We start from the raw sequence: 144,179 nt of genomic DNA, 5'->3' as shown, positions 1-144,179 counted from the left end.
ATGGAAACAATATGGCACAACCATATAGGTGCCAAGACAAGAATGTGTACCTAAACTGACAGGCAAATAATTTTTTTAATAAAGGAAACAGACAAAAAGCTCATGGTATCTCTGGAAAAGCTGCAGAGATCCATAGCTCATGTAGGAGAATGGGTTATTTGTTGCGCACAAATCTCACCTTTAAAAGAGTGGCAAAAAGATTTTCACTTCTGACTTAAAACTGACATAAATACTTTGCCACAAGCCATGTAAGACATTACAGAAAATATGTGAAAGAAGGTACTCTTGTCAGATGAGATCAAATTTGACCCTTAAATACTAATGCATGTTCCAATTGTCAGACTTAAAAAATACATATAAGTAAATAAAACATTGTGATTGCACTATTTTTCTTCTAATTCACAATCAGCACTAATTTCTATTCCAGCACTAATCTTATATCCCTGAACATTGTATTGTAGTTTGTGGTAGCAAGGTAAAAAACTGTTCAAGGGTTGTGAATACTTTTCAAAGCCACTGTAAATTGTTTTCATTCGTACCTTTTGCCCCATTTGTGCTGCGATTTATGAGCTGTGGTGAAATAAAACACACATAAGAAACTACAATCCCTCCCTCACACTCCTTCCTCAATTAGTCACACCATTCCTGTTCACATCGTCTTTACTGTCACACACTGTTATGTTAATTACTGACGTTGTCACCCGTCATAAATTTGGATAATTCTGGACACTGTGTGCCTAATCAGTGCCTCTACGCTTGACCGGTTGGAGCCGTATGTGTGTCAGCCATAGCTGCACTCTAACAAAGTACCATCTATCACTGTGCTCAGCCAGGCTTCAATAATAATTGTGTTAAAAGAAATGGGCCATGATTTTTGAACACAGAGAAAGAGGGGCGGGGGGGGGGGGCAGAACAAAAGAAAAGAGCGACTGGCAGAGACAGTTCGATAATACAGCCGCGCCTGGAGAGGCAAGAAGCAGAGCAGGGCAGCGCAGTGAGACAGAGGCTGCGAGCACAAAGCGGATTGATGTTCTGCCTCTGGACAGGGAAAGTTCTGAATAAAGATGTCTGTTACTAAGGCAGGGAGGAAGCTCTGGCCCTGAGGAGATGAAACAGAATGACACAGCAGAACTCTGTAGATTTTTTTATCAGTTTATGAGCAGTGGCAATCAGAAATATAAACCATGTTTTAACCTATATATCGACAGTTTTTACTTTGTTACTTAAATTTTATTCTGGAAAACACCTCAGTTGAGGCTAAATTTAAAGACTTAGGAAATGTGTCATAATGTTTTGTGGAACCACGTTTTGCTGGATTATCTCCACTGCCATGTTTCACCAATTTTAATTTATTTAGGCTGAGTGGTGTTAGTTTACTTCCAGACAAAGCATTGTTTCAATATGACAAAAAGTTTCATTTTGGTCTCGTCTGACCAGAATGCCTTCTTTCGTATACAGGTCCTTCTCAAAATATTAGCATATTGTGATAAAGTTAATTATTTTCCATAATGTAATGATGAAAATTTAACATTCATATATTTTAGATTCATTGCACACTAACTGAAATATTTCAGGTCTTTTATTGTCTTAATACGGATGATTTTGGCATACAGCTCATGAAAACCCAAAATTCCTATCTCACAAAATTAGCATATCATTAAAAGGGTCTCTAAACGAGCTATGAACCTAATCATCTGAATCAACGAGTTAACTCTAAACACCTGCAAAAGATTCCTGAGGCCTTTAAAACTCCCAGCCTGGTTCATCACTCAAAACCCCAATCATGGGTAAGACTGCCGACCTGACTGCTGTCCAGAAGGCCACTATTGACACCCTCAAGCAAGAGGGTAAGACACACAAAGACATTTCTGAACAAATAGGCTGTTCCCAGAGTGCTGTATCAAGGCACCTCAGTGGGAAGTCTGTGGGAAGGAAAAAGTGTGGCAGAAAACGCTGCACAACGAGAAGAGGTGACCGGACCCTGAGGAAGATTGTGGAGAAGGGCCGATTCCAGACCTTGGGGGACCTGCGGAAGCAGTGGACTGAGTCTGGAGTAGAAACATCCAGAGCCACCGTGCCCAGGCGTGTGCAGGAAATGGGCTACAGGTGCCACATTCCCCAGACCTGGGCTACAGAGAAGCAGCACTGGACTGTTGCTCAGTGGTCCAAAGTACTTTTTTCGGATGAAAGCAAATTCTGCATGTCATTTGGAAATCAAGGTGCCAGAGTCTGGAGGAAGACTGGGGAGAAGGAAATGCCAAAATGCCAGAAGTCCAGTGTCAAGTACCCACAGTCAGTGATGGTCTGGGATGCCGTGTCAGCTGCTGGTGTTGGTCCACTGTGTTTTATCAAGGGCAGGGTCAATGCAGCTAGCTATCAGGAGATTTTGGAGCACTTCATGCTTCCATCTGCTGAAAAGCTTTATGGAGATGAAGATTTCATTTTTCAGCACGACCTGGCACCTGCTCACAGTGCCAAAACCACTGGTAAATGGTTTACTGACCATGGTATCACTGTGCTCAATTGGCCTGCCAACTCTCCTGACCTGAACCCCATAGAGAATCTGTGGGATATTGTGAAGAGAACGTTGAGAGACTCAAGACCCAACACTCTGGATGAGCTAAAGGCCGCTATCGAAGCATCCTGGGCCTCCATAAGACCTCAGCAGTGCCACAGGCTGATTGCCTCCATGCCACGCCGCATTGAAGCAGTCATTTCTGCAAAAGGATTCCCGACCAAGTATTGAGTGCATAACTGTACATGATTATTTGAAGGTTGACGTTTTTTGTATTAAAAACACTTTTCTTTTATTGGTCGGATGAAATATGCTAATTTTGTGAGATAGGAATTTTGGGTTTTCACGAGCTGTATGCCAAAATCATCCGTATTAAGACAATAAAAGACCTGAAATATTTCAATTAGTGTGCAATGAATCTAAAATATATGAATGTTAAATTTTCATCATGACATTATGGAAAGTAATGAACTTTATCACAATATGCTAATATTTTGAGAAGGACCTGTATCTGTTGTGTCGCCTTCATGGCTTGTGGCCAGCTCTTAATGCTGCTTCTTGTGCTTTTCTTTTAACAATTGTTTTATTCTTGCCACTGTTCTGTGAAGGATAGATTAGTGAACTGCTCAACAAGTAATTGTCCAGTCAACAGATTCTTCCACCTGAGCTAAAGATCTCTGTAGCTCCACGGGCCTCTTGGCTGGTTATCTAATTAATACTCTCCTCATGTGGACAACCATGCCTTGGTCAGTTTGCAGTTCTGTTATGCCTTTTTCCCATTTTGATCAGATTTAAAATGCTGGAATATCATTTCATTCAAATTGCCTAAACCTCCCCACCTTTTTATCTCTGACCTGTTTGAAATGTTTGTTGGTCCTCATGTCACTAAGAACAGTTATATTTATACTGAGATTCAGTTACACACGTGGATTCTATTTACTCATTTGGTAACTTCTAAAGGTAAGTGGTTTTGCTGGATTTTATTTAGGGTAATCAGAATAAAAGGAGATTAATATAAATAAAAATGTACACCAAACCTTTCAGATTTCTTTTTAGCCATTCAAACCAAGTTTCATTTTCTCTGCACTTCAGAAATATGCACTACTATGTGTCAGCGTATTGTATAAAATTGTAATAATGTACATTAAACTTTAGAGAAACTGTAAAGCGTAGGAACATAAGACAAAAAGTTTAACATTTAAAGAAAAAAACAATTTGACAGGGAAAGTCAAAATGATTCCAGTCTTCCAGGCCATCTCTGGTGCCTTCTAAAACAGCAAACCCATCCATGTACAAACATACAACACTGCACTTACCCTCAGACACAGAAAATATATAACAGTTCATGCACATGCAGGATATAAAAAGAGAGACAGAGATATGCACTGTGCCACTGCAGATTTTCTGCAAGACAAAACCACCTTCCTCCAGCGGGTTTGCATTGTGAAAGAGATTAACACTCTTCGTCTTTCAGAATCTTTCATGATGTGAAACAGCGTATGGCTCAGATACAGAGCAGCAATGTGTTGCATTGCCTAAAGTGGGGGTTTTGAAGTCACAGATAATCTCCTTTTGGAACAATGAGAGACTGTTGCTTTTCATTTGGCTCAGCTAAACCAGACGTCAAATAAGGAGAGGGAGAAATATTGCGGATCAAACATTTTTCTATTGAATACCAACATTTTACAGCTCTTTAAAGTCTCAGTAGCTGCAAATTTACTGTCTATTGTGCTAGCTTCTTTTTTGGAGATGATGGATTTGGACATATTGGACAAGGATAATCCTCACAGGCTCTAATCTGGAAAAAGTATTCAGTTTTAAACAGTAATAGTGTGTTCTTCACAACATGGCAATAAGGTTTAACCATCACATTGGTTGCACCTGGCAAGAAAAATCCAGAGACAATTAAAGGAAAAAATAACAAAAGGCACTTTTACAGCCACTGACTGAAGGAGAGCCAAATCCATTTGCACTGTTCATTGCTGAAAACTCTGTCTTTGTCTCATCTAAAAATGCACATGGCTTCAGTTAGTTTGTTGGTTGTGATGGTAGGAGAGAAAAGGTTTTGCCTAGTATCACTCCTAAATAACCAGTTGGTACATAGATAGCATTTAATGGTTGTTATGGAGAATTGTTGACCCTGAGATGCCATTCTTTACTGCAGTCCTTTTGATGGTTTTTCTCCTTTTCCACCCTTCTAATTGTTCTGGGTGTCAGGGTCTGGAGGCATCCTCTACCTGCTACTAACCCTCTACACCACTAGGTGCCGCCAGTTGGAGAAGGCTGTTGTGATTATGAATCTGAAAATATTATTTAATATTTAATATTAATTTAACCCCTAATTTAATATTTTATCAAATAATATTTGTCTGTTAAGGGTTGTCCTGTGAATACCAGCCCAATAAGGCAGTGGTATTAGGACAAAATCAAAAGGGTGAGCCAAGCTCACCATCATTATTGAACAGCAAAACTCTGCACACACATTAAATGAATTCACACAATTTCGTAAAATACAAGAATTTATTAACAAAAATAAGTCAACTCAAAGTCAAACATATTTCAATCAACAAACTCTTGACTATGCTAAAACAATCCAACTAAACTACTAAGCAGAATTAAAGAATAAGGAAGACTAATGGGCTATGTACAATATAAACAAGTTGATTAAAGATGATTGAAAATCATGACCAAAAGAGTGATGCAACATTACCATGCAATGTTTATGTTTGAGAACCAAGGATTATCTTGAAGAATCTGGAAGGGAAGTTAAGTTAGTCTTGGAACCAACTTATTGGTATACCTTTAGACAACACTTCACAATGCAAGATCAGATAAAATATTATTTCAATAAAATAATGTTTTAAAGAATGATCTGCTGAATAAAACCAACCTTCTGGATGACTAATTCTCAACAGTGTTTAATTAGCTGCCTTTATTTATTAAAATAATATTTAAATAAATATTATGAAGGAAATGGTAAAATATTTAAGGGAATATTTTGGAAAAGAGCCAAATCTTTCTGGAGAAATGGGGCTTAATGGTGTTTACTTAGTTATCAAATTTAGTAAAATAATGTTAGGGAAATATTATTTACTGGATTGAAAACTAACAACCTTTCTGGGTAAATATTTGGCAACAAGCATGTGTCCTTAGCGGTTAGCAGTTAAAGCTGACAAAAGAAGCTGATAGCTTAGCACCAGAATCAAACACACCTTTAAAACTACCGTCAATAAAAGGGTTCAAATGCATAAGCGCGGATGGCGCATTATGATCAATCTTCTGTGTTAAAATCACCCCTTTAAATAAAGTTTGTCTTAACTTTAAAAACACACAAACATAGAACACAAAACTGAGCACGTGTGCTGCAGATAGCCTGCTAGCACCAAGATAGCAGAGTTCAAGACAAACAAAACCAAACTTCATAAAATGAAAAACGTTCAGATCATAAATCTTTCTCTATTACTCTGCCCAAACACCTAACCTCGTATGAACCATCTGGAGGAGTTGTCCGGGCGACAATGAAGTTTGAAGAAAGCTCTGTGAACAAAGGGTTAGCTTCCAGCTAACCTCTGGAGCAGTGGCTGGGCGGCCTGTTCTGTCCGCTGACCACACTGCACGTTACCACGGTGATGTGGCTACTGTTGTCCTTCTTTCAGACTGGGAAAACCGGAGCGGTTTTCTTCGCAGAGACCGCGTCTCTGCAAGGGACTTCTCTGGAACACCGTTTGCTTCTGCAGGCCTCAGAGAGAAAGTCAAGCCAGGGTTGTACCTTAATTCCGGTTCACGAATGAATCTACCGGATACACACACAGTGATTCATTTGTACTTATCTTAGTGCATATGATCGATGATCGTATGACACTCTCGGATCCAGTTGAAGAGTTATGTCTTTTTGCCAGCAAAGAGACATAAGCGCGCTGGGTCTCTCTGTCCAGGTCCCTGTGTGACCCGCGTAGAAGTGGTAGGATGTAGCGAGAGCAGGGCTTTTATTTGGACAGTGACATCACAGGAAGTCCGCAGTAACCCCTTTTCCTGGCTGTGCCGGAAGTAGGTTAATGTAATTTATTTTGAAAGTCCCAGGAAAGTTTGTACTGGCCTTTTACGTTGTAACCATGACTGTGGGTCCCAACAAGGCCGAGGGTTGACAGATGTGGCTCATTGGTTCATCAGCTGGGGAGCATAAAGAGGATGGATTGCCAGCACTTCGTTGCCTGAGTGCTTTGCCCTCCGTGGTGCTGATTTCTGGCCGATCAAAACTTAAACCTGAATCACTGTTTCGTTGTGTGGACTCCTCCCTGGACCTGGAATGAACCGGGCTGGCAATCTGGGATTCTCTGGTGTCCCTCTCCGGCTAGAGCAAACCCTGTCCACTCTTTCAGCACTATCCATCTGCGGCTGCTGTGGGACGTGGCAGGCTGTCTCACCCTCATGTCTCACCCTCATGTCTCACCCTCCTGTCTCACCCTCCTCCTGACTCTGTGCCCCTCTCCCTGGCGGATCTCTCGGCCCTACCAGTAAGTGACTTAGACCATCTAGGCCACGCTCTGAGGTTCAGTTTCTAACCCGCTTTCCTTTGTCTCATGCAGTGACGGGGTTCGCTGATCACCATCTAGTATCTGTCTGAGTTATAATAAACATCAACCAAACTGTTCTCTGTTTCTGAGTGTCTCTGAGTTCTGAGTGGGTTAAGTCGGCAATAAGAACCATGACACCGGGTGGTAAGAATAATGTGAATCCTTATATTCCTCAGGGAAGCTGGAAGTCACTGATTATTAATTAGAAGTTCCTAGAAACTTTGATCAACTTAACTTCAGCGTATGTTTATTCAAAGAAAATTATTGAGTTGCATTTAGGTTAATTCATTGTTAGAGATACTAATTGTGTCACCAGTGATTTGAATGAAAATAATTATTTCTTAATGTGTGATGTTTTCCCCACTGAATACATGTACTCAACTTAAAGTTTTGAGTTCTCTCAGTAGTTTTCAGCATGAGATTATGGTACTGGAGTAAAAGCTGAATTTATTTAAGGCTTTTTATACATTTTAACTAGGGATTCAATACTTGCGGCAGAAACGTTAAACTAAGTTAAAATATTGAATGTGTCTGCATAAGTTCATTTCTTCCAGTCCAAGGGCAAGACTGATGCCTTGAACAAGGGCAGATGAACAGTTCCATCATTGCCAATTGAAGAAAATTATTCATGTGGTCATTTACCCCAATCAGTACCGGCGTACGATTTATTACTTTTATTATTTTTATCATTGGCTGTGTGATACGTTGATCTCTCAAGGTGATTTAGATTCCTGTGGAACATCAGCTGTAATCCCTTTTCTCAGCCTTTATTTGTATGATAATGTTTGAGAAGAAAGTGTGGAACTGAATGACATTTCTGCATTACACCAACAAACATAAACTTTGCTGAGCAGAATACCAACGACTGTATTAGGATGTAAAGGCAGACAGTAGCACTTCGGGCTGCTGTAACATGTTATAGAATGAAGAGGAAAACAATGTTATTTCAATTAGATAAATTACCTCAACGAATAAACAGCATGTAAAACAGCTGGATGGTGGTAAGATATTGTACTAACATTACTCGGTGCTGGTCCTGTTGTGCTATAGAGACAGTGGAGGCTTAAAGGGAAGAGAAATGAAAAAACAGAATGAACAAGAGACAAAGACAGAGAATGCTTATGGGAAGGGGCTGCGTCTCAACCCTACCACTTTGCTAAAGAGCTCCACACCATCAGCCACGCTTTAATCTTCAGCAGGTGCACAAACACACGCTTAACAGGGAAATACACAAGGCAGGGGGGACAGAAGTTAATTGTTAATAACGCTTTAAAAAATGGAAACCATAGCAACTGCTGCAGATATAAAGTGACTTTCACTCAGTTGAGTGATTTAATTTTATTCTATGATGCTTCTGGCTCTGTGTTCTATTTACTCAAGACAAAGGTATTAATATCATCCAAACAGTTATTATTTCTTAACTGAATGTTCCACCCTGACATTTTATTGTTATAACATAATTGTCATGTCCAGCCAGTGCTAGTGTTTTTGAGTTTGTTGTCCCTATTGGTCTGCCAGGTGTTTTTTCTGTTTATCTTAGTTTAGTTATTCTCTTCTTTGTACTTGGTTACTCCCTAGATTCTTATGTTTTATGCGTTTGTCTATATTTTCCTATTAATCTATTTTTCCCTTGGTTTTGTTATTTAGTCCATCCATCCATTGTCTTCCGCCTCTTCCCGGTGGGACGTGCCCGGAACACCTTACCAGGGAGGCATCCAGGAAGCATCCTAACCAGATGCCCGAGCCACCTCAACTGGCTCCTCTCGACGTGGAGAAGCAGCGGCTCTACTCTGAGTCCCTCCCAGAAGACACCCTGCGGAGGAAACTCATTTCGGCCGCTTGTATCTGTGATCTCATTCTTTCAGTCATGACCCAACGCTCATGACCATAGATGAGGGTAGGAACGTAGATCGACCGGTAAATCGGGAGCTTCGCTTTTTGACTCAGCTCTCTCTTCACCACTACAGACCGTTGTAGCGCTCACATCACTGCTGATGCAGCACCAATCCGTCTATCGATCTCCCGATCTGTCTGTTTTTATTTACATTTTGTTTGAAAACTATTTATATTCTTCTCAAAAATCAATGAAAAAACTTTCTTGACATCTAATCCTAGAACTGCTGACCAGCGTTTTGCATGTGTCCACTGTTATCTTGGCAATTTATCTTTGGTGTTGAGCTTCAAGTCTTTAAGGGCAGAAGGCCTTGTCTTATCTTCCTTATCTTTAACTTCCTCCGCAGATTCTCTATCAGATTCAAATCAGCGCTCTGGCTGGGCCAGTTAGAAGAAACATGTTGGTAAGATTAAAAGAAAAAAAACTTAAACCGAAATCCCAAACATTACCAGATTTTTCAAATATGCAGCTTTTTGGGTTATACTACTTTTGCAAGAAAATACATTTCTAACATTACTTTAACATACCTTTTCCAAAGATTAGCAGTAGAAAGTGCTCCTGGCTCAGTGCTTCTGTGTTTTGTTCAGTTTTTCTGCCTCCTTCCTGCACACACACTGAGCCTGGTTCTGTGCTTCTTGGAATTAAGGGTGAGTGGTTCTTCTCTACTGTCAACACTAGCTTCCTCCATTGCTTCAACATAAATGACTCAAAGCTTAGATACCTTTTTATAATTTGGAATTAAATTATCGACATACTTTGATTGTATTATATTATAATTTGGACTGAACTGAATTGTATGTAATTAGATCTAAATCTGGGTATGTGATTGGACTGTAATGGAATGAATTGGATCTGATTTGGACCAAATTGTATTCTATATGTTAGAATATTGATTCAACTAACTAATGACATTAATTGTGATCGGATGCTATTTAAATAAACAAAACTGAGTACAAATGATTTGCAATTTTTATCTTTAATTCTACTCCTTGGAATTTAAATTTAATTTAAGAGTTCATATCAAGGTCTACTGAATGTAATCTGAGTTTCTATGAGTCTTGAATGCTGAATACCATATTTTGTGTTGGGAAGTGTAGTATGTTTGCCATCTTGAAAGCCTGAGGTGATCCACAGCAGGAGGGCAAGAGATGAAGGAAGCTCACCAGACACAGCAGTGATCTGGCACTCATGACCAACAGTCATGCAGAGGAAAAGATGCACATCACTTTGGGATGGGACCCAATTAACAAATGAAAGACAAAAGTTTTTTGCTCTGCTATAATTAAGAGAACAGCATATGATCGACAATATGTTTTGCTGTGAATGTTTATGCGTTTCACGGGTTTACAGAGTGAGGACGATCCTGGATTCCTTATCTTGATACACCTAATGGGGTGTGAGAACACCTTCAGACAGTCCTCATTTTCCTCCCATAACTGGCAGCCTGGCACCACATCGTCCTATCACAAGCAACAACACATTGAGCTGGTACAGCTCAGAGCCTGTTAGGCAATAATGAAGCAAGTTGCTTGCTTTTACACTGTGCGCTATGCAGTAGGTGTCAAAAGCCTTATAATTAAGTAGGAATATCCTATACTTCTGTGGTTTAACAGCTGTTCATTCAGTCATGTGAAAACATAGGACAACATACAACAGCCTGTGTTTTTATAACATATTTGGAGATATGGATATTTCATATCAATTTTCACAACACTGAGGACTTCAGGTAAGGTAGAAATGTCTTAATTCTTTCTGTAAAATAAAATAAAACACATTTTTTGGCATTTGCTGAAGTGGCAGTGAACAATGGTAAGACTAAAATAACTTTCTGATGGCTATACAAAGATTTTAGCATCTTTTGAGTATGGTTAAAACTCTAAAGAGGTCACAAAGGAATATGAAATCTGCAACATTTTTGTACCAGTGGAGAATATTCAAAGCAACTGCCAGCATACCCAGGTCTTGTCTTCCAGGCAAGTTCACCCTGGAAGCAGCCCGCCAAATGCTAAACAAAGTCTTCAAAAATCCTAAAATGTCATCACGTGTTCTAAAGCAGGGTGTTACTACTGTTGTTGTGAAAGTGCATGACTAAACACTTGGAACGAGATTGCACAGGTTTACGTTTTATGAGAAGTGTACAAGGAGGAAACTTTGATCCCTAAGAAAACAATGGTCAGACTGAAGTTTGGTTTACAAAAACGAGAACATCTGTAATGTTATTTTGACAGATGAGACTCGAATAGAATTATTTGGATAATACAACAGAGGACATGTTTTGCATGAATTAAATGCAGCATAAAAGAAGCTCATAACAACTGTGAAGCAAGGAGGTGGACATGTTGTGGTTTGACGATGCCTTGTTGCACCAGAAGCTACATCACAATGTGGTTGAGGAGCTTATGAGACCCCATATGAGAAAATAAAGCTGAAGCAGCACTAGACCCTGCAAGCTGACAGACCTAAAACATACTATTAAACCCACCAAAGACTGGCTGAAAGCTAATAAATGAAAAGTGCTGCAAAGATCTTGGAATCATAGGATGTCCTACTAACCCTTTGCCCTATTAGAATGTACACTTTTGCAGATTTATTTATGAGTAAAACAAGGTCAATATTTGGTGTGATTTTTTTTTTTACATGACAACTCAGGAGCGACCCAAGTAACAGATTTAGAAGCACTCCAGGAAAGGTTCTTGTTATTTGAAAATGTGAGTATGTCATCAAAGTTTTGTACAGGTAATTTATCCTGTTTAACAGTGAGTATTTTCTCTAAGTTAAGCTGTGTAATGTAGAAATAGCTTTTTTTTTTAAAACTAAAGTTAACACTGTTATTACTTCAATAGTCTTTGGCCTTTCAATCAGACACACAAAATCACATTATTTTTTCTCAGATATAAAACAAAAGCAAAATGAACAGAGTGGAAAAGAAAATTGAGTTTATAAGTGTGGACCCAAGTGATTGGTTCCCTGACTGCAGACACTCATTCCAACCCCAAGCCATCTGTCTGGAGATAGACCTGGGGACATCCTGCGTCATCAGTTGTCTGTCCGCATCAGCAAACTTCATCAGTTTTTTTGTCTCAAACTTCCTTTCAATTGTGCCCTGCCCACTTAAACAACCAAAGTGGGACACAAGCATTGGGACAGAGGACAGGGGGAAAGGGAAAGGCTGGTTGCCTGATTGGAGATGCCTGTCCTCAGGGAACACCCTTAGCCTTTTGACGGAGGAAATGACTGACAGTTCGTGTTTGCTTTGCTGGCAGACATAGGCACCCAGAGGTGGCTGAGTGGGAAGAGCCAGAATGACGTGCCAGAATAAGGACAACAAACAAGGTCATGCAAACTGTGTCACTATCATCCAAACTATGAAGGGCAAAAGGATGTTTAAGGTGATACTTGCACGTATGAGCACTCTAACTCATCTTTTATGGGATGTTTTAGTTGGTTAAGCAATTATGAAATCAGATTTAGTATGCCTTCCTTGAACTCATTTCAATTGGTTTGTTTCTGGCACAGTTCCAGCTTTTAAGCATTGTCTAAACATTTTCAAGAGGGTTGAGGTTAGGGCCATTACAGATGCTTCATCCATTCCCAAACCAGTTTTGATGTGTGTCTGGGATCATTGTCACGTTGAAATTCCCGTCCAGGTTTCAACAATCAAGCTGTTGATTTCAGGTGAAGTAGAGGTATTATTATTTGTTATTCCACCCATGTCGCACCCAATAACATAATACGGGCAAATGGTCTAATACCTGCCAAAAACTTAACAATTTTTTCTTTTCTAAATGTAATAAAGACAATTGGACAGCAAATTTCTGATTGTGAGTCAATAATATATAATTTTGTCAAAGATGTAATTATGGTGATGTAAGTTATTACATTGAAACCCATACAAGATGTGATAAAAGCAATTAATAGCATAATAATACATAAAGGGGGGACTGCATTTCTGAGTAAATAAAAGTTTTTTGTGTTTTGTGTTTGCTCATCAAAAGAAGCCATAGTGGGTGTCATAGTCTTTAGATGAGTTTATCATGGATGCATACTCTGTAGCACTCAGTGCAGTTCAATTATTCAGAGAAATATTGTGACCTGCATTTAATAGTTTGATCACTTTCTGAAATATGCTAGAATTCAGATGCAGAACAGGGATCATGTGACCCACATGCGTTTCTATCTATCTAAACGTTGTCTATATCCTGCTTGTCCTTGCAAGATTGCAGGGGGCTGGTATCTATCTCCAGGGTACACCCTGGATAGGTTAACAATCCATCACAGGGCAGCACAGAGACACACGGGACTGAAAACCATGCAGGCACACACTCATACCAAAGGGCAATTTAGAGAGACCAATTTACCTAACACTCATGTTTTTGGACTGTGGGAGGAAGCCGGAGTACCTGGAGAGAACTTATTCATGCACGGAGAGAGCCTGCAAACTCCATGCTTCTTGCTGTAAGGCAACAGTGCTACCAACTGTGCCCCTACATGTGTATGCTCAGTGTTTACCTGCCAAAAGTATAATACCCTTTTACATATTTGACAAAATGTTGTTTATGGCCCAAAAACGTTATTACATGATTGGCTAGTTATCACGTAACTGGGTTTATTACATTTGAAAAGACTATTCAAATTGGTAGTATAATATTGTATTCCTATATTTACAATATAGGTTGAGACACACCTATTTTGTTTAATGCACCAGTACTACTGGTAGTTTACCACACCATCAGCATTATACTGTCACAACCTTGCTTGATAATTGGTATTTTGTCTTTGGGGTTGGAAACCTTACCATTACTGCACCAAATACTCTTCATTTCATTGTGGCCAGATATCTCAGCCTTGGTCTCCTCTGAAAATAAAGGGGGTTTCTGGCATCTTAAACCTTATAGGTTTGAGCCTTTGCAGTTTCTGATTATTCTAATCAATTTTATTTTCTCTGAGAGACACAGTTTAAGGGAGAGATGGTTGCAACTTGGACACAGCTAGGTGTTCTCTAAGGAAATAATCACTGGATTGGTCCCAACTTCAAGCATATTGCAACTTATGCTTATAAACCAGATTTGTAATGGTTCCCGAATATGTATATATTTGAGCCGGTATGGGTTAGGATGACTTGCAAATATTTTAAAACTTGGGGACACAACTCTGGTTTTTAAAAACCAAAGTTGTTTGTGTTATAATGTTTTCACGCTGAAAAAAGTAATGGTTTGAATGTTCAATTTAGGAGTTCAAAATTAATATATTTGTCAGGATGAGTGAATGCAAACTTTTTACCTACACTGTAATAAAATGGCAAATGCTCTACAAGACGGAATAATAAATTCTACAGAAATGCCAAAAGAACATGGGTAAAACATGGTCTTTTGTAAATTAATCCATATCTTAGCCTCAAAAGTGTAAAAACATAATTTGTCAGACATTTTCATGTTGGCATTCACTGATTAATTATACAGCTAAAAGAATGCCCCACATGCATTTTTGGGGTTTAGGGTTTGTTCTCTGTATCCAGTATAGTAGTAATCACTGAATGATTTAACAGAGGCTCTAAAACTGTTTTTATAAATGTGGCAGAATCCAGCAGTATAGAGGAGGACAGCATGAAAGCATTTTGGGTGCATCTTACTAATGTATGATGTTGCACGCTGTGTCTGCAAAGTGAGATCATATCTGAAAATAAGAAAGCTGTAGCAAAGTCATGTTCAGCAAGCTGTAAGCAACATAAACATGAGAGTGGCCTCATCCACTGTTCCTCTGGTTTCTTTTGTTCTCAATTTCTTTCCAGTCTTCCACTGTCTCAAAGGTACCTTGTCCTTTCCACTTACTCATCTTACAGTAGGTCTTGGGCTTGTTTTTATTTATGGTAGCCATGATAAAGTTCAGAGGTGGTGTAATGCAGGTTTGAAATCATAAAGGATTTAGTAGAAATGTCACACTGTTTCACACAGTCATGTGTGGGCCAGTGAGAGCCAGCTAAATGGTGAGGAAAAAAGTCCAAGCCATCACTACATACATCTTGCCAGGTATAATAACCTGGCCAAAGGAGGAGGTCAAAGTAACTTATATCACAGAGGGTTTCTCCCTAAGTCCAGCACACTGAGGCTGTATACAAAGTGGAAGGGGGCTTAGAACTAGTGAGTGTCACTATTTAGTATCAAATAGCAAAGATCCTGGAGTATATAAGGAAGAGAGCTCCCAGTAATGAACTACTTATTGAATGTCTTGAGCAGCAGAAACTCAGAGTGCAATAAATGACCAGGAGGAACCATCATGGTAACACAAGCATCTCTATGGTGCATACCACCAACATATTGAGGAAGTGACAAGTATCAAACATCCCACCACTGGCTTCAGAGGGCTGGACAGATGGAAAGGACAGAAGCAGTCATTGGGGAAGGACAAGAAAAAGCTCTCAGTACAAGAGCAAAGGAAATGCAGACTGTGCAAAGATGTCCCTGAAAGAGTACAGCACATAAAGCTGGCTTTGAGATACTGGCAGGCAAAACGTACATGAAACGTAATCAACCAAGCAGTGGGAATGGTTCAACGGAACACCTCTGCTGAGAACGGGCTGGAGGTCCCACAGTCAAAGTGGGAGGCTCAGTTTTAACTCATCCTCATGCACAGCTCCCAGGAAGAAGGGGTTTCATAGCTGGAATCCCTGTGATGTCATAAACCAACAAAATGCTGGTGCAGAGCAGAGCTCTTTCTCTTTACCTGCAGCTGTTCAATGGTTGCACAGGGGAGACCATGTGCAAGAACATCTGGTCCTCGCTGGCTGAGTAAAAGACTACATCTTTCAAGAAATCTTGGATTCAAAAAAAGAATCTGTGTCGCTAATTACGTCAAGGAAGCAGTTATTGCCCACTGCTTGAGAGAATACGGCATAGGAACCACAGCCTAACATGCCTTCCCGTGTGCACCTGTCTGAGCATATGCTCCTCCTCTCAGCCGCTACTGAGAGCAGCCGCCACGCACCTCACTGGCCCTTGGACATCCTGTCCTGCTCATCAGAACAGTTCACATGAGAGATTGTCTCTGGGCAAAAAGAATAAAATAAAATTAGTATAAAGCATTTTAAACATTTTTCACTTTATTGTGTTGGTTTAACTGTTTCACTGCTAAAAAGGCCACTGAGCCTTGATGCTGTAAAATGTGTTTTGTAAAACTGGTCACTATACTCCTAAAACATGAGATGAATCCATTTTATTGGTGTTCTTCCTTAATGTCCTTCTTACAAACCTGCATAAAATATATCCACATAGTCCTGAAAAACATGCTATATTGTGTTTCACTTAACTAGTTAGCTAAAAGGTAAAAGCTTTGCTAGTGTTATGATGATAGCCACCATGACTTCTGCTGCGTTAAACAAAAAAGCTTGATTGTTTGTGCCCTCATGCACACACTTATATTAATATTAATCATTATTTAAAATTACATGTGGGACTTAAAGAGACTTCTAAAGAAGGGTCGCTATTCTTCTTTGCTGTTCGCTGAAGCATTAACCCAGAGGTGGCATCACCGCGCTGCCTGTCTGTCTGTTCATTCACCATCTTGTGAGTCCATTGAAAAATAATTCGCTGTGAGGCTTAATTAAAACCTAGGAAGAAACAAAAGTCCATAATAGATTTCTAATTCAGCAAAGTATGCTTAATTATTATTTTAGTAAAATAATGTTTTATTAAACCTTCTGATTTGCATTGTGAAGTGGTTCTTTAAATACATAGAAACCTTTGTTCTTTATTTGTTTAAAGCCAATTTGAACTAATTCCTCAAAACAAACCTTGGTTCCTAAACAAACATATTGAAAAGTGATATTGTGATATTACATTGTTTATTGGTAATTGGTTTCAGTTTTATCCTTTTGATTCCTTTTTTGTCATTTATTAGTTTCTTCATTCTTTTCATTTTTACTTAGTTGTTTAGTTGAGCATTACTAGCCAAAAGTTACTGGTTAAATAATTTGTTAATATAAGTATTTTAACTTAAAGTTAAATAATTCTGTTACAAATTTCTTATATTCTGAAGTTAAGTGGTTTGTGTTTATTCAGTATATATGTGCAGGGCTTGCTGTTTGAGTAGGCCAGGGCGTGAATTCAGCCACTCATCGATATACCACACCTACCGAGGCAGGTATTCATAAAGTAATTCATAAGACAATAATTGACTGTTTGGCTATTTATTGCTCATAATCATTTGGTGCCCCAACTTGGTAATTTTAATCAAAATTACTAACTATGTTAATAATTTGGAACTTATTAATAATTGTTTATATCCAAACCAACCTATTGTTGCACAACACAGATCCAGACTGATAAGGAAGAGATGGCTTACTAACTGGACATTGTAGTGGTGCATAAAGGACAGTGATCCCAAGTAACAGCCAAATCAATGAGAATGAATGTGAGAAACATGACAAATACCAAGGTTTCAAACAGGAAACAGCTGCTGCAGCAGATTCTAGGAACAACTTCTGAGACTTGTACACAGAAAAGCTAGGATAAATGCGTAGAACCTCAAACTCCTAGGCCTTTGGTAGAAGACCTGACCAGATAGTGCATGTGGCAAGTTTTGTACAGTATGTTTACATTTAAGCCCTAAATTAAAAGCCCTGGCAGATTTAGATTTAAAATGATTTTCATTCAATCAAGAAGTTTGTTTCTGATAGAAAATGAGACAAGCATCTCTCATAAGAATAAATCAATGTAAAAGGAGTATCATTTTTGAAAAAAAAAAGGTCTGGTTTTATTAAATAATAATACTTCTTAAAAATAAATGGAAAACCCTTTATTGGAATTATAGTAATCAACCCTTTTTCATAGTCCCTCCTTGCTATCACCCCAAACTTTAGCTCCCTCCAGGGATTCTCTATCAGTTTCAAGTTGTAACTCTGGCTGGGGCAGTCCAAAACATTAATAGTATTACCAGTCAAATGAACAAGTTAAAAAAATTTAAAGATTAGTTTAAATCTAAATTTACCAGGAGTGTGAATAGTTTAGGTCTCTAGACTGACAAAAAAGCCACGAAAGCTCTTGTAACACAGAATGAGTAAGGATAGCAGCACAGTTTGGCCAGATGTTTGAGGTCTCCCTAGAGGGAACCCTTGACGCCTGTGCTTCAGGAGTAATCATTTTGAATAAAAGAAAACATAATTGAAATGTTCCCACGTGTCCAAGCAATCAAAGAGATAAAGAACGAGGGAGAGGATGGATAGACGGCTTTGATGGATAACCAATTCCATTCCCCCCTCCACCCTCCTCCCATTCACATCACACACACAAATAACACCAACACACTTTTAGCTCAGATTATACAATGTACAGAGAGTAAGCAATGAGAATGCAATTGAAGACCACCGTCTCTCAGATCCAGACAGTCTCAATTTTTTTCCCGGTTGGCATTAAAGCGGCCATGAGGTGGGACACAGCTGATGTCTGGATTGCCTCAGGAATCACCCATGCAGCAGGAATTAATTGAAGTGGAAAATTATTTGTCTGCTGAACATGTGTTTAGAAACAGTTGGTATGTTTGCAGTTTTTACAGACGAACATAAGGCATTAGTTTCCCAATGGTCTAAGTTACAAGGTGCTGAAATCGCTGCAATCCCTGTTATGACATTGAAACTACAAACCGAATGTTCTTCAATATTCATGAGGAGAATTAGTTGGTTGGTGTGTGAACATGTGAAATCAAAGGTTAGAAGAGTCTGGGTGTTGTTCAACTCAGCAAATAGACATGCATGCAGACATAATTATGGAAGGAACCTAGAGATAATCATTCTTTTGATATGTTATTATGTAAATAAAACTGAACTAAATTACAATGAACCGACTAGCCTTTGCATAGAGGACAGTCCCTCTGTGCAGTGTGTGTTGCTGCAGGCGGAGGACTAATGGGGACAGCTGCTTGGTCAGGTCATGTGAACCCAAATCTCTGTTTGGAGAGAGACCAGCTTGTCTCCAGTTATGCCTCCTAAGGCCATCAGAGAGTTCCCAGTCCAGCCTGAGCCAGATAAGCTCCAACATGACAGGCTCTACACAAAGTTCCTATCACCTACCAGTAAATTTAAAATTTGCAGTGTGTGCAATGAGGAAATGCTCTTAACACCAGTCTGTAAAAAACTTAGACCAATGTTATTATCTGGTACAAAGATCAGACAATTTTAGGCCTCCTTTAAGTTACAATAACAAAGTACTAATTGATATTACAATTGTATTGATTATTTGTTTGCTAAATTCACAGACGTTGAGCACACCATCCCCATGTTAAAACATGGTGGTGGCAGCATTGTGTTGTGGTGATACCTTTTATTACTAGGGATGTGTAAGCTGTTTAGAGTAGTTGGAAGATTAAGCTAAATACAGAGCAACCCTGAAAGAAAAGCTTTTGGAGATTGCAAAAGAGTTTAGATTTGAAAAAAAAAAAACATGAAAACAAGATCAGGCAGCTGGATATTCCAGACCCCCTTCTGGTGACAATAACAAATCAAAGTAAGTATTGCAAATATCTTGAGACATATTTTTTTCCATTATTAAATATAAACTGGTCTGTCATCTGTGTTTTTTTTAGGAATAAAAGAATAATCTCTCTAAGGGTATTGAACCCTTCTTGGTGTGTACCTTATGGTTGTCAGCCTGTGGACCCCTGGATCCAGTCAATGTGACAAGCAACTTATTAGTGAGAACATCAGAGTCATTTATCCATAATACTTACTTTGACAATTAAATCAATGCTGAAAGGTGCACTATAGTGCTGAAAGTATTTGGTGACTTATCTTTATAGGGACATTGACTTAAGTGACTCGAGCCAAACTGTTGAAAAATAACCCAACACTACATTCCCCCAAACTGTGCACCAAACTTAAGACTTGATTGAATGACTTCAAGGGAGTATCATCCTCCTGACAGGTGCTAAACCTAAACTTGTCCAATAGATTGTCAAACATGCATGGCTTGTTTCTATAGATAAAAAAAAACATATGCAGTGCTCTTGAGCTGTGGCATCATGCTTATCACGCTATGCATTGCACTTGGTGTTGCTTGGAGACAGCTGATTGGTTATGAAAACCTATTCCATGACACTCTCTACACACTGTGCTTGAGCTTATGTGAAGACTGCATTAAATTTGGAAGACTTTAGCTATTAACCCTGCAGAAAGTTGGTGACTTCCACCCACAATCCACCTCAGCATCCGAATTGTTCTGAGTTGTTGTTCCCCATTGCTCCTGCTTTCTACTCACAGTTGACCGTGGAATATTTAGTAGCAAAGAAATTTCACTACTGAACTTATTGCACAGATGGTGTCCAATCATGGCACCACAGTGGAATTCAATGAGCCAAAATACAATTTATGATGAGCCTGGAATAGAAAACTATGTAAAAATCTGAGAAGGTGAAGGGACTAAAAACCTGGTTGTGTACAATGTTCACAGGGTACATTGTCAACCCTTTACTTTTCACCAGTTGGAATTAAATAACTGGTTGTGACTGTATTTTATCATAATTTGGACTGAATTTGGTTGTATTTAATTGGATCTGCATTGGACCTGTCTGTGCTATAACATTTGGTGACAGTTGTTGTGAATTAATACTGTACAAAATCAAAACTTAAAACTGATATTTTTAAAACTAAATATAATCAGTTATTGTTTATTTCCCAAATTAGTACATAATGCTTCACCATAATTGGACCATTGTTTAATAACTGTCAAACAATAATTCTAATAAGCTACCTGTAATTACCATCTGTGTCATTCATTACTTCCATTTCCCTACAGGTCTGGAGTTACAACCCAAAATATCGTTTGAACCAGGCTCCTCTGCAGCAGCATTAAGCTTTTACTTATTAAAAACTTGTAACACCAAAAAAGTGCTAATAGTAAAATGAATGTATTTCTAGGAATATTTGCTTCATACATCGTGTAGCTGTTGTATAGATATAATTCTGAGGAATCTATTGGGAAAGTACTCTGACATCTGCAGTTTGAAGCAAAAATTATTTTCTCAAAATTACCAGTAAATTACTGAAAATACATGCTTTAATTGAAAGACATAAAATGGAACTAAAAAAGACAAATTAACTGATGAATTAACTAGATTTCTATCAACAAGCTGCACAACATATATTTGAGTTATTTTACCTACAATTTTAACTCCTTTAGTATTAATCTTTCCAGAACCAGAAAATAGATGGAATATGCAAAGAAATATGTTTTTATTACATAAAACAAGAACCCATGGAAGAGTAAACTACACAGTTCTAACCTATACAGCACAACCACAACAGTTTTATGGAGCTGAGGTTAGGGCCTCCGATACCAATCATTTAAAAATGCTGGGATCAGGACCCTGTGCCTAAACCCATTATTTACGGTTTAACTTGTGTATTTTTAAGTTAATATTCCTATAACTATTTATTGTTGAAAATGAAAAAAATGTAATTGCACAGAACATGGTTGCAAGACTTGTATATATAAATCTTATTTTGCAACCTAATTAGATCAGCTAAAGTCATTAGAAGCAGACCATCACAATGTAGACTCTGTTAGTATTGATTCAAGATTACCATTAACCCATTTTTTGTTCCGCACAATCAGTAGCCTCAGGGTTCAGAACAGTAACTCCTCCTCCAATGTTCATAGCCTAAAGGTGTCTTCAATTCATCCCTCAATGCTAACTATTTTCTTTCAAGATTTAATTTTTTGTCATTTCAGTTTAATTCAATTATTTCTGGTTCAACACCTTCTAAATGCAACGTGTTAAACATGTTATGAAATCCTGTCAGCATGGCATTTGATTATAAATACAAGCATGGATGTGAAAGCCAGACAATAATCCACACAGGCAACACTTACTGATTGATTTTTACTGATCAGGTGAAATTTCATACACACATTTAAGGCTGCTCACAGCTAAGACACTTTCTGGCACACAGAGTGGGATCTCTGGTGTGTGGGAGGAGGTGTTAGGTGGGTGTGTGGCTCTGGATGGCTTGAAGGGAAGGTCAAAGATAGGATTTCTCAGTCTAATTAACGCCTCAGCAACAACAGCAGCATACGTTTCTGCACAGATTTTCCCAGCAGTTCTTTTTTTCCATTTGAAAAAGACAACAAGGAAACAGCACAGCATGTAAGCTTGAAGTGATATAAGAAAGAGGGGAAGCATTGATTGATTGTTTGGAGTAAATGCTGCATTCCGCCACACTTGTGTAAGCATACGAAGTTAAATCTCAACATGAAAATTGTGGTTTCTTTGCCACTACCATTTGCATCATATTGCCAAATTCAGTGACAGATGATCGGATATTTCAGTATGACGTTTGCTGCTCTCTTGGTAGATGATCATGTGACAGGACACTCAAAGGTCTGTATCATCCTTCATCTGCTCCAAGTGTTTACAGTTTTAGATGATTCCTATTCATATGAAAATAGAAGGCATCTCAAAAGGTCCCACAGAAACAGTGAGTAAAAGATCTTCAAATCTGATTAGGTACAGATTTATTCAATCCAGTTATTTGTATGCATTTGAGTCCTTATTCAATCCATTGTAGCTAGATAAAAATAAAATCCAGTCTGCTTCTTGCTTTGAATGTCTCTACATTTCTACCTTATACTCCATGAAACAGATCAGGATATGTAAAATAATAAAAGCAAAAGGTTTAAAAGCACCTCAGACAATAAGAATATGATATGCAGTTTATTATAATGAGATAAATGTAGGACCCAGGACAGGGTGAAAACAAAAAGTTCCAGTTTCCACATGTGATGGATTTACCCCAGATTAAAGCAGGAAGAGATTTCAGTTTTATTATCTTCACATTTCATCTCCAGTTTTTGTAGATGATGTGGTCATGCTTGCTTTATTTGTGATGTGCTGCTGCCTTAAGTTGAACACTTCAGTTAACTTTAGGTCTTATTTACAAAGCAGTGACAGAAAGGAGCAGATATCCCATAGCTGATGTACTGTAGGTTGGGTATCTGGTAAAGATTGTGGGTGCCCTACAGAGGAGCCATTGAGCAAGGAGAGGTTGAGCAAGCCAAATATATGACAATGCCTCCCAAAGTATTTTAATATCTAACACTTTTTTATAATTTGTCACATTACAACCACAGGGCAGCACGGTGGCGCAGCTTGTAGCACTGATGCCTTGCAGCAAGAAGGTCCTGGGTTCAACTCCTGGCCGAGGGTCTTTCTGCATGGAGTTTGCATGTTCTCCCCGTGCATGTGTGGGTTTTCTCCAGGTACTCCAGGTTTCTCCCATAGTCCAAAAGCATGACTGTTAAGTTAATTGATCTTAATTCAGATTCTATCAGCTAGGCCACCACACAGTCATCCATAATTGTGCAGTGTAATTAATTTATGGTTTTAAAAACATATCATTTAAATACTGTGGCATGCATTTTACCTGTCGACATTTTCTCTGGTACGCCAAAATAAAATCCAGTTCATCCTGTAGCCTTCAAAAGACAGCTAATTATTAAATAAAAGGTTAGTTACAGAACATTACTGAACAAACAGCACCTTGAAGACCAAGCAACACACCAGACAGTTAGCAGAAAGTTGTAGAAAAACTTAAAGCTGTCATAATGTGCTGAGTTTTTGTAGGTCCAAAGTGCAGACAAACGCTCGGGAACCGCATGGTGAGTTGAAGAGTCTTTCCTTTAATAATAATAAACAAGAGCAACATACATGGGTAAACCAGACAGTGAAAAGGACATGGAACCAGGAAGCAAGCAGGGTAGCATACAGGGTTGATAACAGTGATGTAAACAGGAGGAACCAGCGAGGAACAATGAAAACCAGGAAGCTAACGTACTGAGGGAAGTGGAGTATAAACCAATGAACAAGGAGGCAGTCTGATCAGACGTAATCTGGAACAGGTGTGGATCAGGGCCCCAGGGAGACCGAGGGAGTGTGAACAATTAGTATAACGAGCAGGGGGGAAACAGAGACATGAGGATGAACAGAAGGTAAACGAAGGACTAGACTAAATAACAAAACCAAGGGAAAAATAGATCCAAAGGGAAATGTAACTAAACACCAGAATATCAGAAAGTAACAAAACTAAACAAGAGATCCACTGGACCTGAATGAACAGAAAGCACCTGGCTGAGAAAAGAAAACAAAAACACAACAACACTGACACTGGCTGAGAAGAAAGAAATAAAAAAAACACAAACTCAAAAACAATATTGGCAGATCATGACAAATCAGGGTTAGATTATTAAATGATATCCCAAGCTCTGAACCTATGATGTTGCACTGTTCAACTGGAAAATGGAAGGGGTTTGGGACACGTGCAAACCTACCAAGACATGGCTGTCCACCTAAACTTACAGGCTGGGAAAATAGAGCATTAATCAGAGAAGCAGCCAAAAAGTCCATGGTGACCATGAAGGAGCAGCAGAGATTCACTGCTCAGATGCGAAAGTACTCGGCCCCCTTGAAATTTTCAACTTTTTGCCACATTTCAGGCTTCAAACATAAAGATATAAAATTCTAATTTTTTGTGAAGAATCATCAACAAGTGGGACACAATCGTGAAGTGGAATGAAATTTATTGGATGTATCAAACTTGTTTAACAAATAAAAAACTGAAAAGTGGGGCATGCAATATTATTCAGCCCCCTTGCGTTAATACTTTGTAGCACAACCCTTTGCTGCAATTACAGCTGCAAGTTGCTTCGTGTATGTCTCTTCCCCATTCTTCCTTGCAAAACAGCTCGAGCTCAGTGAGATTAGATGGAGAGCGTTTGTGAACAGCAGTCTTCAGCTCTGTCCACAGATTCTTGATTGGATTTAGGTCTGGACTTTGACTTGGCCATTCCAACACCTGGATACGTTTATTTGTGAACCATTCCATTGTAGATTTGGCTTTATGTTTTGGATCATTGTCTTGTTGGAAGATAAATCTCCGTCCCAGTCTCAGGTCTCTTGCAGACTCCAACAGGTTTTCTTCCAGAATGGTCCTGTATTTGGGCCCATCCATCTTCCCATCAATTTTGACCATCTTCCTGTCCCTCCTGACGAAAAGCAGGCCTAAACCATGATGCTGCCACCGCCATGTTTGACAGTGGAGATGGTGTGTTCAGGGTGATGAGCTGTGTTTGCTTTTACGCCAAACATATCGTTTTGCATTGTGGCCAAACAGTTAGATTTTGGTTTCATCTGACCAGAGCACCTTCTTCCACATGTTTGGTGTGTCTCCCAGGTGGCTTGTGGCAAACTTTAAATGAGACATTTTATGGATATCTTTGAGAAATGGCTTTCTTCTTGCCACTCTTCCATAAAGGCCAGATTTGTGCAGTGTACGACTGATTGTTGTCCTATGGACAGACTCTCCCACCTCAGCTGTAGATCTCTGCAGTTCATCCAGAGTGAGCATGGGCTTCTTGGCTGCCTCTCTGATCAGTCTTCTCCTTGTTCGAGATGAAAGTTTAGAGGGATGGCTGGGTCTTGGTAGATTTGCAGTGGTCTTATACTCCTTCCATTTCAATATGATTGCTTGCACAGTGCTCCTTGGGATGTTTAAAGCTTGGGAAATCTTTTTGTATCCAAATCCGACTTTAAACTTCTCCACAACAGTATCTCGGACCTGCCTGGTGTGTTCCTTGGTCTTCATGATGCTCTCTACACTTTGAACAGAACCATGAGACTATCACAGAGCAGGTGCATTTATACGGAGACTTGATTACACACAGGTGGATTCTATTTATCATCATCAGTCATTTGGGACAACATTCAATCATTCAGAGATCCTCACTGAACTTCTGGAGTGAGTTTGCTGCACTGAAAGTAAAGGGGCCAAATAATATTGCACGCTCCACTTTTCAGTTTTTTATTTGTTAAAAACGTTTGACACATCCAATAAATTTCATTCCACTTCACGATTGTGTCCCACTTGTTTTTGATTCTTCACAAAAAATTTCAATTTTATATCTTTATGTTTGAAGCCTGAGATGTGGCAAAAGGTTGAAAAGTTCAAGGGGGCCGAATACTTTCGCAAGGCACTGTAATTTGCCAATAGCACAAGTCCTATTCTCAAAAATTCTGGCCTTTCTGGAAGAGTGGCAAGAAGAAAGCCTTGTGGGGGACACGGTAAACATGTGAACGAAAATGGTTTGCTTTGGTAAGAAAAATTTTTCTGGCCTACATGAAAAAACAGTTTGTGTGAAGGAAATCTGACAATTCAAATTATTTTGAACACACCAACCCCATAATAAAACATGGTGGTGGCAGCATCATGCTGTGGGGATGCTTTCTTTTAGCAGGGACAAGGAAGCTTGCTGCGATTAATGGGGAGAAAAATAAAGCCCAAAAAGGGAAATCCTGGAAGAAAAATTGGCAGAGGCTCCAAAACACTTGAGGTCTGGGAAAAGGTTTAGCTTTCAATAACACAGCGACCCTAAACATTCAGCCAGAAGGTACAACAGAATGGTTCAGATCAAATCATAGTCATGTGTTGGGTCATATGAATGGGCCAGTCACCTTCCATTCAACCAGACTGAGCTTAAGCTATTTTGCAAAGGAGGACATCAGGACTTGAAGATGCAATAGTGGCAAAACATATCTCTTTTTATCGCTATATGCTTTGCCCCTGCAGTCTTGTGCCAAATAGGCTGGTACATTGATGGATATATGTTTTACATTTAATATTTATTTGGCATTTTGTATAGGTCTATAACATGTATTCTAATAAAATACATTGATATCTGTGGTTGACAAAGACATGCATTCAAGGAAATCATCAGGAAATAGTTACAAACATGAGTTTTAAACCAATGATCAGTACCAGGCTCTTGATTGTATTTATTTATTCTCCTAGACATTGCAAATATTTAATCAAAAGCATATTACTCTTGAAACAAATATCTAGAAAGGATTTCAAGTAAATTGTAATTTGCAGTCACTTAACAGACTTACTTGCAGCAATACACAGCAATAAGCTAAAGTTGGTCTTAGACAAATAATGCCCAAAAAAACTATGACAAAGAAGGTAAGTGAAGGGCTCTATGCTTCTGTTCTGCCCTACGCTCTAAAATGACTACATTTACCCCTGGCAGGGTTAGCAAAATGTCATTTTCCCAGATAAATGGCAGAAAAAGGGTTGAAGGTATCACAATAAGTGTGTTCAACCCACGTTGTGTAATCTTAGGCTTCCATGGCATTTAAATATGAATTCACCTTTCAAAATAAAGATCGTATATGTTCTTTGTTTTTTGCCCTCCATTTGTTTGTACTGCAAAAGCATTGTTTTTAAAGCAGCAGCCTTCCCACTCATCTGGCTCCTAATCAAGCAAGTTAGTCTTTTATTTTGCACCCACAATATTCCCATATGACTCTTATCTTTTGTTCCTGTGTGCCTCTGTATTGCACATTGGTGATTCATAAGCACCTATGTGTGTGACAGCATTTCAGTGCAGGTAGTTGAAAATAAATATTTCTAAAATAAATCTCATTGTCTGTCTGACCCATCTTGCACTCTGCTGCACTACACCTCGTATTTCAGTACATGTTTAATTGCCTGGTGTACAGCTCTGTGTCCAATTAAGACTTGCCAGCCACTGATTTTTATTGGCTGTGTAATGGTGCAGAACTTAAACATTTATCAGGGTCGATAGGCCGCACGTAGCAGCTACACGCTGTTAGGGGACTCAGAGGAGGTAAGTGGATGTAGAAAGTTTTAGCAAACTGTAAACGCCTAAGCAAATTGTCATCTGTAGGAAATTTAAATGCCACAAGAAAAGAAAATATCCAGGGGTTTGTTTTTGCTGCAGTGCTGCAGAGAGGGTGCAGCACAACAAATAATTTTAATATTCTAGACTGGCTCTGGATCTTTACAGCAGCTGCAGCATTTAAGGTAAATTATTTCAAATGTACATTGAAGCCAGATGTTTACATACATTGTAGAAGAATACAGTGCATTTCCATTTTTAGGCCAGTTTAGGTCAGACACATTTGCCATAGGGATTTCTGGTTGCAAATGTCATAATAATGAGAGATTTTTTTAGGGAATCGTTTATTAATTTATTAAAATTGAGAAGTTTACATTAGCTAAGACTACTACAACTTCACAAATTGTAAAAAAAAAAACAGATGATGATAACACAGATTTTATATTTTTACATTTGACACATTTTAACAGTTTGTATTTTAGCTCCAATTAATATTGGTGTTAAATTGTAGCGCTACCTCAAACACACTGCTTCCTTGTGTGACATCAGGGGAGAAACATAATTAATCAGCCAAGATATTAGGAAGAGAACTGTTGGCCTCCACAAGTTTAGTTCCTCCGTGGGTACAATTTCCGGATACCTGAAATTGTCACGTTCACTTGTGCAAACAATTATATACACCTAAAATCAGAATTGGAATGTACAGCCGTTCAGGAAGGAGAGTTCTGTACCAACATGGAGTGAAAAGCCTTGAAGAGAATAAAGGCATTACTGTGAAACGAACACAAAAGCCAGATTATAGTTTCCAAAAGCATTCATGGACAAAATCATTTAGTAAGAAAAAAAGAAAAGGTAGTGTTTTTTTACACAGTGTATGTAAATATCTGGTTTCAACTGCATGAAGGAGGAATAGTATCTGCTCCTGTTTCTGAAGGTCTAATAGATTCACTCAGACTGACACTGTCTCTAATCTCCCCTACCTGGCAAATAAAAATAGGAATTGAAATTCATCACTTTTTAGGTTTGGGTGCAATGTGTCCTCAACCAGGTGCTGAATGTCCCACTGCAAACCTCTGTTTGACAAATCCACTAATAATAATATAATCCACTAATGTTCTTAATCCAGGGGGACACATTAAAAAATGGATGAGAAATTAATCTGCTGTCAGGTCTGTCAGGTATATTCTGTCTGTGTTGGTGCTTATTTTCAACCAATTCCTTCTGTGTGAGCCAATATGACCTAAACACCAACCAAAATCAGCCAGCCAAATCCCTCAGAGCAGCTTTTGTCAAACCATCTCTGTCCTTTTGTCCTTGTATTGTGATGAGTTCATTAGAGCTGATGCATTTTAAAGACAAAGCAGCGGAAGCACAGATGACAGTAACAAAAAGTTAGCTTTTCTGTGTCTCTGAGCAGCTTTGAAGCACTGTGGTGAGGAGGAAGATGAATAATTGTGGCTTCAGATAAAGGGACTATTTTGCAGAGGGAACAGGGAGGAAGCTACCCTGGCAGACAGAGGCTGAAACTTGCTCCCACTGTGTAAAAATCCATTTCTGTGTTCTCCCCCACAAGGACTCAAACATCAAGTGTGTTTTGTTTCAGTTTTTGCCATATCTTTCTATGCCATGCCATTCTGTGCATCTGTTCTGCCATAAGCAGACTAATTTCCTTCCTTCTGGCTGGGTGGATCAAAAAGACCCACAGTTTGCTGTTTTCCTTCTCTTTGCTTTCCCCCTTTCAAGTAATCTGCGCAAAAGCTTGAATTAAAGTGGTGCTCCCCCTGAAGGAAGCCCTCTCTGTTAAGATTAAAGAGCAAGTGAAAGAGGAAAAACAGGAATGATATGCTTGCTGTGTAGCAAAGGGATTGCCGGATAAACCATCAGGTAAAGGTTTTGAATTGTCAAATTTACAAGGCTTCAAGGAGAGGATATTTGCATAAATGATTCAAGTATGTCCTAGGTTGGCTCTGTGTAAAAAAAGGTTATTTTAAAGTCATAATAATTAAAAGCATAAGCGAATAGACTAAAAAACTTAAATCCTGATGAATAAGATTGTGGTACCAAAGATTAATTATCTTGCATATTAGTTGTCAGTTGAAAAACCTTGATAGTCTTCCGGATGTTACTTCCACAGCTGTCAGCTTTTTGCCAACTTAACACAACTCCATGTGACAAAAACATCTCGACAAGATTGCTATCCTTGCATCCACTTCCTGTATGTACTTAATTCTGTTCCATAAAGTCCAGAGTTGTGGAGTGCATGCCTAATAGTCGTCCTGACAACTGTATGCCCCACATGAGCAGTGGATCTCTGAGTCTCCTCCAAAGTTATCATGGGCCTTTTGATTGATCCTCTGGTGAATGTTCTTCTTGTCTGTGAGTTTGAGTAGATATCTTGGTAGGTTTGTAGTTGTGTTATACTCTCATTTTTAGCATGATGATTTGAACAGTGTTTATCACTATGTTTAGAACTTGAGATATTATTTTATAACCTAACCTTGCAGTGAAATTCACAACTTTATGCCTGACCTTGTCGGGGCTGGAGTTTCTGTTGTATGTTTTTGTCTGTGTTTTTTGACTCCTAGTAGGCGCTAGTGCTCAGCAGTGGTGGAGAGAGGTGTTTTCCATCTTGGTGATTGAGTCCTGGAGTACTTCAACAGGAAGCAGCCAGCATCTCGTCGCTCGAGTATTAGCCTCTGTGGTAGCTACTCAGCCTGCCTCGAATTAATTAAGTTTTTGTCTACTTTGCCTTCAACAACGTTTAACTTGCTCTTTCTTCTTCTTAGTGAACTGAACCGACGACTAACTGGAGGTTACCCAGGCTGGCCCCGGTGGCTTCGTTCAAACACTAGTTAAGATTTCAAGGACCTTCCAAGGATTATACCGGCGACTACCTGGAGGTGACCCAGGCTGGCCCCCGTAGCTTCGTTTCCCACTAGCCTCGCTCCTAGGATGTCCCCAGGAAGGATCTTCCACACACACCTACCTGACGCCGAACTCTGGAACTTCCCCGGCTGGCTGCTTCCAGACCCGGATTCTCCAGACACCATTCAACCTAACCTGCCCATCCTCCACCTCTCCGCTGACGCTTCGCCTGCACTCCAAGCTCTAACCCAAGTAACTAAGAAATCATCGGACTTACCATTGTCTCCATATTCACTTCTTCTCCAGTCCAATTCCCTCTCCTCCTGGCGGATTGCCTACTCCCTCCTAGTAAAAGACATTTCACATTTAAGTTCCGGTTTCATTTGCTGTGCCACTTACCTGTCGTTTTTCCTTAAAGTTGTTCCTGCACACCATGCCGATCCATTCTCCTTAAATAAACCTTTTTTCAAACTTGTACCCATTTCCCTTGAGCGTTATTCTGCATGTGGGTCAGAGCCATACGTAACATTATGACAGACCTGTCTGCTGGTTTCCTTGTTCTTCATCATGTTGCTTGTTCCATATGAGGCTTCCCTGAAATTTTTTACAACAAAAAATTGGTTGTACAAAATTTGATTAAGGGGAATCAAAATTAATGCAGCTGAATAGAAATGCATAACACAGTTTTTTTTAGATTTTTATTTGGATTAACTTTTAAAGACTATCCTTTCCAACCAACCAATCCTTCTACTATACAATTATAGACTCCTTTGAGTGGTCAATCACATACATTCTCCAAAAACTACATTGAAGTTTGTGGTTGTAATGTGTCTAAATGTGAAAACTTCAAGCTACAATCTGAACAGGTTGTCAGTCTTGCATGGAGACACATAACTGTGAATTCATACCTGAGGCAATTGAATCACCAGTTAATTCATTTGGGACAGAAAAAGGAAACACAAGTTAATCCCAGTGTGTCATGACCTGAGTTTTCAAAGCTGTCCTGGAGGGATAAAAAGGACTGATATTGTAAGTAGTTAGCTTTAATCTTCCATCTTGTTTGTTCCTCGTGCATTAGAAATGACAACCATACAAATAGATACAAGAGAGAATGCATATTTCTTTAGGTTTCATGTGTGATATACTGTATAAAAGAATAGGCTGACTGGTGTTTTGCATTTCTTGGAAGTGCTTCAGTACACCTCCTTTCTTGCATTTTCTGCATAAACAGTTTTTTAAATGTATTTCACAGTTTTTCTGTTGATCTGAACTTTTTTTGAAGTTGTTCTGTGACAGATTTACTTTCATTTGTCTGGTCCGTGGTCCTGCTGCATTACTTCACTTCCATAAGACTGCCAGCCGGACGATATTCTGACGAAAAACTTTGGAATTTATTTCCTTCATGTCGAAGGCCGGTTGTAAAGACCCAGAGGTGGCTCTAAATCATTATGCATCTCCCACCATTCTTCACTACTGAACTGATATTTTAGACTTACAGTGTAATCAGTTCACAAAACATTTTCCTAGACGCATAGCGTGGTCTCAAGGTGCTTTTGGCTTGATTCTGGAAAACAAAGATGCTTAGGGTGAAAACCTCTGAAGGCTTCCAGTATCATGCTTTTTACCATTTAGTAATTGTTGCTCTTTATACCATATGAAAATACTTATTTTGACCTGGTCATACTTATCAGTCAATAGACCGATGAGCATTTTCAGGTATTTTCAACAGATGACCTGGACTCACATTAGAGCTAAAACGAAAGCTACTGTACTGCCACAAACCTATAAATATTTAATCGCAAATGGGAAAAAAGGGTTTGTAAATAAAATTCAAATGCAAATGCAATCTGTTTATATTTGTGTTGCCTTACTGTGCCTCATCTACAACACTTGTAAAATGCTGCTCATTTTGCTGCTTCAGACTCTTAAACCCAACACCTGTCAACCAATCAACCTGATCTGAAGATCGAAAATAGGAGGGCTTACAGTAATCAGCCCTCAGAATCTCATGACAAGGAACAGTGTGGCAGCGTTGCGGGATATTTCTGAGATTTAAAAGCTAATAACCCTGCTCTTGGTTTTGATCTCTCAGCATCTGAGACCAGAAAATAACCTAACACCTTCCTGAAAAAGAGACATGAAACCTTTCTTTTTAGTGTTCGCTTATCTGAAGCATCTTAGGTGGCATTTTTAGGTTTGTCCTTATTTATGCTTATTTTGGTGGGACTGTTTATGCATTTAGGCTCAAATGCACATAAAACAAAATAAACAAAATGCATATGAGTTTTGAATATTTCAATATGAGATTTTACTTTTATGTTTAAATTAATTGACACCCTTCCCGATTTTGCAAATTAAAGTTGCGTGACTTATATGCATGTGCAGCACATTTATACTTCCTCATGTGAACTAATTTTGGTCTTGCTACAAAGACATGACCAAGACTGTTCAGAAATAAGATGTTTTACTGTGAACAACTGAATGAGGTGCTTTTCTTTCATACATCACATTATCAAGTGGAAGACCTCTCTTTAAAATATGACTTGACTTGAGGCAAAACTGGGAGGTAGTCCTGCAGGCTTTCTTTTTCCTCCTTATCATAAATCGTTGTACTAGGCAGCAGTGATCAAGGCTTCCAAGGTATGCAGAAAAAATGTTATTTTTTTAAATTGCTTGTTTGTACACTGTGTGATCACATTTTTTGTTCAATCCCTTAAATCCTAATAGATGCATATTTGTCACAGCATAACTGGATTCAGTTACTGTTCAATAATTTTGCAATTGATGTGAAGTTTGGAATCCATTTGGATGTTGCAGGATTATAGAACAAGAAGGCAATGCACAAAATAAGAACTATGCTCAGGTTACACTCGGGGTAATGAGGATCATTTTGTATTAATAAGGGGTATTTTTAAAAATGTTATTTGTATATTTTAAATTGTATTGCCCCTTATGAGCAATTGAGTTAATAGATAATGAGGATGACAGGGTACTGGTTCAAAACGACATTGATTAATTGGACTTCTTTTGCCTTCTTTTCTCTTTTGAGTTCATGAAAAAATCTCTAGTCCCTGCTGAGATGAAGATGGATGTGCAGGTACGGCTGCTCTTCTATTTCTCCCAGCTTTGCAGAGTCATCCTTGCGAGGCAGGTGTGGGAGGGGTGGTTGGTAGAGGGGTTGGGGTGAGGCATAATGAAGATGCCATCCTTCCCCCAGAACAACTATCAACAGCTTCAGATTTTTTAATTTAATCTCTAAATGTATTCATTTCTTTTTCACGGTTATACAGTTAAACGCTTATAGTGTCCTATTATTTCTCCCCATCTTTTGTTTCTGACCTTCACAAGTAGCACAGAAACCTTCCCTCCTTTCATTTGGGCTTCCTCCTTTCTCAAATAAAAGAAGATGGGATGAACGCACTGCATGTATTCAGAGGCATGATTTGCTTTTGTTATCCCTGGTGAGTGCAGCACATTAATGCCACACCAAGGCCCTGTGAATATACAGTTAAGGGCTTGCTCTAGTTTAATGCATGCCATGTTATCAAGGAGCAGACGAATTGATGTGCCTCATGGAAGCAGCACCAGAATTGCAACACAATGCAGAGTAGTGAGATTCTGCACCAGGTGTGTCCTGCAGTAGTGGGTGTGGCTAACATCTTCACTGCAGTAAGACACAACTTCCCCTGGATATATGTGTGATAAAAGAAGCCACAGTAGGGAACACAAAGTACCGCATCTCATACGTTTCTGGTGTACATGAATCCCACTTTTATTTTCCACAGAAAAAAAGATGTGTTTATTTTTTCTTTCTGGTTCTGAAGGTTACATTTAAGACCATTCTATGAAAAACAGTAGCACCAGAGCAGATTTCAATTGCCCATTCTTTGATAAGAAAAAAATCAATTTGTGCTTTTCTTTTCAGTTTTGATCAGCTGTGATTAGAGGGAGTCTTGTCAGTATTAAAAAAAATGTACACTTCATTTTTTTCCCAGTCATTTCCAAAAATAAAACAGAAAAAATCTGAATATCTTATTTTCTTCAATCAAACCACAACATATACATTTGGAGCAAAAAGAAAATGGCCAATATTCAGCATAATCCAAGCAAGGAATCAGCTTTCATGATTATTATTCCCATCATATATTTATATATATATATATATTAATATGTATACATATATTTATAATTTATATAATGTCTATGTACAAGTATGGCACTTGATTACACAAATAGCAAGAAAATAAACACTCACAAATAAAAGCAGTGGGCGCTTTGGTGTGTCTTAAATTAAGGAAGTCACAGACGTTAGCGTTTTGCAGCAAATTCACCAGATACTATTTTGCAAGTTATAGCTATAAAGCAATGGAATGGTTACATATGTTAAGGTCAGTGGTGCAACACAGGCAACAAAAACAAACAAGACAAAATAATTAACCAAGCTGATGTATTTTAGCTAACCACTAAGGATTTATACATACATATATATATATATATATATATATATATATGTGTGTGTGTGTGTGTGTGTGTGTGTATGTGTGTGTGTATTATGGGTATATATAAACCTGGTAGGAATATGCTATATGTTCCCTTTTAGTGGTGCCATGTAACAGAAATATGGGTAGAAAGAAAATTTCAGCACATTTGGATACGATCAAGCTCTCATGTGTTCACCTCTTTAGTGCAAGTTTTCTTCTTCTTCTTTTGCATTTGCTCTTTTCAAGTGCAGCCCAAGAAAGATCTGCGAACACTTCAACATGGTCTCGCCAGAGTAGAAACGTTACTTAAAAAGTTGCATCAGTGCAATAATGAATAAGTAAAAGTAAGCAAACGCGTGATCCACGCTTGCCTTCAAGTCCATAGAATACCATCAAATCAAATGGAAAATAAATTGTAAATAAATAAATATGCCCACTCTTTTATGTCATGACACAAGTTTTAGGCGTGCGGAGCTGTCCACAATGTCCGTTATGGAGTTGATTTTTTTACACATATGCAGAGTCACTGGACTGCGTGCGGCCAAAGTTGGGCACGCTCATCCTCGGCAGGTCCTTGTTTCTGATCTCATAAATGGACTTCCGCCGGGCTTGCACGCCCCGCACGGCCGTCTTGATTTTCCTCCAGCCCAGGTGATTGAGTTCGGCCAGGTTCAGCACCACGCAGAACCCGCTGACCGCGAACATGAAGACCAAAAACACGGTCTTCTCTGTGGGTCTGGACACGTAGCACTCTACGTCTTTGATGCAGGGGTAGCGGTCACATTCGTACACGGAAGGGACGTTGAACCCGTACAAGAAGTACTGGCCAACCAGGAAGCCTATCTCCAGGGCGTTTCTGAAAACCACCTGGATGATGTAAAACCTGGAGATGCCCTCCTGTCGCCTCATTTTGGATTTTGTAGTTCTCATTGCCGAATTGGGGATCTCCTTCACCTCCAAGCAGTCCGGCTCGGCTTCTTTGGTGGAGTTCTCAGTGTTCTGGAGTACACCATTCACAATGGTGTTTTTTATCTTTTTGCTTTCATCTCGCTTCAGAGAATCTTGATCCTTATCCAGCGTCAGGTAAACCGTGGAGAACCGCCGCTCCTTTTGCTTGGCCGACTGATGCACTGAGTATGTGATAAAACAAAGACTCGGTGTGCACACCATGATGATTTGAAAAACCCAATATCGAATGTGTGAAATGGGAAATGCCTTGTCGTAGCATGCCTGGTTGCAGCCCGGCTGTAAGGTGTTACAAACAAACATGGTCTGCTCGTCATCATAGACAGTCTCTCCAACTATTGCTACGATTAGAATCCGGAAGATGACCACCACTGTTAGTAGGATCCTAAAAAGCAAGAAAACAAACACAGCAATGTGAAAATATATGCAATACATGCCTTAGTGTGGATGCGTTCGGATACAACCCAGGGAGCTGCCCGGTGCTGAAACAGGATGTTCGTCTTTAAGAATGGTTGTCTTTGCAATATAAAACGCAAAACAAATACAACATTGTGAAAATATGTGCAAGTCTATATGTTCAGTTTATGATCGATTGGATTTGATTTAAGGAACTGTCCAGTTTTGTGATCCTAAAAAGCGAACAAACTCAACTCTGAAACTGTCTGCATTAAACATGCTCAGTGTATGGGCGCTTGGGTTCAACTTAAGGGGCTGTCCATCGCTGAAACGGGGCGCTCTGAAAATGAAATGACTGTCTTTACAATAGATGCAATTTAAAACGCAAAGGAAACACGACAATATAAAATATGTGCAAGTAGGTGTTTAGTTTGTAAGAGCTTGGATTTCATTTAGAGAGCTGTCCACTGCTGAAGCAGGACGCCCTCCGAGAAAAGATATGAATTTCTTACAATGCAAGTTTGGGTCTTGTGATCCTAAAAAGTAAGCAAACAAACAGAACAATGTGAAAATATGTGCCAGTAGTTGGTATTCGACGCAGGAGCGCACAAATATAAGATCGGAAGCTGTCAAATGCTAAAAAAAAAGTATATATTCGGCGAAAAAAGTGCTTCTTTTGGTTCATCTTCGTGTCTTGTGATCCTAAAAGGCAGTAAAAGAAAAATATCTATGTGGAATTATTTTTACGTCTATGTGTTCAGAGCAGATGGAGCGAGCAGGTTTAATTTCAGTAGCTATCCAGTGCTAAAACCGCTTTGCGAAACAAAATCTGTTTCTTATAATGCAAGTGTGTATCTTGTGATCCTAAAAAGCAAGAAGACACACACAGCAACGTGAAAATGAGCCCAACTATATGTGTTCAGCGTAGGAGCGCCCGTGTACAATTTAAGGAGCTTTCCAGTGCTGAAACCGGACGATCTCCGAAAAATCATATGTGTTTCTTACGATGGATGTCCGTGGCTTTGATTTAATGATCATGACACGTCAGTAATCGACGTTGCTTTGATTGTATCTGTGTGAGCATGCTAATGAAAGGAGGCGATGTCTCTTCCTTGCCACCCTCCCCTGAGTGCTCTGTCACTGCTCAAACTCAACAACTAACCACCAAATGAATAAACGGATTAATGATCATATGAAACGGGCAACATCAATTTTAAGTTTAGGCTGTTTGACTTTGCAGCACCATCCCAGGTTCCGAAAAGACAGCTGGCATCTGAGTTGAGCTCCCTCGTTTAGGAAGAAGACAAAAAGGAAAAAAAAAAAAAGAAGATCTGGGGAACAAGACAAGAAAAATCCACAACACAGACACGAAGCACCACTGGACATCACGGTACAGACGATCCTGGAGCCACAACACAGAAACGGGGGACTGGGGTGCCATGCTAAAGACGATCCTGGAGGCTGCTGCGTTTCTTCGGTTGTTCTTGGTTTTTGTAGATCATCTTACCTTCCTATCATAGTAGAGTGCTGCTGGACAGCAGCCTCCAGGAGCCTCTCTAGTATAGTCCATTCCCCCATTTCTGATCATCCGGAGGAGACGAAGATACAAGGGCACTCTGGTCAAATCCCTCCAAAAACCGGCTTAATTTCCCTGCACGGTCTCTCTCGTTCTTGCGATGTTCTTACACTCCAGAACGTCCGAAATCAGCTAAAAAACGCGTCCGTCACGGGATGCTCCTACCGTCCCCGTCCCCCCTTCTGTCTCTCTTAGTGCTCTCTGGTTGGTTATTAGCTGAGAGCGCAGCGCCAGTGAGCGTCCTGCTGTGTGTGCCGAGCGCTCCCGCAACGCTGCCACACTGTTCCTTGTCATGAGACTCTGAGGGCTGATTACTGTAAGCCCTCCTATTTTCGATCTTCAGATCAGGTTGATTGGCTGCGCGCTGTGTCTGGATGGAGGCAGGTTGGATTTAATGTCTTGCACCGTTAATCCGCCTTTAAGTAGTATATAACCCCCCCCCCCCCACCCCTTACATACACAACCCCCTCCTATGCGTCATGTACACACAGATAGGTTGGTGTGGCTCCCCCAGGAGTGCCAGGGGTTCCGATTTCTTTTTTATAAGGTTTTGGATAAAACATGCGCTGTTCTGTACATCCTGTTCTGGCCTGGTTTGTCCAGAGTTGCACCGAATCTTGCACCACGTGGCTATTGAACTTGCGACCACACTGTATTGCTCAACATGCTGCTCAAATATTTTGTACCACGGTATATATTAATATTTTATATACAATATGTCCATAGGGAACAGGGTGTTTTTCCCTTGTGTTTGTTTAAGTACGCCCAATCTGCCATTAATGGATTGTAAGTTGTACATTACAACCACAAATTTCAATGTATTTGATTGGGGTCATATTTGAAAAATCAACACAAAGCAGTGCATAAGTCGTGAAATGGAAGGGAAAAGGTTTTAAACGGGTTTTTTACAACAAAAATCTGAAAAGAGCGTTGTGTATGTATTCAGCTCCCCTAAGTCAGTACTTTGTAAACTAGTCTTTTGGGGGTATATCTCTAAAAGCTTTGCCTGTCTAAAGACTGAACTTTTTGCAAAATATCAGCTTCGATCATCTAAGAACCTACATTTCAAGGTGTTGCTATACAATGTCATTCTCGTCTTAATTTATGAATATAATTTGATCTAAACCAACTGCTGTAAGCTAAACCTTTGACCCTGTCTAAAGTTTTTGCCTCTTCTGACAGGTTTTCTTCCAGAATTAACTTATATTTAGCTCCATCGATCTTTCGTTAACTCTAAACCAGCTTATCTGTCCCTGCTGAAGAAAAAAATGTCCACCGCATGATGGTAGGGCAAAAAGTTCCTTTTTACCTCATCTCCCCAGAGCGAATTCTTCTCCAACAAACTTTGATCAGGACTTATTTTGCCTTTTTCAAAATGACTTTGTTCCTGCTATTTGTTGTCTAATGTTCACTGACACACTGGTGGACTCTAGATGGTTTTTAGGTGACTTCTGAAGGCAATTGGTTGCACTGGCTTTTATCTTGGGGACATCAAAATAGAAAGATATGACACAAGTTTCATGTACAATGCACTGCACCTCCAACTGGCACAAGGCCTTTAATGTGGCCTTAAGTGTAAATAAATCAATAAATGGCATTTAGGTATTAGTTAAGAAGGATGGGTCAAGGTTAAATGGGTTGGTCTTCAAAAGAAAATCACATTAAATTTGAAAAATTGTTTGTCAAGATTTTAAGTTGCATGTGCAGAAAAATGTAACCCAAGCAGCAAAATGTACTGTTGCAAAACAATAATTAATGTCAATGTAACTACCAAAATATAGAAGTTTTTCTTCTTGTGTTCACAACTAGTACATTTCTCAAGTTGCTTAAATCTTAAAGCATGTAAAATTTACATTTAAAACAACAAGGAAACTTTTAAATCAGCTCTTATCAAAGTTATCTTGGGAGCCCCCTGCTGTTTGCTTGCATTAGGCACTTGCTTAGTTTGATTATGCAATGGACCAGCTTTTAATATGTGAATTCTTACCAAATAAAAAACAACTATTGTTCTATTTTTACTCTACATTTGGAACCTACATAGTCGGCTTTGGGCTAAATGGAGCTTATCCTCTCTTTCTGGGAGAGGACAGTCTCCTCTTTTGCCCAGAGGTATCCCTCCCTATGTCACAGGCTGTTGGCCCGGATGGCAGAGCTGTTGCTTCCGCCTCAAGCAAAGATGACGCTGTGGATACAGTGACAGAGTGAAAGTACCATCCGAGTTGTTAATCGCTTTATGAAGGAGCCTGCTTGCCTGTCTGCCTCTTTCACTGAAGTCTGAAAATAGAAGCAAAGTATGTTACTTTGCTCCATATAACACCCAGAGATTGCAACTTATTACGCTGCATTGGGCTTACTCTGATGAAGTGTGCATAAATGTGCTTGTATTTTCATTGCTGGTTTAGTTCAACCCTCTATCAGCTCTGGTATTTTTAAAGCTCATTAGGATTCTTTGACCTACCTTTGTAGTAACTGCATTGTCATATCCTCATTTGTAAGTCGCTTTGGATAAAAGGGTCTGCCAAATGCATAAATAAGCATAACCCGAACTATAGAAAAGCTTGATTTTATGACATGAGTCTCCCTGAATTAATTTGAGAGTCCTCTGACTTAATAAAGTGCCATACCGTTGCAAGTCACCATTTACCATTTGATGAGTCTCCCCTAAATTAATTCAAAAGGCCAACTTCCCATGTGCCTTTACTAGTTTATTTCACTTAGTAACATGGAATCTCCTTTTGAAACAATATTAAAGATCTTATTTTATAGAACATCCATAAGCTTTATTTTGAAATGTCAGCACAGTTTCCTTTAATATCAGGTTTAGTTCTATTGTTAATATGGAATCTTTCTTTACCAAAACCGAATCTATTAAAAGTGAAGCTTTTCTGTGAAGATTAGCTGTAAGCTTTAATTTGAAAGTCCAAATTAGTTCTTTGTTGAATGCTTTGAAACCTGCTCGGGCCATAATTAAAAGTAAGTAAAGGAGCATTTCATTTTTTAGCTTTATTTTGAAAGCCCCAGAACATCTGGTTTAAACCCATTACGAATTTGGATGATTTTTTAGTTGTAATATCCCCTTTAAAGATGAGGACTCCTATTTGAAAGGGTATCTATGAGCATTACAATGAAAGTCAATTTTTAACCATTCATTGCACCAATAATAATAATTATTAGTAGGAGGAGGAGGAGGAGGAGGAGGAGGAGGAGTAGTAGGAATAAAACTATTATTGTTACCATTTTTCTGCTTGTTCTTATTTTCTTTGTTAAATTTAGCCTTAGGGGTCACATGACCCAGTGTTGTCACTCAATGAAAGTTACTCATGAGGTGGCTGATCCTCTTCTCTCGCTCTAATCTTTTCTAATTCAAATCTTCAATAACCTTTACTCAGCCATCATGTGAGAAAAGGACAAAGCTCAGAGTGCCACTGCTTTCCAGTGTCAAGAAAGAAAGAAACAAACAAATGCTTAAAAATTGTTTATCTTTAAATATGTACATATACAAATATAAATTCCACTTGAGTAAACAAATACTTTGACAAGATGGAGATAACAAACGACAGTTAGAGGAAAGAAAAAGCTTCTCAAAAGCACTTCCTGTGGACAATAGATGGTCCAGTCTCATCATACTCCTCCTTACTGATCCCCATTTGCTGGAAGGTGGACAGAGAGGCAAGGATGGAGCCACCAATCCACAAAGAGTACTTCCTCTCAGGAGAAGCAATAATCTAAACCAAAAACACATCTGTGACAGTATGAACCTGCCTATAATAATATAAAAATTCATATTTTACAAAGAGTCAAAGTACCTTGATTTTCATGGTGCTGGGGGCCAGAGCAGTGGTCTCTTTCTGCATACAATCAGCAATACCAGGATTCATGGTGGTCCCACCTGAGAGGACATTGTTGGCATACAGGTCCTTGCGGATGTCAGTGTTGCACTTCATGATGCTATTGTAGGTAGTTTCATGAATGCCAGCAGATTCCATGCCTGTGGAACAAAATGTCTGAGTACATTTTGGAATCCACTGTAACAAGGAGCACACCGCCTTCAGCTGTCAGAACAGGTGCTGAATTGGACAGCTCCACCAACAGCTAAACCCACCCTAAAGCAAACCTGCACCAGATTACTGTTTGTATTGTCATGAGGCTTCATATATGAGGTTGGCAAACCTGTGATCTTTAACAGAAGACGACACTGCTCAGATATCTATGATTTAAAGTGCTGAAACTAAGCTCCAGCATTATCACTTCAAATCTTATTTATGCCATGGCAAAGACGACCCATGTCTCCAGGTGTCTAATAAACATCACTGCTTTCATAATTAGGTATGCCTACAAACCTCACACCAGCTCAAATGTTATATGAACCTAAATAGACTTTCTGTTTCTGAGCTGCCTTTGTCCTTTATGAGAAAGATATGGCTGCCCAGGGTGCCATGGCTTGGGGAGCGCCACAATGCAAATGAGTTAGTTACGTATCCAGTCAGTGGGAATAAGTTTTCTCCTGTGGTGTGCATAATGAAAGCACTGTAAGACAAGGTTGTTCATATTAAAGGGCTACTTCAGTTTTTAAAAAGGAGCCTGGAAATTCTCTAGTTCAAAATCTTACATATTTAGACTAATCAGTCCTTAAATGAATAAGCAGACACTAAACAGAGATCATATTTAATCCAGTTGAAGAATGATGACATTTTCCTAATTGTGAAAAATGTTTTGGCATTAAGACCACCTCAGATTAAGACAAGTGTGAAAAGCACATTCATCCATCCATCTAGATTATTTTCAGATCAGTATTTTTAATTCATAATGTTTCTTAATTGACATTGTAAAATGGCTTTTGTTGTTTGGAGAATTGACTTTGTCAGGACAGGGAGGGAGAGCTTCCCATCCCTTTCATACAAGAACCAACTCTGTTTCTGAATATAGGATCCAGTATCTGGTTTCAGGTTATACAATTACTTAACTGTTATTGCTGAATTCATTCACTCTTCACTTGCACACTGAATGTGTGGGTGATATAAATACTGGTGTTTGGATGTTTTCACACACCAATAAAGGAGGGCTGGAAGAGGGTCTCCGGACAGCAGAAACGTTCATTCCCGATGGTGATAACCTGGCCATCAGGCAACTCGTAGCTCTTCTCCAGAGAGGAGGCTGCAGTGGCCATCTCATTTTCAAAGTTAAGAGCCAAGTAGCACAGCTTTTCCTTGATGTTACGCACAATCTCTTGCTCAGCTGCAAAAAAGCAAACATCGATGATTTTAAAAGTTGTCGGAAGATTATGAATCATTGTAAATATTGAAAATGTTTCCACTCCACTGTCAGAGGCAAAACTTTAAAGAGCCTCTGACATTGTATTATGGCAGTTCATTGAATTATTTAGCTCTTTATTTTGAATAACATTGCCATCTTTGTTCATGTTGATAGAACACAAAGGATGGACAGTTGAAAGAATAAACGAGAGTTGTTATCCACTAAATCTGGCGCATCTCACCGGTTGTGACAAAAGAATATCCTCGCTCTGTTAGAATCTTCATGAGGTAATCTGTGAGGTCACGACCAGTCAAGTCCAGACGCATGATGGCGTGAGGAACAGCATAACCTTCATAGACAGGTACGTTGTGGGTTACACCATCACCGGAGTCCAAAACAATACCTGCAACCAATGACCAAAGTTGGTAGTCATACTTCATTTCACAAATTACAAACTATAATCAGCATAGAATAGTTCAACCCACGTTTTATCATCTATATGTATTGTGTAGATTTATCCAGTTCAGGTTTAATCAGTCTCCATAATGTTGAACCAGCAATAGTAGATTCCTTATGGAACATTAAAATTGTGCTTCTGTTTAGCACGGAAATGAAGGTTTCTGAAACAGATACCAACATAAGGATCAGTAACCAGCCATAGTGTACAACCATAATTTTTTACAGTGCTTATACTGTGCACAGCAAAAGATGGCACCCATTTCAAACTGACAAGAGATGGAAATTGAAATAAAAAGTCAAATAGATGGGGAGTGTCTCAGGGCTGATGGTGCCCCCCAGGTTATGCTGTCCTGGAAGGTGAGCCAAATTTCCCATATTGAAAACGTCACCATCAATGTGAATAAAAGCATGCCGGAATTCTCTGTCATACCTGTGGTGCGCCCAGACAGGTACAGTGAAAGCACTGCCTGAATGGCCACATACATTGCAGGGACTTTGAAAGTCTCAAACATGATCTGAGTCATCTTTTTTCTGTTGGCCTTTGGGTTGAGGGGGCTTCTGTCAGCAGGGTGGGATGCTCCTCAGGGGCAACTCGCAGCTCATTATAAAAAGCAGGGTGCCAGATCTTCTCCACGTCGTCCCAGTTTGTGATGATGCCATGCTCGATGGGATTCTTCAAGGTTAGGATACCTCTTTTGCTCTGGGCCTCATCTCCAACATAGGAGTCCTTCTGGCCCATACCAACCATGACACCCTAAAAATGGCAAACATGAGAAATGTATAAAGTGGTGTGCTTCAGTCCTTATGATGTAAGATAAAACCACATGACTTTGTGTGGGAACAGAAATGAGGAAGATGCATGGATCACAAACCTGTTTTGCACAACTGTACTAGTTTTTGCCATGTGATGTACACAGTTTACTGTCTTTATATGTACTGTGTACTGTGTTCTGAATAGTTTTCTTTACCTGGTGACGTGGGTGACCAACGATAGAGGGAAACACAGCTCGTGGTGCATCATCTCCTGCACACCCAGCCTTCACCAGACCTGATCCATTATCGCACACCAGAGCGGTGCTCTCTTCATCATCTTAAACATAAAGGGAGCCACAATGTAACCCACTGGTAAAAAAACACTGTATGTCAGAGTTATGTCTCTTCTTCTTTAGATAAAGCCTGGACCACAAAGGATGCACATAGTTCTTTTGTAAAGTGAAAACATTGGAAATAATGGCTGGACTTGACTTATTTGGTTTAGAATCCTGATTTAAAAATGTTTTACAGGTGAATCTCGCGAAGTTAGAATGGAATTAAAAAGAGCCAAAACATAAATTTATTTCAATAAGCTAATTCACAAAGTGAAACTTGGTTGTTATTTATATTTATTATACAGAGAGTGATGGCGTTTATGTGTTTATTTCCATAAATTTTAATAAATGTGGCTTACAGCTAACTTAGTTTTGGAAAAAATGAGAATATTATGTTACATATTCCTTTTGCGTGAATTACGGCATCACTGTGGCGTGGTAACTTGGATTTTGTACCGGTCCAGTTTTCTCTAGGACCTTGCAAATTGTCTTTTTTTAAAAGGAGGACTTTTCACTCCTGAGCACCAGTCCAGGCCTTTCACTCTGTAGATCAGGTAACAAACTTTAATCCAGGTCACTGAATATACCCCAAAGTCTGGAACAGACCTTGCTTCAAAATTCTCTCAAGGACACAGTTATCCTTGTTGCATGTGCACCCTAGTCTATTTCACTTTTCCTTCCACCCAATTTTCCATCAATATACTTATAAAGAGCATCCTGTGAATGGCCAGCTTCTTTAGTTTCTTGAGTCTCTGTGACCCTCCTTGGAGGGGATCTAATAACTGATCGCAGGACAATTCTCTTCCCTGTGATTGTGAATGCTATAATAAAATGTGTTTGGGGTTAGTGTTAACCTTGTTTCAACAGTCCTTTTTAATCTTATGTAATATTAAAATTTTCTAAGAAACAAAATTTTGGGATTTTATTAGCTGCAAGACATTGATCAAAATGAACAGAAATAAACATTTAAAAAAACATATTTATCTTAATAATCCTATTTTATACAATAGTTTCTCTTTTTAAATTACATCACTGTAAAAATCCACTATTTGATGGTAATATAATTTGTTGAGCTGCACATGCAGTGGGCTACTTGCAATATTTATTTTAAAATCACTAACAATAATGCTTGAAAGGTTAGGTTTTGCCAGCATTTCATTAGTTAAAAGCCTCTTGCCCTCAGGTCAGTAGAACAGGATGATCCATTTTGATGAGGGCAGCCAGTCACTGCTTTTTTGTAATAAAATTCATCATCCACTTTCTTGTTAAAACGTTCCAATTTAAAATCATTTAGTACTAGCCAGCTGGGTACATACAAGATCAGTACACAGGGGGGCTGGACCTTGAGTATGAAAACAAGGGGTGTTAAGATGTCACAGCCAGCCAATTTATACTGCGAAAAAGGCTGTGGAGGCCAAGTACTGTGACCCCCATCTCTATATTTGGAAGCCATTTGCCCCCATTGTCAACAACCTCTCCATGAATGGCATCACAGGGGAAGGGATCTCCCCAGTGGACATCTGTGCCTTCATCCCATATATAGAAGAGAGCAATGAGGTGGGTGAGATAATAACAAACTTCCCTTTGATCTTTTATCTACTGATGAGTCACCATATTATTACTGGAAAACCTCAGTGTGTCCATGATAGGTGAGATTGAGTCACACATTTCTAGCTTCTATATCACATCTGTGTAATAGTCCAGAACGTTTGTTAACTTAGACAGGGAGAATAAATTTACAACATTAGAATCATTACTTAACTGTTTCTAAGAGGTTTCTGATATAAAACCTGTGGTAAAGCAGTTGCTTTGTTGTTTTTTTTTTTTTTGTCTTTGGACTGACAAGACACATGCGAGCTGACAGTGCCAAACAGAGACCACTTGTTCCTCCAGCTGCTGTCAGCAGTTGTTTGACTTACCCCCCACCCCAACCAACCCCCACCCCACATTTTGGTTTTCTGCAAAGACGAGGAAGCTAACATGCAGACAAAACATACTCTCTCTACTGCAGTGTCATGTCAGCTTCAATCCAGAACAGTTTTGATTCTATTTTGAGATTAGTGTGCGTGCATGTATTCAATAAGCAAGTGCAAGCCATGTTTGGACATGTCATTGCACTTCTGCAAGGAGATTTACTCGCAGTGTTCATCATAAATTCACTCAGTATGTAATCTCGTAGCTTCTCTAATTCTAATAAGTTGTAGTACTGACCAGGTAACATGCTCAAAATACCCATCCATCCATCCATCCATCCATCCATCCATCCATCCATCCATCCATCCATCCATCCATCCATCCATCATCTCTACCCATTTATCTTTCCAGGGCCGTGGGATGCCTGGTTCCCATCTCGAGCAGTCATTGGGTAAAAGATGGGGTACACCGTTTACCAGTTCTTCACTGGGCAACACTTAGATGCACAACCACGCACATTTATGCAAAAAATAACTTACAGCAGTGCAATGAATTTATTCCTCATCATTCTCAATACAGACCAGTAAAGGGCTTGGTAAAACATTCATATCCCTTGATGTGTAACATTAAAACCACAAACTTCAATGTGTTTCACTGAAACTATATGTCATAGACCAACACAAAATAATATGTGCATAACTGTAAAATGTAGGGAAAAGAGAGCACTCCATCAAACAACGTTCAATCCACACCATGTGTGATGGAAAACTTAACATTGCACCGTGAAACATGGTGGTGAAAGCACTATGCTGTACAGAGCTTCCTGGTAGAAAACCTGTTAGATGCAACAAAAGGCTTGAGACCGTGGTGAAGTTCACCTTCTTCCAGGACAACAAATCTAAACATACAGGCAAAGCTACAAAGGTATGTTTAGATCAGCGGCCTCCAACTCCAGTCTTTGACAGCTAATGTCCTTAAACCTTTAGATGCATTCCTGTTCTAGCACACCGAAATTGAATGAATGCCTCTTTGCCATGCCTCTGCAGAATTTAATGACATGCTGAGGAGGTAATTCAGCAACTGATTTGGAACAGGGAAGAATCTAGACATTGCAGAACATTAGCTCCACGAGGACTGGAGTTGGAGATGCCTGATTTAGATCATTGCAAGCTAATTTATTAGAAGTCCAAACCTAGATCCTATTAAGAGTTTGTGGCAAGATTTAATAATTTCTCTAAAAAGACACTGTCCAAACAAGATTAAGCTTTTGTTGTTTAAAAAAATCACTCTCTACATGTCCAAAGCTCATAGAGACATACCCATAAACATTTGCAGCTGTGATTGGAGCAAAAGATGGTTCTAGAAAAAATTTGACTCAGGGGAGACAAACACAAATTTATTCACAGCAGTTTTAAGGATTTTATTTGTAAAAATACATTTATAATCATGTATTATTGTATAGAAAACAGAAAAATTTGTAAAACTGGCCTTTTCTGTATCCTGTGTAAAAACACTAGTCTGTTTTATAGCATTGTTAGCCAGTGTTATTAGGAGGCAATGTATAGGGCTTGAACCAGGGGTCGCAACTTGTGGCTACAGAGCCGCAAGTTGCGACCTTGTTGCGACCCTGTCCTGTTAATTCCCAATAAAATGAATTTATATTTGTGCAAAAATGTGAATTGTTTTGAAAAGTTTAAATATTTTTGCAAGTTACTTTAGTTCAAACACAAATTTATTGTCCAATGATAGCTGTTAAGTAGATGGGGTCAATTTAATGGATTTACTTTCATTATAAACCACTACAAGTGGAAAGCAACTATGGTACTGTTTATTGCAAGATACAAACAATGAGTAATAATGGAACATCTCATGCAGTGACAAACAGAATATTCTTTCTTTAATTTTGCCCAGATGGGAAAAAGGAAGACACTGAAAATGACATTGCCGGTTAACTTGCATCGGACAGAGAGCAAAACTCTGAAGGCTGTAAAATACAACTGGCTAAAAGCAGTAGATGGTCCCTCCACAAGGAGGACACAACAAAAGGGCACAGCGAGCCATGAATCATATGCTGCTGTCACCCGACCCCGAGCCATAACCCTCCACTGTGTGACTCTTTGTTTGGCTCTTATGTAATGAATTTTAGGCTGTGGTCTGCTTTAAGCGTCCTTTTGCTTCAGTATTCAAACATTCCTAACAGTTTTTCTATCGTAGATTATTTAAGGCTATGGATAGAGAAAAACACTATTTAGGCCCGAGCAGGAAGCCTGCAAGGGCCTATTGTAATCATAAGGTTTCTTATTATTATTCCGGTGCCTCTTTGCGGGGCAATTTGGGGACTATGCCATGCACCAAAACACGTATGATTTTACCCAAAATTGTCCCCGCGTGAAATTTCTGTTCTTTAATGTCGTCGTCAACATGAGATAGGCCGAACCGTAAGTCGTAGAGATCAGAAATTCGGCACTCTGGTAGAGCTCCTCAAACCAAGAAAAAAAGTCTGTTGGGGGGTATGCCCTAAAACGAACAGGAAGTCGGCCATTTTGGATCAAAGGCTAATTTTTGGCCGTTTTTCACTTTTACTCACCTCGAACTCACTCCTCAGAGGGATTTTGAGCTATCGGCTTCATATTAGGTCAATATGCAGTTAAGGCATGGGGGATTAAAAGTTATCAAAATCGTGAGTTTTCGGCATGTTTATGGGGCATGGCTGGTGCCCGAAATGGCATTCGCACCCAAAGTGAAAAAATGCAATAACTTTCCCAAAGAAACGCCAAATCACACCAAAGTTGGCATGAAGGAGGACCTTCGGGTTCCCGACGATCCTATGGGGTCGTCATATGCTGACATTATCTAAGCCTGGGAAAGGTCGATATCTGGCTGTCTATACTCAATCTGCTTTAAACTGTGTCAGGTGATTGATAACTATTGGGTCTAACTTCATTTGAAGCACAGTGAATTTTCATAAAAGGCCGTGGTGGCGCGGCAAAGTTGGACGTCAATGCCATGGCCATACGTTTGGCTCTAATTTCCACATACATCATCTGATCTGCACCAAATTCAAAATGATTGATCCTAGTCCAGTCCCCAAAAGAGATCTGATGAGATATTTGGTGGCTGTGGCCTAATTCTTCCACAGCGCCTCCTAGAAAATTTTAAAATATCAGCCCCTACAAGGAAAGTCACAGAGACATGAAACCTTCTAAGATTGATCTGCCTCTGGCCCTGAACAATATTCACTGATCAGATGCTGACATCATTGAAGCCCCGCCCCCTGAGAACACGAAGTGTTATGTTTTCCTTTTGATGGTGCCTATTTGGTGTCCTTCACCTAACTAATGTGAAACTGTCCCAACTGACTGATAACATGGTGGTCTAAGACAGCCACCAGTATTGACTGATTTGGCTGGAGGGACTGTGGTGGCGCGGTGAATTCTGATATCATGCAACGGCTATATGTTTGGCTCTAAATTACACATGCACTCCAAAATAAATATGGTTGATATTTGTCAGCCCCCAAACACCTCTATTGGATTACATTGGAATTTGGATCAACAGCACCCCCTAGGACATTTCAAGTGCTCTATCTCGCTCATACATCATCGGATCTACTTCAAATGTACTATACATCATCACTGATCAATGCTGTACATGTTGGCACAGTCAATTGAAGACATCAATTTAGCCTTGCCCACTAATAAACAAGTGAGTGCAGCTTCCATCTGGAAGATCCAATTTGCTCCAAACTTAATATGGTTGATCTTTGTCAGCCCCCAAATAGATCTATTGAATTACATTTATATTTGAATCAACAGCGCCCCCTAGGACATTTCAAGTGTTCTATCTCCCTCATACATCATCGGATCGACTTCAAATGTACTATAGATTATCATGGATCAATGCTGAACATGTTGCAACAGTCAGTTCATGACATAATTTCAGCCCCGCCCACTAATAAACAACTGAGTGGAGCTTCCATCTGGAAGGTCCTATTTACTCCAAGTTTTGAATGCTTCTCACCAGACCACAACTGCATGACTGAACATCATATGAAATGTTGATCACAGTGCCATTTAGTGGCGCCATGTGGAATCAAACTGCAGCCTTGTCGGTTGTGTGCAGGTGGCGATGCCAGGCTCCCGCGGTCGCTGCACAGGCCGAGCTGCACTGAGCTGCGAGGGCCTTCCATGCTGCTTTAATTTAAATTGTTATTGAGTTCTATGTGAATAATAAAAAATACATTTAATTTTGTTTCCAGTTTTGCAGATTTACTCATTCAAATTGCACAATTAAAACAATAACATACACAAAAAGGGGCATGTAGTTTCAAAATGTCTGTCTGTTCTCATCCGTGTGAAACTGTTTGGGTTAAACTTAGGGTTTCTTGAGGATTTCTCAGATTTTGTCATAGTGTGACTTACACTCTAGTGTTTGCTACTAAGATTAAATCACTGTGTCACAATCAGTCTCCAAAGCCCTCAGGAGATCAGCTTCATTACTCAGCAGAAGAGATGAGATAATAAGGAACAAACTGTCGAAAACAAAAAGCATATTGATTGTCTATGGGAATTCCACATCTTAATCAGAGGAATACAGTCTTTTCAAGAACCCTGAGGGGAATTAATTTCCAAGGCTTTGTGCCCTAGTCAATAACAGGCAGATATATTATAATGTGCATGTACCAGATTTTGGCGTTTAAGATGTTCATCAAAACCTCACTCAATACCAATGTTCCGAAAGGTTTTTCTTTTTTTTTTTATTGGAACTTGTCTGCTTCATTTGTGGTGATTGTTGGGGGCCATATAAAGGTCAGAGCAGATGGAAGGCATGGAACATGCTCTGTGGAAACTGTGTTCCCTTGATCTGGTTGGTACAATAAACAATGACTAATACTGCAAACACAAGTACAGTATGTTATCACTAACTGTTAAGGCAGCAAGATGCAAGTTCAAATAAATGCGTGGTTCCTACGTTTTGATGCCTTTCAAGATCTGTCACATATTTTTCTTGTTCACCATACAAGTAAAGGAAAGTTGGTTTTAGATGGGAGATCACATCACAACCCCAGAGTGCTGCAGTTATGGCAGCAATTACTTTTGGATATGTCACCAGCAACACTGCACATCTAGAGACTGAAGGTTTTGCCTATTTTCATTCCAATAGAACCTCTGTCCCACATTCAAGGCTGTATCCCATTTCATCCCTTGTCCTTCATTCTTAGCCTTCAACCCATCCAGTTGTTTTTAAAGAAGCAGAGGGAAGATGTGTTGATGTGCCTTGGTAGCAATTTTGATTGGACAGCCTCTTCTGAGAAGGTTCGCGCATTTGTTTTTTTTCAGTTGTGAATTATCAATTTTGTTTTGGTTTGGTGGCATCCAAACTCTTGAAAATGGCATTCCAGAGTGACAGATGTCAATAACTTAGTTTTTTGACAGTTTCTCAATATTTTTGGATGGTGTTTTGTTTTTTGAGATCTTTCAGCTGTCACAGAGGCTCTATTGAAATTATTTATTACATCTGCAGGTCTAGGAATAAATAATCAGGCCTGAGTTTGGAATTCTTTTTCCAAGAGGACCAGGTCGGTTGGGATAGCTTTTTTTCCCTTAATGAATGAAATCATGTTTTGATAACTGCTTTTTGTATTTACTCAGGTTACTGACCATTTGAAGAATTTAAGTGTGACAAAAAGCACAAACAACAGAAATCTTTTAGTAGGCAAACACTTTTTCACAGCAGTGTTTATAACTACCTTTTTTGGCCACGAATGTAGAGATTGCCTATCTACTGCCCCTCATTTGGACTGGTGGCTACTCTCCTCCCCTATCTCAGGATGACACATTCCTGGTGCTTGCTGGACACGTTTAAGCATTCTGAAGGTTCTATGACTGAACCTATAAATGTGCAGTCTTTGTGGATTTGGAAAACCTTTCTTTCAGGTGCAATATCCTTAGCTCTGTGTAAGTGAGGTAATTTTGATGCACACCGACGATGGCTGTACAAAAAGAAGATTGATTCTTTCACATTTGGCCCTGTTTTAAAGCAAGCCGTCTTTTAAATAAGTTAGACTGAATGGTTACACCAGTACCCTAGGCGACTGTGGCTCAGTAGGAAGAGTAGTCGTCTCGCACTCAGAAGTTTGTGGGTTCGATTTCGGTTTCCTCCTGCCATATGTCGATGTGCCCCTGGGCAAGGCACTTAACCTCATGTTGCCTAATGATCTGCGTGTCGGTGTATGAATATGTGAGCGTTAGTGAGTGCGATTGGGTGAATGTGGCTGTAGTGTAAAGTGCTTTGAGTGGTCTGTATGACTGGAAAAGCGCTATATAAGTTCAGTCCATTTACCCTATCACTGCCGTGCCTGTGCATTTCCTTAACTGAAGCTTCCTGACAATTGACAAGAAAACAAATACTCTAAAATGGGCCATTACTATAAACTCTGCAAAGTAATCTAAAACATTGTGAACATCTAGAAGCTGCAAAGTTTACTAAACATAACACTTGTGTTACTACAAAACCTTTGGCCATGGCTTGTGCATTTAATGTGGTGAGATTACCAAGCAGTATGAGGCTAATTGAACAGGGAGTTTAGCACTTGCCGCTCCTTCTCTCTGCCTCTGAGGTCTCTTCGCAGCAGGGAAAACATCAAGCTTTTTCCATTGCTAGTCTCAGACCTCAATGAAAAATTCACCAGCTTGGCTCTGTTTAATTCTCTTAGTTCAGTACTGTCATCTTGGCTTGAAGGCCTGTCTTTTTTGCCCTCTGCAAAGGCTTCTGGGAGAAAAAACAGACAAAGTAGTTTTAAAACTGGGCTATTTTTTTGGCAAGCAGTCTTTCACTTCAGGATATTTGGGAGCAAATCTGGGCAGATAAAAAATGCAATCTAACTAGGTCTCAGATGGCACTCATGTAAATATTGCAACACACACTGGGGCCCTCACCTCTTTTTTAAACAAATTTGTCTCAGCTTGCATTTTAAAGTAAGAGTGAGGTTCTGACGCTGTGTATTAGTCAACAATAAGGAGTCTCAAATGAGGATGAAAAGCAATTTGAAATAAAAATGAAATATTCATGGGGGTAAATTTGAATAAGCTACAACACCGGCAGATTTGTAGGAAGGCAGCTCAGCAAGATTATTTGAGTGAGTGTTTATGGAGGTTTCTGAGCTATTTTGGTGCTGGCTCAGGGTGTGTGATGCCAGGCAAAATATCAAAAGACATCTTCAAAGTTGTTGAGCAAAGTAACCTCACACCTCACCTTGACAAATACAGCAAAACAGACTTTGCCCTAATATATTCAATAATACTGTGAAAGTGTTTGAGTGAGTATCCACTGCAGAAAAAAGTTAGTTTTTGAGGCAGTTATTCAGTTTTGTTTTTGCTTCAGGGAAGCTGCCATGGAAATCAGTCTGCCTCAATCATAACAGTTGATATTAATACAGAAATAAGCCAATAGATCGTTTGTATCTAGCCGGTCAGTCGGTTACTTGGATTCCTTTTTGATTTTAGGGGCTTTATAAAGTTTGCATACCACAGTAAAAGTAGGAAACAATGGGAAATGGGGACCATTAATTTGAAAGAGCCCTTTGAAGTGAAGCATCTAGTCAAGTAAGTGGCCAAAGTTTTGCAAATGTAATCAGTTATGCCATTGATAAGTTTCATATTTAATATTTTTATCCACATTGTTGAATAAAGTATGCTAATCTTTTTCTGTACAACAAAACTAAAAAAATAGGAAGAAAAACTTAAAATGAAACAGTTTTTAAAAACGCTCTCAGCTCAAAATTATTCTCCAGTGTAAGTACAGAAGTACCACCATGAATTTAGATTATCAACATAGATTTATAAAGACCGGGCTGCATGATGGCACAGTTGGTAGCACTGTTGCCTTGCAGCAAGAAGGTCCTGGGTTGAACTCATGGAAGGGGGTCTTTCTGCATGGAGTTTGCATGCTCTCCCCGTCCATGTGTGGGTTCTCTCCGGGTACTCCCACAGTCCTAAGACATGCCTGTTAGGTTAATTGGTCTCTCTAAATTGCCCTTTGGTATGTGAATGAGTGTATTGGATTGGCGACCTGTCCAGGGTGTACCCCACCTCCTGCCCATACACTGCTGGAGATAGGGCACAGCTTCCCCGTGACCCACTATGGAAGAAGCTGTACAGAAAATGACTGACTGACTGACTTAAAAAGACCTTATTCCTAGTATTTAGGATATAGACATGGAGAGTTCTGTCCCCAACTCCTTTTCCTCTATATTTAAATGTGTCACTAATAATACTCAACATGCTGGTTCTGGATGTTACATGGCTAATAAATGTGTCTGTGTCCTTCATTTGTCAATGACATGATTGTATTATGCCCTTTAATGACATACCTATTAATAGACTGGAAAGGTACATGGGTACTGTTCTAAAGTGGTTTAAATCTTGCTTGCCATTTTGTCAAATAAAATTCAGAGTAAAAATAAACTGCTGTGGTTGTTCCACTAGGCTCTATTCTTGGAACCTTGTCATCCAATATCTTAATGCTCCCCTAGCTCAGAATGGAGTATTACAACATCTCTTAACATACATATGCTGATGACACACAACTTTACTTTTCTGTGCCACCCACAGGTATTGTTTGTTTTTATTGTTGTTTTTTTTTCAAAAATCCAAGGATAGAAATCCAGGCTCGACTAGACCGAATAAGGCTAAAAGCCATAGAGCATACCAGAAATACCAGAACCCAAACCTAAATTTTAAGAAATACATAAAATTACTAAATCAACCTACTACCATCCAAATAGCTTTTCCAAAATAAAGGATTTTCTGGGTGGGAAGACAGCAAACTACATTTATTGCAGCTGCAGCTCATTCGGCACCTGGAAACTGGACCAGAACAAACCTGTAGTGCTTCTGTGGTCCTCAGAAATGGTTGGCTCCTTAAAATCAGAACTGATAAATGTAAATATTTTTGTTAACTGCAATCTTCCCAGGACTAAAAATTACTTAGCAGTTCATTTTCAGCATGTTATAATTATTTGTTTGAATTAACATTTTAAAGTGGATTTCTTTTAGATATAATGCTTAAATTTTAGTATTGTATTTTATAGAATTTTGTAACAGTTTTTCAATTTTTTTTCCTGTAAAGCACTTTGAATCACCTTGACTATGAACAGCACTGTACAAATAACCTTGCCTTGCTTTGGCTAGTCAGGTTAATGCATTGTGGTTGGGATGATGATGCTGGTTTACTACTAACAAGATAATCTATCTATCAATCCATTGCCTACACCTGCTTAATCTTGCAGGGTCTTGGGGGGGCTGGTGGCCTTCTCCAGCGATCACTGGGCGAAAGGCAGAGTACAAGGTCGTCAGTCCCTCAAATTTCATCATGCACAAGTGTTTCCTTTACCTGTTTATCAGAAGCGTAAAATAACTCCCACATAACATTTCTGTAGGCAATTAAAACTAGATGAATTTAGTATGCAGACACAGCAGCCAAATCCAAGCAGTTCTTGCATCACCCTCTACATCTACCAAAAATGACTGTCAGGCAGACTCATTATGAGCCCAGTTCTACCAGTCAGCCTGGCTCCTGCAGTACACCCTGTGCCATCATTACTCCAGTCCACATCAGAGAGAAGAAGTAAAAAAAAAATCTAATCCCTTTGCAGTCAGAAAGAGAAAAGCTTTTCATCTAAGGGGATACAAGCAGAATACAGCATTTACTAATGTTATGCATGTCAAATGTGCAAAGAAGCCATTCTGATATAAAAAAAATCAAACAGTCATATAAAGAGATTCATACCAGTTAAGGCTCTAAAGTCAAAAAGTATAATCATTGTGGTTTGTTCCATTGTTGGTATTCACAGCAGCATCCATCATGGTTTAAGCGTTCACAGGGGTCAAATTGGCTCAAAGTTCGAATTCAACCTGAATATTCGAAAATCTATGGGAAAATATGTCAAAACTTGCTTATCCACCATCAAGTTTTCAAAAACCAACTGATCATCTTAATTCTTTCTGCCTCTTGGGATATCACCAACCGAAATATACACAAAGCAGAATTTGCTTTGTTTTGCTTTAGTGCTATTGAAAACATTTATTTTGTTGCTTCTGCTGCTGTTGAAATTCATACTTCATTTTTATTGTTAGAAAAAGTAACTGAGAAGATGTGTTTTAGAAAGAAGCTGTGACAAAGTGTTGTTTCACTCATTGAAAATTATTATTGCTGTTATCATTATCGATATATATCAATATCAACATTATTATTAGTTATTGTAGTAGTATTAGTAGGGACAGAGCTGACTGTACTTGGGGAAGGTTAGGTCCTTCATTGTTTGCAGAAAGATGAACCAAATCTTCTATCAGTCTGTTGTGGAGAGTGTGATCTATTCTGTCATCTGCTGGGGTAGCATCATCAGAGCCAATGACCTAAAAAGCTCAACAAGCTGATAAAGAAGGCTGTCTCTGCTCTGAAACATCTGGTGATCATTGTGCAAAGAAGGATTCTTCAGAAAATAAAGAACATGATGTACACCCTGAGCATCCTCTTCATGAGAATGTAATGCAACAAAAAAGCGTTTTCACTCCGAGGCTTCTCCAGATCCGCTGTAATACTGACCGCTAGAAGAGATCCTTCCTGCCCACATTCATCCCATCAATTACAACAGCATTTATTTTCACTCTGGGATTAATAAAGCATTTTTGAGTTACTACAGAATTGAAGTGTTATAAGAAATAAATGTTGCTGTTCATGTCCAACTGTTAATCTCTGTTTGCTTTCACCTGAAGCTTTCCTAATTAAACAGTATACACTATAAGTCAATCAACAACCACAGAAGACAAGTTCAAAGCAGTTTTAATCACATTTTATGTTTCAGTACAGTCATTTACAAGTCTAAACAGTTCTATTGCTAAATGTCATTTTCATTCTTATCTTCTGCATGCAGAAGATAAGAATGAAATAAACAGAAAGCATGGACCATGAACGCAAAGTCTATTTTCTTCCATGCAAAACAAAAATCTGAGGCTAGTTAGGTGTTAACAGTGGAGGCGGAAACCAGTGCTCAAACACTTTTGTTACACAGGTTACAAGATAGGATGCCAGTTTATCAAATGCCACTCATTACAAAATAAAACAGACACAATCAGTTCCTCTTATTGTGAGAAAGCCTTTTCCATACAACGGGTGTTGCCTGTGAACCCCTGTGTGATCAGATTCTGATCACACAGGGTGGCTCTCAGCACAATGGCTTGCAGTGCCTCATGTTGTTGGCACAGGTCCGACCGACGTTGGCCCCCTCCAGAAGCAAGTCAGAAAGTCGGTCAAGGCCGAGGCAGGTAGTGAGTGGACTGATGAGACCATAGAGACCACCTAAGGTGATGCTGAGGGGCCAGCCGATGCACAGCAGTACCAGTAGCCAAATGATGCACCAGAAACATGAGCCACAATTCGCCATCCTGGTCTAGAGGAAAAAGAAAAAAAGTTAAGAATCTCTAATAATGCAAATTAAAACATAGACAGGATTTTATTAAACCAGCTGGAGCATTGGATTCAAATTCTAGGAACTCAAGTGTTCATGGAGGTCTTTTCATGCAGTTCTTTTTTTTGTTATGGTTACAGAAAAAATATTATTTAATAATTAGTGTAATGCAGCAAGTTATGACTTAAACATAATTATTTTTTAAAGAAAACTGAAGAAAATGCGTGTATCAGTTGTGATAAAGTTTACAATGACATTTTAAGGGTCATGGCATTGGTAGTTTTGTACGAAAAAATTAGCCGCATTTATAACTTTAGATTTAAATACGAAGGAATGAATATGTTTTAATTCAAATTTTACATTTATGTATATAATAAATAGTCAGTAGAGTGGATGTAAAAAAGTATTTAACCTCTGTTATAACCTCTGTTAAAATGCCAGTTTTTTTTTTGACAAGTAAAAATGATTCCAAAGTAAATAATTTCAGAACACTTTTAATATGACCTTTAACCGTTGCAAATACTTTGAAAAACAAACTGTAGTATTTTCAGCCTGACAAAATAAAATAATGTTGTTGCATTCAGTGTGCAAGATCTGAAACTAATACTTTATTGAACCACCTTTTGATTTTAATCACAGCACTAAGGTAGGAGTCCATGAGCTTAATGTCATCTTTTTTTAGTGATATTTGCCGACTCTTTACGAAAACGTTCCAAATCTGTTGGACTTCATTCTTCTTCTGCCAAATCCAGTCTTTTGATTTGAATGTTAGCATTGATTTGCTGAGCCTAAAAATTATGCACGTCTTCATCTTACATTTTCCAGCAGAGGCCTGAATAATTTCCTCCCACTTGACTAAGGCCCAGGTTCAAGCTAAACAAAAGCACCAAATCATGATGCTGCCTCCACCATGCTTCATGGTGGGTATGGTATCCTTTTGTTGGAGGGCTGTGTTGTTTTTGCACCAAACATGCCTTTTAGAATTGTGGCCAAGGGTTCAACCGTAACTTCACTCGAACATAACATATTTTTACCACATGGAAGATTTCAAATGTGTTTTTGCAAATTTTAGATTGTACTACTATGCATAAGTCCTGAAGCTTATTGGATGTTGCTGAAGGTCTCTTGGAGTTCTCTTTTCACCTTTTCATCTGCTTTGGAGAAACATGTTCTTGGTAATATCACTGTTGCACCTGTTTGTTTTGTCACTTAATGCTGACTGTTGTCTCAGTGTTCTAATACATCTAATGCCTAGAAATTCTTTTATATACTTTTTCTGACTGATACATATTGATACTGAGATACCTCTGAAGCTTTGTAAGCTATCTGAAGACCACAGCTTTTTCTATGAGACGTGAATCATAAACTGTCAAGATGACCCTCTTGGAAAAGCTGAACCTCATGTGTGATTTATCAGAGGCACTTTAGAGGATGGCAGGTGTGTACTGTTAGGTGAGAATGTGGTGGTCATTTTTGAACACAGCCACATTCCCTGGTATAGAAGAGTGTATACACTTAGTTAAAGTTAATTGAAAGGCTTTATCTGGCATTTTGTACATCATAAAAACCTGCCACTTTAAAAAGGGTGTGTAGAAGTTTTTCTACTGCATATAATTTATCAATATAACAGTTGTAACAGTATCAATATTTAGATAATTTGTCAAAAGCATCTAATATAGGGCGCGGCCGTGTCGCAGCAGTAAAACGAGCGATCCATATTCAGAGGCTTCAGTCCTCAGCGCAGCCGTCGCGGGTTTGAGCCCAGGTGACCTTTGCTACATGTCTTCTCCCTCTCTCCACCTCTTTCCTGACAGCTTACTGCCCAAAAAATAAGAAAAACAATGTTCAATAGGGCTGCAAAAAAAAAAACATTAAAAAAAAGCATTTTATATAGTGTTTAATTTTTAAAGTATAAGATTTTCTGACTGTTAGTTCATGCACCGAGCTTTAAAGTGGGTTTAGGTTAGGTAGTAAATGTTCTTCCATCTGGATGAGATATTATCAGTATGAGATGTGAATTGTTGATTATCTAAAAGTAGTTGTCAGGATTAGGCAGTTGCCTTTATCAAGAACGACATGCTGACAGCTTTAAGCGATAACCACCATGCCCATCTGCCTGTCGAGGTCAACTGACCACTGAATGACACAGTGTTGAAGATGCACTGCCACTTTAGTCACCGACTAATAGCAGATCAGCAAACACCATTCAGAATCTTTATAATAAGCGTAACTGTCAGCACAAATAAACAGCAGCCAGGAGTTTTATGTGCTGTTATTTTGAGCCTGCTGAATCACCTGCAGTTAAAATGTTTCCCTTGGTAAACTCTGCCAGGTCTCAACTTTCCCTTTTTAAACTTAGTTAGGGTTTTTAAACAAGGAGTGTGACTTTAAATACTTCCTGCGATAAAGTCCACCAGAAAAATATAGTCCGAGGCCCAGCCTTGAAGTTGAGATAGTAGAACTGATGGTTTTATGACTGCGAAAGTATTGTGTGCTGTCAGCCTGATTCTTTAAGCTTGTTAAAGCTTTAAGACACAATGGTCAGATCCTCGCCCTGCAGGCACTGCTGCCTTGACTCTATGTAATGTGTAATGTCCTGTTTTGACAGCACTGTCACGTAGGGTTGGCCAATAAATTACACATTCTTGCACGAGCGTGTCTCATGGTGGATCTCGTGCTCTTGGTAAACGCCCGCACAGTAAAAACAGGGAAAACACGCACAGATATTTCACAAAATTACAATTCTTTTAAGGACAGAAGAATTGTGCATGAAATTACAGAATATTGTTCAGAGTTTAAATATAAAATGTAAACTATATTTATATTTGTAAATATAGGTTAAATTTACACGTTAAATTTACATGTTAAGTTTACTGCAATCTCTTTAATTTAACTGAATGATCTTTAAAAAAAAATATTCCTTAGAAAACATTAAAACTAAGACATTTTCAATTTTAAGTTGGTCCACAAAAAGCATGGCAATAATCAGTCTACTTACGAGTTATATACCATGCGGTTAGTGAAATATTTTCTCTAAGCAAAGGTTAGTGTGTCAGCTTTGCAAAAATAGCTGTAGCCTAGTGAGTACCTGTCCTGTGAGTACAAAAGACATGTTCACCTTCAGCAGAAAAAAGGTTCTGGAGGAACTGAGCTGCTGCTTTCCTTCTTGATTGGACAAAACTCTCCCAGATCCTTCTTCAGACTTCTAGGGAAGACGTATGTAAGCAGTAGCCACTTCCCACCAGTTAGTTGGGAGAAAGCTGAAAGCTAACAGGAAGTCTGAACAGAGGGAGGATGTTGCACAATGCAGGCATTCATGTGATTCAGGAGAAACATATGCGTGGTGTCATGAGATTTTCAGCTCTTTGGTGATATAGCGAGATGTCTCGAACCTTTGATTTGATGCAGTGGCTTACAAAAGTATACAATTTTTCATATTATATATGCATTTATATATAGTGTGCGTCCGGAAAGTATGCGTTGCACTTTTTCCACATTTAGTTATGTTACAGCCTTATTACGAATGGTATCAAATTAATCTCTTTCCTCAAAATTTTGCACACAATACCCCATTATGACAATAGAAAAAAAGTTTTGTTTGTTGCAAATTTACTAAAAATAGAAAACTAAGAAAGAACATTTACGTATGATTATTCTTGATATGTTTCTACTGCCTAACTGGATTTACCTGTGCTAAATCCAGTTGATTGGGCATAATCAGAAAAGGCACACAACTGTAAATATAAGGTCCCACAGTTGACAGTGCACGTCAAAGCACAAACACTAAGCATGAAGTCAAAGGGATTGTCTGTAGCCCTCTGAGACAGGATTATCTTGAGACGCATACCTAGGGAAGAATATAAAAAACGTCTCTGCTACTTTGAAGGTCCTGATGAGCACAGTGGCCTCCATCATTCGTAAATGGAAGAAGTTTGGGACCAACCGGGAATCATCATTAAGCTGGCCAGCCGTCTAAACTGAGCGATTGGGAGAGAAGGGCCTTACTCAGGGAGGTGACCAAGAACCCCATGGACGCTCTGTCAGAGCTCCAGCATTATCTTTGTACCATCCATCCTATATATAACAATGAAATCTTCTAGTCTTTAGTCTTCCACTTCACAATCATGTACTACCTTGTGCTGGTTTATTACATGAATTCCCAATAAAGTACAAAGAAATCTATGGTGGAAAAAGTTTTACATCTATGAATTTTTTAGCAAGGCATTGTATGTATTTAAAGAGAAATTCAAATAATCTGCATAAAATAAAGGTTAAAGTAAAATCGGTTTCATATGGTAGTCCCTCAACTATACAACCCAAAATATTTGTAATCTAAACCATCGTTCCAGTCCTTACCTCAGCAAACAGAAAGCCCAACCTACTGCTCCAAAACACTCCTGTGAACCTTAAACTCAACTGCCCTGAGTTTACACAATATAGAGGAACAAAATAAAAATAAACTGGAGAAAAGAAATTTCACGGCTTTACACTTGACTGCAGAAAATGTGTCTCTCCACATCCATCAACACGTTCTCTAGCAGGTCCCTGAACTGGCCCAGGCACAAGCAGCTGTGCGGCTGACCTGCTGCTCTATCAGGCAGCCTGAGGTATGATGTAACGACGACCAACCTCTCGTGCATGATAATGAATAAATTTCCAGTCTGTGTTTTCGCCTGCAGGATTGTGGACCCTGTTAAACTCTTAATCATAATTCATTATGTTTAAATTACAGAGTACTGCTTTAAACCTGGATTAAGGATATCTCTCTTGATTTTAACATGAAAATTAAATCTTATCCCTTATATCAGTGGCTCCTGGAGCCGTGTTTCTTCAGTACTCCACACAGATATATGAATGGTGAAGGATTTAATGTTGCTGGTTGAATGACTGTACCTTTATAGGACAGGGCAAAATCCCCCAGCATCCACATGGGCTCTTGGGTGAAGTGGCTGACCTACAAATGCAGCTTAGTAGCAACCTGTATTGCTGGTATGGGTTGAACCAGTCACAGCAGAGTTAATCTTACCATGAATGGATGGATGTATCATGTCAAAGAGGTTATCTAATAGAGTGAGAGTGCGATGATGATTATGTTTGGAGACAAAGTGCATTATCAGCTTTGGCAGCTGCATATAAGGAAACATGCCGCTTCCTTAAATAAAAAGATTTCCTTAAATAAAAAGATTTCAGTTTTTCTTTTTTAATAAAGTACCAATGGCTACAAAAGATCATCTGCTGTTAAAAAAAAAAAAGAAAATAGGAACACATCAAAAGGATCTCCATTAAGCAGTAAACAGATTCAGTATCAATGACATCACTTTTTAAAAAAAAATGGAGAATACAGTTTCTCCCCGTGTAGTAGTCCAATAAAGGATCCTCTACTGCTCTTGCTCCTCCTCTTCTTCACTGTCGCTGTCTCTGCCTGGATGCTCTGGCATCTTAGCGTGGTCAACTGCATCCTGGCCCCCCTCTTCCTTGGCGTTCTCCGTGTTTGGCTCGGAGCTTGCCTCTCCTGGGTTTTCCTGCTCCATGGGAGTTTCTGGCTGTGGTTCCTCTGAGCTACCCCGCGCTGGATCGACTGCAGCGTCTTTCTGGGTTTCTTCTGGAGGCGGAGCCAGTTTTTGCTGTTGCTGCTGAGAAAACCAAAGAAACAAAAGAAATATATTTCCAAATTATTTTTGGCAATATAAAGAAAAATATTTATCAGAATTAGAAAAAAATCTCATGAAGCAGTTTAATAATATTTTCTTTTACAGATTTTATATTGGAGATAATGTCTGAACTTCACTTATTTTAGAAATAAGCGTAAATGCTATTTAATTGTTGAAAAGAGGTGTTATTGGCACTCAGGATGCTCTAACAGGTATACAAAATACGATGTCGGAGAGCTTCATGGATTTACAAAAAATATACCTCAGTAGGGTTATCTAAATTATCAAAATGTTTAAAAATGTATGTGAATGCTTTAAGAAACATACGTTTGTAAGGCTAAAGGTGTAAAGTTATAATGGTCTCTGTTTTTTATTATTTTGAACAGTTTTGGTCAAATATTTTTCGTTTTATTTAGAAAATGACATTAAATGTATGATTCATGTACATTTGAGGTTTGCTGAAGACACTTGACTTGTGGAACATTCTCTAAATGCACAATTACATTATTACATTGACCTGTTTTGGCTCCTACCTTATATTTTGGAGCTTAAAAGTAATAAAGCAACAGATGTCATGCAAAAGTAGTAGCATCACTTTTTCACAGTTAGTCATGTCGCAACCACAAACGTCATTGTATTTTATTGTGATTTCATGATAGGCCAACACAAATTAGTGCATCATTGTGAAATGCAGAGAAAGTGACACATACCTTTTAGACCTTTTTACAAATAATCAGAAAATTGTTGCATGCATTTGTATTCAGCCCCTCTGACTCAATTTTCTTTTTTTAGAACCACCTTTGGCACAAATTCCAGCTAAAAAACATTTTGGAGTATGTATGTACCAGCATTGCACATCTACACACTGACATTTCTCCCCATTGTTCTTTGCAAACATGCCTAATCTCATTAAAATTTGATGGAATGTGTCTGTGAACCGAAGGTTTGAAGTCTTACACAACACTTTGACTGAGCCATTGTTACACACAAATATGCTATGATCTAAACCACAGGTGTTAAACATCAGTTCGGGAGGGATGGTTTCCTGCATGACTTAGGTTATTAGTGGGACTTCACAGAAGTAAACAGCACGCTGTAGAAGTATTTGATTCAGTTGGGTTGGACCAGGGACATATCTAAAAGTTGCAGGAAACCTGCCCTTGAAGACTGGAATTTGACGTCCCAGTTCTAGCCCTGGCTGTATGTTCGGCCAGAGATCTGTCTTTGTATGTTCAATAAAATGTGTTTACCTGTCTGTACTTCTGGGAGGTCTGCATCATGTGCATGTACATGTTGTACACAAAGTTTGTCATCTCTGGCATGTCCTTAATGATTTGATCAGGCTTCTCATCTCTCTAAAGGGGAAAAAAAAGACAATTTCATGATCCAGAATAGTAATGACAGAAATAAAAGTCTAAAGCTTTCTCACTCTTGTTAAGAGATCATTCACGAAGGCACCACTGGAGGTTCCATGGATTTACAACAAAATCAGTCAGGAAATTACATTTTATGCCTGAACACAAATGTTCCTTCCAGCTTCCACTTCTCACAGGCTAATGAAACCAAGTGCAGAATGCAGAGTCAGTAATTCATCAACATTAGTATGCAGACCATCTCTTGCAGCCTAAACTGCAGAGTGAGACGATCAGAATATTTTATCTGATGATAGATCTTTGCTTCGTTAACAGAGAAGATGCTCACTGAAATACTGCTGGCATCATGTCAAAGTTAATAAGTCAGGACACCTTAGAACTACAACTTAAATGTTTTTGGATTCTCTGTCGGGAAAAACTTAAAACATATTGCTTCACTAATATGAAGGGTACCTTGAAAAACAAACTTCTCCCTCACAGATTTTTTCTGTATTTGTTTTTTTGTCACAATTAACTGTTTCAGATCACAGATTCAATTTTAATTTCAGATAAAAATAACCAGAGTAAATACAAAAGGCAATTTTCAAATGATTTCAGCTATTAAACAAAAAAGCTATCCAACCAACCTGGCTCTGTGTGGAAGAAGCTGCCATTAAGCATTTGATCACCATTCAGGGTATTTTTATTCTTTCTTTGCTTACAGTGCTTGAGATGTTCTTGGTTCTTTGAGGCCTACTGGATGAGTCGTCAGTGTGTTCTTAGAGTAATTTTGGTAGGCTGGCCAGCACTGGGAAGGTTCACCACTGTTTCATGCACTCTTGGTTTATATATAATATTATTGCAGCTCCCTGTTGTTCCAAATACTTAGACATTATTTTGGAACTTTTTCCAGACTAATAGATGTCAGTGATTTCAGTTCTCATCAGTTCTTGAATGTCTCCAGTTCGGAGCAGTAAGTGTATTAAGAAATGAACGTCAGCTCGATAAATCACAGTTAATTCATGATTTAATAAAGACGACAATTAGTTGTTCCCATCTGACCAGGTTGGTTTAAATTGCTTTTTTCCCTTTAATAAGTGAAATTCTGGTAAAACTGATTTATGTATCTGTAAGATGTGAATACACTGTTATACCACTGTATGTAAATACTCATACAAACAATTTAGTCAGAGTAAATTACTTGTGATCCTTCTTGTCGTAGGTGTCAGACAGAATTTGCATGTGCGTGTTAGCAGCAAAGGTTTACCAACCGTAGATGGACGGGCAAAGCAGGGGCCGCATGTGTGTGCCCAAAAGAGCTGTCCCTCATGGGGATGAACACTCGAGAGTCAGAGAGAGTGTCAGGGACTGTGGGGTATTTTAGACTGCCCTGTTGCCACAGCCAGTGAGATGCAGTGACCAGACAACAGCCGTGTCATGCTGGCCTGGTCCAAGGTTTTATCATCGGATCTTTGGGGGTTAATTATAGCCAGGCTTGTGTTTCCCATACTCACTAAAGGCCCCTACAGACTGCTGTTAACAGATTAGTCTCTATGTGTAAAACAGCAGTAAGTACCAAGTGGAATAAGATGGAGAAATTATGTAAGGAAGAAGGGACTGACATGGACCTTAGAGTGTTTGCTTGACACATGATAAAGAAGGTAAACACAATATGAGGGTAAAATTTATCCAGAGTCTAGAAGATGCATGTAGGTGTACGTACAGGCTGTTCCTGGCTGTAGTACTCGTGTGGTCTGATGTGCAGCTGCAGCGGTCTGGCAGTGAGTTGCTTGAAGGCAGGAGTCAGCTCGAAGCAGTTCTCAAACAGTGACACCCGGGCAAAGATGTACAGACCCAATCTGGCTCTTGACATGGCTACCACAAGACGCCTCACATCCCTGTGGAGGGAGGAGTAAAAAAAAAAAAAAAAACAGCTGAGAATTGATTTGACAAGAAGGAGAAACATTTTTCAAAGAGACAGGGGTGGGAGGGGAAGGAAACTGTGAAATTCCCAGATCATGTGTAGGGACAAAAACAAAAACCTACATCGGGGTTAAGGAATACAGTAAAGATGGAAAAGAAATAGGCAGTGTAGCGTGGGAGGAGGGAAGGTTTAAGGTAAGATAAGATAAGCAGGACTAGGTGAGTGGGACAAATTTAGAAGCTGAAAGAAAAATAAAGGAATGGGAGGCAAGAGGGAAGATAACCAGAGGAGAGAAAGAGGCAGAAGTGGGAGAGCAGAGTAAGGGGCAGATTTAGGTTACTTTTTCTTGCCATCTGAGGGAATTAAGAGATTAGGAGGGACAGAGGATACATTTCTCTAGTAAGAGAAAAAAATCTTGTTTTAACAGTCAACACGTTTATGTACTCTGCTGTCTAAGAATCCAAAATAAAATCTAAATACAGCCCCCTGGAAAAGTATTACCATATCTGTTTTAAATGTATATTATATTGAGTCTCTGTAACATAGATGACGACCAACTGAGATTTTTCTTTTACCAGTACTAATGTTTAAAATTCAGTGCGGCTTCTTGCACATATTTTAGATCAAAACTGCCTATTTATTTTCACCTGTTATCAGAATTTGGCTAATTTCTTTCATGAAACCTGGGCTAAAGTGAGCAGGTTAAAGAAATTTTTAAAATGGCTACAAATAAATCTTTTTTTGTCATGGGATACTTGTTCTGAAGTACATAGTTTCTCTGCTTCCTGCAGCTCTCAGACCCAAAGCTGGTCAGAAACTACTGCTAAGTCGACTACATCTAACAAACTGAAGGCTTTGCTATGAAACTGAAGGTCAGGCTGTTTTTCTGCTAAAATTGACACAGTAAATATAAATGGGTCTGATAAATAAGAATAAGAAGACTTGAAGCCTTCACTGGTAGCAAACACATTGCCCCAATACCCCTAAAAAAAATCCCCATGAAGATGTGATTGGATGATGCACATTTCAGACCGACAATGTCTCAATTTCTACATGCCAGGTGGATGTATTTAATTTGGCAACTGGCGATTTAAAGTATTTTTTCCATGTTGTACTCAGTCTAATTAATGTTTGTATAACTCCAATTAATAAGAAATACAAATTTGATCAGTAATCTGTCCAATTTCCTAAGAGTCAGCTAAGAACACATGGGTACAAGCATCACAATTTGTGAAAATCACTGTTAATACAAGTTGGTCAGAGGCTGAGATTTAATTTAATTACATGTAAAATTTGAGTTTTTTATGAATATTTATCTCCACCATCAATGAAAATACTTAACTACCAATAAAACAAACTGATAAAGGGATATGAAGAGGTTTGTGTGTGTACACGTGTGTATGAAATGAATGGATGATTCGGTGAATATAAACCTGGAGCTGCTCCTGTCTTTTCCCACTAAAGTGCAACTGTGTATTGCATTAAACTCGAATAAATAGTGGTCGCAACATAAAACATATGAGAATGTTTAAGGGATATCAATACTGTACCAAAGCACTATATCATCTATAAAAAATATGCAAAACACATTTTTCTAAAGCAAAGACAGAAAGCCTTGAATGTGAACACACAATGAGCCAAAAGTTAAGCTGCACAAAATCTATATTCCACCTACTCTACTGTATTCTACCTTAATGTCGAATGCAATGCACATCACACAATTTCAAGCAGAAATAGTAGACAATGGTTTTGATTTTCAGTCGCTGAAGAACATGCCAGGTTGATAAATGATATAACTCATAGTTATGATGGAGCGTTTACAAAAACAAGGACTGTTTTTGTATGTATGGAAATGCAGCCTAAAGTGTGGAATAAGGAATCCACCTGAATAACTCAGCAGATTAAGAGAAATAATCCTTTCAATGTGCATGATGAGTTTCATGAATATACAAAAAGGGGAAAAGGGGGCTTATGGGAGCTGCTGTGTAGAGTACAGAAATTTAACAGTGCAAACCAGCCTAGCGTAGACATTATTCCAAAAATGAATGCATAGTTCGGAAAAGAAGTAAACAGCTAGAAGCTGGAAAAATAAAGGATCATATGAAAAAGAAGGAGCCTGTACCAATGAGGACAGAGCTGTGGAAGACATGCACCAGCGTGGTAGCCTGTAGACGTGGCAGTGCTGAGAGCTGCCTTCCTGGGCTATGCTGTGACATGACGGAGCACGTGGACGAGTAGCTACCCTTTGTGTGTCCATGTGTGTTCCCAGAACTGTTGGTGTGTGTGCGTGCCCTGTGTGCTTCCCTGTCAAAGTGTGTGATCTTGTATGCGAGCGTGCCAGTGTGTATCAGCAGGAAGGATTCTTCTGTCAAAGCCAGGGTCAGCTCATCATATGGTCAGCTGTATGCCTTGTGGTTGCCATGGCAGCAGATTGCCAGGAGGAGAGATGCGGGATCAGAGAAGAGGAAGAGGAGCACGACTTGTAAGGGTGAAGTCACCGGTAGACCACAGTGATCCCATTATGTCTCTATGAGTGAACCATTAAGAGGTATCTGTGTCCCTAACATGAATGAATCGCAAGCTAAAGTCGTGTAAAAAAGCACAGTAAGCTAATTTGTTGTATTTTTATTGCTGTCATTAAAGGACTGTGGGAGAGTTCCATTTAAATATGTTTCAGGGAATAATAAATAAGAATATCTGTGAAAAAAGCACTTTAAGCTTTAAACATTAAAGCATTAGACAACATTTTTATCAGTTGTCCTGTTCTTCTCTTACAGGTTTCTTAAAACAGCATGTGCTTGGAGACCACATTGAAATGTTGGACAAGAGGTGAGATATGATGAGGTGATAAAGCACTAGTGATAAAAAGTGGTGGAAGAAGACACGACCTCTGTATCAGTTTGGATAAAAAAAATATGTGATTATGAATTCTCAAACCTAAATCAACACAAGAATCATTTAAATTAAAACAAATTGAGGCAGTAAAAACGTGCTCCCCAGTTTCTGTCATTTTCAAAAGGGAGGGTCAAAGCTGAGTTGCGTCTGCCTCCTTCACAAATTTGTTTCTTAATAGAGCTCCAAAGACGAGCCCGTCTTTAAGCTGCCTCTGACGGTTCATAAATCACCAATCAAGGTCATGTCCTGCACACATCTGAGCTTTCATAAATAAAGCTGGCTCGGAAGAACCACACAAAAGGTGGAAAAAATTTGTACAGGACATCTTCGGTTCCAAAATCAGGTTATCATGCCATAACAATCTCATACCAACCCATATCTAGAGTATAAATACCATGGTACCATGGGTATTTACATAAAAACTCAGTCAACAGACATGCTGCTTTGAGCTTGCTAAATGTAGTTTTAAAACACCCTAAAAATGAGTGGTGGGTGGTATTTACAACAGCTTACCCCAGACATGTCTGGGCACTGTCCTCCAACCACTCCTGAGCTGCACAAAGTCCAAAGATCTGTTCTATCATGGCACACCTAAGCGGGCCAGTCCAACGTGTGCTAGTAGCAGAGACTTGATGCACATCAAATGTCCCACCATGGCGGCCCCAGTTTGCTTTTACATCAAATTATGTGCTTATGTGACCCATTTAGACTCGTTTATCTTGTGAACAGCATTCAGATCACATTTGTTGTGAATTGTGGCTATGTAAATAAACCAAACTGAATTGAGTCTGTGACAAAGATTAGATGGGACTATTTGGCAATGGTTAGTTGATTAGGAAAGATTAAAAGTTTGGTTGATAGCTGAATCATTTTATGGGGCCCTATGGTCTGACCGCTGTGGGAAAAGGGGTAATAACATGCAAGTTGTTATTTGGGTGAAGATGAGTTTATTATTGCCAGAACAGTCCACATTATGTTGAGGGTAATCACTAATAGTATGAAGCTGGCTGAAAACATGCTTTTGAGGACTTTGGTGTTCAGTTCTGTCAGAAATCATCATCAAGGAGAGTAGAGACCACAGGACCGCAGCAAGCCCATCCACTGACCAATTAGAAACACTTTGAATGTGTGTAAGGCAGTAAAATGTATGAGACAGGATCAGATGGATGAGCGATGAGGGGAGCATGCACTGCCAAAAAGATAAACTACACTTAATGTCCGCTGCATCGAGTCATTTCCTTATCTGTGAGATAAAAAAAAAAGGCCTCTGAAGTGTCTTGTTTTTGCCACCTAAAAAGGTCCAAGATGAGGGCTGGTGGGCAGAGAGAGACTCTGTATTTAGCTCTAAAAGGAGTGGCTTGATATTTGCACTGGAGTACCAATTTGTTGGCTGTCCAATACTGCGATAAAACTGTGAGCTGTGCAATTCCTACAGCAGCTAATGCATATCAGAGCGAGTAGCCAACATAGCTGACTGAAGTGCAGTGGATGAGTTCGGCCTCAGCTCCCTGATAATAAACCATGTGGCATCTAAAGTGTAAGGAGCTCATTGAGATTTCATGGCATCAGAAAGGCCACTGGACCACACATTAGTGGAATAAGGAATGAAGGAAAAATGAGTCAGGAGCAAAAAAGAGAGGGCCTAAGTCTACGAAGAGGGGGATGTCAGGGTTGGACGGTAATGGGACATTCAGGGTTCTAGACACAATTTTCATACTTTTATTTTAGATTCAAAGTTAATATTTTTAGCTGTTTTTGCTAGTTTTCAAGTATAAACACAGAGGTTTTAAATATATTTACTACAGATGTCTCTATAGTGGTTACGGTTTAAATATAGATGGATGGCTGGACGGACGGACGGGCAGACAGACAGTTTAAAAGGATAAAACGTACAAAAACGTTGGGATAGGGGCAAGAAAAGTCTGAAAATCTAGATATTTTTTCATACTATTAACATATAAATAAATAAACAAATAAACATTAAAAGACAAAAAGCATTACAAAAAATAATAGTTGCAATTGCAAAGGTAATATTATAATAAAAGAGCTACTGAGTTTTTCCTTGTATCAGGTACATTATTCTGCTAGGCATGCACTGAAATAATCACCTTAGGTGTCCTACAGCCTTGGTGCGGACCAGCGAGAGGATGATGTAGTCGTTCTGCTGACCTTGGAACCTGTCCACTGTTGTAACCTGCACACATACAAGCACATTTTTAATATTCAACAAACTGATGCACATCTGCATAGATATGAAAGACTTGCGAACCAAGCTTCAGCAGTTAAGATGCTTTGCAAAGTAAGCAAGTGTTTGCATTTCAGCCAGGTGGAAGGATTTTCCTGAAAAGTTCAGAAATATGAGCGAGTCTACTTTTCCTCTTAACTTCCTCTTTTTCCTTTTTCTTTCTTTATTTTTGAGAAGAAAGCGATAAGAAGCTGTCGTCCTCTTGTTGGGTTGTTATCGCTGAGGGCCACATGGGCAGCCAAAAGAGTTAATGCGGCTTAAAGGGCATTTGCTATCACTAGCTTCTTAGCGGGGCCTCCTGAGAACCAGATCCAAGGTAGTAGGGGGGTATGCGGTTAGCCTCAATCAGAGGTTATTTTCAGAGGAGAGAAAATGCTTGAGGAGTGCTTCTCTGTGATACTTTTCACTTTATTTCACACTGCTGGTAACTGTGCTAACATCCACACTTGAAGAACACAACTGTCTCTGTGCTATTAGTCTTAAGTGGTCGACTCACCCGTTCTCTTGCTACCAGTACCAACATTATTCAATACATATAACATACTGAATTGTGTTTTTTAATGAAAGCTTAAAGGTAGGAGGCCTGTGTTTATAAAATATCAATTGCATGCAGCAGCTATTGAAGTATAGAAATTAAACTTTGTACATGAGGTGAAAATGAAGCAATCCCATTGCTTTTTCAGAAAACTGTTGGTGCAGACTGGAGCTCAACTAATTTCTTGCTGGGTGTTATATGTAATTATAAATGAATGCACATTTCTGGTGCTCTGCTGTGCTCACAAATGAAAAATATCGTGTTTGGAATCGGCCTGAAAATACACATATTATAAGCAAATAACATTTCTTTACAGGTCTAAGGCATCAATAAATGTTTTATATCCTTTGTTTAAAGTTGATCAAACACCCAGACAAAGGTTAGGGACATATATAACAGATTATCCATTTATGCATATATTGTCCGTAGAAAGAAAACTGGAGGCAGCAGCAAACTGGAAACTGATATCAGCAAGCAGGATCAATTTCTTATACAGATGATATGGCTCACCACCCAAGGCGCCATACTGTCAGTAGGTGGCTCAGAAAAATGATCTGTTAGTTTTGCCATAAACAGGTTTTCACTTGCTTATCAGCATCTCTCTAAAATGTACAATATGTAGACTGGTCAAACCTGATCTGGATTGAAGAAAGTTTTTTTTAAAAGACCTTTTAAAATGTCAGAAGCTTTTATTACATTTCTGAAAACGCAAAAATACATTTTCAATGCTTCTTTTTGCATTTGGACCATCTTAGATTGACACAGGTGTAAATATACATACACAATTGACTCCAGATAATGAAAAACACTATATAAAAAGACAACTTACTTATTCTCACTGTCTGACTTAGCCCAAAATCACACTAAACATTTTCTGTTTTAGGTAATTAACAATTATACACCAGTACCAATTATGTATGTATTGGGGTGGCAGGATCATTTTGTTGGGGTGTTTGCTACAGTATAGACTTGTACACTTCACAAAGTGGATGGCATCAAAGTTAGGTGGAAGGTTTAGTCTGAGACTCATGTCATACCAAGTTAAATGTCTTTTTACAGTTTGTAAATATCTGGTATTAACTGTGTATTGCAGATGGGTCAAACCTGGACTGAGCATTTTTTTCATACACATTCTTTAAAAGCAAGTTTTGAAATATAAACGCTCTTATTTTCATCACTCCAGGAACCATTAATTTGTAGGTATATTCTGAATGAGCTAATGACCCTACACAATCCATAGTTTTTTATACTCAACCTTCTAGATAGTTCTGGTGGCTTTGATGATATTCTGATCATTGAATCATTTATCTTAATCACAGCTGTTGGGATTTATTATCCTACAAATATTAAAACAAACCATGATTGTTTTTCATTCAGCACTTTGAAAGCATCTGAAGTATAAACTGCCTTTCAAAATGAATAACAAAAGATTTTTCCAATCTGGAATCAGCAGAAATTCAGAGTAAATTCAGATTTTTAAAAGCACAGCTTGTTATATATATATTTTTTTACTCTATTGGAAAAAATACGTTTTAAAAATGTCTTTTTTTTATTGTGATTAAAGTCGTCAAGAGGTAAAATAAAAACTACATTTATTAATTTTCTGTAAGTAACTAAAAAACAAAGGTACTAAAATATTAAACAATGGTAAAGAATGCATGTAATCTGAATAACAAATACCGGTATGTAAAAAACCTTTAGGAATTTTGATGATCACATTTTGGAAACTGTATTATTGAATTAAGTCAAGAAATTTATTTTTCTCACTCAACTTACATACAATTCAACATTACAAGTGAGCTATGGACTTAATAACCTTTCAAAATAAAAACAATAGAAAAAATGTCCTAATGCTTAGTTTCCTTACACAATGTTAACAGGATGAACGCCTAAACCAATTATTAATAAGCTGAAAACAAAGACAGAATACACAAAACAGGTCATGTTATTCAGAAACATTACTGTATAGAGCACATCACTTTAGAGAAGCAATATAGAAAGAGGTTAGTGTGTCCTCTATAGATCCTCACATTACAACAGATCAATAGGCCTCCATCAAGACACTGCAGAGTCCAGGACTGGATACCTCAACATAAGAGAGTCATGTTGGATAAATCATGATGTGGCTGCAGCTTCCTCCAGTCTCATGATGCAAAGTTTCTGGGAACTCTCACAGAACATCCCATCTTAGATTAAAAATAATCTGCTGAGAGTGTGTGTGTGTGTGTAAAAAAGAATGAAGGTTGGGGCTAATGAGGTATTTATTTATGTCCTCCTGATGTGTATGTCGAACAGGTGCAAACCCACAGGCAAGAATATGTTGTTTTTGAAGCGCATGAGAAACCGTGGGTTGTTTGTTTATGCCAAACATCCATTGTATATTTGCGTGCGTTTGTACACATTAGACGTGAGAGGCTTTTGACAGGTAGTTATTCTTGGCCCACAGACATGGAGGCCTATATCGACAATCTCCCTAAGGTGCAGCTTTTTGCATGCCGTTTAGTTATTGATGAGAAATCTTCCAGGGAGAGAATTGCAGAGGTCATGTCAATGTGACACACACACATGTCCGTGGACATGCAGGGGCACGCAGAAGATACTGTGAGTCACACAAACACACCTACTTACAGGGGATCATTTTCTTCCATCTTGTCTTTCTCCTCATTGTCAGAACAAGAATGACAAGTTGTCTTTCAGCTAATGGATAACCTCGGATTGTTGCCCCTTTTTTTGGTTATTCTATCCATTCTGCTCTGTAGCATTCATTGTAATCACTGCCTGGAATGTGCAGATATAGTGAGTTAAATTTTTTAACTATTCCCAATGCATGCAGAGAGACCGAGACAGAACTGGTAGTATGTATGTTTTTTGTGTGTGCTCATGGTAACTTATTTATGACTTATGACAACCAAAAAGAACAAAAACAGAATGAGGGAAAGGTGTTAGAAATTTTTCTCTGACTATTTCATACTATTTAGTAAGTTTTATTTATGTTATTACATTCACTCTGTCTCTCTAGTAATATTGGGTTCAATTCAATTCAGTTTATGTATATAGCGCCAATTCACAACACATGTTGTCTCAAGGCACTTCACAAAGTCAGGTACATACATTCCAATTAATCCTAACCATTGAACAGTGCAGTCAGATTCAGTTATTTATTCAAATTGGATAAAAAGTTTTTCTATCTAAGGAAACCCAGAACTTAAGTAGAAACACTATTTCTCGACCATCCATATATGTAAGAAAACTAAACACAGCGAGTTACTATCAAATATTTCTTAAAATGGGTATAAAGCGAATGATGCATCAGAGTGCTGTGCCCGACTTCCAATCTACAGTTTTTGTAAAACGTTGACCTGACGATACAGATTTTAGCAAATTCCGATTTCTCTTCAAGAACTTGAACTACGAGCATTTAAAAATTTTTTTTTGAGCCCTCCTATGTCCTCCTTTTTTGTTATATTAGGAGCAGAAGCAGTGTTTTGCTGTGTAACAAAGACAAAATGACAGCAGAGCTCACATTTAAAACTGGCTTTAAAATCATCTGTTAGCAATAAGTGCATTTAGCATTATTTTAAATACTGTCTGATTTATTTACCTAATGAATGTCGATCCTTACCTCTAATGAGATTTCTAAAGGGCTGTGAACATTTCCTGATATGGAGCGTTGTAAGACAGACAGGAAAAAACAGAGCTACTTTGCAGTACTCCACTCAGCCTTCCTGTTGTCTCCTTTAAGTGTTGCTCTCTCAAACTGAATGAACCACAGTCATGACTAGACTCGTCATGACATTTGTTTTTCTTGCTAATAGCTTCAAACATCTCTGTGCTCATTTGAAACACCTCAAGGATTTTGAAAAAAGCTAACCTTGATTCTTGCTCACTCAGTACCATCATCCACACTGAAGAGTCTTGTTGTCAACATGACCAGAAGGCACACTGGTCGGGTAAAAAAATGAGCAGAAAATCGCCCAGTTCTGATCAACAACTGATTTGTTTTGGTGCATCTCTAAATAATATTTGAGAATAGAAGCCCAAATGAAAATTGTCAACAAAATATAATGGAGTAAAGAACCAACATTGTTAAAATGCAAGCATGATTGTATTATGTCTATAGGAACTGCCTTTATTGACATTCGGACAAAAATGTAAACTAGTGCGTCTTATTTGGAGATTTCGAATAAGGCTAAGTGGCATTCCCCATTCTACCGGGTCAAATTAAAGCCATCAGAGTAAAGTAATCAGGCTGTTGACATTTGCTTGGTTTTAGCCATTGTGACACATTGTCAGACACACCGCAGACCCGCTGCTCAGCGCCTGACCTTTCAGCCGCTCAGCATTTTTCCCATACGAGATCCTCCTCTTTTTCATCAAGCTCCCTCTCTGGCCACTTTTCATTTCAGCAGATCTAGCAGCTTGTCACTCCTGTCACTGGGTATGCACTCTGACTAAGGATGTCAGCACTTTGACTGATCCTTTGTTTTAGCATTGCAAGAAATCTTACATGGCTACGCACAATTTCAGAATCACTGTCAGAACAGGAAAGATACTTTAAGAGAAAACAAGGAGGTATAGTTGCACGCATTTAGACAATAGGAAATGGAAGTAAACACTTTTACCCTGCAGGCACCATTAATTAGCCCTCAAACCGATACTATAAATGACTCAGTGGGATCCACTTCCACTGAGCCCTTTTCAAATTTTAAAAAGCAGTAAAGACGCTGCTTGAGGTTTAGAGTGACAGTTAAGCCCAACATTATTCATACAATTTAGACCCAAGTAATCATTTAATTTTACTTACATATTTATTCTGACTGAAAGTATTATTATTGTTTTGGAATCGCCTTGCGTCTAGCTGCTAAAGATTGGGGTGACGGCAACAAGACCTTCCACTGTGAGCTCACCACAAAAAGATAAATGTCTAAAATACCTGTGGAAACATGCTTAAAGATTATCAGACAATTTGTATCAAAAAATAATAATTAATAAACTTTTTTTCTTAAACTGATATGTTTCAACATATTATTTTATTATCTTTTTGGGGATACCTGTTCCATTTCCGAATCAGAAAAAAGTGTTGGTTTCTCCAAGTTTCAGGAGATTGGACCTTTTAAGACATTTTTAAAAGAATATTAAGATTTTAAATTATATTAACTACAAAAATAACAATTATAAAGTAAATATTAAAGTTAAAGCCGTGTTTGGTCACCGCAATCAATATTGTAGCCGATATTAATCAGTTCACACCAGTATTTTTAGGGAACACTTATTTTTTTAGGGATTAGTTTTTGTTTAACTCAACTTTTTCAAAAAAAACTTACAACTGTTTTCCTCCTGTGGGTGAATTCTGTGTCTGTGAACCGCTTGGACCTTATGGACAAGTACACACCCTAATTCATACTATTCTTGCCTCAGATGACCAACAATGTTCTACTCAGAGATATACAATTTCCATTAAAGCTGCTTGGGCTTTGTTTGTATTTGATTTTGTTGTATGCAATAAAATATAGAATATAGAATATGATTCTAAATATATTTTTAGAGGATAGACGTTTCAATTAATTAAACAAAAAACTAGGCAATAACTTATTTTAAAAAACAATCATTACTGGGAACCCAAGTAAAATTTAAGCCCTAGTGCGGAAACACAGGGTGCATTTCAGACTTAACATTGAGATGGTTAGTTCTAAAAACCTTTTAACGGCCATATGAAAACAATGCTAATTTTGACCTTTAAAAAGACATTTGAATTTGAATTGACAAAACAAATAAGAATTATGATAATCTGAATGATTAATGGTTTTCTCCTCTCTCCACAATTAAAGACCACAAAATATGCAGCATGTATAAACTAGAACAATTTATAGCCTACAGAACCTCTGTTACTATGGTTTAAAGCCTATTAAAATAACTGCCTATTGCAATTTTTAGACCATTGTTCCAATGCTGGCTATCATTCAGTGTGAAAATCCTAACAGCTAGGGAGCAAAGAATGATGGGTAGAGCAAAACAACAACAAGAAATCATAACCTTAGGCTACAGCTTAAAACTACTTAACAGTACAAACAGAACATGAGTGGGAAAACTCTGCCAGCAAGCTTCTGACTTAAGTAAAAAGGAGAAAACATGAGTGTTAAGGATTAACATGGGCTAGATGAAGATATCCCAAGAATATCAGATGAAAATAGCCAACAATTCACATTCCTGCACCAACACTTACTTAGTCAACTGGTTAAAGGAAGGACTCTGGTTTATTTTGTCTTATGACCTGCAGTTGTTCCCAGAGTCTCATGATCTGATGTAGCTGAATAAGAAAACCTTTCTTAAACAAAATTACATTTGTTGATGACTCACACTTTTTGCCACAGACGAGAAGCATAATTAATTTTAATCTTAATGCTGTATGTCACACATCAAAACTGAAAGGCAGCGAAAATATACAGCTGAAAGAGAAAAATGCACTTAAATGTGCACACTGACAGAGCAATGTGGGTATACACTTTACTGGTGTCTCATGTGTATACAGGAGGTGTAAAAATGTCGCCTATGGATTGTGCATTCCTTTCACATAAGCCAAAGAACATATGCCACCTCCAAGTGAGATTACATGTGGGGTGAGTTTTACTACAAAGTTGGAAAAACTGCAACACAACAAATAGTGCTTAATAAACATCTGGAAACTTCTGGCGAAAAACATCCAAAAACCTAATGTCGGTTTCTTTAAATTTAGAATTATGCACACCCCCATAATACTAGAATGTTAAAAAAGCTACAATGATATCATGACTTTTTAAGCTTCTCAACATTTGACTTAATTGACAGCAGACCTGTGGTTGTTTTTTAAGTAAATGCCTCAAACAAACAGCCAAATTAATTATTAAGTGGCTAATGGATAACAAAGTGAATGTTTTAGAGTGGCCAACACAAAGCCCTGATCTCAGTCCCATAGAAAATATGTGGACAGAGCTAAAAAGGTGTGTGTGAGAAAGGCGGCCTACAAACCCGAATGGGCCACAAATTACAGCAAACTATTACAAGAGCGGGATATCTCTGTTTATGCAGTGCATGTAAATATCGTATCTGGTTTCAACTAGATGGTTGAAACCAGATACGATATTGTTCAGCAGTGGGGACATAACGATACACCCAGCGCGCAAGATAATGCTGTACTTATTTTTGCAGTATTTTAGAGCAAACCAACCATGCCCATTTTTGTGTTTTTACAAAAAGAGTAGATGTTTCATGCATCACAAACTGTTTTAAATCATCGGTTATCAGTACAGAAAAATTCTGTTCAGGTTTGATTACAGCAGTTTTAAGTCAATCAAGTTAATCACCAACTTTAAGCTGCAAAGCAAATGCTAACTCCAGTATTGTTACCCAGTAGCGGTGTTCTCACGTTGCTCACAATTTATTCTTATTTTGTCTGTCAGGTTTTCACCATTTTTATGCTTTCTAAAAATGTTTAGGGCGTCTTCTTGCTTCTTCATGCACTAACTTCCTATATGATTTCAAAATAAGAGTCTCAAACACAGATACATGGTGTCAACCATGAAGCACTTACCCATTATATTTACGGCTCATAATGAAAGATAGATGACACTTTGCGACACAGATGTAAGCTTGATGAATAATATTGTGCTATTTTAATATCTCAAACATTTTGTGCCACGTGACCATTTTAAATCTCAAATGTACAATATTTGAGACACATGCTCATTTCCTTCATAAAGACATGAACTCTCTGTTTGTGCTTTATAGCGTCACACTTACTAATATTCAGTTTTTTATATGTTGTTACATAAAGCAGTTTTTTTCTTGTCATAGGGTGAATTACCAATGAGTCTTACCTTATGAGGCTGCCCAAAGTAAGGGTTTCCAGCACATCGCTGGTTAATGACATCTCTGATCAGGTGTTTCTGTCCATTGTAGGTAGTCAGGATGCTGATTCGCTCTGACGGGTAGCCCAACAACCGCATGTACATAAAGAGAGCCACAGAGTACTCTGCCTCAGCCAGGTTCTTCACAAAAAGAAAAAAGAGGTAGTAGGAAGAACATTAGAATCAAAATATTCATACTCATTTGTCTGAGAGCTAATTGAAGCAGCGTAAAGAATGAAGAAGAGGTAAATGAACCTTGCCATGCCTTCTAAATCACTTTAGAGTCTGTTATCACTTCAGAAAATACAAATCTATATCATTTTATGTTACTCCAGATAATAAACTCAACTACACACATACTGTCAGACTGACGTTCTGTAAAACGTGTTGCACACATAGATTTTGTTTTATTGCCGACATACTGCTACAACTTGTCACCAGTTGTCAGTCAGATAAAGCCAGACATCAACACAACAAACTGGAACTGGAATAAACTGAAGTTTAACACATGTACAACTGCAAGATAATGTTTTGATAAAAATTGACATATTCAACATATTAAAATTAAAACTGTATTGTGACAATATATATACCATTTTAACGATTAATTATTTATCACTTACTCCCAAAAGCAAATCTCCAGATTCCCTGACTTCCTTTTGCACACAATGTGCATAAAAGGAATTGTAACAGATCAATTACCAACTTTCCAAAAGACACATTCTTCATCCCTGTGTTCTGGCTCCAAGATCACCCTCTGCCTTTCAAATGTGACCAGTAAAAAGAAAACAAGCCAACTGTATGAATTATTCATTCAGTTTCAATTAAATGTGGACTGCAGCCTAACATCTTTGCTTGTAATTTATGCAGCTTCATTAACAGCTTCTGATACAGCTGCACTGGAATCAACACATCAAAAACAATAGCAGCCTTTGTTCATTTTCTCCCATTACCTGCCACCAAATGGACCTGGATATATTTAAAAAAAAAAAAAAAAATCCTACATATTTTACATTTTGAATTCATTTACCATTGCAGATGCAAATTTACAAATGTGTCAGACAATGTTTGGAGCATTACTGATGTGCACATATTCACAGGAAATTGGCTCAAATCATCATTAAAAAAAACAACACGAAAGGAGATAGCAGTAATTGATGCTTGTAAAAACAAAAACAACAAGATGCCGATGTTTATGCGGATTCTAATTCATAAACCACCAATCTTGCATCCTTTAGAACTAAGAACAAGTAAAACAGTTGGGATGTATGCTGCCCATCCTCTAATTTCAGTTTTTTCATACTTAACCAGCTCCAGAAAATGTTACAAATAAACTCAATAACAGACAGCATAGAAACCTGAAGCCTTTTTAAAGCCAAGTCACTAAATAAAATGTAAAACATACACTTTTCAATTACAAAGAAGCTAGTAGTGGATAACATAACAGCTTTTTGGTGTGAAAGATTTAAAATTTTCCCCATGAAACTACTATGAAATAAGTCAGCTAAACTTGCCCTGCTGTTTGTAAAGGGATATGACACCTGAATCTCTCCGTCAGAATTACAACTACAAGTTTCTCAAAGATTTTATAGAAGTTGATGAAGACATTACTGAATATGATTTAAGACTTAGTTAAGAAAATCTGAACATATTTTGGAGCCTCCAAGGCCTTACGTTGAGATTATTAAATGTAAAACGTTTTAATACCACATAGAAAACAAGCATGGGGACCTTAGAAACCAAACCAGCAGTTTAAATGCAACTTTCCTCACCTGAGGCAAACTAAGGAAAAGGGATGATGAAAGGATGTCACAGTGGGGAAAGAGCTATTGATACTTTAATGTAATATACACAGACACACTGGAAGTAAAAGGAAATACAGATAAACATTTTGCCTAGTTGTGGATTGAACACGCCAACCAGTGAAAATATTGGAATATGTGAAACTGGAATGTGTAAGAAATGTGGATGAGAGACATTTTCAAACAGCAAATGATAAGAATCTTACTAAAGTATCAATAGACTGAGACATAATATGGAAAGTGCTTTAGCAAATGAGGTGAAGAAGTAATGCTCTACATGTTCTTTACAGATGATCCGTTCACAGAGTCAGTGCGCAGCAGTGGTTGTAGCAGTGTTTGCTCAGCTGTGGAAGGTATTCAACATGGACTGGAAACCAACAGTTTCCCATGTGTCAACCATATTCCCTCTGTTTCCAAGCAAAGTTAGTGTGTGTGTTTCAGAGTGATCCTGGTAATTCCCTCGAGGACCTTAAAAATGGCAACAGCAAATGGAGCTGAGTTGCATGTGACCTGGTGCCTTGAAAAGAGCACATGGTCTGGATTTAAGGACAAAAAGAAGTTGTACTCCTCGAGGAGCAATATGATTAAACTAATTGGGCAGAGAGAGAAAATATTAAAGAAATGCTCTCCATTTTATTTTAACCTTGTGTCAAGAGCCACCAGCTGTTTCATATGTCTTTCTTTCAGACGTCTGCAATCCAATGCATCTTAAATCTTTAGATGCACTGCAGTTTTGTATCTCTTCATTTATAATGTCACTCTTTTTATCTGCACATTTGTAAATCTTTATTATAGCAATAATATATGTGGCAGCAATATTTGTGACTGACATTTAGTCAGACCTGCTGAAATGGTGCAAAAGTAAAAGAGTGTATGAACCCAGCCCCTTGGCCACGCTCTGTCTTCAGATCTCAGCACTGTCATGATGAAACCCAATCTGGCTCCCGGTGTGAAGGACAAACCCACCCGCTCTGTTCTGCACGGTCAGTGTAGGCTGCACACTAGGCACAGTGATCAATATAGCATATGAACTGATAGATGAACCACTAACACATTAAAATTTATGAAGTGCAGTCCAACCACCAACTTAGAGGACACATTTTAAGACTCCTGATGGAGATGATTCCAGCTCCATCAGTTTTTAAGTCTGCCGATGAGTTTGTCTTTGTAAAGGAGAGTAAATTCTCCTCAGAAGGTGCAGGATGAATTTCAGCTGATTTAACACTGTGTGTACCTGCACGGCAGATGTTAAGGATTAGGCTGTGCTTCTCCTTTACTTTACAAGCTAAAGAAACAAATCAAAGTGGACTCATACTGTTAGGACAGAAATACTCATGAGACACATTTAGTTTGGCACATTTTAACCATAATAATTAAGTGTTTTGTTTTGATCAGCCATTCAGCTTACATTGTATCTAATCTACACGTTGCTATGTTTAAGCACATTTTGTCATACACAGTTCCTACTCCCTTTTCACTAAGATTTCCTTTTCTAGATTCAGATTTTGTAAGTTCTTAGTTCTCTGCAGCACTTTCAAATACAAAAATAGAATATTCACTGTAGTAAATATTTGTCCACTGCTCAGGCTTTCAATATGGAACATACAGGTGTTGGACAATGAAACTGAAACACCTGGTTTTAGACCACAATAATTTATTAGTATGGTGTAGGGCCTCCTTTTGCAGCCAATACAGCGTCAATTCGTCTTGGGAATGACATATACAGGTCCTTCTCAAAAAATTAGCATATTGTGATAAAGTTCATTATTTTCCATAATGTCATGATGAAAATTTAACATTCATATATTTTAGATTCATTGCACACTAACTGAAATATTTCAGGTCTTTTATTGTCTTAATACGGATGATTTTGGCATACAGCTCATGAAAACCCAAAATTCCTATCTCACAAAATTAGCATATCATTAAAAGGGTCTCTAAACGAGCTATGAACCTAATCATCTGAATCAACGAGTTAACTCTAAACACCTGCAAAAGATTCCTGAGGCCTTTAAAACTCCCAGCCTGGTTCATCACTCAAAACCCCAATCATGGGTAAGACTGCCGACCTGACTGCTGTCCAGAAGGCCACTATTGACACCCTCAAGCAAGAGGGTAAGACACAGAAAGAAATTTCTGAACGAATAGGCTGTTCCCAGAGTGCTGTATCAAGGCACCTCAGTGGGAAGTCTGTGGGAAGGAAAAAGTGTGGCAGAAAACGCTGCACAACGAGAAGAGGTGACCGGACCCTGAGGAAGATTGTGGAGAAGGGCCGATTCCAGACCTTGGGGGACCTGCGGAAGCAGTGGACTGAGTCTGGAGTAGAAACATCCAGAGCCACCGTGCACAGGCGTGTGCAGGAAATGGGCTACAGGTGCCGCATTCCCCAGACCTGGGCTACAGAGAAGCAGCACTGGACTGTTGCTCAGTGGTCCAAAGTACTTTTTTCGGATGAAAGCAAATTCTGCATGTCATTCGGAAATCAAGGTGCCAGAGTCTGGAGGAAGACTGGGGAGAAGGAAATGCCAAAATGCCAGAAGTCCAGTGTCAAGTACCCACAGTCAGTGATGGTCTGGGGTGCCGTGTCAGCTGCTGGTGTTGGTTCACTGTGTTTTATCAAGGGCAGGGTCAATGCAGCTAGCTATCAGAAGATTTTGGAGCACTTCATGCTTCCATCTGCTGAAAAGCTTTATGGAGATGAAGATTTCATTTTTCAGCACGACCTGGCACCTGCTCACAGTGCCAAACCCACTGGTAAATGGTTTACTGACCATGGTATCACTGTGCTCAATTGGCCTGCCAACTCTCCTGACCTGAACCCCATAGAGAATCTGTGGGATATTGTGAAGAGAACGTTGAGAGACTCAAGACCCAACACTCTGGATGAGCTAAAGGCCGCTATCGAAGCATCCTGGGCCTCCATAAGACCTCAGCAGTGCCACAGGCTGATTGCCTCCATGCCACGCTGCATTGAAGCAGTCATTTCTGCAAAAGGATTCCCAACCAAGTATTGAGTGCATAACTGTACATGATTATTTGAAGGTTGACGTTTTTTGTATTAAAAACACTTTTCTTTTATTGGTCGGATGAAATATGCTAATTTTGTGAGATAGGAATTTTGGGTTTTCATGAGCTGTATGCCAAAATCATCCGTATTAAGACAATAAAAGACCTGAAATATTTCAGTTAGTGTGCAATGAATCTAAAATATATGAATATTAAATTTTCATCATTACATTATAGAAAATAATGAACTTTATCACAATATGCTAATTTTTTGAGAAGGACCTGTACAAGTCCTGCACAGTGGTCAGAAGGATTTTAAGCCATTCTTCTTGCAGGATAGTGGCCAGGTCACTATGTGATACTGGTGGAGGAAAATGTTTCCTGACTCGCTCCTCCAAAACACCCCAAAGTGGCTCAATAATATTTAGATCTGATGACTGTGCAGGCCATGGGAGATGTTCAACTTCACTTTCATGTTCATCAAACCAATCTTTCACCAGTCTTGCTGTGTGTATTGGTGCATTGTCATCCTGATACATGGCACCGCCTTCAGGATACAATGTTTGAACCATTGGATGTACATGGTCCTCAAGAATGGTTCGGTAGTCCTTGGCAGTGATGCGCCCATCTAGCACAGGTATTGGGCCAAGGGAATGCCATGATATGGCAGCCCAAACCATCACTGATCCACCCCCATGCTTCACTCTGGGCATGCAACAGTCTGGGTGGTACGCTTCTTTGGGGCTTCTCCACACCGTAATTCTCCCAGATGTGGGGAAAACTGTAAAGGTGGACTCATCAGAGAACAATACATGTTTCATATTGTCCACAGCCCAAGATTTGCGCTCCTTGCACCATTGAAACCGACGTTTGGCATTGGCATGAGTGACCAAAGGTTTGGCTATAGCAGCACGGCCGTGTATATTGACCCTGTGGAGCTCCTGACGGACAGTTCTGGTGGAAACAGGAGAGTTGAGGTGCACATTTAATTCTGCCGTGATTTGGGCAGCCGTGGTTTTATGTTTTTTGGATACAATCCGGGTTAGCACCTGAACATCCCTTTCAGACAGCTTCCTCTTGCGTCCACAGTTAATCCTGTTGGATGTGGTTCGTCCTTCTTGGTGGTATGCTGACATTACCCTGGATACCGTGGCTCTTGATACATCACAAAGACTTGCTGTCTTGGTCACAGATGCGCCAGCAAGACGTGCACCAACAATTTGTCCTCTTTTGAACTCTGGTATGTCACCCATAATGTTGTGTGCATTTCAATATTTTGAGCAAAACTGTGCTCTTACCCTGCTAATTGAACCTTCACACTCTGCTCTTACTGGTGCAATGTGCAATCAATGAAGACTGGCTACCAGGCTGGTCCAATTTAGCCATGAAACCTCCCACACTAAAATGACAGGTGTTTCAGTTTCATTGTCCAACCCCTGTACATATGAGAGCTACAGTAAGATCCTGCAACTTTTACATCCATCTCTGCTTTAGTACACCTGAATCAAATTTTTCCTAATGGCTAATTTCCCTTATCAGCAGTCATTCACCTCTGTAAGGGCCTGGTAATGAACTATTGATTTGATTCAAGCATGTTGGAGAACTGAAGCATCTAAAACCTGCAGGATGGTAGGTCTCCAGGACAGGAGTTCGGCACATCTGACATTGTTAATAAGGTCAGACCTGGAAAATACTAAAACTAAATTCCAGACAGCACAGGAATGCTGTATATAGTATATATATATATATATATATATATATATATATATATATATATATGTACTGAGTTCCTTTCGTTTTGACTATTGATTATTAGCAACTTGTTTTAACTGTACATTTTTTAATAGCTCCTGTATTAATTTCTTGAGTATCTTTGGGACCTGATGGTTCATATGGGGCAACATAAACCTTAAAAAAAAAAATGTTTTTTTCACCAATGTTTGACAAATAATCTTGATTTTGTTATTATAGATGTTGCATACTGACCTGGTAAAAGTAAGGGTTGGGTTCAGATTCTCCCACCCCATTGAAGTCCTCCACATTAATCAGCTGGAAGTCGAAGGTCAGACCAGGGTTGGGTACCTGGAACTCAGGAAGTTCCTGGACGTGAGGCAGGTTCCCAAGGTGTTTGTAGCGCCAGTTGTAAAGGTTACAAAGGCTGAGGACAGCAAACAGATGCACAGAATTCAGATTCCAAATAAGACAAAAATCAAAGCTGCCTCCAGCTGCTACTCCTCCCAGTGTGACCTACCTTGCACGTGCACGGCCCTGTGCATCCAAGTCTACAGTAGGAACTCCCAAACGTACACATCTGGTGAACAGAGACTGCTCCATATTGGAGTACTTCTGGAAGGCCATATTCTTGATGACTGGGGGCAGCTGATGGTGGTCTCCAATCATGATCCAGCGCTTCAGTCTGCTGTAGCCATCCTCTGGGTTCTACAGATTACAAGACATGAAAGGATGGATACATTTATACAACTTTAAATATGAACTGTACATGTGGTTTGGGAAGCATAAGTAAGGTACCAAGAAAAGTAATTATTTTAACTCAATCCGATTTGAAAAGGTCTCATCAGTTTGAACATATGCCATTTACCAGAATGAGAATTCATCTCATTTTGTCCAGCTCTATTCAGCTATTGTTTTTTTTTTTTATGAATGACTGAAAGTTACCTGTAACAGTAGAGGGATGAAGGTCTCAATCTCAAGGATCTGTGCAGCCTCCTCCATCAGGATGTTATCATACTAATAAAAAGACCAAATAATTATGGTGTTAATACCTAAACTACAGGCAAACATTCTTTCCACTTGTTTCTGAAATGTTGGCATCAAATTTGAAGCTTCACCTTAAATCCTAGCTCCACCAGGTCATGACGTTTGAGCGCAGCATGTGTGCAGGTCATGGCTATGATTTTAGCTTCCTTCACGAGGAGATACTTGGAGCGGTCCAGTCCGCTCCTCAGCAGCTCAAAGGCTCTAAACTCCTGTCAGATGAGATAGAAAGTTGGGATCTGGACTTTAAGAACCATGCACAGTTGTATTTTCAACCAGGTATCAATGGAAACATTGAAAAAAAAAACAACAGTCAAGTTAAAAATCATACTTATTTCTGAAATTGTGAATTTCATTTGCTGTATTTTCTTTAAACACTATGAAACTTTTATTGTAAGATTTAGATTTTTTTTATTTTAATTTGAGAACATTTCATCTGTCAAGAAACAAATCCTATGTACGGAAATAAATGTATGGAACTGAAGCATTTTTTTAAATTATACTTTATTTGCACTATTTTCATTTATAATAGTTCCAATGAACTCCACGACTTTAATATATGACTTTTTGTTTCCCAGAAAACATAAATGGGACGTAACACAAAAATATATTTATTTATGTATCCACTATAAGTGCTGTTTTTAAAAACAGCACCTAAAATGGGTCCACCATCTACCCCGAGACTCTCTGCAGAGACCTGAAACTTAGGGATGCGATCTCCTTAAATAGACATATGTTGTACATTTTTTTCAGGACATCACATTTTCTATTGTTCCTAAGGCCTTTGATATTATTTTTATATTCAATCAGTTTTTTTCTACCCAATAATTTTATCCTCATCTCCTTCCAGAATGACCTACATAAGAGTTTGTCCCCGCCCCCCGAATAGTGTTCAAGGACTTCTCCCTGACTTGGAGAAAGACACGTCTGTCTGAAGATGTTCTCCTTAAAACAGAACATTTGGAAAATACTCATCATATGAGTGTATGCATGTGGTTTGTTTCGGTCTGGTTTTAACTTGCACTGCTGTCTCTTTCCCAGGAACCACTTGTCAAATAAAATATTAATCTCAGTAGGTTTTTTTTCCTGGCAAAAACGGAGTTGCATAGAAAGACAAAAGTAGTTTTTGTTGCGATTCTATCGCATTTTCAATTTAATCTTAAAACCCTTTATATTATTTATCTTTTTTAATCTACATTTTTAGAACTATATTTTATTTCATCAATAAATAAAAGGGATTTAAAGATTTATCTATGACCTATGGTTAAATTAGTTTGTTTTAGAATTTTAATGATTCTACTGTTCCTGTTTTTCTGACATTTTTTTTTTCCAGACAGTTTTCTAATAAAGACTATTAATTTATATGTTCAGCATCTTCAGGTGTGATTGCTGCTTAACCCCTTTAAAGCACTTTGTGTAACATTTAGATGTAAGAAAAGTGCTCCATAAATAATCAAACTAATAAAAATTAAAAATCAGGAAATGGCAAGAAATTCAAGATGGAAAACCTCAAGGTAAAGGCTTAAAAACACAAGAGGACGCATGTTTATTCTGCTACCATGGGCAGTGAAGACTATATGGTAACAGAGGTGGTGCCAATAATTGTAGGGGGTGCTATATACATATTTATCCTATTCATTCTTCCTTCTGTTGGTGCACTATTAAAGAAACCAACAAACTCCTCTGTGGCAAACTACCCTCAGTGTGATTAATCACCTCCCTTTTACATGGACGCTCTTATGCAGATTCTACTGTAACGTGGATGCAAAGATAAGTTGTTGGCCCTAAAATCTACAACAGTTTACTTCATCGTGTCCATATCTTGATATTACAAAGAAATCTGTTGGGCTGAAGCAGCGAGTGAAGAATTTGGTCTTTTTTCATGCAGCCCCAGGAGTTGTGTAGAGACAGGGGTGGTGGGAGGGAGGGAGAGCGGCATTCGGACAGCGCCGTGGTATAAATATTTGATGTGTTACTATTTTAGCATTAATATTAAACCAATCAAAACCTGCAATATTGATGAGGTCTACTTTTAACCATCATGGCTCCAGACTGAAGAATAAAATTAAGATAGTAAGTATTTGCAGATACTGATGAATGAGCCAAAAGAATAACATAAAAAAGCTGGAAGAAATGTAAAAAAAAGTAATCTCTACACAAACTCAGAAGGAACACTTTACCTTAATAAATTACTGAAGGGTCCTATGACAGCTTATTTAAAACAGCTTTTCCTTTCAGAAGGCAAACAGATCAGCAACCGCAGCACAGTGTTACTTTAGCTACCTTGCACCACATACAGCACCCTCTCTTAATGGGTGAGCAGATTTCACTGCAGCATGGGTGAGGCCGAGGGAGGAGGGAGAGGTACTGCGATGCAGTGATACGGAAGCCAGCCGGATAAATCAAGGTCAGCTACATGACACATGTCGAGATATTACCACTGGCAAATAACTTTCTTTATTGCTTTCTGGAAACCAACTAGGAGTTTCCATTAATCAGACATGTTTTTAGTTATTTTTAGAGAAGTAGCTGATGAGCTGCGAGGGAACGATAACACAGATTCCGGTGTGTGCTATCAAGTGTGAGTTAGTGTAAAAACAAGTGCAAAAAAACCTGTTTTGATGGCTATTTTTTTGAGATTGTCAAGCACGGCTATCAATGTACAAATATATCACTGAGCATCTGAGAACATGCTTACAGGATCACTGATGAGTGAAGAAACGAGCAGAACTATGACAACACAAGATCCCTGCAGAGACTGTTTTACCAGCAAACAGTCTACAGCATATATAGTGTGCTGGTCAGAAAAGCAGCAAGTTGAGCAAGAGAAAATGTGCAACATCTGGACCTCCAGCTGGCAGACAGTTTAGGAACAGAACCAAATACAGCTGGCAAAGCGTCTGTGTGCTTGAGCAAAAAAGTATAAAGAGAATAAGAAATGTGTAGAGCCAACCAAAAGCATTCATACGCTCTGTACTTTTACACATATCTCATTACACAGACTTCAATGTTTTATTTTAATTTGATCTGATAGACCAACACAAAGTAGTGCATAATTGTGACGCTAAAGGAAAAATTATGCTTTGTTTTGTAAACCTCTCCAAAAAAAATCTGAAAAGTGTGGCATGCATTTTTTTCAGGTGTCCGGAGTGAATACTCTGAAAGAACCTCTACCAGCTTTGCATATCTAAACTGGATAGAGAGCATCTGTAAATATAATTTAAATTCTTGCCCCAGCTTTTAAAACTGGATTTAAGGACTGGACTTTAACTGAGCCATTCTGACATATAAATAAGCTTTGATCTAAGCAATGCCACTGTAGCTTTCACTGTATATTTAGGTTGGTAATCCTGCTGGAACGTGAACCTTAGCCTCAGCTCTGTTGCAGGACTTCCTTTTATTATTCTCCAATTATCTTGCTATCAAATCTGACCTGTCCCTGTTGAAGGAAAGCATTACCATTCAGCATTATGCTGTGTTTTACTATAAAGATGATTTGTTCAGGGTAATGTGTAGCTCTAATTTTCTGCTACAAATGTGCCTCGCATAAAAGCCAAAAAGTTTTGTGATTTTGGTCTTGTTTGATCAGAGCACGGTCCTCCACGTTTGCCGTGCCCTCTTCATGGATAGTGGCAAACTTTGATTGGGACCTTGTATTACTTTCTGTCAACATTGGCTTCCTTCTTGCCATTTTTTCATAAAAAACAGATTTGTAGATTGGAAACCTGTTAATGATTTTTCCCACCTGAGCTGTGGAATTCTGCAACTCCTCCAGAGTTACCATGGGCCTTTTATCTGTATCTTTGACTAATGCTCTCCTTGATGGGGCCTATCAAGTAAGATGAATGCCCACGTCTTGTTGTGCCATACTCTTTCCCTTTTTGATGAGAAATGTAACAGTTCTTCCAGAAATGTTCAAAGCTTGTGATGTTTTATTTCTATAGGTAGTATTATTTATTACTATTATTATTTTGAGGTAGTATTACACATAAATGGACTTCATTCACTACCAATTAAGTGACGTCTGGTCCAGATTATAGGTGGCTGAATATATACACATGCTGCTCTTTTTCCTATGTTTTTTTTTTTTTGTTAACATTTTTTTTCTTCACTACAAAACTTTGTGCTGATCTCTTAAGATCCCAATGATAAACACTGAGGTTTCTGCTTGTAATATACCAAAATAATACTTTTTCAAGGCACTGTAAATACAAGTTGTGATGGGTGCTCTGGAAATAAAATTACTTCCCTTTACTGTTTGCAGTTTTGCTCAGCAGTGATGAAACCAGCGAACTCTTTAAAACGTCTCACCTCCAGCTGTGTGAATATTTTCTTGATGTGGCGATAGCAACCCTCTGCTATGTCCATGTCCTCCTCATACGACCGACCCTTGAACACTGGCTGCGGGGCATTGGAAAAGTACTTGTGGAAGGGAAAGTGTGCAGCAACAGCCTCCACTTCCACCTTCTTGCCCTGTTTAGGTTTGACTTTGCTCATGTACTGCTCCCAGCGTGATATCACCTGTAGGTGGGAGAAAAATTGTAAACTTTCTGAAAGAGCTCCAAATGTGATTTCCATTTGATGCTTACCAGCACACAAACCCGCAGAGTTTAGCAGGGTTTTGTTTGAGCAAATTGGTGCATACAACCGTCATTGTGGTATTGCATTAAACAACACAAACCTGAACAAATGAGAACAGATAGCCTACTTTATCAAAAGGTGTTCCTGCTGAGAAACTAATAAAGCAGCTTCAACCAAACAGCAGGTTGTTCTATAAAAGGTGCAATGAAACTAACCTTAGTGAGACACCTTGTGGATTTAATGTTTACATGTTACGTGTCTTTCTGCGTAAACAACTGTGATCTGTCATTAAGAAACTACAACTGAAAGGTTACACTGCCAAAACAGCAGGTGTCCACTAGAAATCACTTTCACAATAAAACATATCGTTGAGATAAAAATAATGAATTTTATTTTTTTCTTCCAGTAGCTGGATAGACCACTCATTCTTTGGGTGTATGTTTGCCATGAACCTAGAGCAGAATGACAGTAACACTTTGTAATTATTGTATTGACACAAGACATAGTTTATTAAACCTTCAACAACAAATTTGCATATTGCAAATTTTCCCAATATGTGCAGTCCTAGTGTAAGTCATTGGAAAATGGTGAAAATAACATTAAAACCAGTAGAAAACAACGGCTGACAGAACAAAAACTAAATTTTGTAAAAAGGCATACTTGACTAAGACTGGTTTCCAGAACCTCCATGACCGTTTGAACCAGTCTGGATCATGGCAAATCTTGAAAACCTAACTGAAGTGTGAAGGCAATCATAAGAGTACTGGACTCTCGGTGCTCTCCAAATAGGTTTTTCCACATTTGCTTTTCCAGCCATCCAACAACATAGGGCTACAGCCCCGAGTATCACAGCTGCACTAAGAATTCCTTCATGATTTCTATGATTTCCCCAAATATGGGAGGTTCTGTAACTCCATTATTAGTTTCAGCCTTGCTGTGGAGAAGCAAACACCATCAGGGCTTTCATGAGTTTATCAGCAGCATGAGAAGATGCAGGAAAGTGAGCAGAGTTGTGCATGTCTTGGTGAATCCAGTTCAATGTTTGTGTCCAACTGCAAGCTAATCACACCGAGACGATAAAGTTGTTCCCTAAGAGTCGTGCTGCAGCTGCGGTCAACATTTCTTTAAAAGCATGACAGAAATATTTAGCGTTTAAAATGCAGTCTAAATATCTCACAATTTTCCTAGGTCAACCGTATTAAGCACAGTTTGGAGGTGTGCGTGCTTCTCCACAGCTGGGGGCCCTAATCCATAAAGAGGCTATGAACAAGAGTTCTGAACATTTTGCTGTATTTCTACATTCAGACATTGTGATTTTTCTTTTATTTCAGCTGCGTGGGGAGATCCTTTATGTTGCAGCCAGAGCAGTGGCTGGACACAGTGGCAGCCATGCAACCAAGAGCATTACAATAAATTACTTTGAGTGTTGCCGGTCCAATGTGGCCGTGTTGAGGTCGTAGACTTAGCACAAGAGCAGTTTGGCCACTAGTAACAATTTCCCAGTTAGGACCAACCATTGCTGGTGTGTGTAGGCAGCACGTCAGGGATGAACGGTACCAAGCTTCTTCACACAACACCCTGGACCCAAATATGCTGATGATAAGAACCAAGCCTCTGCAGACACCATCCAGGTTCTAGCTGATTTTTTAAGTGTCATGGTATGGTTAGTCTGGTGTATTATATAAGTAGAGACTGAACGATCTCCTACAGCAAGGGTTCAACATTACGGTTATATCATAGGAAAGGTAAGGTTATGTAACTCGTGATTTCTTTTTTAGATCAAAAATCATTACCTGAGCTCCCAATAAAAGTTGCACTCAATATTCAAGGTAAAACACTTCAACTTCAGAGCTTATCAAGTAAAAAAATATTAATAAATGTAAATTAAAGTTTAAAACTTCACTTATTCTGGAGTCTGCATATTATTGCAATAGGAGTAAACAGCAATAGTCCTAAAATATTTGAACTTTTAGCAAAAAACACAGAGAGTTAGCGGAAATAAAACTTCTATTATGTCAGGAGTTGATCGATATAAGATGTCTGAGTTAACGGACAGAGATCACAGAAGTGCATTCCAATAAATTTAGCAAAACTCCTCTGGAGTCTCTGTTGCTCTGTAAATTAATAACATAATCTAACACAAATTTCAAAGATATTTAGCTGGTTTTAGAAGAACAGAACAAAATAATTGAAAAAGAACAAAATAAATCAATTTGGGCCTCTGAAAGATATTACTAAACTTGTAGTCAAAAACAAAACTATTTCACCTGCTCAGACTATTAGAAATGCTGTAAGTGCAAAAAGAGACAAAAGTTAATGTTGTTTAAATGACAAAAAGCAGACACTGTTATCCTTACCTGATACAGGTAGAAGTGCCCTGCAGTCTCACAGGTGTACGACACATCTCCTGGGACATCCAAGCTCTCCTGTAGTCTTCCCACCTCTCTGAGAAGCTCCAGTCTTCTAGCAAGGACATAGTTCACTCTACCATATCTGTGGAAAATTGTTATCATGATTACTATTTGTTGATTTGCAGAATTATATTACATTGTTTTATTTTAACAGCGACGCAACAGTCCTATTAATTTGAAATTATACCAAATCACACTTTTATTCACAAATAATCACGTCCGTGTAAAGACTACTCAGCCTTAAGCAAACATTTGGTTCTGTTGTTATTACTGACTTCATTATGTAGATATGCGTTAAAATGCTGTAGAAAATATATGAAATATATGGTAATATGATTAAGATTGGATTAATTTCAGCGTCTTCATGCATCTTTTTATGCAGCCAGACATTTCTGAAAAGCAGTGAGGCATCTCAGACACACACAGAAAGTAAGGGGGGGGGGGGGGTCATGAGGGTGATATTAGAGGTGAGGGCTATTTTTAGACCATCTTCAAAGATCCTCAGTCAGCAAATGACACAAAGAGGATCATACAGCTCCCCCTGTTTGGCCAGAATAAAATAAAAATGGAGAGTGAGCCTGTTTCTGACAAACATAACAGCCATGAATGTAGCTCAGACTTGTGGTCAACCTGAATGAGGGCGATATATTTAACTTTATAATATAAGGACTTTTGTCCTACATTTCAGATCTTAAAAATAAACCCAAGCATTATGCTTTTATCTACTTTTAAAATCTCAATAAAAACAGAAGAGGTTGTGGGTTGCCCTTTGTCAGGCACTAAGTGTAGCTTTGCCATCTATTTTTTATTTTTTCTTGTAGAAAGTGTTAATTAAAATCCTCTGGCTCTGCTCCGGCTGGTGTCAGTGGGGTGGAAGAAGTGTGGAGTCTGCATGTTAGGGGGCAGCAAGGCAGGGGCAAACAAGTTGGACGTGGCTCCCTATAGCTCTTTCTTTCACATTTATGTTTTTGCATAATTTAGAAACTGAAGTGACTGCTTTGAAGTCAAGATCGCAGCTTACATATAACACTGAATACAACAGGCGGATATAGCAGTCAAATATATGGGAAACACAAACCTCCCCACAGGAAATCTAACAGAGCATAATTACTTCTCTAATTTACAATGAGGTACGTAAGGAAGCTTTAAATAGTAACAGTATAGGAACTATATTAGTATTCTGTCCTACAAGGCTATTTATATACAGAAAACAGCTAAAAAATGGTCTGACTGATTTATTCACTGATGGTGTTAAATATAGTAGCAAGCATGGTGAGCTCTAAATGTTTTGAGTATCTTGAGCCAAGTCTACCACAAATCAGTCATGAGTCCTCCTAATGCACTGCTACATCATTCTCTATGTCACCAAGGACATGAGTCACCGGCCTTCAAGGCAATTCACACACAAAATTAGTGTTTAAAGAGCTGCAAGCAGTTGTGGGTCCTTCGATCGGACTTTAAGCATTGTTGTCAGTTATTCGCAATGAAAGGAGTTTTGTTTAGTGTATTAGTCTATTTGTATTGAGGACAATGGCAAAGTATCAACAAATAATGTACATTTTAGTATTTATACCCTTATGCATTCCCTAGTTTGGATTTTAGTTTAATAAAACAAAATGACTTTGAAAATGGTTTAAATTGCATATAAAAAAAAAAAAAAAGAGTAAAAACATAAGACTCAATAAGACAAAAAATACAAAAGAAGGCAATTAATGCAACAATGGCAATCAGTCATGACTGCACAGGTGGTCTTTTGTTTTTTAATGAAAAACAACAGAGATCAGTTTTAGTTCAGCATAGGGCTAAATGATATGAGGAAAACATGTAATTGCGATAATATTGCTGAATATGTTGACAATTAACCTGCATTTCCTGACTTTCCATCATTAGAATTAACCCACAATTGCATCTTGTAGCTTCTGCATCTTGGCTACATACACTGTTGTCTGGGCATTAAGGGCACTGAGCACCAGGAGAGCCTGTCCAAGCAAGCATTTAAAAATACGTTTGAGGTTTGATCATTTATCAAAGCTTCTGAAGTTCTTGTCATAGATGCAGCTTGTGACCAAAAGGTTAAACAATAATATGGAGAGAATAAAAAATAATCACTGAATTCAAGAAAAGATTTGAAGCATGAAATGGTAGATAGCATTTCATGCTTCAAATCTTTTCTGATTGATCCAAAAGTATGAAAGTTTGCTTTTGCAACTCTACCTGCATCTTGACTCTAGTCAATAAAAAAAAAAAACAATCCAACTTAACCTCAAGATATTTTACTTCTGAAATGTTTTTGACGTATTACCCTTACATGTAAATTGCAGTCATTGCAGTGAAGAACTGAATTGTCAACATATAAGTGGAAACTTGCACTCGTCTCAGACATAAATAATGCAAATCGTGTATATACACGACCTAAAAGGAAGAAAGACAAGGTTTTTGCCTTGGGGTACAACAAGAAGCTCGCCACTTACAACAGCCAATTTTAAAACGATCATAAAATAGTTTGATCATGATTTAGTAACTAATATAGAGGTTTAAAGTGTCAAGTGTCTTTTTTTCCCCACATACTGCTCCAAGTACTTTACCTCGATCAAGGCCTGATTTAATTTGTCAAATATAGAAGTAATTACTAGTTCTGCTCCTCTGTAAGAGCTGCACTGTGTATGTATGAGAACGTTTTCATTTCACTGAAAACATAAAGCAAATAAAGTTATCCATTACCGACCATAGTTTGCAAAAGGGTTCCTTCCTCATCTGAACCTAATAACCATTTTAATGGTTTTAAGATTAGGTCCATTTATTCATGAAGTTTGAATTTATTCATTTAATTACGCCATTACACCTTTATAATCATTTATCACAGAAACATAGGAAAAACACCCTGCAACAAATTTCCGAACATTAAAAATACTGAAAACAAATTGCAGCATTTTTTCTTAAATTGACTAATGTAACACAACACTGATTCAGTGCTTATGAAGTGAATGATTATATTGAGAGCTTTTTGCACTTAAAGCAATTTGTGATTCATTTTTACATTATTATTATTATTAATATTATTACATATTCCATATGAACTCTGTTAATATTGTGGTCTAATCATTGAACTCCAGTTTAAATTATTAGGAGATCACAAAAACAGGTTTATAACTTTAAGTGCAGTCCTGCTCCAGTTCTGTACAGTGATAAGACTAGAGTTGTTTTTTAAAATGATAATTATCAAAGCAGTTTGCACCATATGGTGTTTATATATTACTATCCAGAGAAAGAAACGAAAGAGTTGATCAACAGAGACTGGAGGAACAAAATGTTTTGATCAGTGAAAAGAGCTAAGAATGCAGCAAAGCCTGATAAAGGGCGGCCCATGAGGTTATTAAGTAGCCTTGTCACTGTGCTGAACTCATTAAGTACATGGGCAGCTGTTTTCAGGACTGTGTGTGATGAACAGCAAGGCGGCTTATCAGCTGAGTGCACTTTCACACATGATTGCGAGTTTATGCTGCCTGACTCTCCATGAGTCCCATCAGTGTGTGTGTGTGTGTGTGTGTGTGTGTGTGGTGGTGGAGGTGGTGGTGGTGGGGGGTCTTTTTCCACTGGTTTCCTGTTGCCCTCACCTGCTGAAGTCTTTCTCAGTCTCCAGCTCCTCCTCTCCATGGCCCAGACGCAGAAGGTGGCGCTCGTCGATGTCTAGAGCCATAATCTTTTCAAAGAGCTGGTTCAAAGCCTGGTGTCAAAGAAAACATGCAAGAAAGTCCATTTTCTATGTGTTTGATGTTTGTTTTAGGACTATGTATTATTAATGACATAAAGTAAGATTCTAATGGGAATGAATACAGGAGGGGGATTATTATCGAGCTATGTTTCTGATGGATAAGGTTCCTTCTGGCAAGCATCCACTAGTGTAAAACAAGAGCAGATTACTTTATGATTTAATACTTAAGGGAAGGGCAGTGGCACAAAGGAGCTTAAGTCTTTCCTTCATGGTATAAATGTGACTGTTGCCTTATTAAGCTGTGAATTCTCAAGACACTTATTTCAGCAGTGTTTGCAAAACCTTTTTTCTGTTTCTTAGAGTTTGTATGTGCTGACCTGATTTGAATGAGTGACTATAAGAGTCCTTTGCTCAGGAAAATTGTGATAGAGGTTTGAGATGATCTGGACAGCCACATCTGTCTTTCCAGTGCCCGGTGGTCCTACAACCTGGAGACAAAAGGAATATGGGGGTTATGTACAAAGAAAATTAAAACAGTGAGACATAAAAACGTACAATCAGGAATAAGCAGGGTTTCTATGCACACTCATGTCATAATTCCATACTTGGACTCCGTCTTTTGAATTAAATTTCTATAATGTAAATTGAAAATATATTTTTAATAAATTAATTTTTGAAGACATTTTTCTACAGAGATCAGGCCTGAACCTCTGGACAAATGGATGGATGGTCGGATAGATACATTGGCAAAAAAAACAATGGATGGATAAATGGATTGAAGGATGGATGGACAAATAGACAAATTATTTGGATGTAAAAAGAGACATTTGGAAAAATACATGTATGAATGAACAATGGATGGATGGATGGATGGATGGATGGTTTAGACAATGACAGAGAAAACACTGTGGAAATACGAACATTGTCCCATATTTTCTCAGACATGGAAAATACTCAAACCAATATTGCTCCAGAGTGTTCCAGATTATGCAGGAGCCCTGAATTAGATTCCAAAAATTTTGCTTAATTTTTTAGTTTTTTTTTTCTTCTTCACAACAGCAAAATTTGTACATCAATAAAGCGAAGTTCGAGTGGAAACTGTGCATTAAAGCATTCACTGGAAACAAGTCATTTTGACTGCACATGCAGGTAAGGACACAGAGCCGTGGGGAGAATAAATTACATTTCCATTCCAGTCTTTTATACATACTATCTAAATATTACTGCCACTTCATTACTGTGCACAAGTTATCTTGATAATGACCCCAAGCCCTATCAACTCAACTAACAAGAAGAGGGAGATGTGGTTATATGTAATTTACTAAATAAATATTCATGAAACAGGCTGGTATTAGTATGAGTCTCTCAGGTGAGTAATCTCTGCTAAAAATAGTAAGCGCAATTACATATGCATACATAAATCTCCACATAATCAGCTCCTTGGTTTCCCTACATGAAAGCTAGCTAAACCGTGTGGTAGAGTGTCCTTGTTATAGCTGCTAATGATTGTAGCGTAAACCAAGAAGGAAGGTTAGAAGAGGTGAAGAAGGAGCAAGATGAGAGCATGCATGTAAAGTTGTCCTATGACCTTGTTGGTAGCTTCTTTGTCATATTACGCCTTTCTAGATGCACAATAAAGAACTCACATACCATTGTTAGTCCTGGCTGCATCCCAGCTCGAATGGCTTCGATCTGAGTAGGTGTGAACTGAATCGTATTCCTGCAAGAAGTTTACAAGGCCGACGTCAATAAACCTGTAACTTGTTTGATACACGGAGCCTTTTTATCGGCATTTACACGTCACTGGTTGTTTTAAGAAAAATCTTTTAAAGAAATGCCATGCATTTCAAATTCTTCAATCAAATATTATATTATAGAAGTATAAGAGAATGGGTGGCCATGTAAGGTAGACGTTAGGGAAAATAAATTCCATTATATTTTAAACACATTAATATCTCTTTGAACATGTCTACATGTCAAATTGAATCAACCAATTTAAATACAGTATATACAGGTCCTTCTCAAAATATTAGCATATTGTGATAAAGTTCATTATTTTCCATAATGTCATGATGAAAATTTAACATTCATATATTTTAGATCCATTGCACACTAACTGAAATATTTCAGGTCTTTTATTGTCTTAATACGGATGATTTTGGCATACAGCTCATGAAAACCCAAAATTCCTATCTCACAAAATTAGCATATCATTAAAAGGGTCTCTAAACGAGCTATGAACCTAATCATCTGAATCAACGAGTTAACTCTAAACACCTGCAAAAGATTCCTGAGGCCTTTAAAACTCCCAGCCTGGTTCATCACTCAAAACCCCAATCATGGGTAAGACTGCCGACCTGACTGCTGTCCAGAAGGCCACTATTGACACCCTCAAGCAAGAGGGTAAGACACAGAAAGACATTTCTGAACGAATAGGCTGTTCCCAGAGTGCTGTATCAAGGCACCTCAGTGGGAAGTCTGTGGGAAGGAATAAGTGTGGCAGAAAATGCTGCACAACGAGAAGAGGTGACCGGACCCTGAGGAAGATTGTGGAGAAGGGCCGATTCCAGACCTTGGGGGACCTGTGGAAGCAGTGGACTGAGTCTGGAGTAGAAACATCCAGAGCCACGGTGCACAGGCGTGTGCAGGAAATGGGCTACAGGTGCCGCATTCCCCAGGTCAAGCCACTTTTGAACCAGAAACAGCGGCAGAAGCGCCTGACCTGGGCTACAGAGAAGCAGCACTGGACTGTTGCTCAGTGGTCCAAAGTACTTTTTTCGGATGAAAGCAAATTCTGCATGTCATTCGGAAATCAAGGTGCCAGAGTCTGGAGGAAGACTGGGGAGAAGGAAATGCCAAAATGCCAGAAGTCCAGTGTCAAGTACCCACAGTCAGTGATGGTCTGGGGTGCCGTGTCAGCTGCTGGTGTTGGTCCACTGTGTTTTATCAAGGGCAGGGTCAATGCAGCTAGCTATCAGGAGATTTTGGAGCACTTCATGCTTCCATCTGCTGAAAAGCTTTATGGAGATGAAGATTTCATTTTTCAGCACGACCTGGCACCTGCTGACAGTGCCAAAACCACTGGTAAATGGTTTACTGACCATGGTATCACTGTGCTCAATTGGCCTGCCAACTCTCCTGACCTGAACCCCATAGAGAATCTGTGGGATATTGTGAAGAGAACGTTGAGAGACTCAAGACCCAACACTCTGGATGAGCTAAAGGCCACTATCGAAGCATCCTGGGCCTCCATAAGACCTCAGTGCCACAGGCTGATTGCCTCCATGCCACGCCGCATTGAAGCAGTCATTTCTGCAAAAGGATTCCCGACCAAGTATTGAGTGCATAACTGTACATGATTATTTGAAGATTGACGTTTTTTGTATTAAAAACACTTTTCTTTTATTGGTCGGATGAAATATGCTAATTTTGTGAGATAGGAATTTTGGGTTTTCATGAGCTGTATGCCAAAATTATCCATATTAAGACAATGAAAGACCTGAAATATTTCAGTTAGTGTGCAATGAATCTAAAATATATGAATATTAAATTTTCAACATTACATTATGGAAAATAATTAACTTTATCACAATATGCTAATATTTTGAGAAGGACCTGTACAGAGCTTAAAAACACAGTGAAAACACATCCGATGGTAATGGGGAAAAACATCACATTTAATGTCTGTTCTGGCTTACGTGTTAGGAACTAATGGTGGCCACAGCATTTAACAAAAATTTTACTTAAATAAACCGACAGAGGGAGTCGGTCAGAGACAAGTATGTAAAGCAAAGATGTGGTGAGCTGGTCCATTTTACCAAATTGTCTTTGTGGAAACTCAGAATGATACTCGGCAGTTTACATGATATACTTGAAAGCATGTCTAACAACAAGGCGATGCTCAAGATAGACTACAGCCTGTGTTCTCCCAGTCCTGTTGGGTTATGGCTCTTCTATAGCCCTGTCCTACACTCCTACAATAACCGCCTGTCTTCTGAATCACCTGTACCCTGATTAAAAAATGCTCCTTTAATTTTTTTGAGCAGTGGAAAAAAACCAAACAGAAAACATAATGCCAAAAACCCCTTAATTCAATCTGCCTAATGTTATACATGGCTGATAACTAAAAAACTATCTAGAAATGTGGTCATAGATGCAACCAAAACAGCAACACAGCAATAAATGGGCACACCTCCATACCATTTATTACTTAAAAAATTTCCTGCAGAGCAGACCGATGAGATCCATCATTTTATTAACTGAAGTCTGAGTGTGAGGGCGGTGCTCTCTCACCTTTTGGGCTGGTTGTATGGATAGGGCCCACGGTTGGGGGCGACATATGGTTCCACAATCAAGGTTTTATCTTCCTCATTGTCTTTCTCTTCTTCATCAGCCTTTCTCTTCTTCCCTTTGTCTTTAGTACTTGAGATGGGAAACTTGATTCTGGAAAGAAAAGGAAAATAAATGGAAGGTTCTTATCATAAACTGTAAATAGTTCAAATATAATGTAGAAATACATAAATGATATTAGACTTGTTTAGAAAGTCAATAAAGGTAGTAGTTATGTATATGTGCATTAAATTAGTACCCTGTGTAGTTTTAAAATGTGTTTTTTGAATTTCACCGGAAAGGAGGGACTTGAAGTTCGGGGTTCTCCTCAATGACCTTTATGGTGCAACCAGGAAAACACGACCGCAAGTGATCCAGGGACAGAAAGGTGTCGTTGAAGTCCAACGTAGAGATCTGATTGGGCATCTTGGAATAGTGGGCGCTGCCTGGGTCACCATAGCCAAGGATAATGTCGTGAAGCCAGTCTGGAACAACACATTCTGTGTTCATCAGATGCCTGATCGTCTCCAGCACCGCCTGAAAACACAGTAAAATAGATATCTGACTAAGGGGCAAGTCAGAAAAGAACTCCCATCTCTCCAGAGGTGGTTTAGCAGAGAAAGAACATCTGATGAGGGATAAGTGGAACGGAGGCAACTTTATGGCAGCGAATTATATTTTAATGAGCTACAAATGTTCTAAAACAGTTACAATCGAGCCCTAATAGTGGCTCTGACACTACTGTTGTACCTGTTACAGGATTCCTACACACCTATCGTATCAGAATTTCCTATTCTTTCAGACCCAAGTTTCCAGATTTCTCTGTTCTTTGTAGACCATTTTAAAACTATACTGTAAATACAAAAAAAAAAAAAAAAACAAAAAAAACACTGTCATGACATCCATACATTGATGGGAATTTCTTAAGATAAGATAACACTTTTAGGTCATGTGATAGGAACAAAACTCTGATAATACAATTCATTTTATACTCTCTTTTTTACATTATTTTTTAGACCTGCGAAATTATGTAAAACAAATTGCATACCATTCCAAATGGTATAGTATATCGGTTATTAGTTTTATATGTTATTGTACTTAAGAGAGGGTCAAAAAGATTATTGTGTAGGGATGATTTTCTTCTACCTCATGTATCCTTAATTTATGACACAAATTATAAAAAATTAATCAAATCACAATACCCAGATAACATTTTTACCCTACATGCTGGAATTCTTAATGCAGAATCAAAATCAGCTTTAATCGGCAAGTTTGTGCATGCAAACAAGGACTGACTTCGATTCCACTTTGCTCTGAATGAAGAAATTTAAAATCTAAATATATAAACAGGGAAATAAAACTTTTTTTTTTTGGCAAATACTTGTATATATACAGTGTTTTTACAAAGTATGCATGGCATCGATCTGGGCACTTTGACTATTAAATGTTCATGACAGAGACAGCCTGGGGGAAGAAGTTGACCTGAAGGAAAAAGTCTAAAAGGTTTGTGTGCAGGGTGTGTGGGGTCTGCAGAGATGTTAGCTGCCCTTTTCCTGACCCTAGACCTGTACAAGTGCTGGTTGGAGGGAAGGCCAGCCCTGATGATCCTTTCTGCAGACCTGATTGGTCATTGCAGTCTGAACATGCCCTGTTTTGTAGATGAGCCAAACCATACAGTGATGGACGAACACAAAACACACTGAATAATCGCAGTGTAGAAGATGATCAGCTGCTCTTGTGGTTTTTTGGAAGTTCACTGGAGAGGTTCGGGCTGTTAAAATCCCCAAGAACAATGATGTGGGTGTTTTTTCTCCACATCTGTTATCAACTCAGCGAGCTGTTTTTCAGCCTCTGATGTGCAACCTTGTGATGGGATGTAAACACCTGTCAGAACAAACGAGAAGAACTCCCTTGGTGAGTAAAAGGGTTTACAGTTTAAAAAAATGACTCAAGGTGAGAGCTACATGTCTTCGGTAGTACTGTGGCATCAGTAAGCCAACCGTTTGTTTATTTAAAAGCAGATTCCACCTCCTGTTTTTCCCTGACAGTTCCGCACTGCGGTCCGCTCGACACAGCTGGAAGCCCGCCATCATGAGTGGGCTGTCTAGGGTGTGTTCACTGAGCTAGGTTTCGGTAAAACAGAGGGTGGCAGATCTGCAGCAGTCCGAGTTTATAGAGATGAGAAGCAGCAGTTTGTCCGTTTTGTTGGCCTGTGGACGGAACTTTAACCAGGTGAATTGAGGGCAGGGGTGTGCAGAGTCTGCGTTGCTGAAGCTTCACAAGCGCGCCCTACCCGTTTGCCTTGTCTGAGTCTCCAGTAAATGCCATAGAGAGCCCCTGCACCGCCACCCAAAACATCAGTGAACTTGGGGTTGATGAAAAATTTGGAAAAATGGTGGCACAAAGCAGAATAGACACACGGAAACATGCAAAGTACCGCAAAGAGCGAAATACTGAAGCTGCCATTCGCCCCATCTTGCCTTAATTCAATTACGGCTGATGTAAATGTCGTGAGATGTAAATTTCTTCAAATAAAAAGGGAGAGATGGATTTTGTTCTTGTATATACAGCTGCATGTTATTTTCTGATTATTTCATGGTCATGGCTTTTTACAGAAACATAATAACACTTTGCATGTCTCTACTATTACAAACTGAAAGGCTCGAGTGTGTAAAATATTAAGAGGCTCGTAAGGGTGGTGTTTTCAGAGAAACCCTGACCCCAACAGTACAGCCAAGGTCATCTTTACAGAATTATATTTGCAACATGTCACAGGATGGTGCTGTTAGGACTAAAGCTCAAGGTCGCAAAAATAAGATTCAAATGCAAGATTTAGACTTAAAGCTGAAGGCTTTAAGTCTTTACCTTGAAATTGTTCTCCTTGGGTTTGCGTCTCATGATGACGTTAAAGGTCTCATATGGGTCTTCGGTGCCACTCTGAATACTGCTGGTCATGTCCTGCTGATACTGGTTGGGGTCCAGCCACACACGGAACGTTCTGGTGTCCCCACGTAGCTTAGGTTTGGGTTCAGGTCCTGGTTGAAGTGGGAGAAAGTAGATGTAACTATGCTTCTCATCAGAAAGTACTAGATATTAATTATCTAGTACTTTCTGATGAGAGTAACCATGGCTTATTTCTGTTAAAGCTGTGCAATGTGGCGCACCTTTAACAGATCTCCAACAGATATAATTTCTTTGTTACCATAAAACCATCCACTTTATTAAATCATTTACAAATAAAAATCTGGTAAGTATTGTGTGCATTTGTATTCAGCCCCCTTTAACTTTAATATCCCAAAATAAAATTCAGTGCACCCACTTGCATTCAGAAATAATCTCTGTTTAGATTTCATCTAAACAGAGTGTGGCAGAAAACTAACACACACATAACCCAGTACACATCATCCCCATGATGAAACATGGTACTGGCGGTATCATGCTGCAGGGATGCTTTTCTTCAGCGCAGGAACGCAAACTAGAAACGTACCCCGAAAAACTTTCAATGTAATTGCAGTGAAATGTGATTCTACAAAGTATTGATTAAAGGGTGTGTGAATATAAACGTAAACACATTTTGTAAATATTTTTTTAAAAGAAGAAAAAATTAAAATTAAACCATGCATCATTTTTCTTCCCCTTCACAATCATCTCCCACTTTGTGTTGGTCTATCACAAAAAAAACAAAAACAATAAAATACGTTGAAATCTGTGGTCTTCATGTAAGACAATTGGAAAACGTTAAAAGGGATAGAGACACTTTTGCAAGGCATTCTGCGTCTAAGCTCAGCATGCTAATAATGTAGACACAACTGGGCCAAAGTGTGCACGCAGTTATGAGCTTTTATTTGCAGTTATTTAAATGATGAGTATAAAGACGGGTTTATTATTCATCTATAATACAAAAAGTTTTAGTTTTCCTGAAAATAAATATTCTGTATTTAAGCAGCACAACTTCTACAACCAGACAGGACCCAATAATGGTGACTAAAAAGGAAGATCTTATTTTGTTTACTCATATCTAACATAACCCTTCAGCAAACGCTCTGTGATTTATGTGACATGGACACACCACCCAGCTAACCACAGAACCACTTATTCCTGTTGGGGATCTGAAAGTTTAACAAGGCCCACTCTGGCAGGACATGTCTCCTGGCATTGTGTCTACTTAGAAAACCCTTCCTTCTCTATATTTGATCAAAGCAGAAGAGGTAGGATGGGGAAACGGGTTCTTCAGCAAAACGACACATGCTCTGAGCAAAGACTAAGAAGATGCTTCCAAGGTAACTTAGGTGAACCCACAGAAAAACATATCTGAGCTTCAAGGAAGAGCACAGCTCAATAAACTGACATTTTCAATGTATCACTCAAGTAAATGACAGATTTGAACTTTGTCTTTAGGTGTTACCTGTGTATATATTAAAGCTGTTTTTTATGCTTTAAAACAACAGGTAAAAAATGCATCTATGCAAATTTTCTTTTACACCTTTTAGGTTGTCTTTGCTGTAAAGTACATCTAAAATCAATTCTTTTGTTTAGTTCTTAAATGGCACATTTCCCACAATCCATGACCTAAACTCTAGTAACTGGTCCCACTCAAGATCAATGTTTTTATAGGTATTTCTAATTGTATTTTTCAGTCTGTTATTTCCTGAAAAGCAAAAAAAAAAAAAAAAAAGATTTTTGGGACTGGGCAGCATTTCTACTTATATATTAGAAACCAGAAATAAATAGCATTCCAAAAGGGCATTTTTATGGTTACTTTAATAGCACCAACTTCTTATCACAGAGGAGAACAAATAATATAATAACAATTTATTGATTTTACTGTCACAGATTGATCTTTAAAGTTTAAAAGTGCAGCACTGGTGTGAGCACATTTCTGTTTAAAACAAATGAAAAATGTCAAAGTCAACAACCTAAAAACAGTCATTTGTTTAATTAAAAGAAAAAAATGGCTGATTGTAGCAGTGGCACCGATGTAAAACTAAGCGGCATAAAATAAATGTTAAATCAGCTGTCAACTAAAACTGTATTTAGAACCCAAAATTATTCTATGCTAAAATATATTACTATTGGGAAAAGCATTGTTGCAGAGCTAAGTGGAGCTTACATTACCAAGTTTTGCAGGAAAAGCTCCTGTCAGTTAAACCACAAGAATAAGTCAGAGGGCCGGGTTGTTGTTCACCAAAGGTTAATGAGTACATTCTAGCAGTAATAAACAGTGTGGATATGGCTTTACCTTCCTCGATCACGCGGCCCTTGTCATCGAGCATGCCCTGCACCTCGCAGCCTCTCACGTACACCAGGCCGGTCTGGTCCAAAAAGGGCTGGCGCCGGTCAAAGCGTGTGCCGTACAACAACATGGGTCGCACTGTGATCAGAAAGCAAACGTCATGCTTCCGCAGACCTAAAAAGAGGGAAAACAGACAAGCAGAACTGTTAAGAGAGAACAGGAGGATGAACCTTACATTTGAACCACGTTCTCGCAAAAAATATACTGCTTTAAATCCGTGACATTGTTTTTTTTTACATTAGTCAACAACCCCAGAACACATATAAATGATTTGTTTTCTTTTGAGATTTACAGCGACAAACAAATAAAAGCTGAGGTTTTTGTGGTTCTACAGACTTAATCTAATACTTACATTTTTTATACAGCCATTTCATTCATCTAAACCCATTTTTCCAACTATAAATACAATAAGTTATAACAATGCCTTTCTGTTCAAAGTGTCATGATAAAATGTATCTAAAAAAAAAAATCAGTTTTTCTTTTCATATAAGTAGCTGCGCTGGTAGGTGTGCTAATTAGTCTAGTGCTAACGGTGCTCTGTTGAACACAGTTCCTATTGTAATACTTAGCATTAAACGAGAGTGACTTTATTAAAATCAATGCATGTGAAACATCTGCCATCTATAAATCTTTTATCAAAAATGAGGACGTATGAAAAGAAATAATTAATTGAAATTAAAAAGGGACAGTAATTAAGGGCACACAGAAATAATGTCTTGAGAGAAACAACCAGCAGTCGAAGGTCAACAGAGAAGACTTTTTTGGTATTAAATACAGTGAGCAAAGATGTATCTACTGGTTTTAAGAAATGCCTGTTGGAGGAACCACCTGGTTTAGATAAAAACAAACTGATAAAAGTTTTTAAGTTGGAAGTTGGCTCGCATTCAGTTTTTACCTTCCCATTCATGTTTGATATGGTCTTGAACGTTGAGGTTAATTGTGACGTCAGCCCGCACACGAGCAGGCCAGCTCTCTCCGATGTTGGGCTTGGCAACTTCCACGATGGAAAAAGAGGTGATTGTCTGCGCCATCCGAGCCCAGCCCCCAAACACCACTCCACCATACTCTGACTGCCTGTGTAAGCAGACGGACATGGCAGGAATCACAACAGGCGCTGTGGGCTAGATCTAAGGCAGCACATGACTCTACAGCTAACTTATTTAGTTCTGATAAAACATCATGCAAGTTATTGCATCACTTAACATAGTTGGATCACTTTTATAGTTAAGCAGTAGGTTTCTAAATGTAGTAACATAGGAAAAACAATTAATATGCTCAATCTGAGGACAAGAACAGATACACTAATACTGATCAGTGCACCCCCCCCATAGAAACTAAAAATTCATTCTGACTCAGTTTGTCCAAATGAAGACATCTCACCATGGTTTCATTCTCCACACCACATCTTCAATGTCTTGTCTGATCTCATAAGTGGATTCCAGGCGAAAGAGGTTAAAGTTCCTCAAAAGGTAGTCATGCAGCGTCAGGAACTGGAGATTCAGCTTTGGTAGAGCCAAGCAGCCTTACAAGATAAACGAGTCAAAGAACAAGAGTAAAAAAAAAGGGATTTAACACAGATTTTGAAATCATGCAGAAATATGATGGGTTTTTTTTTTGTTTTTTTTATGGTATAACCTCTAAATAAACAGGATTAAAACAAAAAGGTGCCAAAGCCCTGCAGGCACAGTGCTTCAGATAAAGCATATTACAATATGTGGGAGTAAAGGCAGTGAACATACACAGTAAGTTCAGTGTTAAATCCCAGTTCACACATTTTTCTTTCCTACCTTCGCCTGAGTAATACTCTGTTGGGACAATGTTTTCATCCCAGATTATCTTCTCTGTGGGATAAACGGGCATCTGGTTCAGTTGCTCAATCTGAGAGATTCTGCGCTCATGGCGAGACACCTGTGAAGGACACGGATGACATGCAGAGAGAAATTCAAAGTAAATAATGAAAGGAAAAATTAATTGTCATTATGTTGCCTTAGCTCACTGTTTACTTTCCCTTTCTAGGAGTGTAAGGAAATAATTATAAAGGCCTGCTGAGGTTTCACTTTGAAGGTGCTAAATTGGTATTTGATACATAAACAGTTAAATACAACCATTTTAACTAGGTATGCTTAGGTGTCTGCAATTACTGCCAATTAAGTTACCAGTTTATTTATTTATTTATTCATCTTCTACTTGAAAAATAATGTTAGTAGACTCCATACACAGACCATCACAAGACAATTACCTGACATTAACTACTGAAACAGGTAGGTCATTCATCAAGGACCATTTAGTTGATGGCAATATCTAAACCTAAGCATTTTTTGGGATTTGGGATCTTAAGTTTTCACAGGACTGCACGGTGGCGCAGTTGGTAGCACTGTTGCCTTGCAGCAAGAAGGTCCTGGGTTCAATTCCCAGCCGGGGGTCTTTCTGCATGGAGTTTGCATGTTCTCCCCGTGCATGCGTGGGTTTTCACCGGGTACTCCGGCTTCCTCCCACAGTCCAAAGACATGCCTGTTAGGTTAATTGGTCACTCTAAATTGCCCTTAGGTGTATGAATGAGTGTGTGTATGGTTGTTTGGGTGTTGCCCTGCGATGGACTGGCGACCTGTCCAGGGTGTACCCCGCCTCTCGCCCATAGACAGCTGGAGATAGGCACCAGCTTCCCCGCGACCCACTATGGAATAAGCGGTAGAAAATGACTGACTGACTGAAGTTTTCACAGGTTTTAATTTGAATAAGGAACATAAATGTCCATCCATCCATCCCTCCCTCCCTCGGGAGGTTTGGGGCCCACCTCCAGCAATCAGGTGGTCTACATCTTATGGTCGAGTAACTTGAATTTATATTTAATAAATGTCATATACTTTGTGTGCTGTTTCATAGGCTTCATTAATGTGCAACAGTAAATATCCTATTCAACAAAGCAAAAATTAGAATATAAGGCCTGACAACGATCTGAGGAATCAAGAAAATGTTGTCAAATCATCATTATCACATAATTGGCAAAACATTTGTTCTAATCTAATTTTTTTGTCAATAATGAATGCCAATTCTGCAGGCTGACTACTAAAGCAGATAGCTTTTTCAATCAATAATACCATAATAATAATAATAATAGCAGCAAAACTCTGTTACCAGCAGCATGACAACGTTAGAGAAATCTGGAGGATAAGCATGCTTAAGTGAAAACCACTACTAAATCTAGCAGGTGTTAATTGCTAGATTTAGCAATTGTCTACTGTTGTATAAAAGACACTTCGCCAAGCTAGAACAGCTTATTTCTCATCATTAATAGAAGAGAACAAGAATAATCCTAGGTTTCTCTATAGTACAGTTGCTAAACTTACACAGAGTCATAGCTCTGTTGAGCCATCCATTCCCTTAGCTCTCAGCTGTCATGCCTTTATGGGATTCTTTTTAAATAAAATTGATACAGTCGATCACAATATTCTCTTGGAAAGGCTAGAATACGCTGTAGGGATCAAGGGAACAGTGCTTGGCTGGTTTAAATCTTATCTGTCTGATAGATTCCAGCTTGCTCATGTAAATGATAAATCATCTTTGAACTCCAGGGTTAATTGTGAAGTACCACAGAGTTCAGCACTTGGGCCAATTCTCTTATATATATATACACACACATACACAGAACAGACCAAAAGCTTGGGCACACCTTCTCATTCAAAGAGTTTTCTCTATTTTCATGACTATGAAATATTGTAGCTTCACACTGTAGGCATCAAAACTATGAATTAACACATGTGGAATTATATACTGAACAAAAAAGTGTGAAACAACTGAAAATATGTCTTATATTCTAGGTTCTTCAAAGTAGCCACCTTTTGCTTTGATTACTGCTCCGCACACTCTTGGCATTCTGTTGATGAGCTTCAAGAGGTAAAATGGTTTTCACTTCACAGGTGTGCCCTGTCAGGTTTAATAAGTGGGATTTCAAGCCTTATAAATGGGGTTGGGACCATCAGTTGTGTTGTGCAGGAGGTGGATACAGTACACAGCTGATAGTCCTACTGAATAGACTGTTAGAATTTGTATTATGGCAAGAAAAAAGCAGCTAAGTAAAGAAAAATTAGTGGCCATCATTACTTTAAGAAATGAAGGTCAGTCAGTCCGAACAATTGGGAAAACGCTGAAAGTGTCCCCAAGTGCAGTCGCGAAAACCATCAAGTGCTACAATGAAACTGGCTTACATGAGGACCGCCCCAGGAAAGGAAGACCAAGAGTCACCGCTGCTGCGGACGATAAGTTCATCCGAGTCACCAGCCTCAGAAATCGCAGGTTAACAGCAGCTCAGATTAGAGAACAGGTCAATGCCACACAGAGTTCTAGCAGCAGACACATCTCTAGAACAACTGTTAAGAGGAGACTGTGTGAATCAGGCCTTCATGGTAAAATAGCTGCTAGGAAACCACTGCTGAGGACAGGCAACAAGCAGAAGAGACTTGTTTGGGCTAAAGAACACAAGGAATGTTACATTAGACCAGTGGAAATCTGTGCTTTGGTCTGATGAGTCCAAGTTTGAGATCTTTGGTTCCAACCACCGAGTCTTTGTGCGGCGCAGAAGAGGTGAACGGATGGACTCTACATGCCTGGTTCCCACCATGAAGCATGGAGGAGGAGGTGTGATGGTGTGGGGGTGCTTTGCTGGTGACACTGTTGGGGATTTATTCAAAATTGAAGGCATACTGAACCAGCATGGCTACCACAGCATCTTGCAGTGGCATGCTATTCCATCCGGTTTGCGTTTAGTTGGACCATCATTTATTTTTCAACAGGACAATGACCCCAAACACACCTCCAGGCTGTGTAAGGGCTATTTGACCAAGAAGGAGAATGATGGGGTGATGCGCCAGATGACCTGGCCTCCGCAGTCACCGGACATGAACCCAATCGAGATGGTTTGGGGGGAGCTGGACCGCAGGGTGAAGGCAAAAGGGCCAATAAGTGCTAAGCATCTCTGGGAACTCCTTCAAGACTGTTGGAAAACCATTTCAGATCACTACCTCTTGAAGCTCATCAACAGAATGCCAAGAGTGTGCGGAGCAGTAATCAAAGCAAAAGGTGGCTACTTTGAAGAACCTACAGGTCCTTCTCAAAATATTAGCATATTGTGATAAAGTTCATTATTTTCCATAATGTCATGATGAAAATTTAACATTCATATATTTTAGATTCATTGCACATTAACTGAAATATTTCAGGTCTTTTATTGTCTTAATACAGATGATTTTGGCATACAGCTCATGAAAACCCAAAATTCCTATCTCACAAAATTAGCATATTTCATCCGACCAATGAAAGAAAATGTTTTTAATACAAAAAACGTCAACCTTCAAATAATCATGTACTGTTATGCACTCAATACTTGGTCCGGAATCCTTTGGCAGAAATGACTGCTTCAATGCGGCGTGGCATGGAGGCAATCAGCCTGTGGCACTGCTGAGGTCTTATGGAGGCCCAGGATGCTTCGATAGCGGCCTTTAGCTCATCCAGAGTGTTGGGTCTTGAGTCTCTCAACGTTCTCTTCACAATATCCCACAGATTCTCTATGGGGTTCAGGTCAGGAGAGTTGGCAGGCCAATTGAGCACAGTGATACCATGGTCAGTAAACCATTTACCAGTGGTTTTGGCACTGTGAGCAGGTGCCAGGTCGTGCTGAAAAATGAAATCTTCATCTCCATAAAGCTTTTCAGAAGATGGAAGCATGATGTGCTCCAAAATCTCCTGATAGCTAGCTGCATTGACCCTGCCCTTGATAAAACACAGTGGACCAACACCAGCAGCTGACACGGCACCCCAGACCATCACTGACTGTGGGTACTTGACACTGGACTTCTGGCATTTTGGCATTTCCTTCTCCCCAGTCTTCCTCCAGACTCTGGCACCTTGATTTCCAAATGACATGCAGAATTTGCTTTCATCCGAAAAAAGTACTTTGGACCACTGAGCAACAGTCCAGTGCTGCTTCTCTGTAGCCCAGGTCAGGCGCTTCTGCTGCTGTTTCTGGTTCAAAAGTGGCTTGACCTGGGGAATGCGGCACCTGTAGCCCATTTCCTGCACACGCCTGTGCACGGTGGCTCTGGATGTTTCTACCCCAGACTCAGTCCACTGCTTCCGCAGGTCCCCCAAGGTCTGGAATCGGCCCTTCTCCACAATCTTCCTCAGGGTCCGGTCACCTCTTCTCGTTGTGCAGCGTTTTCTGCCACACTTTTTCCTTCCCACAGACTTCCCACTGAGGTGCCTTGATACAGCACTCTGGGAACAGCCTATTCGTTCAGAAATTTCTTTCTGTGTCTTACCCTCTTGCTTGAGGGTGTCAATAGTGGCCTTCTGGACAGCAGTCAGGTCGGCAGTCTTACCCATGATTGGGGTTTTGAGTGATGAACCAGGCTGGGAGTTTTAAAGGCCTCAGGAATCTTTTGCAGGTGTTTAGAGTTAACTCGTTGATTCAGATGATTAGGTTCATAGCTTGTTTAGAGACCCTTTTAATGATATGCTAATTTTGTGAGATAGGAATTTTGGGTTTTCATGAGCTGTATGCCAAAATCAACCGTATTAAGACAATAAAAGACCTGAAATATTTCAGTTAGTGTGCAATGAATATAAAATATATGAATGTTAAATTTTCATCATGACATTATGGAAAATAATGAACTTTATCACAATATGCTAATTTTTTGAGAAGGACCTGTAGAATATAAGACATATTTTCAGTTGTTTCACACTTTTTTGTTCAGTATATAATTCCACATGTGTTAATTCATAGTTTTGATGCCTACAGTGTGAAGCTACAATATTCATAGTCATGAAAATAAAGAAAACTCTTTGAATGAGAAGGTGTGTCTAAACTTTTGGTCTGTACTGTATATACAGGGGTTGGACAATGAAACTGAAACTGAAACTCAAACTCTAAACCGAACCATTCTTGAGGACCATGTGCATCCAATGGTTCAAACATTGTATCCTGAAGGCGGTGCCGTGTATCAGGATGACAATGCACCAATAAGCACAGCAAGACTGGTGAAAGATTGGTTTGATGAACATGAAAGTGAAGTTGAGCATCTCCCATGGCCTGCACAGTCACCAGATCTAAATATTATTGAGCCACTGCTGTGTTTTGGAGGAGCGAGTCAGGAAACGTTTTCCTCCACCAGTATCACGTAGTGACCTGGCCACTATCCTGCAAGAAGAATGGCTTAAAATCCTACTGACCACTGTGCAGGACTTGTATATGTCATTCCCAAGACAAACTGACGCTGTATTGGCCGCAAAAGGAGGCCCTACACCATACCAATAAATTATTGTGGTCTAAAACCGGGTGTTTCAGATTCATTGTCCAACCCCTGTATATATATGTTTCCAATAGGTAAACTTATCAGGCAGCGTAGAATAAACTTTTACTGTTACGCTGATGATACTCAGCTTTCCTTATCCATGAATCCTGATGAGCCCAACCAGTTAGATAGACTACAAGCATGTCTTGAAAACATAAAAACTTGGATGACTTTAAATTCTCTGCTTCTAAATTCGGACAAGACAGAAGTTGCTGTCGTTCGACCAGCGCCTTTGAAAAAGAAACTGCCTACTAAATCACTTAACCTAGATGGCTGAGCTTTTACGGTAACTAATTATATGTGTTCTCTTTCATACTCTAAACTTGAAAACTGGCTCAGAGTTTATCTGTTTTTTCTTTCTAGATGAAACGACTAAATGGGGAACATCCATTAACATTTTACTTTTCCTTTCCATAGAAAGTACTCCTGAATCAGTGCTTCTGTGTTCTGCTTCTGTCTCTGCTCTGTTCTCTCAAACCCCCAGTCAGTCGTGGCAGATGGTCGCTCACACTGAGCATGGTTCTGTTGGAGTTTTCTTCCTGTTAAAAGGGAGCAGGTTGGAGTAGCTCTGTTACTTTTGATTCTAATTTATTCTTTTTTGGGAACTATTCCTCTTGTGGTGGATACAGTTGATTTTTTTTGGATGACTGTCCACTCCAGTGTCGGATGCTGTGCAGCTTGGAGGATTTTTCTTAATACTTAATACTCTATTTTTGGACATTTGTTATGATGCATTGCCACGGCAATGGGGTTGTTTCTTACAACCGAGAGCAGCTGATTAATATCTCAAAAGCTCAAATAATACTTCAGCTACAACCCCAAATCCCTGATGAGTTGAAAAGGAGACGCCGTGGATGCAGAGCAGGAGCTAAGAGAAGAGAGAGAAGGACGAAGTTCAAACCATCTCTTCCGTCGATTTTGATGGGCAATGTGAGATCGTTGGGAAAGAAGTTGGATGAACTCCAAGCCCTACAAAGGACCCAGCCAGAGTACCGGGCATGCAGTATCATGTGTTTTACTGAGACATGACTGCAGGATCATATCCCCGACTCCAGCGTCTCTCTGCTGGGCTTTTTAACCATATGAGCAGACAGAGATTTAAAGAGGAGCGGCAAATGTAAAGGAGGTGGACTGGCAGTACTTGTGAACAACAGATGGTGTAATCCAGGACATGTAACTGTGAAGTGTCATCTCTGCAGTCCAGATATTGAACGGTTGGCAGTAAGTTTTCATCCATATTATTTACCCAGAGAGTTCACCAGTGTTATTTTGGCAACAGTTTACGTTCCACATTCCGTTGTTGGTGACACTGCATGTGATGCCATCAGCTCAGTTGTTGCTAAGCTACACACACAAAACCCCAATGCTTTTGTGGCAATTTCTGGTGATTTTAACCATGCTTCACTCTCTGCTACACTTCCAATGTTTCAACAGTTTGTCAGCTGCTCTACCAGAGAAAACAAAACATTGGATTTGTTTTATGCAAATGTCAAAGACTCATACATCTCTAGAGCAAGACCTCCTCTAGGCAAATCAGGTCAAAATCTTGTTTTTCTCTGCTCAAAATATAAGCCCCTTGTTCAGAGGCAACCTGTAATAAAGAGGACTGTGAGAAAATGGTCACAGGAAGCTGAAGAAGCTCTGCAAGGTTGCTTTGAGGCTACAGACTGGGACGCACTGCCAGCCACATGGAGAGGACATCAATGCCATGACTGAGTGTGTAACCGACTATATAAACTTCTGTGTGGATAACATCATCTCCACCAGAACCGTGAGATGCTTCCCCAATAACAAACCTTGGATCACCAGAGACCTGAAGGACCTGCTTAACAAGAAAAAAAGAGCCTTCAGAGAGGGAGACAGAGAATTATTGAAGATTATACAGAAGCAACTTAAAGTCAAGATAAGAGACAGCAAGGAGGTGTACAAGAAGAAGCTGGAGAGCAAGCTCCAGCAAAACTTGATGTGTGGACAGGGATGAAGAAGATCACAGGCTTCAAGCAGAAGGATGATCAGACCGCTGGAGGTCTGGACAGAGCCAATGAACTGAACACATTCTTCAATAGGTTCAGTTCAGAAACAAGCTTCGCATCCTCCTCTCCTGCTCACAGCCAAACAGGCCAGTAACACCTCACATTTTTTATCTTCCACCTCAGCCCTAGACCCTTCTGCTTCTACATGTTTGCCTTCAACCATATCAGAAGATGCTGATACTTCCTTTGCTTCCCCCTTCCACCTGTGTGTCTCAAAAAGTCAGGTGAAGAGACAACTGGAGAGACTGAATCGGAATAAGGCTGCAGGTCCAGATCATGTCAGTCCTAGAGTCCTGAAGGCCTGTGCAGAGCAGCTCTGTGGGATTCTGCAGCACCTCTTCAACCTTAGCCTGGCCCAGAAGAAGGTTCCGGTGTTGTGGAAGACCTCCTGTCTTGTTCCGGTACCAAAGAAAACTCACCCATCAGTCCTCAATGACTATAGACCTGTTGCCCTGACATCTCACATCCTGAAGGTCCTAGAGAGACTCCTGTTGGCCCACCTGAGTAAGCAAACAGTAAACCATCAGGACCCCCTTCAGTTTGCTTATCGCTGTGGAGTTGGAGTTGAAGATGCCATCATACACCTGCTTCAACAAACCCACTGTCATCTGGACAAAGCCAGTAGCACTGTGAGGATCATGTTCTTTGATTTCTCCAGTGCATTTAATAGAATCCAACCTGATTTGCTTTGTCAGAAACTTCAGAAGACTCAGGTGGAGGCCTCAACAATGTCCTGGATCAAAGACTACCTGACAAACAGACCACAGTTTGTGAGACTGAAGGGTTGTGAGTCTAACCAGGTAGTCAGCAGCACAGGGGCACCACAGGGGACTGTACTCTCACCATTCCTTTTCACTCTGTACACCTCAGACTTCCAGTACAAGACAGGCTCCTGTCATCTGCAGAAATACTCGGATGATTCTGCAATCGTGGGGTGGATCAGAGATGGACAAGAAGATGAGTACAGGAAGGTGGTGGACCGCTTTGTGGCATGGTGTGGAAACAATCATCTCATTTTGAACGTGACTAAAACAAAGGAGATGATTGTAGATTTTAAGAGAAACAGGAATAAGCCAAAAACTATTTCCATCATGGGAGAAGAAGTGGAGGTGGTGGAGGAGTATAAATACCTCGGTGTTCACCTGGACAACAGACTAGAGAGGAGATGCAACTGTGAAGCCATCTACAAGAAGGGACTGAGCAGACTGTACTTCTTGAGGAAGCTTAGGTCCTTTGGTATTTGCAGCAAGATGCTGCATATCTTATACTGCTCTATACTTACTCTCACTCACTTAAAACTGTGCACATATATTTATATTATATTGTAGATATGTTTATACTGTTTAATTTGTATTGTATTGCACCGACTACGCCAAAACAAATTCCTTGTATGTCCAAAAACGTACTTGGCAATAAAGCTTTTCTGATTCTGATCTATAAGTCTGTTGTGGAAAGTGTGATCTCTTCTACCATCATCTGCTGGGGAAGCAGCATCAGAGCCAGGGACTTAAAAAAGCTCAACAAGCTGATAAAAAAGGCTGCCTCTGTTCTGGGGACTCCTCTGGAACCTCTGGAGATCATTGTGGAAAGACGGATTCTTCATAAAATGAAGAACATTATGGAGAACCCTGAGCGTCTTCTTCATGAGACTGTCCTACAACAACAGAGTGTCTTCAGTCAGAGGCTTCTTCAGATCTGCTGTAAGACGGAGCGCTACAGGAGATCCTTCCTGCCCACAGCCATCAGCATCAACAACGGCTCTTTGAGGAAACCTTCATAATATGAGCTATAACAACATTCAATTTCCCTTTGGGATTAATAAAGTATTTTTGAATTGAATTGAAATGTATGTTCCTCACTTCAAATCTGTATGAGTCGACTGAACTGACTTTGTGAAGTGCCTTGAGATGACGTGTTGTGAATTGACGCTATATAAATAACACTGAAATGAATAAAACTGAACTGAAAATTCTGCTGAGTATCAAAATGAAAATAATAAATATGTTTCATATAAGGCAACAGTCAGGCAACGGTCTTGAAAGCTATTCCAGATCTGAATACCACTCAGTCTAAAGACATGTATAACATAGATGCAGCGTTCCTAAAAAAGGACGCTCACACTCTAATCCAGCCTTTGACCCACATTATAAATGTCTCTGTTAAAACTGGAACATTTCCAGATGTTTGGAAAAAAGCATTAGTTATACCCATCTTTAAGTCCAGGAATACCGCAGATGTCAGTAACTACCGACCAATAAGTCTAGTTCTAGTGATGTCAAAAATATTAGAAAAAATAGTTTCAGAACCACTAACTCAATATTTAGAAACACACCAGTATATACACCCTAAATAGTGTGGTTTTAGACAAAACCATTCTACTGAATCGGCTATTTGCACATTATTGGCAAACATTGTGCGGTCGCTTTACAAAGGAAACATTGTGGGGGCAGTATTCCTGGACTTAAAGAAGGCATTTGATACCGTACACCACTGTCATCTTATTTCAAAATTGTCATCTTTTAATATGTAACATCAGGCACCATCATGGTTTAAGTAATATCTGCAGGGCCGAGAACAATGTGTAGTTATTGATCATGTAAAATCTACTCCATGTGAAATTAAAACCGGAATCCCTCAGGGAACCTTACTGGGGCCAATTCTCTTCAGCCTGTATGTGAATGACTTGCCTGAAGTGTCTCCTGAAGATAGCCTTCAGATGTACGCTGATGACACTGTTGTTTATATGCCCGGTAAAAGCCCTTCAGCTGTCAGCAGCACATTGACCAAAACTCTAGAGAAAGTATCCTATTGGTTAAACAAATCCTATTTGATATTAAACTTGAAGAAAACCAAATCTGTGTTTCTCTATACAGAGAACTCGGACAACAAACGATCTAAACATCAAAATAAATGGAGAACTAATTGAACAGGTAGAACAAGAAAAATATTTAGGAGTAATATTAGATCCTCAATTAAATTTCAAAAGTCACATTAAAAGCATTGTAAGAACAATGAAGGCAAGAATGAACAGTTTCAGAATGATCAGGAGCTGTCTGACATTAGAATGTGCTCATGTCTTTTTGAATACAATGATCCTGTCACATCTGTCGTACTGCACTGCTGTTTGGTCTCAGACCAGTCAAACTACCTTAAAGCTTATCAAAAGGCTTTATAATCGCACTTAAAAATTTTTTGATAAAAAGCCCATATTTAAGTAAATATAAATTCTTAAATTTTGTGAATTTTGTTCATCTTAGCTATATAAAGTTGATTTTTAAATGTTTGATTAGACTTGCACCTGAGTCACTTTGTACATTTGTTAACAGACTGGACACCTCCAGGTCAACGAGAGCTGCTACATGTGGAAACTGTAGAGTTCCATTTTGTTAAACATCTTTTGCAAAAAATTTCTTTTCTGTGAAAGGAACCAACCTGTGGAATGGTCTTCCTGTTAAGATTAAGACTTTGACTAGTCTGTCCACTTTCAAAAAACAAGCAAAATCCTGGCACACACAAGTAGCCAGCAGCAGTGTGGCCATGTCATATGAAATGCATAACTGTATATATGAGGCGTACATTTGTTTGATCTTGAGTGGATGTGTTAATTTTATTACAGTGATTTTATTAGTACTAACTGGTTTCTGGACATTTTTGATTGCATTTATTGTAATTGTTTTTACTTTTTAATTATTTTAACTGTTAAAAGCCCTTCAAAAGACAGGTGCTGCGAATTAGCTATGGCTACAAGCACTATGATACAGGCATCAGATTATTTTGCATATAATGATCTATGTTTATTGTATCTGTCCCTACCAAATAAATAATAATAATAATAACATTATTTTAGCAGCTCTATGAATAATTGTTGCTCAAATCATGTTAGACATTTTTGCTTTTTCTGTTTAACACCATTAAAATGAAGTATTTTGAGTCAAAGTTAATATACCATGAGAATCTCCCTTGTTGACCTGCAAGCATGCCCACAACGGAGTAAAACTGGCTGTTTCACAGTGGGAGCAATATTTATCAAATTAAATTAAATGCTGAACAACATTTCCAAGTACAGTCAAACAGCTCTTCTCCCCATTGTTCGTTGTTTTTTATGAATGTAAAAGCTAAATTTCGGGAAAACAAATAAACTGTGACACTATATTTAAAGTAGCACACAATTATAACATTGCAAGTCAAAGTTATAATTATTACATAGACAAGATTCCAAAACATTGCACCAACCATCATCTCCAGGAGAAACGCTTTCTCAATGGTTGTGTCTTGGCCTTCAGGCAGTTCTGGCAGCAGACACAGGTATGAGGCCACCCGGTGGAGCATATTGGGACTGCAGAGAAAGAGAAAAACAATTGCTAGTCGGCGAAAATAAATAAATAAAATAAATGAATTAAAAAGGTATTTGTGTGTTACAAATTTAGGTGACAGTCTCATCCAGAGCATTGGACTAAAATCTGATAATAACTGACTGGACATAATGATTTTGGTAATGACTAAAATGAGGATGATTGGGAGGAACAACGAGGACAATCTGTTTTTTACCCACATTCAGTCAATGTAGAAATTTGATGCTTCTGCATACCATATCGATGAAGAAAAATCTGTCGCTTTCGCACTTTTGGACACTACATTCCTAATAGAGACATGCATAAAACACTGTCAATACTGTACGTGTGAGAATACACAGCCTTATCAAATAATTCATGCTTATTAGCACTGCGGCACAAAGCAATTTCTCTGTTTGGTTTGACACGGCTCTTCTGCACTGTCAGCATGTGCATTAAGGGCCGAGGGCGCACTCAGAGACAGGATTATGAAAATCAAAACCTATCTCAGTCTCAAAAAGCTGAGGCGTGGCTCCTTGCATGAAGACCTGTTTTAATCAGGCTGGCACATTGTGATACAGGCCGGCTCTGGTGCACAGCAAAGGACAGGACCTGGAAACGTTGTGACAGGCCTGGACAGCCACACGTGGCACTAAATAACTTTGACCATGCATGTTCATCCCTTTTTGCAACTTATGATGCCACACATGAGCAGTGGGGTGGCAATTTTGCCAGTGTTGCACTTTGGAGGCCCAGTGAATGACCTGGCATGGCTTGTGTGGACATTCCTTCCCTTAGCAACAAGATAACGTTGGCACAATAAGTCATTTGGGGTAAGAGAGATGACTGGATCAGGTCCTGAATGACAGCCGAGACACTGACGGGGCAAGGCAGGGGCATATTAGAAACTTTTCAACACTAAATTGGAAAATTATTCACGCTTCCTGAACTTTTTTTTACATGTCAGCACGTTGCAACCATATACTACAAAGCCTTTTATGTGATTGTATGTGAAAGACCAACACAAAGTACTGAATAATTGTGAAGTGCATGGAAAAAGAGGAATTGCTTTCAAAATGATTTACAAATAGATATACAAAAAGTGTTACATGCAATTTTACTTGCGCCCCATTACTCTGGTATCCTAAATAAAATCCAGTCTTCCTTGTGCAATTTAATCTCAGTCTAAAGAGATGGTCTGTGAAGGTCTCAGAGGGTTTTTAGAGAACAATACGGAACAAACAGCATCACGACGACCAAGGGACACAGCAGACAGGTCAGGGAAAAGTTCAAAGCCACAAAATGGAAAAGGCACAACTATAAACCAAATAATGGCAACCTCCCCCCCTGACCTTACAGCCCAACAAGGAAGAACATTAGTCAAAGAAGCAGCCAAGAGGCCCGTGGTGACTCCTGAGGAGCTGTACAAATCCACAGTTCAGGTGAGAAGATCTGCTGACATTTAATATTGAGCCATTCCACAAATCTGGTCTTTATAAAAGAGTGGCAAAAAAGCAAAAGATGAAACAAAGTGACAATACATCCTGTTTAAAGTTTGCCATGAGCCATAGAAGGGAAACAGGAAACATGTGGAAGATGATACTAAAAATAAACTTTTAGGCTTGTGAAAAATAAACCATTCGCAGGGTGAAGCATGCTGTTGGCAGCATCATGCTGAGGGAATGCTTTTCACCAGCAAGGACAAGAAAGCTGGTCAGAGTTCATGGGAACATGGACAGAGCTAAACGGTAAATTCTGGTCCAATTTGAGATTCAGTTATGACACAGGTACGGTTGATGAAGATAAATCATGAGATTCGGCTTAACTCGGAAGAATTTAGTATGATTTACAAGAATCTATTAAGAATGCCGACGAATGTTAGGAATCAGTTAACAGTATTCCGAATGCATCTAAGAATCAGGTACAATTAAATTTGAATTAGTTACTATTATTGACAATACGTGGGATTTTCTATCAACATATAATAAAAAGTGATGAGAGACAAACCCCAGTGAATGTTATTTAAATGATGACTGTTAATATTTAGAAGTTTAAATGTTTTAAGTGAAGTGATTATTCTTGCCAATAAAATGTAGAAACTTGTGCTTGTTTTTTTAGACAAAAGATGTAAAAGGAAACTAAACTAAAACAATTTTTTTTTTCTTTATACTTCCTATGTATGATAAAAAGTTTCATCATTTAGGTTTTTATGGTTTTTTTTATTTATCATTTTCCCTATTTATTACTTTTTTTCCCCCAAGGGCAGAAGAAAGAATTGGGCAGTTTTAGTGGATTCAATGGCCCTGAGTTATTAAGACAAGGCTTCACGAATATCAGATTAAGAACACATAGAAATTCTTACGAATCAATTAGAAATCAGTTACGATACCCAAGAGTGATCTAGGAAGTTGTTAAGAATTAACTGAAATTAATTCCAAAAGGGTCAAATATTGTAAGAACTGACTAACAATGAAATATGAATCAGTAACAAATTCAGGAACTTATGATGATTCAACTAAGAATCCTAAAATTTGGCAAATCATATTATTCGTCAGCTATGTGGAATGGGGGCATTAAGTGCCTTGCCCAGGGGCACATCGACATGTTGCAGGAAGAAGCTAGAATTGAACCCACAACTTTTGGATTGCAAGACGACTACTCTATCCAATGAGTCACAGTCATGCTGTGACAGTCCTGGAAATACAGGACGGTCATGGACGAAAACCAGTTTGAAGCTGGAACACTGATCAAAGCATGTTCATCTTTGGAATGTGCAAAGCTGATAGATGCATACCCCAAAACAATTGCACATGTAATTACAGTAAAAAGGTGGTTTTGATTGGGCAATGATGAACACAAATGTAGGGAAGCAGAGCTGCTATCCCGCCAAATGTAAAATAGAGCTATATTATAACAAGAAAACTTTACTGTACTAACAAAAACTCTACAATATATTAACACGTTATTACAATACAAATATTTATCAGGTTATAACAAAAGACTTTTCGTATTCTTACAAAATACAAAAAAAAAAACACTTCCAGATTGTCCAAGCTGCTCATCATCAAAGGTTTAATGTAATAATGTCAAAAATATGTATTGCATTTAATCTATCTTATATTGAAGTTAGTGGCTGTAATGAGACAAAATGTGAAAATCTTTTATAGGGTTTGAATACTTTACAAGGCCCTGTAAGTTTAATCAATTTGTCTAATAAAGTCAGGAAAAATAAATTTGTCCCAGTAATATATCACTTCCCTGAGATCATTTGGTGTTTAGTTAGCAAAGAGAGAGTTAGAAGTTGGTGATTTGGGCAATTTGAGGCTAACAATCACAACAATAGCTGCATTTCTTTAGGAGGAAACACTTTAACCACTGTATTTCATCATGTAGTTAGCTCTTCTTCGCCTGAAATGAACATACCATGTTTGAAAGAAGTGACAGTGTGTCTCAGTGCAGCCAGACTGGTAGGGGTGTTTGGAAGTGTGGGCAGGCTGTTATAATGATGCATTTGTTGTGTGTGAGGCACTTAGCGGATAAATTCAGAGTGGTGGTTGACTGGGAGCTTAGCCTATGATTAGCACAGCTGGAATAAATGGGCATTAGCATGAGTTGTTTGGGTGAAAACTGCTTTGTTAAATCTGATTGGCACATTTCGAGTTACCCAGAAGTTGCTTCAGTGGCAGCTGGGAAAGCTGTGAAGCCCGTTCGATATTCAAATCCCTAATTCTGGATGGATTGGGGGAAGTTCCCACTAACATGAAATGGCTCAGCTAAGTCTTTACACCCTGCCTAATATATTATAGAGGCAAAATGCACTGACAACATGGGCTCAGGAATTTTCAATAATGTTACGATGTCAACACACATGTATCTAGTAAGGTTTTACAGATCAGCAGTATATCTGGGATTTTACAGTCATGTATGCATGAATGCATGAGTAGAAGTTAATACAGACTCACACAGCCACTCAGACACAGGACATTTCATCAAAGTGAGGGTGGTTTGGCTCCTTGGCAAGCTAATATGATCCAACAAACACAGCTGTTCAAAGAGTTTATTCTCGAGCCACTGCAAATCGATTAAATTAATGAGGCGTGCCTCTGTGGCCGGTACCACCTGCCTGTTCAAGGGTTCACTAGCTGCCTTTTAGCAGGGAAGTCAGGCAGCAATGGCAGCTTGGCTACATTACAACACAGCAGTAACTTAACTGTAAATGTAAGGCCTGAATTTCTGTGTCATTCTGATTAGGTAATACTCCTCCAAATGTATTTTTATTGCTGTTTAGGTGCAAAAAGTTTAGGGTTTGCTAACTTTGGCCAAAATAGACTAGTTATTTTATCAATCCTTACAATGTTTCAAGCCCCTTTAATCCACTATATCCACAATGATTAGCCAAGTAAGCATTTAAACCATATCATATTTTCCAACTCCAGGATTTAGGCATGTTAGATGATGTGTGAGGGAGGGACTTCTAAAATGAGTTCAATACTGAAAGGTCAAAACTTGTACATAAAAAGGTTTTTCAGAGGGATGCAGCCCTCTTAAAAATGCAGTGATATTGGACCTGAATCAGAGAACCACAAAACAGTTTGTGGCCAGAAAAAGGGGCAAATTAATATCTGGAGGGCCCAGAAGGAAAGGATGTTCAGTGATCAGAGACATGACCAAGGTAGGGAAGCCTAAAACACAACCAACACTAAACGAGATGCATACGCTGAAACGTTAAGACTGAGCTAAGAAAAATCTAAAGGCAGATTTTCAAAGGTTTTACAGACTGACGAGATATGGATGGGCCAGTGGGTTGACCAGTAATGGACACATGGCTCCACTTCAACTGAGACGCATGCAAGGTGGAGGTAGGGTAATAGTATGGGCTAGTGTCATGAAACTAGAGCTAGTTGCACATTTTCAAGCTGAAGAATCAACTCCTAAACCTACTAAGAGTTTTGTAAAGATGCTTTATTTAAGTGGTGGTAGAGAACAAAGTCTGCATTTTTCATGAAGATCATGATTTTTAATGTGAGACAAATCCTCCTTGAAAACTTTATTAAAATGGGCCAAAAATCTGTTTTAAAAGCCTCTGACCTTGACCCTGATCTTACTACAGTATAGGTTTGAGTTACCCTTCTGTTTTTACCTGAGATGCCCAAAAAGCTTGGTTAACGATTCTCTGGTGTCCACAGCTGCAACATTGGACAGGGCAAAGTCATGCAACTCCGGGAAATGAGCAAATGCAGCTCTCTGGTGGGAAAAGAAATGTGGAAAAAAAATATTATTAAACATAATAGATTACCAGGAGGAATATGATCAGCAATACGTGAGAAGACAATAAAGATAATGTCACTGTAACCTTTTTACCCTGCCCTGCTTTTGTTTTGTTTTACCTGGAGTGAGGTGATTCTGTCATAGTGCAAAGTGGTCATCTCTTTCTGAGTCAAAGCATTTCCTGTCTGGTCATTGATCTCGAAGCCGGTGTAGAATTTCAGCATGTCAAGAAGCTACAAAAATTAGACAGCGATCAGTCGAAACACTAAAATAGTTGGTTTTAATCGTCCTCCACTTATTATTGGTAGAGATGTGTACAAAAGCCTTAAAATAAAAAATGTTGTTATGGAGACTTGGTGACTGCAAGATATTTCACTCTTTGTTCTAGGTCTCCAACAGAGAGCTTTGGACATTTTTCCCCTCACTTACCATCCTCCTAACGACAAATGATATGATAATTGTCCATCCCTAGCTTTTTTCCTCTCGCTGAATAAATGTACTCAAATCACAATCTGGATTTTCCAAAATCTTCTGAATCAGGTTATGCAACTGTTATAAAAGATGAATTAAATTTAAGGCTTTTTACACATCTTTAGCAGGGGTGCGTAGGGTGGAAATCTTTGGGTAGAAGTTTTTCACCTGACAGAAAAGGTGACCCTCCTTCTCTCTTTTGGTGAGACCAGAGAGCTGGCAGTTGACCAGCAAGTGGGCGTCATCCAACACTGTATTAAACCAACGCCGTGTAGGAAGCAGCGCCTAAACATACAAGTCCATGTTTATAGTCATTAATATGATGCACACAGCTAAAGATAAAGATACAACGCATGAGCTTAAAATGCCAACAATAATCATTCTGAAGAAGACTAAAGGTAACCAACTGAAAGGATCATAACCTCACTCTTTGACAACTTTGCCATGATTATCATGATATGTATGGGCATACGCTTGTTTTTAGGTTGATAAAACGAAAACATATCAGCACTGACAAAAAAGCCCATTTTCCATTGGCTCTACTTTGGCCAGGTTCACTCCACTCAGCGACCACCTTCGACCGTTTCCATTACTTGCTTTTCCAGCCCTGTACTGGCTTTATTGGTACCTGGTCATCAGCAGGTCCCATCGGGGCTGAGCAGGGCCGAAACTGACGTGAACAGACTGATGTTCACTGATTGGCCATCGGCCAGAGCAGGTCAACCCGAAAGCCGTGGCAGTGCTTCAAAATTACCTTTAGAGGACATGATGTGCGACGGTGAGTGTTTATTTTACTTTGCATGTTTGTACTTGAGACTTATGTCATGTTTGGTAGGCTCACACAGAACCATAAAACAGTAAGGATTAATAGCAGCACAGCGCACAACGCTGACGGCTGGAGGAGGGGCTTCAAGCCATAACTCCAGGTCAATGGTCAACGGATAAACGAGGTGTAATGCGAGATCGAGCGAAGTGGAGCTGGAACCATGAATGGAAATGACGCAAAAGATGACACAACATTCAGCCTCAACTCTATCTATACATTTATAGCTGCATGTTGCTGCAGGAAGAGGAGAAACATCTAAATACGATAAATGATCTGCTTTGTGAAAACTCTGAATATGGTAATGGACAATCAAAAGTAAATGCATGGCTGGTGCATGGAGAATCAAGCCTTACTAACTGAAAGAAATGCTAAACAAAGGAAACAATAAAGGGAAATAGATTTAGATTGTGAAATTCTAACAAAAACTAAACTAAGGAAAGATGCAGCAAGTGAAAGCCAAACAGGGAGAAAACGGATATGATATCTAACACTTTCTTTGATCTAAACATAGTCCTAGAAGCTGGTATAAAGAAAGCCACACAAATCTTTTTCCTTTGCTCTCATTTCCAGGTCATCATCGTGGAAAAGAAGTATGGCTTTCAGGCAACTGAGGCGATGCAAAAGGATAGTGCTAAAGGACAAAGAAAGTCTGCAGAGACGGTCAGCTGGCCGGCCACTCAACGCTGCCAGGAACTGCAAGGCCAGCTTGTCAGCAGACAGCCAGATGAAACGTATTCACCTCCCTCGGTGCTAACAGCAGCATAAATATCAATCTTATGAGATGATGTGTCATCACCGACCTCGCATACAAATTTAGTTCTCCAAGATTGTTTCTTTGTAAGCAAACAACTGCAGTTGTAGTTCATAAATATTCCTAAAAGTGTAATTTTGTAAATCTGCAACTTATTTCCAAACAGCTTAAACCAAATAAAATCGAAGAGCAAAAGATCTCAAAATTCCATATTAATGATAAGAAAACACCAAGAACAGAACTAACAATATTCTCCATAACATATTTAAACTTTTTCTCTTAATTCGCACAATGCTTTATGGAGGTGAAACACTAGCACTGTAGCATGGTAATGGCAGCATCATGCTGCAGGGATGCTTTTCTTCAGCAGGGAACAGGCTCAGAGTTGAGGGGAAAATAGATGAAGCTAAATGCAGAGCAATGGTGGAGGAAGAGAATGGTTAAAGACATGTTTTTAGTCTCAATGTTTGCAAACCTGGAAGAGAACCAAAGGATTTGTGGCTGTAACTGCATAAGGAGGGGATTCTACGAAGTATTGACTCAGGGGGGCTGAAAACTGATGTCCAGACCACTGGGTTTCATCTGTAAAACTGCCATTACTGTGGGAATGATTGGTTTTCTAAGTCAGAATGGGAATAAAGAATTTGTGTCTTACCTCCAAATCAATCAGGAGCTCAATGAATCTCTCACAGTAATGCACTTTATTCATGGACACAGGCCCTGTGAACAATATATGACATTGTGTTACTACCGCAGTTTAGATCTGACAACACTTTTTTAAAGAAAGATATGAAACACTGGATGCAGGGGCACTGTAAAAGACCCATATTTTCATTAGAGAAAGGCACGCGGACAACAATGAGAAGTCCGAATGGGCCTTTCTATAAAATGCTGCATGTTCAGCACAGCAGCATGCTGGGACCCAGCTCCTCATTAAGCGAGTGTGTTGCGCACTTATGGTCGATGCATGCAGCAAGGATCAGAGTGAAGCAGATCCCGCTGGCCTTTAGATCATAATCTAGTCTGTCAGCGATGAATTCTACCTAAACACAGATTCTGTTTTTAGCACTCAGGTAGGGGGCCTGTGTGTCGCCCTGGATTACAACACACACTGTTGTCGGTGCCCATGGGTGTATAGCAGCTGAGTGCATGCTCCTTCAGCAGCACTTAGAAAGAAAGTAGAAAGCAGTGCATCTCAAACCATGCTTTAAAATCAAGGAAATGTTTTTCATAAAGAGTATCTGTTGTGTATCTTGATATTTTCTGCGCTTCCTGAACTTTATTTCTGCATAATTTTGCCTGTGTTATCCAAATGGCAAAAAAAAATATATATATATATATAATAAGTTTCTTAAGGTTCACCTAAATTTTCAATGTTTTTCTTAAATTGTTCTTTTACCTTTAAAAATCAAATAGAGCAATGTGCTTCTCTGTTGTTCCCCATTAAAAAAGGTATTTTATGATTACACCACCATTGCAAATTCATTTCTATTTATTTCCTTTCAATGAAAGCCTTTCAAGATTTCAGGTTTTATTGTTTTCCACTAGGTGAAGATATTTTCCATGTAATGTACGGTGGAAGAAAATGATAAAACAAAACATTTTAATAATGACAAAAAAAACAACACAAATTGATCAAGCCATATGACACTCCCGGGCTCAAATAATACACAACAGAAAAAGACAATCCAAACCTATATTTAGGCTGGGGAATACAAAATATATATTTTTTGTGTCTAACTAAACTAAACTAAACTCAAGCAAACAAAAATTGGCATTTATTGGTGAAAAATCTATAAAACTAATAAACATTTTCTTATGGATGGTGAGGACTGAAGTTTAAAATGATATTTATTTTAAAAAATTGTTTCTACATAATATTTTAAATCAAACTTGAACAGCTAAATCCTTAATTTAAGGGGTTAAAAGTTATAAAAATGTATGAATATTGGCTAATAATGATGAACACTGACATGAATGGTGGCATTCATAAAGAAAATATGTTGATGCATAATAATTCTATGGCAAGATCATTAATTTGCCTCCCCCGGACCAAGGTGAAGCACAACATGAAGGTTCCCTTAAAGGGTTAAAGATATGAAGGTCTGTGTCATCATATTAATCATTTAAATATTCAATAAGAGATGCATTTTTACCTAATCTAAATCCATCCTATTTTATTCTACCCAATAAACATCATTTCTCCAAGGAGCTAAAAGCATTTTTCCTCAATTACCCTCTGCTGGAACTGACGTCAGAACTGCCCGAAACTTTTTAAGAAGAGATGAAAGGAAGGTCCTTTCTTTGGTTGCTCTGGTGAAGACAGAAAGAAAACAAATCATCAGTTATAATGCTGTAATAACTATAGATCTTCTAAACAAGCAAAGAAAATTAGATTACTGCTTGACTGTTTCAGCATCCATCTTATCAAATTTCTTCTTGATTAGATTCCAAAACTTCTGCATCTTGGGAACCTTCTTCAGCTCTTGTTGGAGTCGGGACTATAAACACAAAGTAAGTCAGTATGGGGTGAAGCTGTAATTATAAAAGGCCAAACAATGACTTAGACGGTCAATATTCAAAATGTATCTATAGCTACAAGCTGAAATCTTACTGGTAAGAGGCACATCCACATAGGCAGAGAGATGAGCTGCTGCACCTGTTCCCTGATCAAATCTACCTCCTGGGAGGAAGAGAGGGATACAAAGACAAGGAAAGGAAGGAGTTGTCAGAATCCACAATGCATGAGAGATTTTTTTATTGGACCCTTAATAACACTCTGCAAATGAAATATTTACGAGCCTTTATAGGATACAACTGCAAGCCAGTCAGTTATCACAGCAGATTTTGAGGGGAAAGATCTGCAGTGTTTCCCTGTGGTCCCATGCACTCATTTGGGATAATGAAGAAGTGCTTGCACTGCTTTATGTGTTACTGCCACCTCATGGACATTGTAAGCAACTGCCTCAAATCTACTACTACTGTACAGGTCCTTCTCAAAATATTAGCATATTGTGATAAAGTTCATTATTTTCCATAATGTCGTGATGAAAATTTAACATTCATATATTTTAGATTCATTGCACACTAACTGAAATATTTCAGGTCTTTTATTGTCTTAATACGGATGATTGTGGCATACAGCTCATGAAAACCCAAAATTCCTATCTCACAAAATTAGCATATTTCATCCGACCAATAAAAGAAAAGTGTTTTTAATACAAAAAACGTCAACCTTCAAATAATTGGTCGGGAATCCTTTTGCAGAAATGACTGCTTCAATGCGGCGTGGCATGGAGGCAATCAGCCTGTGGCACTGCTGAGGTCTTATGGAGGCCCAGGATGCTTCGATAGCGGCCTTTAGCTCATCCAGAGTGTTGGGTCTTGAGTCTCTCAACGTTCTCTTCACAATATCCCACAGATTCTCTATGGGGTTCAGGTCAGGAGAGTTGGCAGGCCAATTGAGCACAGTGATACCATGGTCAGTAAACCATTTACCAGTGGTTTTGGCACTGTGAGCAGGTGCCAGGTCATGCTGAAAAATGAAATCTTCATCTCCATAAAGCTTTTCAGCAGATGGAAGCATGAAGTGCTCCAAAATCTCCTGATAGCTAGCTGCATTGACCCTGCCCTTGATAAAACACAGTGGACCAACACCAGCAGCTGACACGGCACCCCAGACCATCACTGACTGTGGGTACTTGACACTGGACTTCTGGCATTTTGGCATTTCCTTCTCCCCAGTCTTCCTCCAGACTCTGGCACCGAATGACATGCAGAATTTGCTTTCATCCGAAAAAAGTACTTTGGACAACAGTCCAGTGCTGCTTCTCTGTAGCCCAGGTCTGGGGAATGTGGCACCTGTAGCCCATTTCCTGCACACGCCTGTGCACGGTGGCTCTGGATGTTTCTACTCCACACTCAGTCCACTGCTTCCGCAGGTCCTCCAAGGTCTGGAATCGGCCCTTCTCCACAATCTTCCTCAGGGTCCGGTCACCTCTTCTCGTTGTGCAGCGTTTTCTGCCACACTTTTTCCTTCCCACAGACTTCCCACTGAGGTGCCTTGATACAGCACTCTGGGAACAGCCTATTCGTTCAGAAATTTCTTTCTGTGTCTTACCCTCTTGCTTGAGGGTGTCAATAGTGGCCTTCTGGACAGCAGTCAGGTCGGCAGTCTTACCCATGATTGGGGTTTTGAGTGATGAACCAGGGTGGGAGTTTTAAAGGCCTCAGGAATCTTTTGCAGGTGTTTAGAGTTAACTCGTTGATTCAGATGATTAGGTTCATAGCTCGTTTAGAGACCCTTTTAATAATATGCTAATTTTGTGAGATAGGAATTTTGGGTTTTCATGAGCTGTATGCCAAAATCATCCGTATTAAGACAATAAAAGACCTGAAATATTTCAGTTAGTGTGCAATGAATCTAAAATATATGAATGTTAAATTTTCATCATGACATTATGGAAAATAATGAACTTTATCACAATATGCTAATATTTTGAGAAGGACCTGTATCTACTGCAAGGCAAATTTACTTAGCTTTATGTTCAGGTTTCTATTCGTCTCACTACAACTAGGAAAGTAGAGCACATCACCTCAGTTTTACACAGGGTCCCTGTATCTCAGAAAAGAAACTTTAACATACTTCGGTTAGTCTATAAGTCACTGAATGGCTTAGCAAACAAAATACATCTCAGCAAATAAAAGATCTTCTCCGCTCTGCATCCCCAGAATCAGAACCAAACATGGATTAGCAGCATTCAGTTCTTATGCTCCACTAATCTGGAACAAACTTCCAGAAAACTGCAAAAATACTGAATCCCTGGGTTCTTTTAAATTGCGGTTAAAACCCCATTTGTTTAGATTTGCTTCTGGTTCTTCTATTTAAACTATTAACTAAAACATACTGGTAAACGTTTCTAGTGGGGACAAAGGTTAATTGGGATTTTCCACCTTAGAGCAGACAGCATAAAGGGCCTTGCTGTCCACAGTGAGAAGCGGTTCATTGTATAAGACCAACCCTAAAGATCGTGACTGAGCTGGGCTCTCCTAGAAGAAGTTAATAGGGAGGTATAGAGCACCAGGAAGTCTCTGACTCTTTGCCCAAACGTGGACCAGTTTTAAAGGGAATATTCCCACATTACCGAAAGCATAATGGGTCAGAACAGTTCTAAGGAGTTGCCTCCTCACCGGGGAGAAACGTTTTTATTTTATGCTAAGAAAATATGGACCAAACAGCACCGAGTGCATCAATAAAACAATAGATTTTTTCCGACAGGGGGCTCATTCAGCCCTAAAATATTAAAATTAATTTATTTTAGTCTGTAGTCCAACTTTTCTTTACTCTTTTTTTTCTTTCCTTTATCATGTCACTGCAATGACGCCTTTGCTTTGTTTTTTGTCACTGCAAAGTACTTTTTTCACCATGTAAAGCGCTTTGAATCGTCGTGTTGCTGAAACATATATATATACTTATTTAATCAGACAAAGCGTTTTACTTCCATTTTAAGCAATAATAACTTTTCATAAATAAAATGTAATTTAAAATGACCAGTTTGTCTGACTTGGTGACATCCTGGGTTACAGATATTCAACAGCTCCCTCACCCCAATAGTAGGAAAAAAACTTTTGCTCCAACATGCATCACATCTTTTCTAAGACTGTTTTTTTTTCTGGAGAACTATTTCACAAGAATTAGTCACAAAATGGATGAAATTCGTCATCAATAAGCACACAACATAAATCCTAAAGTGTACAGAAAACATACTGAACTTCAACGTAAATTTGATCGGCTATTAACCTTTAAAAAGCAGGAATGCATTTCATGCACAAGTTGAAAAATCTGGCAAACTCTTAGCCAATCAATTAAGAGCATTAAAGCCTAATAATTTGAATGAAGGGCTCACCACTGACTGTCTTAAAGACATATTCAGGGAATACTATCTGAAGGCCTGGGCCAATTTGGCCATTACCCAGTGTCAAAGTGTACAAATGTTTTTAAGAAGTTTCAAAACTGTTTCTATGGTTTGAAGTCCAGTTTATGAGATACCAGAGAAAGTAGACTGAAAGCAACCCAGCGCCCTCCTCCCTGTATGTTGCTGCTCACTGCCGATCAGTTTGCTTTGAAGAAAGTCATATTTGAATATTTATAAATATTCTCGGTCTCGAAAAACATGGATGATCAGGCTGGATACCCAAGCAGTTGGATCAACAAACTACAGGCTAATAACAGCTCGTCATACAACAGAAACGGATTTCCTGCACAATACACATATACTACTAAATTTATCAGGAGTTTGTTAAAATATCTTTTGCTTCAGTCTGTTTTAAAATCAAAATAAAACATAAATGTAATAGATAACTTTATTACAACTGCAATAAGTGACATGTCATGTTAAGTTATGTTATGTTAGCGACCAGTAGGAATTATACTTGCTTATTTTAACTGAAAACTCAGGTTATATACATTTTTGTTTAAACAATGAAATAGGAGTATTTCATCTTCAGGTTATCATACTGTGAGAATCTCACACACAAATAAGCATTGATAACCTCCTATTTTAATACAAAGAGTAAAGTATGGGGTTGGCCCACACTTTGTAGATACAACAGCTTCAACCCAAGGATGTCTGCAAGGTTTACACGTATGTTTGTGGGAATATGACACTGACGTTGGAAGAGAAGGCCTGGCTTGCAGTCTCCCCTCTAATTCATCCCAAAGGTGTTCTTTCCCATTGAGGTCAAGACTCTGTTCCAGCCAGACAAGTTCTTTAACATCCAACTAGCTCATCCATGTCTTTAAGGACTGCACTATATGCATTGGTGTGCAGTCATGTTGGAACTGAAGGGAGCACTTCTAAATGTCTTGGAATAACGGAGCCCTACAACATAATCCCCCGTTCACCAAACACAGTCAGGCATGATGTTCTTCTGGCAACTGCAAACCCCAAACTCCCCCATTGGTTGCCAGACAGGGGCATGATTTGTCCCTCTAGAAAGAACATGTGCCCATTACTCTACAGTCCAGTGGATCTGTGCTTTACAACAGAAAATCATTCCATGAAGTTCTCTACACAATGTTCTTGAGCTAACCCGAAGGCCACATGAAGTGATTTTATACACCTATAGCCGTGGAAGTGGTTAGACCCCCTGCGTTCAATGATGTGGAGGGGTGACCAAATACTTTTGGCACTATGGTGTCAATAGATCTCTCCTCTGGGGTATAGGGAATGTGTTTTTGTGAATTAATTTTTTTAAGTCAAAGCAAAAATTCATACCAAACATCTCACCACACTTCCCCCTGAATTTCATATTGGTAGGATTTTAACTTTTTTTTTTTTTATAAACCCATCAAACATTTTTATAACGTTTTGTTGGGACCCAGCCATGGATTTCAACATTAAAACTCTGATACAAACTTTTCTGGAACTTTCAAAATAAATTGCATTTAACTGACTTCCAGCAACTGAGGAAAGGGGGGTAGCAGCAGACTTCCCATGATGCCACTGTCTGAATAAGAGCACCCCCTCTCCAACAAGCCGACCTCTTCCACTGTTCCTCTTTGCGGGACCAGGATCGGAGAGGCAGCGAGCTGATGTCTCTTTGCTGGCAAACAGACATAAACTCTTCAAACTGGATCCAAGGATGTCATACGATCATTGATCATATGCAAAGTTAAGTACGAATGAAATACTGTATGTGTATCTGGTATTTTCATTCATGAACGGGGAAATTAAGGTGTAAGCATTGCCTACTTTCTCTCTGAAGCCTGCAGAAGCAAACTGTCCCAGAGAAGTTCCCTACAGAGACGCGGTCACTACGAAGCCGAGCGGAGCGGTTTTCCCTGTCTGGAAGGAAGACAGCAGAGACCCCATCACCGTGGTTACGGTAACGTGCAGTGTGGTTGGCGGACAGAACGGGCCATCTTTCATCCACAGCCACGGATGTTAGCTAGAAGCTAACTGTTTGTTCATAGACCGGCCGACAGAACAGCCGCCACTCCCCACAGCTAAGGAGGTTAGCTGTAGCTAACCGTTTAAAGACTGTGGACGTTTCTTCAAACTTCTCTGCCTTGGACAACGTTCCTCACCACAGTTCATGAGGTTAGGTTTGGGCAGAACAATAATAAAAACGTTTAGATTTAAACGATCTAAATGTTTTTCATTTTATGAAGTTTGGTTTTGTTTGTGTTGAACTCAGTTATCTTGGTGCTAGCAGAATATCTGCAGCGCACATGTTCAGTTTGTGTTCTTTGTTTTTAAGGTTAAGACAAACTTTATTAAAAGGGTGATTTTAAACAGAAGGTTGATCATAATGCGTCGTCCGCACTTATGCATTTTAACCCTTTTATTAACCTGGTATTTTAAAGGTGTGTGTTTGATTCTGGTGCTTAGCTATCAGCTTCTTTTGTTAGCTCAACTACTAACCGGTAAGAACACGAGCTTGCTACTAAAGACTATTTAACAGAAAGGTTGTTAGTTTTCAAGCTAGTGAATAATAGTCCCTAAACATCATTTTACTAAATCTGATAACTAAGTAAACACCATTAAGCCCCATTTCTCCAGAAAGATTTGTCTCTTTTCCAAAATACTCCCTTAATAATATTTTTTTAAACATTATTTTAATAAATAAAGGCAACTAATTAGACACCATTGAATATAACCAACCTTCTGGATGACCAGGTTGGTTTTATTCAGCAGATCATTCTTTAAAATATTATTTTATTAAAATAATATTTTATCTGATCTTGCATTGTGAATGGTTGCCTAAGTTGGTTCCAAGACTAATTTAACTTCATTTCCAGATTCTTCAAGATAATCCTTGGTTCTCAAACATAAACACTGCATGATAATGTTGCATCACTGCTTTGGTCATAATTTCTAATCATCTTTAATCAACGTGTTTATATTGTACATAGACCATTAGTCTTCATTATCCTTTAATTCTGCTTGGTAGTTTAGTTGGATTGTTTTAGCATAGTAAAGAGCTTGTTGATTGAAATATGTTTGACTTTGAGTGGACTTATTTTTGTTAATAAATTCTTGTATTTTAAGAAATTGTGTGAATTCATTCCATGTGTGTGCAGAGTTTATGCTGTTCAATAATGTCAGAGCTCGTCTCACACCTTTCTATTTTGTCCAAATACCATCGCCTTACTGGGCTGGACAACCCTTAACAGACCGAAATATTATTTGATAAAATATTCAAATATTAATATTAAATAATATTCCCAGATTCATAATCCCAACATTTTTTTTCATAACTTTTAGACCATTCCTATTTAATAAAGTATAAACCTGCTATCAGAAATGCTGATATGTAAACATTGAAAGCTAAGTTTTACCTCGTCAGGGAGGTTATCCATGTATTAGACAGCATTATAATAATACACACCAGACTGTTGAAGCAGTGGTCCAGGAAGACCAGAAGCACGGTTTGTTCCTTTAAGGTGAAGCCAGCCTCCTCGTCTGCCAACACAGCTTCCATCACACATTTGAAGAAAAACGGGAAGTGTGTTGGCTCCTTCTTGAACACCTGATAAACACCAAAGAAAAGAGAAGGATAACATTTGTAGAAAGACAATTTGTTGGAATGTTGAAAAAAATGGTGTGAATACAGCATTTAAAGGAGGTTGGAGGTCAAAGGAGGATTTGTCACAAAATAAATAATATAAAGATTCCCTTACCTCCCAAGCTGGAACGTTTTCTCTGAACTTCTCATTGACGATGCAACAAATGGACATGATAAATGCTTTGCTGGACACCTCAGGCATGTAGTTCACCCAAAGATAATTTTCAAGGTATTGACTACAATGAGGAGAAAATAAAGTAAAGTTAATATCTATCATACTGTTGGATGCGTATTTATGTGACGTAAGGAGGTGAAATGGAAATATTTTTACCTAAATTCAAGCAGCATAATTTTTCTGATGGCAAATCTGTAAACAGAGAAATACGGTAGAGATAAAGAAGAGCAAAACCCTGGTCATCACATATGTAACAGCAGTTTAAATAAAAAGAAACAATATATCTACTTACTTAGACATGAGGATCTCTTTTTCATAGACATCTTCCATCACCTAAACATAAGAAATATGAAATCACAGGATGAGCCAAACAAGTGGAAATGTTGGTCTCCTTACATTCATAATTTTTATGTGTGACATGTACTTAACAAGTGACACAAATCAAACACACTAAAATGAAAGCGATGGCCAACATCAGCAGTAAAACAAACCAGGTAACTGTAAAACAAAACAAAGAGTTCCACACAGTTGCTTTTCAAACTCCAAACAAGCGTTTATAGCTACAAACCTTATGCCACACTGCAACCAACAAGATGCAAAGAGAGAGGCTGCTAAAAGGTGGGCTGCCTTACAACCCAGGAAACCTTAACAGATTTGCCTTTTTGAGCTCCCTCTAAGCACAGTGGCACTCACAGTAGAGCCACAGCTGTTTTGTTTTGCATTGTATGAGGATCAGGATATCTTCTGGGCACCTATCTTAAGCCCGGTTCATTAGCCAACATCGCTTGTCTTAAAAGAAAAGCTTGAATGTGTGGTCTGCGGTCATTAAGTGCGACAGACTAACCAAGCGCCCCTTGTGCGCTCCCACAACATAAGGTGACCTACAACAAATATTAAACAGTGTCTGATATTATCAAAGAGAATCACGCAGTTTGACTGCTCCTGTGGTCGATGTTTGATTCTTCTCTGTTGCTCTGCCATAAGTGCTTTGACTGCTGTTTCCTTTCCCTTAATCCTGCTCTCCTTCTCTTCAGCATCCAGCTCTAATAATAATTTGACAGCTATAACTTCCTGCCCATGTTATGGTGGACTAATATGTTTTTGGGTGCTTCTGACAGGATTGTTCTGCTGCAACAAGTTGTAAAGTAATACCAATACCAACACCATGCAGCCCTACTTTACACCACATGATGAAGGCCATTATATGCACAAGGACAAAATGTTGTGGTTATTTTCAAGGTTGCCATAAACAAAAATCACATAATTACATCTCTAAGAAACTGCAGTGCTCAACTCACCTGAGGATCAAAAGGCAGTTTCTCCTTTGCATGAGGAGCCCAATATTTATTAGCCAGCTGGAAACAAGAAACAAGCAGACATACAGCTCCAGTTTACATGTATACAGTCATTCGGAGTGGTTTACAAGGTGACGGACATTAATGTTTGCGTTGTTGTGGTTCGGATCTTATCTGTCCTTGCATTTAATTTCCTACAGCTTCTCGCATCTCACTAAATCTAGAGGGTGATGCTGGAGGAAGTGAAGAAATAACGCGTTGCTGTGCGTGATTACCTGCGTGACATATTCAGCATTTATCTGGGACACAGAAGGCGCTGCAGCCTTTCTAGCTGGAGTCTCTTTCTCCGTGGTGGCCATCTCAAACAACTGCCGTTCAAAATAAGAGGGAAACAAAACAGTATAAAACAGTTTACTGATGCAATATTTGTATTTGTAGCTCCTGATGATAAACCAGAACTGGGCTCCTGAAGTGAATGCTACACAAGCATGATGGAAAAGGCAATGCTATTGTAAATGAAGAATGGAGGTCAGTACAGGTTTGTAAGCCCGACTCAGAAATATATTAATTTAATAAAGAAACATGAATGTAAATAATGTGTAAAAATAAATACCAAAGTAAAGTTACTAACCGTTATTATGTTTATTCAACATGAGCGTTTCAAAACGCGCTGAGTGCGTCTAACTTCCTGACTGGGTGCTTCCCTATTATCGTCCCCAACTACAAACATTCCGCCCGTTCGTTCCGCTAAGCAAGGTATTTAGTCATTACGTTGCCGTAAATGAGGTAAAACGAGCGTTTGACCACATTAGTTCATCAGTTCAGCCTTACCTCTCTTTGTCAAGTCTTTTGTAGCCTCATTTACTTTTGCTTTTTTACAGGTGGTTTATTACAGAACATTATAAGGCACAAACTATTGCTGGTTACAGAAATGTCTATAGGAATGCAACACAGTTAAAAACATGCCGAAAATGGTTTTGGTGTAAAAAAGCAAAGACCAAAACAGTTTAAACATACATTACATCATTTCTAATTAACAGACAGTTCTGTACTGTAAAAGCAAAGTTCCTGCTACATAATTTTAAGAATTAATCGCCAGTTCTGGCTTGCAATGAATGTGTCTAGAATGTTTTAGAGCAAATGTAGCCACTAAATAGCATTTTTTAAATGGCCTAACACGTTTGATAAGGTACAATTAGGTCTAAGCTAAAGTTTAGAGGATAGCAAAAGGTTTAAAAACAACTGTGACAAATTTAAACTCTCTTTTGATCTGGATATATGGCTCTCTTTGGATCTCAAAGAGAAGACATGCATATCCAGAGGTGAAGAAACAAATGGATCAGCCCATTATAAGTGAACGACTAAACACAGTAAGTAGCAGGCCGGTCGATGTATAGCAAAAAACATCACAATAGATAATAAAACATTTTTAGTGTGCTTTTCTCATCTTTGGATCTGTGCTTAATTATTAGCTATCAGTTTAGCACTGCGCTGTTGTCTGAAACAACTGCACCTCTAAATCTCTGCTTTGCTTTTTCCATATTGATGCATCGTTTAGATGCTGATTTAACAGATGTTGCAAAGTACTGATTTTAAATTAGTTTAATATGCACGTTTATCTGACAAGACGAAGATTTTAGCAGATATATTATTATGCAGATAATGATCATAAATTCCACACACAAACTTCTGGTCAAAAAGAGTAAATATAATATTTTGCTGTTTGACTAATCATTAATCTGTTGCAGCAAACTTTACAGGAAATATAACCAATCATCTCCTTTGAAAGAATTTTTCAATCTTTTTCTATTGTAATAAAAGCTCACCTAAGTTAACAATTTCCCCTTCTAAATCTGTAGATATTACAATATTATTCTAACAACTTGTGAAAATTATAAACGTTTATGTTATTAAAAATCCTGGAATAGGACGAAACCTCTGAACCCTGTGAAATTTTGATTAATAGTTCATTAATGTGAATGTGGATTAATGTGAGTCAATTGTTCTTATCTTACTATATGCAGCAGACTGAGGGTTCAACAATGATACTTAATTGTGAAAATCATTTTGACTGTATTCAGTGGTATTGTCCTAAGAAGTTAAATTAGGATGGGATAAGAGTCGGGATGCGTATATAAAAATTGGGCCGATATCAATAACACGTATTATGGCCAATAACCTATATTTACAGATATTTCTCTACCCTTTCCTCACAACCACAGCTGGCATTGCTTCTCTGCTTCAGTTACACACCCCACTACCTGGGCTCCATCACTGCCATATACCCAAACAAATACCACATGGCCTACCCCCTCCCAAAACACATAGGCAAACAACAAAAAGATGGAAATTAAAATTGGTTGTTAATACCAGCCCTGTAGATATCAGACTGATACAGAAATGTTAAAAAATAACTACTGCTGCTTTATCTTGCATCCTTAGATAAGCGTGTTCTTCAATTATCAAATGAGCATAGGGACTTCTTTGTGCTCTTGGGGGTCACACATTTTCAGGAAAGCAAGTCAGACATCTTGAACCACCTTTCATTTCTTTATATTTTGCTTTAAAGGTGTCGGCTCTTTTGTCATTTCGTATAAGTTGCATAGAGCAACAGCTGAACTGTTGGCATATTAAGGGCAGTGTCATTCATTTGTATTGGTCTAAAATAAACTTGACCAGTGTTGGACAAATGATGTGTATCAGACTTGGAAAAAAATCTACATAACATAAAAGGACTTAGGAGTAATGTTCATAAGAAATATGAGAAAACCTGAATAACAATGACCTGTTATCCCAAAAATCAAACAAAACAGATCATTGAGATTGAGGAACAATATGAATACTTATCATTCACTTTAAAAATGCAGTAAAGAAAAGCTCAACAATGGATAAATTAGCAGAGAACATAAACATGGTTTGTGAGATTTGTTTATTTAAGGGGTACAGCTGTGGTACGAAGTTTACATTCACTCATAATGGGTATGAATGTCCTTTTTTTGAACTGGTGATGTGTGAAATAATCACACAGCAAAGAACTTCACCAAATTTTAAAAACGATTTTTAAGTGCACAAATTTAACTTGTTAATAATGTTCAGTTTCTCATATCCAAAATACCAACTACTTTTTTGTTAAAGGTTCCTTAGAAAGTTGCAAAGAAACATTCTAAAAATGAGAAAGAATCTGTAAATTTATCTCTCTGATAACATAAAATAAAAAGTATATGATTTGAATCCATAAGATTTATTGTTTTATTTTTGTGAAAATTCCGCATTGCTTTTTATGAGGGAAAATGTTAAAACTGCAGTACTTCAAGTGACCACAAGAGGGAAGCAGACACCACTGAACGGCATGAGGTTGCCAGCGGGTTCAGCAAACAAAGTTTCATCAACTGATTGCTGTGACTGTTAAGACATGCTGTACAATCAGTCTAGCTTGGAAAACAACGATTACGAAACACAAAGGATTTATATTTGAAAACAAACAAAACCGCAGTTGCTGAGGCAAGAGGACCACATTGTTAGGAGGAGGCATCTCATGCAGCGACAAGGCCACTCCTGAGCTAGGGAACCCTACTGCAGCACACTGGTGTA

At 38.8% G+C, this 144,179-nt stretch overlaps 2 protein-coding genes, 1 long non-coding RNA gene and 1 pseudogene across 3 annotated transcripts; all 4 read right to left on the bottom strand.

Moving 5' to 3' along the window:
* Nucleotides 1–34,272: 34,272 nt before the first annotated feature.
* On the bottom strand, nt 34,273–38,340 carry gjd2b (gap junction protein delta 2b). Its single transcript, XM_047392854.1, has 2 exons — nt 37,876–38,340; nt 34,273–36,357 (listed from the first exon to the last, which is right to left on the bottom strand). The coding sequence occupies exons 1-2, from the start codon at nt 37,944–37,946 to the stop codon at nt 35,514–35,516; spliced, it is 915 nt and encodes a 304-aa protein (XP_047248810.1). The 5' UTR covers nt 37,947–38,340; the 3' UTR covers nt 34,273–35,513.
* A 3,164-nt stretch (nt 38,341–41,504) lies between these two features.
* On the bottom strand, nt 41,505–44,410 carry LOC124855175 (annotated as a pseudogene).
* A 13,073-nt stretch (nt 44,411–57,483) lies between these two features.
* Nucleotides 57,484–61,420, bottom strand: LOC124884970. Its single transcript, XR_007042556.1, has 2 exons — nt 61,244–61,420; nt 57,484–58,107 (listed from the first exon to the last, which is right to left on the bottom strand). It is a non-coding gene; the product is annotated as an uncharacterized LOC124884970 (long non-coding RNA).
* A 1,885-nt stretch (nt 61,421–63,305) lies between these two features.
* On the bottom strand, nt 63,306–141,316 carry aqr (aquarius intron-binding spliceosomal factor). Its single transcript, XM_047346213.1, has 36 exons — nt 141,220–141,316; nt 140,864–140,956; nt 140,592–140,648; nt 139,586–139,626; nt 139,450–139,485; nt 139,234–139,354; nt 138,942–139,082; nt 132,163–132,231; nt 131,949–132,049; nt 131,785–131,861; nt 130,204–130,268; nt 128,140–128,256; nt 127,620–127,733; nt 127,373–127,476; nt 122,135–122,237; nt 110,307–110,427; nt 109,900–110,041; nt 109,415–109,593; nt 108,466–108,633; nt 106,092–106,261; nt 103,522–103,763; nt 103,191–103,340; nt 100,548–100,617; nt 99,275–99,385; nt 98,800–98,909; nt 95,132–95,267; nt 92,505–92,714; nt 88,268–88,405; nt 88,095–88,166; nt 87,670–87,857; nt 87,405–87,576; nt 80,581–80,751; nt 72,056–72,141; nt 66,852–67,026; nt 65,027–65,131; nt 63,306–63,758 (listed from the first exon to the last, which is right to left on the bottom strand). Exons 2-36 carry the CDS (start codon nt 140,945–140,947, stop codon nt 63,504–63,506), a joined length of 4,401 nt encoding a protein of 1,466 aa, XP_047202169.1. The 5' UTR covers nt 140,948–140,956; nt 141,220–141,316; the 3' UTR covers nt 63,306–63,503.
* Between the last annotated feature and the right edge of the window lie 2,863 nt (nt 141,317–144,179).

Source organism: Girardinichthys multiradiatus, chromosome 19 (assembly GCF_021462225.1).
Source record: "Girardinichthys multiradiatus isolate DD_20200921_A chromosome 19, DD_fGirMul_XY1, whole genome shotgun sequence".
NCBI lineage: Eukaryota > Metazoa > Chordata > Actinopteri > Cyprinodontiformes > Goodeidae > Girardinichthys > Girardinichthys multiradiatus.
The sequence above is the reverse complement of the archived record's forward strand: the minus strand, read 5'-3'. Positions and strand labels throughout refer to the sequence as shown.

Coding starts and splice junctions, on each gene's coding strand:
- gjd2b (XM_047392854.1), bottom strand. CDS start 37,946: ATGGGGGAATGGACTATACTAGAGAGGCTCCTGGAGGCTGCTGTCCAG. Junction 36,358..37,875: donor CACTCTACTATGATAGGAAG/GTAAGATGATCT, acceptor CTTGCTTTTTAG/GATCCTACTAACAGTGGTGG.
- aqr (XM_047346213.1), bottom strand. CDS start 140,947: ATGGCCACCACGGAGAAAGAGACTCCAGCTAGAAAGGCTGCAGCGCCT. Junction 128,257..130,203: donor AGCTCCTGATTGATTTGGAG/GTAAGACACAAA, acceptor TTGTATGTTTAG/GCGCTGCTTCCTACACGGCG. Junction 92,715..95,131: donor GGCACTTCTACCTGTATCAG/GTAAGGATAACA, acceptor TCCCACCTACAG/GTGATATCACGCTGGGAGCA.